At 60.3% G+C, this 103334-nt stretch overlaps 6 protein-coding genes and 2 long non-coding RNA genes across 15 annotated transcripts; 5 read left to right on the forward strand and 3 right to left on the reverse strand.

Moving 5' to 3' along the window:
* Positions 1-3717: 3717 nt before the first annotated feature.
* On the reverse strand, positions 3718-30344 carry LOC307115136. Of its 3 annotated transcripts, none has more exons than XR_013815081.1 (6): positions 30258-30344; positions 29452-29530; positions 28872-28969; positions 27061-27126; positions 26871-26938; positions 3718-7338 (listed from the first exon to the last, which is right to left on the reverse strand). It is a non-coding gene; the product is annotated as an uncharacterized lncRNA (long non-coding RNA). The 3 variants fall into 3 exon arrangements; XR_013815082.1 differs by lacking the exon at positions 3718-7338 and adding an exon at positions 14021-14169; XR_013815083.1 differs by lacking the exon at positions 3718-7338 and adding an exon at positions 25309-25752.
* Positions 10863-25155, forward strand: ST6GALNAC2 (ST6 N-acetylgalactosaminide alpha-2,6-sialyltransferase 2). Its single transcript, XM_079798170.1, has 9 exons — positions 10863-10996; positions 14283-14343; positions 17511-17685; positions 18205-18370; positions 18741-18879; positions 20413-20516; positions 22099-22182; positions 23256-23355; positions 23988-25155. Exons 1-9 carry the CDS (start codon positions 10872-10874, stop codon positions 24159-24161), a joined length of 1128 nt encoding a protein of 375 aa, XP_079654296.1. The 5' UTR covers positions 10863-10871; the 3' UTR covers positions 24162-25155.
* On the forward strand, positions 20383-22061 carry LOC307114574 (testis-specific serine/proline-rich protein; the record flags this gene model as incomplete). Its single annotated transcript, XM_079797114.1, has 2 exons — positions 20383-22012; positions 22057-22061. The coding sequence occupies exons 1-2, from the start codon at positions 21244-21246 to the stop codon at positions 22059-22061; spliced, it is 774 nt and encodes a 257-aa protein (XP_079653240.1). The 5' UTR covers positions 20383-21243.
* Positions 30345-30761: 417 nt separating the features above from the next.
* On the forward strand, positions 30762-38847 carry LOC307114669. Its single transcript, XR_013815027.1, has 5 exons — positions 30762-31364; positions 34011-34439; positions 38396-38469; positions 38569-38683; positions 38784-38847. It is a non-coding gene; the product is annotated as an uncharacterized lncRNA (long non-coding RNA).
* On the reverse strand, positions 34430-43345 carry PRCD (photoreceptor disc component). Its single transcript, XM_079797306.1, has 5 exons — positions 42620-43345; positions 42264-42332; positions 39395-39471; positions 38346-38426; positions 34430-34807 (listed from the first exon to the last, which is right to left on the reverse strand). The coding sequence occupies exons 1-3, from the start codon at positions 42691-42693 to the stop codon at positions 39453-39455; spliced, it is 162 nt and encodes a 53-aa protein (XP_079653432.1). The 5' UTR covers positions 42694-43345; the 3' UTR covers positions 34430-34807; positions 38346-38426; positions 39395-39452.
* A 142-nt stretch (positions 43346-43487) lies between these two features.
* Positions 43488-54314, forward strand: CYGB (cytoglobin). Of its 2 annotated transcripts, none has more exons than XM_079797305.1 (5): positions 43488-43584; positions 44167-45686; positions 50190-50421; positions 50638-50811; positions 53072-54314. In XM_079797305.1, the coding sequence occupies exons 2-4, from the start codon at positions 45544-45546 to the stop codon at positions 50803-50805; spliced, it is 543 nt and encodes a 180-aa protein (XP_079653431.1). In that variant the 5' UTR covers positions 43488-43584; positions 44167-45543; the 3' UTR covers positions 50806-50811; positions 53072-54314. The 2 variants fall into 2 exon arrangements, with proteins under 2 accessions (XP_079653431.1, XP_079653430.1); XM_079797304.1 differs by having other exon boundaries at positions 50638-50801.
* A 14125-nt stretch (positions 54315-68439) lies between these two features.
* On the forward strand, positions 68440-90955 carry RHBDF2 (rhomboid 5 homolog 2). Of its 5 annotated transcripts, none has more exons than XM_079798990.1 (19): positions 68440-68494; positions 79668-79860; positions 81663-81828; positions 82458-82582; positions 83117-83312; positions 83394-83597; positions 84525-84653; positions 85009-85127; positions 85302-85496; positions 86246-86357; positions 86582-86656; positions 86798-86959; positions 87679-87788; positions 87941-88004; positions 88082-88176; positions 88412-88487; positions 89202-89302; positions 89443-89596; positions 90396-90955. In XM_079798990.1, exons 3-19 carry the CDS (start codon positions 81685-81687, stop codon positions 90813-90815), a joined length of 2481 nt encoding a protein of 826 aa, XP_079655116.1. In that variant the 5' UTR covers positions 68440-68494; positions 79668-79860; positions 81663-81684; the 3' UTR covers positions 90816-90955. The 5 variants fall into 5 exon arrangements, with proteins under 5 accessions (XP_079655116.1, XP_079655113.1, XP_079655114.1 ...); XM_079798987.1 differs by lacking the exon at positions 68440-68494 and adding an exon at positions 68948-69048; XM_079798988.1 differs by lacking the exon at positions 68440-68494 and adding an exon at positions 69436-69549.
* Positions 90956-92778: 1823 nt separating this feature from the next.
* Positions 92779-94295, reverse strand: AANAT (aralkylamine N-acetyltransferase; the record flags this gene model as incomplete). The annotated part of the gene is made up of 3 exons (XM_079798691.1): positions 92779-93081; positions 93471-93625; positions 94133-94295. The coding sequence occupies 3 exons, from the start codon at positions 94293-94295 to the stop codon at positions 92779-92781; spliced, it is 621 nt and encodes a 206-aa protein (XP_079654817.1).
* Between the last annotated feature and the right edge of the window lie 9039 nt (positions 94296-103334).

A 103334-nucleotide genomic window follows, 5' to 3' on the forward strand; every position in this document is an offset into this window, starting at 1 on the left:
ATCAATTAAGAAAAAAAAAAAAAGAATTCAAAACCTGGTCCAGAAATCATCTTTTACCAACAGGGGAGCCGCAATGTGTCCATTCAAGGGTGCAGCATGATGGATCATATATATATATATATGTTATTGATTTCAGAGAGTAAGGAAGAGAGAGAGAGATAGAAACATCAATGATGAGAGAGAACCATTGATTGGCTGCGTCCTGCACGCCCCACTGACCGGGACTCAAACCCTGACCTCCTGGTTCATAGGTCGATGCTCAACCACGGAGCCACGCTGGCCGGGCGCACCATGGGTCTTTCATGAACCACAGCCTCTCTCCTGCCTCCTTTCCAGGGTCATGGATCAGGCACCCACACTGTTCCTAACAGGTCGGCCGTGAATCAGCATTGTTCCTTCCTCACATTCCTGTGTCTAAAGCAGCAGGTTTGGAGGATTTTGTTAGATTTGATCAAATAATTGAATCGATGCCCCCTCCCCTGGGAAACTGACCTTTCGATCATTTTGCCACCGACATTCCCTTTCGCTGAGACCACATTCCATCTGCTGAGACCAGTATCCCTCCCCTCCGGACCTGCCCAGGATCCGGACCCGCCCAGAGAACTGCCGCCAGGCGTCCTTTAAACTTCCGACTCCCACCCAGTCTGTGTGGCTCCGTGGTTGAGCATCGACCTAGGAACCAGGAGGTCAGGGTTCGATTCCCGGTCAGGGCACAGGCCCGGGTTGCTGGTTCGATCCCCAGTGTGGGGCGTGCAGGAGGCAGCCGATCCATGATTCTCTCTCATCATGGATGTTTCTAATTTTTACCACTTTCAGCCTCGCATGTGCCTCACTCGGAGACCCTAACAGATTTGACAGGTTCAAGTACAACTCGGCCACGGCCGCATTTCCTGCTTGCCCACCTCGGTTCCACCCCGGAGCCTCAGCTCAGCAGCATCTATTTGCTCTGCTTGTAGTGCGGAAGCGCTGGGGTTTCTGAAGTTCATGAAGAGGAGTGGGTAACAGGGTGCTGATGTGGCCCGTGGCCCCCTGGCCGGGGGGCGGGGGGTGCAGAAAGCGGGAGGGTGACGGAGCGGCAGGGAGGGCTGTGCCAGGCACGGGAGGGCTGGGGCTTGCTCTGGGAAGACTGGCAGCAGGCCCAGCTGTCGGCACCTAAAGCAAAGGTCACCTAGAGGCAAGGTTCCAGCCAACGCCTGTGCTCCCAGCAGGGATGGCACCCTACACGCCTGAGGGTGAGTGCCCTGTCCTCAGAGCTGTTTGCCCATCAGTGTACCTCACACGGATCATCACGTTCTGGGCAGGGAACCAGGCGACGGAGGCCTGGTCCTGACCCTGCACACGCACATGCCAAGCACCACGAGATCCCAGAGCAAACAGCACCCCCAGGGTGCCACCGCCCCCCCCCCCCCGCCCCCCGCTCCCACCAAGAGAGGAGCTGGCGCGGGAACAGCAGGCCCCGCACTCCTGAATGAGGGCAAAGGCTGGGCACAGCGCCCCGGGGGGAGCGGAGAATTCCTCCCCGAGGGCGCTTCCCGTTGGGATCTAACTTCGCTGGCTGTTTTGGGGGTGTCACCAAACGCCATGGTGATGGGTACCTCAGAGTTAGGGCAAAGGAGCTGTACTCACACATCCAGGCGGCAGGATGCGAGTCGGGGGAGGCTTGGCCAGCGGGGGTGGGGGCTCAGGGGGGGTGTCTGCGTGGGCAGCGTCCAGACAAGCAGCACAGCGTGTGACCCCAGAGCGTGGCGGGCGGTCACGGTCACCTGTGGCCGGGTGTTCGGAATCACACGCGCCCACACAGCTCACAGGACCCTGCCCTGCCTCCTGCCCCCTCCTCCGGGCTGGAAATGAGAGCGAGTGCGGGCCATCCCCCTCTCCCCTGAGCGCCCCAGAGAGCCCCGCTCCCCGGAAAGTGCCCCGCACAGCGGCCCCTCTGACCCGCAGACCCCGCTCCCGACGACGAGGACACCCTCCTCCCCTCCCCGACACCCTCCCCCCCTCCCTGTCCTGCATGTTTCTCCACCTTCTCCTTGAACTCCGTCCTCCAAGTCTCCTGTTTGTTGAGTAATTTACATCTTTGTGACTTCCTCTTTCTTGCCCTGTGTACCAATTATTTGGATTTCAACGAGGACTATCCTCTTTTGTCATGTTGTCTCATAAAGTGTTTTCATTTAAAAATCATGGCGGTTGTGGGGCTGGTTTTGGTTTGGTCCCAGACGCCTTTTTAACGTCCCACAGTCTCCTTCAAGGACTCTGCTGCCTGGTTAGGCTCCCCCTGGTCCCCCTCTTTCTCCGCCCGCGTCAGGGGGTGACCGTCAGGGTGCTGACCGTGAACTTCCTCTCCGGGTTGTGCAATCCTCCTACACGGCGCCCTCTTGCCTGCCTGCCTACAGCTCTCACCTCAGCACCCAGGCCAGCGTCTCTCCTTCGGTGTCTAATCCGGGCCGTGCTCAGGGGTGGGGCAGGGGTAGTAGCTGCATCGCCCCCCCCCCCCCCCCGCCACGCCTCTCTCCCCCCTTCCTGCCAGGCCTCTCTCTGAAGTAAGCGGCAGCCAGGGAGGCCAGGGCCGGGCTTGGCCAGGACACCTGGGCCCAGGGAGCCCCGGGGAAGGAGGCAGGTAAGGACTTGATCTGTTCGGGTGCGGGGGTGAGGGGGTCTCTCAGGGCCCCGCCAAGAGCGGCCCCCGGGCCGGGGACTCAGCCAGAAGCGGGGGCGGCTTCCCTCACCACACCCCAAGCGCACACACCCCCCCAATTTCAACTAGGCCCATTTGTTTCCGCCCCTCGCCAAGGCGGTCATGTGGCCAGGCAGCTCGCCTGTCCAGGAGCTCGTCACTGGAATTGTCTGTTGGGGACAATGCCACTGTGTCGCTGCCACCAGGGATTTGCGGAAAGATCTGCACAAAGTGTTTTAACAGGCGCGTGCGTAATAGCTGGAAACTGGAGCAGCCCGAGTGTCCATCCCCCAGGGAGTGGATTTAAAGCGGGTGGGATGTTCGCCCGTGGAATGGGAAGTGCTCACAGTGAGAGGGAACGCACGCAGCACAAATGAGGGGTCCCGTTTTTGTGAAGTTTGAGAACGTTCACAACTGGCTCATGTGTAAGAAGAGTGGTTTTCTCTGGAATGGCTCATGGCTGGAAGGGCAATGAGGGGACGTTTGGGGTAACGGAAATGTCTGTATGTTGCGAGGGTGTGGGTTCCAAGGATACAAGCAATTATCAGACTGCATTAAACTACAGACTAAGATCGATGTATTTCACTGCCCATAAATTATTCCTCCACGGAAAAACGGGCTGGTAAAAAGCAGCCACTGTAATTCACGTTAACAGAGGAGAAAGAGAAAATTAATACCGTGACTTCAACTGAAGCGGGAAATGCATTTGACAGAATTCAACACCCAGTCGTATTTTATTTTATTTACTTTTTGGCTAATCCTCACCCGAGGATATTTTTCCATTGATTTTTAGAGAGATTGGGAGGGAGGAAGAGAGACAGAGAGAGAAACATCGATGTGAGAGATTGGGTTGCCTCCTGCTCATGCCCCTACTGGGGCGGGGATCGAACTTGCCCTTGACCAGAATCGAACCAGGGACCCTTCCGTCCGCAGGCCGACACTCTATCCACTGAGCCAAACCAGCTAGGGCCATATTTTTCAATAGATTAGGACGAAAGGGGAGCTTTCTGGTACAGAACAGCTACCAAAAACGTTAAGCCAGCAACAAATATCATTCTGAATGGCAAAATATTAAAATCTTTCCCCGAGACTGGACAAAAGCTAAGCTGCCAGCTGTCACTCCGACTATTCAACAGGGACCTGGATGTCCTGCCCCTTCAGAAGGCACAGAAAAGACATAACATGCACAAGGATTGGAAAGTCATTGTTGACATGGTCATGCACACAAAAATCCAAAATAATCTACAAACCATTACAGTGAGTTTAGCATACAAAGCCAGTGAAACAGACCATCATGCCTCTATGTGTCAGCAATGAGAAACGAAAATTTTCAAACAACATTATTTTATAAAGCGATTTTTTCCAAATAACATCCAAAAGCACCAAACAGGAACAAAGCTTAGGGGAAATGTACACTGGTCCCTATACTGAAAACTATGAAACACTGAGAAACGAAAGACCCCAAGTAAATGGAACTATAGACAATGTTCATGGATTGGAAGTTCACTATTGTTCAGACATCGAATCCACCAAAACTAATCTATAGATTTAATGTGGCCCCAATAGGTGTATAAATCAATAAGCGGATTCTAAAATGCATGTGGAAGACAACAGTATGGTGATTACCAGAGGGAAAGGGGTTGGGCAGAGATCGAAGAGGGTAAAGGGGGATAAGTGATGATGGGAGGAGACTTGACTTGGGTTGGTGAACACATAATACGATATATATAGATGATGCATTACAGAATTACACACTGAAACCTATGTAATTTTATTAACCAATGTCACCCCAATAAGTCCAATAAAAAAGTAAAAAATACAAGTAAATAAAATCTAAAAACAATCAAACAGAACATAAATAAAATGCATGTGGAAACGCAGAAGGCCAAGAGCAGCCCGGGCACCGCTGGGAAAAAGCACAGGGCGGGAGGCCTGACCCCACAGGTCCAGATGCTCACCCAACGCGCTGCTGGCCCCGACCGACTGGCCGAGGTCATCGAGTCCGACAAGATGAAGCAAACACAACTTGCTGCCCGGGGACTACCCGGAAGGAAGGGCTAGTGGCAGGTCTTCACACGGGAAGGAAAGGGTCTGAGAAGGGAGCGTGGAGCATTGAGACAGAGAAAAAACAATGGGAAGAGTCCAAATATGGGCAAATAGACATGTCCTTCTCCTGTTGAGTTTTCCCATCTATGTTTGATGGTTAAAACAGACATAGCACTGTCTGACGCGGCTCTAAATGCGTGTAGAGTAAATATGTAAGACAACGGGGAGCATTTGAGATCTTGCTCCCACGTGTATGTTATCAGTTTGGCAAAAAACAAACAAAAACGTCCTATAAAAATTCCCAAAAAAGAGAAATATTTAAAGACAATTGTATTAGCAAGGTAGAGAATAAAGGGACCTAAACAGAGGTCAGGTTTGTCTACTTGTACAAACTAGTAAAGGGTGGGGAGCACAGCCTTTATATAGATATATAAATAGCATGATGCCTAGAGCAAGCACTTACAAAGACAGACTCAAAAACACTATAAATCTAAAGGGAATGCTGCCCAGCTGGTATGGCTCAGTGGTTGAGCATCAACCCGTGAACCAGGAGGTGACCAGTTCAATGCTCTGTCAAGACACATGCCTAGCAACGCTGTTCTGTGTTGGGTCTCCTTTCTTTCTTTTAAAATATTTTATTGATTTTTTTACAGAGAGGAAGAGAGAGGGATAGAGCTGCCTCCTGCACACCTCCTACTGGGGGTATACCCGCAACCAAGGTACATGCCCTTGACCGGAATCACATCTGGGACCTTTCAGTCCGCAGGCCGACGCTCCATCCACTGAGCCACAGCGGTCAGGGCGAGTCTCCTTCTTTACCCCGTGTCTTCTGTTTCCTAGTTTCTACTCTCATTTTGGTGGAGCAAGTCCTTTGGTAGCTTCCTTTTGAAAAGGAGCAGGAGACAGAGAAAAAGTTTTAAAGACAGTAACGCAGAAAAGGCCTTATTCCTCCATTACATTGATAGTTGGGCTGGGTATGGGATTCTAGATCGAAATTTATTTTCCTTCACAGTTTTTAAGACATTGCTCCTTTGCTTTCCCGTCTCCACTTTTGTCTTTGAGAAATCCAAAGCCATTCTTGATCATTTTCATGTAACTTGATTTTCTTCCTCTGGAATCTTGTAGAATCTTCGCTGGGCATTGTGGGCCCGTTCATGCTGGAAACTCATGTCCTTCAATGCTGGGAAATTTTATGGAATAATTTTCATTGATGATTTGTATCCTTCCATTTTTCTCTCTCTTTCTAGAACTTTTTTTAAAAGTATTTTTTTATTGATTTCAGAGAGGAAGGGAGAGGGAGAGATAGAAACATCAATGCTGAGAGAAAATCAACGATCAGCTGCCTCCTGCACGCCCTACCCTGAGGACTGAGCCCGCAATCTGGGCGTGTGCCCTTGACCGGAATCGAACCTGGGATCCTTCAGTCCGCAGGCTGATGCTCTGTCCACTGAGCCACACCAGCCAGGGCTAGAACTTTTATTATTTGGGTATTGGGCCTCCTATAACTTTTCTTATTTTTTTCCTCCTCTTTATCTCCTTTACCTTCCTTTCTGGAAGTATTCAGAATTCACATATTCCCTTAACATGCCTGACTCTATGAGCCACCACATCTTCAATGCTGCTTGGTTTCCTTCAGACCAAGCAAGACTCCATTTAACTCTCCAGTGGGAAAAACCTCTGGCCTTTGCCAGGGTTGGGCGGGGCAGACAAGTGGCAGAAGAGTGTGTGGAAATGAATCATCCTAAACAGCTTTCTACCAGTCCTTATTACAGTTAACCCCTTCATCTCATTTCCAACATGCCCGATATTCCTAACCCGTTAGTATAAATTGCTTCGGTTCTTGGCTTCCCGCCGAAAGCTGAGTAGTCAGCCATCTTGAGACGTTAAATCCGTTACCTCTTATCCTCTGCTTTCAATTTCCGGGATTGTGTCGCTGTGGCCTCCAGTCCTCTCCTCCCCGGCTTTGTGCGTTTATGCTTTTAAAAATTCTTTTATTAGCATCTGAGTGGGGTTTCAGGAAGGAATGTAATTCGATGTGTTTGTCCACTCTGTCATCATCCAGAGGCCTATGAAGAATGTTTAGTTTAGTGTTTTTAGTTTAATGATGTTCTTTTAAATTTTACTCGAGCCCTAGCCGGTTTGGATCAGTGGATAGAGCATCGGCCTGCAGACTGAAGGGTCCCAGGTTCGATTCCAGTGGAGGGCACATGCCTAGGTTGAAGGCTTGGTCCCCAGTAGGGGGTGTGAGGAGGCAGCCGATCTATGATTCTCTCTCATCACTGATGTTTCTCTCTCTCTCCCCCTCTTCCTTCCTCTCTGAGATCAATAAGAATACATCTTAAAAGATAAAATAAAATTTTACTGTAAGCCTTCTTCGTCAGCTGGGCTCTGATAAGCAAGCACCGCCACGTGGTTCCAGGGCCCACATGTGCACGTATGATGAGGTACACTGTCATCCTTAGCTCCCGCCATGTCTCTCCACCCGGAGGGCGGGACTTTCCTCTACATGTGCTCTCAGGCTTGGGGATCACTGTCAGTGATGTGGACCCACAAACGATTTTCCAGCAGCGGAGCGCGATGGTGAGTCTCCACCTCGTACACGTCACAGTGGCCGCGAGCTGAGTGACAAAGGGAAGACGGGGGTGAATTAGAAGACAACGGTATTACAGGTGGATCCAGCCACTTGCATGCAGTGTGGCTGGAGAGATGAACGCAGATTTGAAAAGTATTTAGGAACAAGATGGCAACTGGGTCCAATTTGGATTCCAAACTAATAAAATAAAATTGCTGGGAATACTTTTAAGTACCAGAGATTAAAAATACTTAAAACCACTATGATTTATTATTTTTAAAAAATATGTATTTTATTGATTTCTTACAGAGAAGAAGGGAGAGGGATAGAGAGTGAGAAACACCGATCAGCTGCCTCCTGCACACCCCCTACTGGGGATGTGCCTGCAACCAAGGTACATGCCCTTGACTGGAATCAAATCCGGGATCCTTCAGTCCGCAGGCCGACGCTCTATCCACTGAGCCAAACCGGTCAGGGCCACTATGATTTATTTTAAAATAGTTAATGCATTAGAGTAAATACAATACTATGGCAGCACAATTGAGATTAATAATAAAATCATTTTAGATTTTGTAATTTTAACATTTTTGTTTCCTATTGTTACCACGACCAATTACAACTGTGCAAAACTTTATCACTTGCACTGAGTAATACAAGTAGGCAAATAAACTGTCTGCTGTCAAAACTAGCTCCTCATTTCTGACAAATCATTTATCTTTTTAAGAAATTAACATTTCCAAGAGGTTGAAAAAAACTTCCGAGTAATAGGTCTATAGAAAAAATATTTAAAAACCCTTTTAAATCTTGAAAAGCTTTGGGCTCTAATTGTCTGAATCACAAGCACTAATCCCAGACCTAGAACATCCCAGCTAATATTTAAAATTCAGTCATCAGCTTTTTGCAAGCTCAGTTCCCACTCAGCTCAATTCAGTGCATAAATGTGTCTCCTTATAGATTCCTGAAATACAACTGGAACAATGTCCATCATGGCTTTTTTTTTTTCATAAAATAATTAATCACCTAAAAATGGTTTTGATTGCAATGACAAAACCAGCCTGTGATATATAATTACCACATCTAATAAATTTTGATGAGGAACTTACTTGAAATTCATGCCATTTCAGATAGTGAGAAATAAGCGAATCTTTGTATTTTTACAAAGATGCTTACACAAGATTGTTTCAGAACATGGAATACTTGAAGTTTTCATTACTCAGTTTTGTAAAACCATAATCCACCTCTTAAGTGAAAAGTATCTATAAGTACTTTTCAAGATTTTAATTCAACTTAATGATGACCTTATATTTCTAAAGAATCTGATGAGGTCTACTTCACATACAGACAAAGAAATAAATTTAACTTTATGAGATGGAAAATTTCAAGCATATACAAAACAAACATATTCAAACAAAGTAACAAGAATTGAGTAACGAGCTGCCATTTGCAGCTCCTATAGATAATAACCTATATAATTATTAATATAACATAACAATGATCAACTCCTCGCCAATCTTGTAAACGTAGGGCAATCAGTGGGCACTGAATGGAGCTTAACTGCTGGGTGGTCAGGGAAAGAGATGGAAAGATCCCAGCCCCATCACTGCCTCCCAGGGGCCAGGAGTGCACTGAACTGCTGTTCCTGCAGAGCAACATCAAGGACCTAACACTTCAAGGGAGTGGGGGTGGGACTTCACAAAAACAAGCCTGCCAATCACTAAAGAGACAAGCAAATCACAAGCCTGGGGCGGGGAGGGGGTTACCAGTACCCAGAGTTGCTACAATATATTATCTAAAACATCCCCCCCAAAAATAAAATAAAATAAAACATCCCATTTCTTTTTTTAAAAAAATGTATTTTTGCCCTGGCTGGTGTGGCTCAGTGGATAGAGTGTCAGCCTGCAGACCAAAGGGTCCTGGGTTCCATTCCAGTCAAGGGCATGTACCTTGGTTGCAGACTCCTCCCTGGCCTGGGCCCTGGTCAGAGTGTGTGCAGGAGGCAACCAATCGATGTGTTTCTCTCACATCGATGTTTCTCTGTCTTTCCCTCTCTCTTCCACTCTCCCTAGAAATAAACTTGCCCTAGCTGGTTTGGCTCAGTGGATAAAGCATTGGCCTTTGGACTGAGGGGTCCTGGGTTCGATTCCGGTCAAGGGCACATGCCCAGGGTGGGGGTCCATCCCCAGCAGGGGGTGTGCAGGAGGCAGCCGATCAATAATTCTCTCTCATCATTGCTGTTTCTATCTTTCTCTCCCTCTCCCTTCCTCTGTGCCCTGACCAGAAATAGAACTGAGCTGCACCGGCCGGGCAATGCATTTTTTTTAATCATGAGAACTGAGACTAAATGACCCATTCCTGACCACAGGCATGGGCTCCAGGAAGCTTTTTGGGAAGACTTGCAATTGGACAGGTGAGAGCAGACTTGCCCCTCACAGGTGAGAACAGAAAGCTGGGGCTGGGGACCAGGTCCCTCTGGTCCCTGCAGTTCCTGGCCGTTGGGGGGCGCTGGAGAACTTCACAGGTCTCAGGTCTCTGACCAGGAGCACTGCCCACTGGAGAACAGTCCATCTCACCTACTGTCACCAGGGGGCGGGGCGGGGGGGGGGGGGGGCTCTGTGTCCAGAGCTCAGGTGCCCACACTTCCCCTCCGCCTGCTGACACGGAAGCCCCGGCCAGACTCGGTGCTCTCCCTGCGCCGAGACCTCCAGCTGGCCTCGTTTTGTAACGGGAAAGCAGGGCTTGAGGGTCCTGGCCCAGGGACAGTCACCGAGTGAGTGGGCGAGTGAGTGGGCGCACAGCCTCAGCTCCGCCCCCAGCCCACCGTCAACCCGGAGCATCGGGGGCCTCCACCCTCCCGATCTCAGCTGTCCGGGGAACCGCTCATTACACCCAAATTCCCAAATCCTGGAAAGGCCCCAGATGCGCACACCACCATCATTCTTTCCATATATTTGTATTGATTTCAGAGGGAGGGAGAGGGAGAGAGAGGAACATCCGTGAGAGAATCATGGACCAGCTGCCTCCTGCACGCCCCCCACTGGGGATCAAACCGCAGCTCCGGCCTGTGCCCCGATCGGAACCAAACCGTGACCTCCTGGTTCTTAGGTCGGCGCTCATCCACTGAGCCCCGCTGGCCGGGCTACACCGATTCCTGGGCGCCTTTTCCAGGGGGGCCGCCCCACCAGCCTCGGGAATTTGGGAGCCAAGGGTGCCCCCCCGCCCCAGTACAGAGCAGGGCGAGGCCTCCGCGGCAGGCGGGGTGTCTCCCCGCGCCCCCCCCTGGACAGCACCGGGAAGGCTGGACGCCGGCGGGAGCGTAGGGAGGGTGGCCGCAGTTCAGGGACCTCCGGGCACAGGGCGGAGCCAGGGGCCGGGGCGACTCTCCCGCCTCCCCAGCCCCACCCGATGGTGGGGCGGCTTCCGGAGGCCCGGTCCGGGCAGGGCGGGGAGGCGCCGGAGGTGGGGGCGGGGCGGGGCCGGGCAGGGCGGGGCGGGGCCGTTGCCTCCGGGAGGCGGCTGGCTCCCAGGGCCGGCCCACGGCCGCGGTCCAGCTGCAGACGGGGCGCCCGCAGGCGGGGCTGCATGGGGCTCCCGCGCGGCCCGCTCTTCTGGCGGCTGCTCCTGCTCGGGGCCGTCTGCTCGGGGATCCTCCTCACGCTCTTCTCCGCGGCGGGGAGGCCGCACCGGGGGCTCCGGCCCGGAGCCAGGTAGGGCTGCCGCGCGGAACTAAGCCGGCGGGCGCAGGGACGGGCGGGCAGGGCCAGCCCAGGGTCCTCGGCCTCTTTGGGGCGACTCCCAGCGGGGACCCCGGCTGCGGCCCTTTGAACCTCCACTCTGGCCCGGGACCGACAGCCTCCGTCCCAGGGGAGCCTTGCCCGTGCGCCTGTTGGGTGAGTCCCCTGCGTCCCGAGGAGAAACTCTTTTTGGGAAGAAGGCGGGGTCATCTGCGTCCCATCACAACAGTCCCGTTTTTGCGGGGAACTCTCTCTCGGTAACTTTTGGGGACAAGGACCCAAATCTTCCGGCTCCCACGCTGCCCCGATCCCCAGCTCGGCGGTGCCATCCCTCCCGCTGGCGCCGTCTCTGCCTGCCCGGGCGGCTCCCTCTCGCCCGCGCTGTTTGTTCTGTTTATTTGATAAGCGCCGCCTGGGCTGGATCCCACGAAGAGGTGGACTCCCCCAGGGAACAGGGGCCAGTTCTGGGCTCCATTCAGGTTTTCCTGGCCGAGCCTCCCACGCTCTGGGCACCTGCCTTTCATGTGCGCCCCACGTGGAGAAACCCGAGTCTGCCTTCGGTGGGTTCCAGCCACTGGAGTAGCCTGCCAAGGGTTTGGCTTTACCTTGGAAAGCGGACAGAGCCCGGATGGCGGGCTGCAGGGGCGCCCGCAGCCCTGCGAGGCCTCCCGGCCCAGGCTGTGCCTCCCCAGCGCCTTCGCACCTGTCCCTTCCTCACTCAGCCTTGCTCCCTCGCTGCAGGTATAATGGGATGAAAGCAAAATCCGTGCCTGCTCCCCGGGAGTAAGGTCAGAGGACTCCCACAGTTGCAAAACAATACACGCTCAGTCCCTCTAGAATAAAGGGCGCTCTAGCCAGCAGGTCCCGTCTGAAGTTATGGAATCTCCTGGTGGTGGGAAATTACATAAGGAAAAGGACTGAAGAGCGGTGAGCTACTAAGGAAGGGGATCTTGTGAATTTTATGTAAAGACTAGAGGCCTGGTGCACAAATTCGTGCACCAGTGGGGTCCCTTGGCCTGGCCTGTGGGATCAGGCTGAAATTGGCTCTCCAATATCCCCTGAGGGGTCCCAGATTGCAAGAGGGCACAGGCCAGGCTGAGGAACCTGCTGGTGCACAATCGGGGCTGGAGAGGGATGCGGGAGGTTGGCCAGCCATGGAGGGACCGTGGGAGGGCTCCAGGGCATGTCCGGCCTGTCTCACTCAGTCCCAATCGGCTGGACTCCAGCAGCAAGCTAACTTACCAGTCGGAGTGTCTGCCCCCTGGTGGTCAGTGCATGTCATAGTGAGCTGTTGAGCGGCCTTAGCGTATCATTAGCATATTACACTTTGATTGGTTGAACGGACAACTGGGCACTTAGCATATTAGGCTTTTATTATATAGGATGTTTTAAAATACAGACAGCCCTTGGCCAGTGTGGACCTGCGATGTCTCTCTCTCTCCTCTTCCCTACCTCCCTTCCACTCTAAAAATATCCTCTGGGGAGGATTAACAAAAAAATAAATAATATACCATTAAACGTCCTTTGAAAGTATTGAATACACTTTAAATATGAGGTTTGCTGAACACCCATTATACCTCAACAAAGCTTTATGTATGTATGTATTTGTTTATTTTTGGTTAAGCCTCACCTGAGGATATTTTTTCCCATTGATTTTTAGAGAGAGTGGAAGAGGGAGGGAGAGGAAGAGACACACACACATTGACTGGTTGCCTCCCGCAGGCACCCTCACTCCTTCCCGCCTCCCCCAGTGGGTGTCTGGAAGCCCAGGGAGTCCTAAGAGCTGCGAGGAGCTGGCAGACCTGGGTACTGAGGGCACCCTAGAGATGAGCAGGCCTCCCTGAGACTAGGGGGGTGCAGGGCAGTCCCCACCTCATCCCCTGCACCTCTCCCCTCCTGTCTGCATCCTGCCCTGGTCCTGTCAGGCTGTCCTCCGCTGGCCGCGTGTTAGAATCCCCGGGAAGGGCCTGCCCGTCAGCTCAGTCTCAGGGATGGGGCCTCGGCCGGGTGCTTTTCAGCTCACTGCGGGGTCTAGGCCGAGAGAAACGTCTCAGTTCCTCCCCAGAGGCCCTGCTGTGCCCACGGACAGGAACTACAGGATTGAGTGGGTGGCCAGGTGGCTGGTCTGGGGGCGGAGAGCGGCGCCCTGCTCTCTCTGCCCTGCCCTCCAGGGTCTCAGAAACCTGCAGGGAGGCAGGTCACAGACTTCATTGTGACTCGGCTGTCCCCTCGCGCAGAAGCAAACAACAAGGGCTTTTGTTCCCCGCACACTGCACACCCCTGACCTCCCGCCTGCTCCTGTGCGGTGGGCAGGGGTGCGGAGAGGCCCGACACCCTTCCAGTGGGCAAGGGCCCCTCTCCTTCCTTCCGGAGTAGAGGTTCCCCTTTGCCCTGGGGCCGCCTGGGAGGTGGGGCTGGGCCATCACTTCAGCCCCTGCCCCCCTGCCCAAGGGACACTGGCCTAGAGGCTGGTAACCACAGTAACATTTGGTTAGAGGACACGGTGTGAGATAGCAGGTGCTCTGTTTGGACTCACAACTGGGTGACACGTGATAGGATTATCGGTCAGGTCAACATGGTTATCCCTGCTGTCCAGACGTGGACTCAGGTTCCGGGTTCAGTAACTTCCCGCGGTCATGGACTCCAGACTTCGGGACTCAGTGGCAGACCTGCCCTTTACCGTGACCCTGAGGGCTGGAGCCAGGGTGACCCCTCCCCCCCACCACCAAGGGCACCCCCTTATATGGTCACAATTCCAGGGGGCTGGCAAGCTTTCCTCTTCTTTTTTGTTTGTTTTTAATCCTCACCTGAGGATATCTTTTCCCATTGATCTTTAGAGAGTGGAAGGGTAGGGGGAGGTGGAGAGAGAGAGAAACATTGATGTGAGAGACACACATGGACTGGTTGCCTCCTGCAGGCACCTGGACCAGAGCCGGGATCAAACCTGCAAGAGGTACATGCCTGGGAATCGAACCCTCAACCCTTCAGTCAGAGGGCCGACCTCTAAGCACTGAGCCACCAAACACGCCGTATCTTCATCTTTGAACCACTGGCCCTGTGAACGCACATTGCTGCTGCTTGCGGGGGTTTCTTCCCTTCCGGCTGATCCCGCGTGTCAGACGTAACTGTGTGAGAGTACTCTGTGCCTAAAGAGAGAGAGAGGCACGGGCAAGAATCAGAGCCCAGAGATTGGGTCAGAGGGACGGAAGCCTTTGACCCTGACGGAGCCAGACCCCTTGACGTGTGCCTTCTCTCCCAGGAACACCACAGCATCTCAAACGTTCGCTGGACCCACGGCAGCGCAGTCTGGGACAAGGAAGGTACAGTGGCCGCTACTCTGCTCTGAGCATCCTCAGGTCAGCGGGGAGGAGGGGCAAGAAGAGCAAACCAAGGACATTCTCACGAGACTGCTGGGCAGGAGCTCTTCGGACCCCCGCCCCAGGGGCCCCAGAATGAAGCAAACAGCCATCAGGGCTCCTCACACCTGGCTACTAGGGCTCTCTGCACCCCAAGAGAGGAAGATGGATCAATAGGTTCCCTGGGGTACAGCCAGCTGAACATTTCTTGGAAGTCCTGTGATTTATCTTTAAAAGGCCTGTGAATTTGAGATTCTACTCCCCCCGATGTCTTCTTACTATAAAAGTCACATTGAAACTGCTCGCCAGAGTAGACACCAAACCCTGGGAAGATGACCCGTGTTTGCCTTGAGGGTTTGAGACCCGTCCGGCCCGGCTCTGTAGCTGAGTCGATGGCGGCTGTGGGCCGAGGTGCCATCCCCAGCACGTGACCTGTGTTCTCAGACATAAGCCTCATGGCAAAATGTGGCACAGAGGGTCAGGCACCTCGCTCAGGGCCGTGCAGGGAGAAGAGGTGGCACTGGGGTCAGCCCCCAGAACCTGCTCTGAACCACTGAGCCGCAGAGCCGGGAGGACAGATGTCCTCAAGCGTCTCCCGAGTGCTTGGCCAGGTCATCTTTTTCCTTTTTCTTTTCTTTTTCTTTTTTTTAAAATATATTTTTATTGGTTTCAGAGAGGAAGGGAGAGAAAGAGATAGAAACATCAATGATGAGAGAGAATCATTGATTGGCTGCCTCCTGCACGCCCCCTACTGGGCACCGAGCCCGAAACCTGGGCACGTGTCCTTGATCAGAATCGAACCTGGGTCCCTTCAGTCCGCAGGCCAATGCTCTATCCACTGAGCCACAGCAGCCAGGGCCAGATCATCTTCACATTCCTCAAGTCCTTTCCCCCTGGAGCTGCTTGATGCTAAGTGGCGTATATCCCCATCCGGTTTCAAAGGAGGATTTGAGATAGCTTTTAAGTACATATAACAAGGCAAAAACATAAAAAGAGTAAAATAAAGAAACGTGGAAGTGAAAGAAAGGCTGGAAAATGAGATGGCTGGTAAGTGCATGACAGATGTGCCACCAGGCGTGAGACAGGCCAGGTGTCTGGCCCTGAGCTCCCTGGCGGCCGCAGTGAAGAAGGAGACTGCCACCGGGTCCCTGAGGGAAAGCCGCCGGCTGCCGAGTGCCGCACACCCTCCTGATGCGAAGACAAGCTTTTCTCCGGGAGCCCCGAGAACAGGCCGGGAGCCGGAGCCGCAGTGACGCTGCGCGCTGTGTGCTGTGGAGCGCCCGCTATGAAACATGGATTTCCAAAGTTCCCACAGGACTGTGCTCAGGAAACAGTCTGAGCGTCGCACAGATTGTTTGCTTCTGAGCCAGCACCAGTGAGAGCACCGGGTGACATGCGAGAGCCACCCCCAGGAAGGGACATCGAGGAATACACAAATGCGAGGAATACACAAATGCGTACACGCACACTCCGCCTGCCCCATCGCGTGGTAAACCCTCTTCCTGCCATTTCATAATAGCTCACGAGCCGCCCCCCGCAGAGGCTTTCTGAGGCCAAACGCCATACTTAGCAGCGCTCACGTCCCGAGGCTGAGCGGCTGTGGGCTGCGTCCCGGGTCAAGGGTGCGAGTGCTGTGCCGCTAGCCCCGTTTCCCCAAAGCCCTGGCGCTGGACTGCACAGCTTCGCAGTGCGGTGACTGAGGAACGTCTATGTCACTTAGCAGGAGCGGCCACACGCAGCTCTTCCCGGCATGGCCCTTGATCCAACCAGCACCGTAACAGGCCCTGCAGGGTGACAGCAGCCCCGCCCAGGCACGGCGGTGTGGGACTCTGCCCTGGGGGTTGCAGGCGGATGGGGCTGGGGCCTGTTCGGTATTTGCCCTCCTTCCAGGTCCCCATGTGCCCAGGCATCGTGAGGTTTTGTTATGTTGTAAATCAGAAGACGCCTTAATCAATAAGCCAAATTTATTTGGAGTCTTTTTCATTTCTCTAGCTAGCCGGCCCAGAGGAAATATTGCTTCTCAAATTCTGGGGCCCCAAATAGAGGAAGTCTTTTCTATATATACCTTTTTCAGTTCTTTGTCTTCTAAATTTGGAACGAGACTTCCGGACCTTCTAAGAAAAAGTCCTGTGTGCTGGGACAGGGCTGTGAGACCATATCTCGAGGCCTGGCCTGGCGCCAGCACTGACAACTCTGTCTGGGACATAGTTTATGGCCTCTCTGGAATGGGAGTAGTCTTATTTTCCCTATTATTTAAGCAAGCAAGCGTTTCAGAAGCCAGAATAGCAGGGTTAAAATTTCAAACAGCAGTTCTTACCCAAGATGGAGGTTACTATGCTTCAGTGTCCTACGGCTTCTGGAACACATGAGCAAAGGCGGTGGCTTAAAATGAGAGACATTGTTTCTCGCAGTCCTGGAGGCAGAAGTCTGACACCCAGGCGTCCGCAGGACTGTCTGGGAGACCCGTCCTGGCCTCCTGCACCTCCTGGGGCTCCAGGCCTCCTCGGCTTGGAGCCGCGTCACTCACTCTCTGCCTGTCAACACATGGCCTCCCTAGAGGGGCACTGAACTTGGGGCCCACCTGAATGCAGTGTGACATCTCAACAACCTACATCTGCACAGGCCCCACTTCCAAATAGGCCACGTTCCGAGGGTCTGGGCAGACAGGGACTTCGGGAAGACACCGTTCAACGCAGCGTGAGCAGCGGCTGGAAGAAAGACACGCTTGCGTCTCTCGCAGCCCTGTCTCGCCAGCCCCACAGCGAAGATGCCAGAGCTCACAGGATAAATCACAGGCTTCGATCCAGGCCGAGGATCCCAGAGACTCAGCTGGCACGCCTCCTCCAAAGGCGGGCAGGTCTCACCCGTTCATGGGAAAACGCCCCGAAGTTTCCCCCGGAGTGAGGTGCAGGTGCAGGAGCAGGAGCAGGAGCAGGAGGCAGAGCCAGCAGGCCACAGAGATGTGGCATCCAGGGGGCTGGGCAGGGGAAACCCAGAAAGCTCTCTGATCCCCAAGTTTGGAGAAGGGAGGCCACCTCTTCCCTCCCAACCCCGTGGGGCCTTCGAGCTCCTGGAAGGCTCCCACCCACCCCAGCCCCCAGAGTTCAGCCCTCTCATCTTCTCACCCACAGAGCAGGCCCTGCAGACACTCGCTGGCTCGGGCCATTCAGCAGCACCCCCACTTCCGGGCTCTGTTCAACTTCTCCCAGCCAGTGCTGCTGGCCGGGGGCCTCTTCTCCCAGGAGCTCTGGGACAGCCTGAGCCAGCGCAGAGCCCCCTACGGCTGGCAGGGGCTCCCCCGCCAAGGTAACCCTCAGCCCTCTGGCCCCAGCTGGCTGGTCGCTTCCTCAGGCTGTTGGCCCTGATGCCCAGACCTTCCTGCCCTCACAGCACTGGGATGTGGGACCCCCGCCCCTGTCCCTTTCCTCCCAGGAGGGCCTGAGCTCCACCCCCAAGCTATGCGACTCCTGCTGACTTTCCAGGGGCTCAGCAAGAGGGGCTTGGCTCCCCGCCCACCCCAGGACTCTCACCATCCGGGGCCTCCCTGGCATCAAGCTGGCTGAGACAGGGCATGGGGCCCCAAGCAGCGACTGTGCTGCTGTCAGACCCTCCCCGTTAGCTCCGCCCCCACCCCCATGCCCAGGTTATTCCTCCTGGAATATGGTCTCCAGAGGCACCTCGGGCACAGCCACACCTGTCCCCCACCGGCCCCTTTTCCCTTCTCAGGCCCCATTGACCTTTCACCCCTCCCACCCTCTGTGCCTCCTGGGGGGGGCTGTTGTCCGGATGCCAGCCTCTGCATGAGGTCCCCCTCCCGCCCCACAGCCATCGCCTCCACCCTGAGCCTTCTGAACAGCTCCGAGAGCGCCCAGCTGCTGGGCTCCAGGGAGCCGCGCGGGGACTGCATCCGGTGCGCCGTGGTGGGTAACGGGGGCATCCTGAACGGCTCTCGCCAGGGTCTCAACATCGATGCCCACGACTACGTGTTCAGGTATGCAGAGCAGGGGCAGGGAGGAGGGGAGAGGGGCAGGGAGGAGGGGAGAGGAGCTGCCCCCCGAGGGAGCATCCTCCACGGTGTGGGCCACGCAGCAGCCCCCGGCGGCTCTGCAGTTGTTACAGGCAGACAGGCATGGACACAGGCATGTGCAGACAGACATGCCACGGCACCTGAGGGGAAGGAACCGCCAGGACAGATGTGCCCACTGCACAGGGCGTCCCTTGAAGTCTGGAGGAGTGGGTGCTGGTGCTGCCGTGGCCCGGGGAGTGGTCCGTGAGGCTGGGACGGGTGTGGCGGAGCCTGGGGGTGGGAGTCCCACACAGGGTGGGGTGACCGCCAGGCCAATGGGCTCTGTTTGGACCAGACTCAATGGTGCTGTGATCAAAGGCTTCGAGAAGGATGTGGGCACCAAGACCTCCTTCTACGGTTTCACTGTGAACACGATGAAGAACTCGCTCATCGCCTACAGCACCGAGGGCTTCACCTCCGTGCCACGCGGACAGGTGAGGCCTGAGGGGCGCCACGGTTCCCGGAGCCCCCTCCACGGGGAAGCCCAGGGTTCCTGAGCCCCGGCTACTGGCTGCGCAGCTATGCCAGGACCGTGGGCGCGGGGATGGAGCTGAGGAGGGGGACTGGGCAGGGATGCCCCACTGCTTCAGGTGGCACTGCACCCCTTTCGGCTGGGGTGAATGGCTGGCATTTAGTGAGAGCTGAGGGGGTGTTAGGCACCCTCCACATGCCTGCAGCCCCCTGCCTGGTGAGGAGGCTCAGGCTCAGAGCCCAGAGACCACTGGGGTCCAAACCCAGCTCCCCTCCAGGGCGCCTCACAGGGAAGGGCATTGACTGGCGCCACCTCGCCATCAGAGCAGCCCATCGCCAGCTGCAGCGGTGCAAGCCCCTCTGGCGCAGACCTGGGGTTCCCAGTCTCCCATGCTGCCCCCAGAATAGCGGGTGTGCCTTCTGAATCCCCACAGCGGCCTGTGCAGGGAGCCGAGGTTCAACGAGACTGAGGAACGTGCCCAGAGTCATGGCTGGGGGGAGCACCTGCTACCTCCAGCCTCCTTCAACCACATCGTTCCTAGAACAACACACTTCCCCTCAAGGTCTGGGTGCCCCATGCAGGTTAGGGAGATCCCAGGATAAGGGGTCCCGTCATGCTCTATGGAGCTGGGTTGGGTTTCTAGAAGCTTCCTCCTCTGAGAAGGAAATGAAGGAGTGTCCTAGCCACAGTGTCTCTGCCCCAAAGTCTCTCAGTAGAACTTCTCTAGGCTCGTGACAGAACCAAGTGGGGCAGCTGCATTTCTGATGTGGCCACAGTGCCTGTATGAGTTACTCGCTGCTGCATTAACAAAATACCCCCACACTGGTAGCTTGATTTACTTATTTTTTAATATGTCCTTATTGATTTCAGAGAGGGAGGGAGAGAAACATCAATGATGAGAATCACTGATCCACTGCCTCCTGCACCCCCCCCTACTGGGGATGGAGCCCACAACCCGGGCATGTGCCCTGACCGGGAATCGAACCGTGACCTCCTGGTTCATAGGCCCACGCTCAACCCCTGAGCCACAGCAGCCGGGTATTAGTAGCTTTAAACAACACACATTTATAATCTGACAATTTCCCCGAGTTAGGATTTGGAAGCCGCTCAGCTAAGTGTTTGGGCTCAGGGCCTCTCAGGCAGCTGCAGTCGTCGGAAGGAAGGCCCTTGTCGCACGGGCCCCGCTAACGTCACCGAGGGGGTGACCCCAGAGGAGGGGGCAGGGCCTTCCACGCCTGGTCCCAGTCGCACACCGCCACGCGTGGTTTCCTCATTAGAAACACGCGGCTCCTCGCCACTGAGCCTGGCCCGTCCTCGGAGGGCAGGGCACCCCAGGATTCGTGAGCCGGTGCCGCACCACCAGATCCTGCAGTGGCACTGCGGGCGCATGAGAGAACGCCTGTCGGGGCAGGGCTGGGTGGAGGGCCGCCCTGCGGAGCAGGACCAGCCGTGGCCTTGTTCCCACCCAGGCTCGGGGTCCCTGCTGTCCCAACAGGACCTGCGCTACATCTTCATCCCCTCGGACCTCCGTGACTATGTGATGCTGCGATCGGCCATTCTGGGTGTGCCTGTCCCCAGTGGCACCGATAAAGGTGACAGGTGAGCCGCCACGCAGGGCAGGGCGTGGTGAGGCCGTGGCCGTCGCGGCCCCGGAGACCCTGTCAGGAGGGAGGTGGGCGAGGGCAGGAGCAGCTCCTGGAGCTCGGGGTGCTGTTCCTTCCCCCCAGGAGAGCCCAGGTAAGCCAGGCTCGAGGGGCCGCTTTCCTGAAGGGAGCAGGCAGACCTGCTTCTGAGCTCCAGGCTGCTGTCCCCAAACCAGCCTGCCACCAGCCGAGAGGAAGCGGAGGCCGGTCTCCACGCCACTCCTCCTGGCGGCACCCTCCCAAGACTGGCGATGCGGCCGGCGTCCTGGGAGCGGGAACAAAGGGCACACTGTCTGGTCTCCCGCTTCCTGGGCAGAGGCCTGTGTCCAGCTCTTGAGCCAAGTCCTGGCCCTCAGCCCGGCGCTGCTGACCGTTTCTCTGAGTCGGTCCTGGGAGGTCTACCCCACCCCTGGCCACACAATGTCCCCGCCTATCGCCTATCTCCGAGCTCCCCCAGCTGGGGAAGGGCGCTTCTAAGGGGCTCCTTAAAGGTTAAACCCTCCAAGGCCAGGACAGCACCCCCAGGCTGGCCCCGCCCCCGCCCCGCCCGCCCTGTGATTACCCAACAATCGCTCACAATGCTGCCGGGGTCATGAGGGTGGGCTTTGTGACATGGGCGGGGACCAGGCTCTTGGGGGTGCTGGCTCAGAGACCCTGGGTGCTCACAAGCCTTCCCAACACCAATGAGCTCCCCCTCCCAAACCCCTAATCCGTCCCCTACCCAGTCCCCCTCCCAGTCCCGGACCAACCACAACGGCAGCCCCGCCAACCAGCAGCCCTACTCCAGCTCGGGTGGCTCAGCCCCTTCCCCATCCCCCACCCGGTCCTCCTCCCGCGCCCCCTCTCACCCTCCCACCCCCACTGCCTCGCAGCCCCCCTCCCGGGCTCCCTCCCTGAACCCCAGCCCTCACTCCCAACACGTGTCTCGAGCATCTCCCCAAAACGCCACTCCACCCCCCTCCAAGTCTCCCTCCCAATCTGGCCTGAAGCCTTCCTCCCGAAACTCCTCCCAGACTCCCCCCGGGCACTCCTCCAGGTCCCCCTCCTTCAGCCCCGTCGGCTCAGGCTCCTACATCGGGTCCACTTCGGGTATCCCGACCCAAATCACCCCCTATGTGCCCCGCTTCCTGAGGGAGCCCCCCTTCTTCCAGCCCCCCACATCTCCATTGCCCCTGTGCCCGACCCCCCAGTACGAGCCCCCCCCATCCCCCCAGCGCCCCCCGCCCCCAGAGTCCCTCTACTTCCCCCTCCTCCCGCCCCCGCCCCACTACCCCAACGCCACCTGCAACTTCCGGACGCCTCCCAACCTGTTCACGCCCCCGTGCTCGCTCACCTACAAGCTGCCCACCGAGGTGCTGGTGGGCGCGAGGCCGCCGGTGGTGCCCTCGGTGCTGCCCGCCACCTTCTACACGCCCTTCTCCCGCTACTACTCGCAGCCGCGCTTCTACTACCGCTCCCTGCCCCGCCGCCGCTCGGGCAGCTACCCCGCCATGCAGTATGAGAGCCTGAACCGCTCCGTCCGCTTCCTCTCCAAATAGGCCGCAGACCTACTTCGGACCACAAGCCCCTGCCAGCAAATTCAAGCTGCTCCATCCAGCCTTCATCAGCTACCTGACAGAGAGGTAGGTGGGCGGGTGGCAGCGCCCCCCCCCCTGCACTGCAGGCCTGCCTGCAGGCCCACCTGCTGTAACCCAGCCAGAGCCACGTGCCAAGCAGGTGCCAAGGCCTTGTTATTGGTCTGTCACTACTTCAGTGCCTCGATGGAGGCGGTGGGTGTCAATCTGGGGAACAGGAAACCCGGGAGAACCCGAGGCCTATTTGCCAGGGCTGTTTATTTTTTTAAAATAGTTATTGATTTCAGAGAGGGAGGGACAAGTATAGAAACATCAGTGATGAGAATCGTTGATCGGCTGCCTCCTGCACGTCCCCCACTGGGGATCTAGCCTGCAACCCGGGCCTGTGCCCTGACCGGGAATCAAACGGTGACCTCCTGGTTCATAGGTCGATGCTCAACCACTGGCCCTTTAAAGTGTCACTAGGGCAGCAGCTGGGTGAGAGACCTGCTGCGGCCAAGGGAGCACCCCGGGAGCAGTGAGGGGCAGGTGGGCCTGGGCAGGCGGGAGCCCAGCAGTCAGAGGGAGCACCCCGGGAGCAGGTGAGGGGCAGGTGGGCCTGGGCAGGCGGGAGCCCAGCAGTCACAGCCGCGCAGAGGAAAACACGGCCGCGGCCAGGTCTGCTGGAGGAGCGCGGATGGGAATCCAGGGCCGAGGGCAGCGCCCGTGGCCACCAGTGTGTGTGTGTGTGGGGGGGGGGGGGGGCGTCACTTCTTGTGCTACCTCACCAGTGACCCGTGGTTCCTGTTTGGCCAAGAGTGTGGGACAGGGAAACTCGGGTCTCGGACTAAACGCAGGCCGCCTGGGCCCTCGAGCTGTGCTTCCTCACCAGCCCGGGGGCGAGGGCAGGAGGTGGCAGTCAGGCTGGATTCAGGCTTCTCGGAGAAAGCAGGCTCCTGCTGTGGCTCTCCTGATGGGCCCCCTCCTCCTCCCCACCCCTGAGGAGGTGGTTCAAAGGAGACAGGTCTCTAGCTCACGGAGTTCTCCCCAGTAGACTTGATGGGAGTGGCCTTTGTGAGTTGTTCTATCAAGCTGGTGTGTAAGCCCTAAATGTCTGAGTTTCTATGCCGTTTTGCTTCCAGGTTTTTGAAATCAAAGCGGATTATCTCAAAATTTAAAGACTTATATATGCCTAGTACTGGGGCCCTCATGCTGCTGACAGCGTTACACACCTGTGACCAGGTAAGAGGCCTTCTCAGGAACCCACAGCAGCAGAGTGCAGGTGTGATGGAACTGGGTTTATCCAGAGCCCTACACCTCAGACCTGCTGGGCCTGTCTAGGGGGGGGGGGGGGGGAAGGATCCCCCAGCTGCAGGAGGGGTCTAGGGAAGGCATGGGGGAATCGCACCCAATACCCAGGGTCCTTTATAGGCCAGCCCCCTGCCCAACACTTCCTTCTTTCACGCCCTCGTCCCGGGGCAGCCACTCTACGTGGTGTCCAAGGCCCATGACCAAACTGCTCTCCTGAAAGCAGTCTTCTCAACAGAACTGGCTGGGACAGCAGGGTTAGCCCGCCCACTCCCCCCCCCCCCGCCCACACACACACAATCGCTGGTCACTAAGGGCCGTTCCACAGGAGCCACAGGGAAGACTCGGCAGTTTTCACAGGCAGGCAGTGACCCACAGAGGCCACACGACTCTGGGCCTACCCCTCGTCCCTGTCGTAAAGCGGGAGTCTCATTTGTGAGCTGCAATCATTGTTCACCATCTTCACACAGGCTTATGGTGGGGGGTGGGGGCGGGACTGGGCTTTCCTGAATTCATGTCACTTGACATGAGCGTGCACACAGCAGCTCAATGCCATCTTTGTCCAGGTTAGTGCCTATGGATTCATCACAAGTAACTACTGGAAATTTTCCGACCACTACTTCGACCGAGTTAAGCGGCCACTGATATTCTATGCAAACCACGATCTGTCCCTGGAGGCAGCGCTGTGGTGGGACCTGCACAAGGCCGGCGCCCTGCAGCTGTACCAGCACCGAGCTTGATCCTTGCTGAGCTGGGGGCCAGGACCCCTTCAAAGGGGCCGAAGCCAACTCGCCGAGACCCACTCCTTCCCTCAGGTGACACTGAGGTGGATTTGTGACGATCACTGAAGCCTGTTCATTGTGAAACACCCTATCTTGCCCGTGGCCCACCCAAGAAAACCCCTGAGTCTGAGACAGACACCCTCTGGGTCAAGGGAGAATGGACTGCTCCCCTGGATTTGTTTAAAACTGAAGATAACACTCCCAAGATGTGACTGTCACCTCACCAAGGGGCAGGCATACGGCAAGGCCAACAGGTGCTGAGCAGCACTGGGACGGCAGTGGAGGACTCAGCCACACTCCATCACAGGCGCCTGCACACTCCCAGCCAGTCCTCCACGAACATGCAACCTCCAAGGCAATTCAACTCAAGGACACGCCTTCACCTTTCTGAGACCATGACCCACATACATGAGTGCCACGAGAAAGAGGGAGCGCAGAGGGCAGAATGTAACCTGAAACCAGATCATTGCATAAACGATGATGGCCATCTCCGCTGTGTGTTGAGGGAAGTAGCATGCCATACCATGCAGGGGTGTAGCGTGGAGATCAGAGAACAAGAACCATGGAAGGTTCTGGTATTTGATGGGGGCGCCGAGTGCACAGAAGGCTGCCTGCCTCTGAGGGGATTCCCATTACAGACATATTGCCACCTGGTCACCAAAAGGATGGCACCCCGTAATGAACCCCCCTTACTCCGTATGAACATCATGGTGCCAACAATTGGAACTTAATTGACAGGCAGTTTCACTTAGGCATTCTATAGGCTCCCACTGGAAGCCTAGCTAGCACCGCCCAGCCCTTAAGCCCTGGGATCTCCCCCCTTCCCCCCGGCAACCAAGCAGCTCCCAGGACAGTCTGATGCCTGCACTGTGCGGGGCTGGGGGTCTCTGCACGGCTGGCTGGTAGGCAAGAGCCTTCACCAGGTGGCAAGGACCCCTTCCCCCAGGGCCCAGGACCTGGCCTCTGGCAACCCATTAAAGGGGCATAAAATCAACTTAGTGGGAAACTTACAAACACCCCAACACATCTGATTGCATCCTGTGTACAGTTAAACCCAATTATTATTCTGTGAAACTCATTTACCAAGGAATGCCGGGTCACAAAATACTGTTCTTACGTGGGTCTCAATCTGAAATCCACAATGCTAGTACTTTGAAAATGTTTATTTGTGCTTCAAAATTTAAGCCCAAGACACACTGACTTAAGAATTCCACTTTGAGAAATGTTTTTCTAGGCAGAGCATCTGCTTCCCGCAAAAGAGCAATCAGTGCACGTTAATTACCTTCATTTACCGTTGCCGCAGCCTCGCCAATACACGAGTAACGAAATAGATACCCTATGCTGCGGTTCCCGAATGTTCTCAGTTATACCCCAATTTCACTAACTGCCCAAGAGTTTATGGGATAAACTATTTTCTCTCAGATTATTTGGCTATTTTTGAAGATGGAGTCCACAGGGCTCTGAAATGATTCTCCTTTGGGGGAACACTTTACAGGCATTACTATTAACAGAGGCTGCGCGGGTCCGGCCGGCACAACTGGGAGGTCACCTGTAAAACCAGAGAGTCATTTGACACAACAGCCAACAGAGGGACGCACACTGAGGCTAACTTGAAAGAATCCACCAGGTTAGGAAAAAGGCAACCACAGAGGCACGCATTCGAACCCAGGACGCCCGTGTGCGTGTTGAAGGCATGATGGGTACGATCAGATAGTTCCATGCGGCTGGTGAGGCCCCCAGACGACGGGCAGCTTGTTTTCAGGAGTAAGTGTGTGTGTGTGTGTGTGTGAGGGGGGGGGGGGGGGTTGCAGTGTTTGGGAAGTAGCCAGTCAAGACCAGCCACGAAGCTCTGGGGACATTTGCATCCATCTGCTCCAGAACCCACTCAGTGACACGCCCTTTCAGTGGGTTGAGCTGTAAGCTGCTGGGGCGTTTTCAGGCTCACCAAACCTCACCCCAAATACAGCTTCTGTGGTGCCCGAGCAAACAGGTGGCCTTGAATAGAGCCCCCACACACCCCACGTTCAAGCGGTGCCACTTCAAGCCTGGCACTAAGCCATGTCCAGAGCCACTGACACCTTCTTGCCCACATGCCAGTCATGCCTTTCAGGTGCGATCTGAGCCAACCTTAGGAGACTCGGGGGTTGAGCACCCGGAAACCAAACAGCAGGGCAGGCTCGGGCGCCAAGGCGAGAGGCCAGCGGGCCCAGGATTCCCCCTGCACAGCTGCAGACACTTGACTTCCCCGTCTGTTTCAAAAAGCACATGCGCTTTCTTGAGAGATGTGGCAAGCACTCTCTCATCCCACAGTAAGAGCCTAAGCCAAGTCCTGGCCACTGCCCAGTTCTGCCATCTCTCAAGCAGCCCGTCCCTCAGAGACATTAATCCAGGGGCCTAGAGTGTGACGGCAGCCACGCCATTGGTCTTCAAGCTGCAGAGAGCTGACGCGCTGGCCTGGGGCCTCAGGGTACCCAGTTTCCTTTAGGGTCCATTCAATGCGATCCCTTATAAAACCTGCACTTTTAAGAGCACAGGGCCAAATCCCCCGCAAGCCTCAGAACAGACTGTTCTCCCTCAGTCGAGAGGTTCAGACAGGGATAACGAACCATCATAGGCTTGGGGGCTGCTTAGGGACAAAGCCAGGTAAGACGGAAACAGAAAACTTACAGCGGGGAGGAACCCTTTCACTTGCTTCGGGCAAAGCCGTTCAGTCCTGTGCCTCACACTGCAGACACCTAACAAAGAAAACAAACCTGTTAGGTAGTCTCCCTGCCACCTAGCAGAACCCCAAGTCCCGGGCAGGGAAGCAAAACAAAACCCCACTGCAGGCCCAGGCCCAGGGCCACGTGCTACTTACTGCCGCTTAGAGGCTTCTCCTGGAGGGTCCGTTTCGGGTCCGAAACCAAGGCTGGACTGGCCTGGCCTGGCAAGGAGAAATTGCAAAGGAAACCGGCTCAAGAATACGCAGGTATCTCTCGTCACTCACTTTCAAACCAGGCCGAAATTATCTATAAGGAACTTGGGAAACGGAGTCTCAGACATCCACATTCCACACTGAAAGGCCTCTTTGCCTTCAGACAGGGATAACGACATCATCATGGACTCCGCTCCCGCCACTCTGCCAGCCCACAGCACAGGCAAACTAGTTTTTTCTTACCAAACTCTGCTGTTCTCCCCTCGTGAGAACTCTCATTCAACCATATCTGCTGTATTAGAAGGTACTTCCCCTCAAGGGCAAAAACTGACCCTATCTAGTGCTAGATGTACCCAGTGTCCAGACCTGACACACTGACAGTTCATGCCCTTTATTTTATTTTATTTTTTAAATATATATTCTATTGATTTTTTACAGAGAGGAAGAGAGAGGAATAGAGAGTTAGAAACATCAATGAGAGAGAAACATCGATCAGCTGCCTCCTGCACACCCCCCACCGGGGATGTGCCCGCAACCAAGGTACATGCCCTTGACCGGAATCGAACCTGGGACCCTTCAGTCCGCAGGCCGACACTCTATCCACCGAGCCAAACCGGTTTCGGCAATGCCCTTTATTTTTTTGATAATCCTCCCCTGAGGACCTTCTTCCATTGATTTTTAGAGAGTGGAAGGAAGGGGGGGAGAGAGAAACATCGATGTGAGTGACAGGTTGAGTGTTTGCCTCCTGCATGCACCCCGGGCCGGAGATCGAGCCTACAACCAAGGTACGTGCCCATGGCCAGGAGTCGAACCCGAGACCATTTGGTCTGAGGGCCGGCACTCTATCCAATGAGCCAGACCGGCCAGGGCAGTTCCTACCCTCAGCCCACGTGTCTTACAGCTGAGCGGGGGGGGGGGGGGGGGGGGGGGGGGGGCAGGGGGTAGGAGGGGGGTATATAGTCTAGTCTTTCTCATCTCAGTCAAGTGCAGTTACCCCTTTCATCAGCACAAACGGTGGTGCCTGAGGCCAAGAAGCAACAAAAAGCCATTTCTCATCTCTGTGCAGAGCAGGCATGTGGCTTTGTTTTTTAAGACAGAGGATTATGGATCTGCCCTGAGAGCTGGTTAAAAATAGCCAGTTCTATAATCTTGCTGTAATAAAAATCTGAGCTAAAAGTAGATCCGATCATCTATTCCTCCGTGCCTGCTCCCACACCGACACACGTGATTCTCGGGCCCACTCATCCATGGCTGGAGGTGGGGTCCAGGAATGTGTATATTGTAACACTTCGTAAGTGGTTCTGACGTACAGACAGGTCTGAGAAGCACTTGACCCTGTTTTACAAACGAATGAATAAGGCTCTGTGTGGCTATCTGGTACCTGGCCGAGACTAGAGCTCAAATCACTCAAGTTGGTCTGATACAGGGTTACAATCTCAGCTCTACTGACATTCTGGGTGGACAGTTCTTTTGTCCTGAGCTTTGCAGACCACTGAGCAGCCCCCACCAGATCCCAGCCACACCGCCTGCCCCCCAGCTGAGAACCACTGGTCTAATCTAATTCTCACAGCAGTTGTAACAAATACGGTGTTGAGACTGCTTGGCGCGGAGCCTGGCAAAGGGTTCCTTACCACTCACCTCCCTTAGCCGGGCAGTCACAATCCGGAAAGACCCACACATCTCCGCAATCTAGCAGCCCGAAACTTCCAGAGACCATGACCTGCACAAGTCTGTGAAAGAGCTAAAAATCTCACCACTTATAGAAATTCCCATCACGGAGATCCTTACACTCAACATCTGAAGGTGATGGTTTTCACGTGACTTTTCTCAGTCCACAGCCCACACCTTGAACCTGAAGGAGAAATGTGGATAACATACTTCTCATCCTACCCGAAACAATGGTAAGGTGTTTGTTCTCAAGACCGGCATTTACACAGCTGAGCCTCAGCAAGTCAGAACTCTTCACCAAGGAAGGCCATTCAGACAGGGATAACGTTAAATCATCCTCGGCTCAGGCTGTAGCCAACCCTTCTAAACCCAGCCAGCCCACTCCTATCCAAGGCTCCCCGTCACCCCCCTCCGCAATGGTTTCCACCCAAGTTTCAAACAGCGACACCTAGCGGCCCCCCAATCACACTGGCACAGAACCCTCACTTCCGGATTCTAGATTTGTGCCAACATTTGTTCACAGAATGGACCTTATTCAGAAGTTCAACTTCAGAATAAAGTACGAGGCGGCGTATTAGACCGCTGTATGTGACAGGCCTTCACACCATCTCGGCTTCCTCCCTTCTGGGACCCCCCCAGATCCTGCCTGCACCCAGCCATCCTTACTCATTCCGGGGCTCCATTCATTCCTTTTAAGCTTCAGCCTGCAAGTCGGCTTCCGTCTCTGCAGATGCTCAAGGCAGGCCTGTGGGGAAGGAAAAAAGTGACCGTGTAAGGTGCTTTGTAAGAATGCGGCTTTCCAAAGTCTCCAGTCCCGCTGATTACTAAATGCAGAATTCTGTAGAAACTGACGGGGGCGGTTCTCAGGGCACTCCGGGAGAAGTCAGGTGTTCAGGCGTTAACACTCGCGACGTGAGTTAACAACTGCCACTGCTGCCCCGCCTGGGGGGGGGGGGGGACTCGGGACCCCTCAGGGCCGCGGGGCCTGCAAGCTCAGCCCACAGGTGGCTGCGCCGAGGGGCCCTTCCCGCCAAAAGTGGACTCGAGCTCTCTCCCTTCAACCATAAAACCTCGCGCCGTTTGGAAAGCGTTTTCTCATCCAATATCTTAGCTAATCCTCCCAACCACCCTGTAAGGAGGAGAGGTTTGGCGTCACCATTTAAAAAAAAATTTTTTTTTTTTGATTTTAGGGAGGAAGGGAGAGGGATAGAGAAACATCAATGATGAGAGAGAATCATTGATTGGCTGCTTCCTGCATGCCCCCCACTGGGGGGGGGGGGCGATTCGAGCCTGCAACCCAGGCCTGTGCCCTTGGCTGGAACTGAGCCTGGGACCCTTTAGTCCGCAGGCCGACGCTCTCTCCACTGAGCCAAACCAGCTAGGGCTGACGTCACCATTTCGCCTCTGAAAAAGGGAGGCCAAGTGTGCTAGCGCCCAAAGAAGACCCCGTGTCCCCGCTCCCGCAGTCTTACCATTGCCAAAGGCCTGAGGCCCGAGGCTGCGCGCCGACCTGGGCCCGGACAGAAGCAGCCATGACTTCCAGCCACGCGGCCGGCCTCGGGGAGAGGGCGGGGCCGCGCCTGCGCGCAAGTCTTCTCGGCGGTCTCGCTGGGATTATCGCGATGTTGAGAAAGGGCTGATGGGAAACGTAGTCTAAAACAGCAGCCGCTGCGGGTGGCCGCATTTTCGGCGCGACCCTGGAGCAGAGGGTGGCCACCACCAGAGGCAGTAGAGGGCCCCGGGTGGGAGGCTTGATCTATGAAGTTACCGCCGGGTGAAAAGGAAGATGGACGGTCGCTTTGGCTACCGCGGCTGGGAGGGCTGGGGGTGGTTGGAGGGGGCCTCACGAGGGGGACCCGTGAGGAAACTGAGGCACGGCTGGATCTCATCTAAATCGTCCTGTGGATTTCAGCCGGGGCGGGGAGGGGTCACCAGGGGTGGTTGGTTGCTTTAGTGAAGGGGAGGGAAGGATCCCAGAGAATTGTCCCACGCCCCGCTCAGCTGCTTTTAAAGTTGGGGCGAGCGCGGTGAGGCCCGGGCGGCAGGGGGCGCCCGAGAGCCAGGGGCCCGGCTGCTCTGAATTGCCCTGAAGCCGGGTGCCATGGGCCCCGCTGCCAATATCGAGAAGGAAAAATAATTACAGTTTGAAAAAGAACAGAGAATAATGTAACACCTACTGGTACTTCTGAATGTTATTTTCCAGGCAACTACCCTGGCCTCATTTTTGAAGCAAACCATAGGGCAAAACAACAACTAGAGCCAGGGCCAGAATCCACAGGGATCTGGAAATCAGGTTAAATGTGCAAGACCAGGGAGCCCTTTCTGCATTGCTCTCTCCCCATCCTCCGCAGCTCTTCAGCTCTGCCCCCGGGGGTATTTCGTCTGGGTTATTCTGTGTACCTAATGCATGCTAATACGTCCCAGGTGCTTGTTTTCAAGTTTTCGCATCTGTGTACGTTTGACTCCCTTAATTTGATTATGAGGCCTTTGAGGCAGGAGAAGTCTTTTCTAATTACCTCTTTTTTTCTTTTTTAATTTCCTCACAGTGCCTACTTGATATTCTGCTGCCTTTGCTCCCAGTAAGTACTGAACAAATAATCATTAACTCAGCAATAACTTCTATCTTGTGAAATTGGTTGTTACGTTTCTCTGTCTTACCCTTGAAGACATTATTTTGTATCATACTGGGAGGAAGAATGGGTTCTCTCTCCCTGCAAACTAAGCCCCTTTCATTTCAGACTTAAAGAGGAAACTCGGCCCGGCCGGTGTGGCTCAGTGGTTGAGCCTCAGGATAAACCAAGAGATCACAGTTCCATTCCCGGTCAAGGGCACATGCCTGGGTTGCAGGATCAGTCCCCAGTAGGGGGCAGCCGATCAATGATTCTCATCGCTGATGTTTCTACCTCCCTCTCCCTTCCTCTCTGAAATCAATAAAAATATATTCTGAGGGGAAAAAAGAATGCATCCGAATGTAAGCAAGGGCTCAGAGCTGTTGAGACCAAGTGTTCATGCCGCTGGGATTTCATGGCACCCGGTTGCTGGTGAGGTCTGCACGTGGGAGTTTTATGTCTGCATTTCGGGGCAGCCAGGAGCAGCCTTCCCCGCCCCTGGGCTCCAGCCAGCAGGGATGAGCATGTGATACTAAGCTATTACTCTCCTTAGTAAAGGTCTCTGTTTATTGACATGGAAAGAGCCGCACAGCTTAGTGATGAGTAGATCACAGGGCAGGAGTCCTCTCTGAGCGCAGAGGAGAAACCTCGTCAGGTGGCCCGCTGTGGTCATGTGGGCAGCTCACTGAGTTCCCTTCACTGGCCGGGTTTAAGACATGGTATCCCGCCCTAACTGGTTTGGCTCATTGGATAGAGTGTCGGCCTGCGGACTGAAGGGTCCCAGGTTCGATTCCGGTCAAGGGCATGTACCTTGGTTGCAGGCACATGCCCAGTAGGGGGCGTGCAGGAGGCAGCTGATTGATGTTTCTCTCTCATCGATGTTTCTCACTCTCTATCCCTCTCCCTTCCTCTCTGTAAAAAAGCAAAATATTTTTTTTTTAAAAAAAAGACAGCCGAAACCTGTTTGGCTCAGTGGATAAAGCATCTGCCTGCGGACTGAAGGGTCCCAGGTTCGATTCCGGTCAAAGGCATGTACCTTGGTTGCGGGCACATCCCCAGTAGGGGGTGTGCAAGAAGCAGCTGATCGATGTTTCTCTCTCATCGGTTTCTAACTCTCTATCCCTCTCTCTTCCTCTCTGTAAAAAAATCAATAAAAATAAATAAAAAAAAGTTAAGGTTTTAAATAAAATAAATAAATAAATAAATAAATAAAGACATGGTATCGGAAACCCACAGGAATAGAAAGCAGAGTCTTTGGCATACATTCATTTCTTAACCTGGAGAGGGGTCTTTCATTCTATTAGTAAGAACATGAAGGAGCGTAGGCACATCCCGAGCAGCTGGCTGCTTACATCGGGGACGCTGGCACGGCAGGCACTGCTAGTTGGCATCCGGCAGCTGTTCTTCCTCCATCTCACACACGGAGAAGACTCCTTTAGGATTGTGCTTGGGAAGCACCCAGCACGGGCCTGGCACATGGGACTCGGGCAAGCAACAGAACTCTTGTGATTTGAACATACTGCTTTTTTAATACAGTTTTGTTGATTTCAGAGAGGAAGGGAGAGAAAGATAAAAACATCAATGATGAGAGAGAATCATCGATCGGCTGCCTCCTGCAGGCTCCCTACTGGGGATTGAGCCCGCAATCCGGGCATTTGCCCTTGACCGGAATCGAACCTGGCACCCTTCAGTCTACAGGCCAACGCTCTATCCACGGAGCCAAACCAGCTAGGGCTGAACATACTTCTTTAAATATTCACTCTTTTATGATTATTTGTTTCCAAGTCTGACTTTTCCACTAGACCGTGAGCAAGACAAGGACCAGGTCTTCATTCTTGTGTTGCTTCTTTTGAACTCTTTAAGTCATCTTTATTACATACCATTGCATCCATTTACAATGTACAGTTCCATAATCCAATAAACGTATACACCCACGTAACCACAACCCCAAGTCACCATTTAGGACATGTCGTCACTCCAAAGAGCACCTTCATACCATTTTTGCTGCCAGTCTCCGTATCCAGGCAACCACTGGTCTGCTTTCTGTCACTATGGATTAGTTTGGCCTGTTCTAGAATTTCATACAAATGGATTCGTACAGTGCGTATTCTTTTATGTCTGGCTTCTCTCAATTATCCACGTTGTGGCTTGCATCAGTAGTTCATTTCCTTTCTATTGCTGACTGTTATCCCATTATATGAACATACCACAGTTCTTATCTACTCACTTGTTGATGCATATCTGGGTGGCTTCCAGCTTGCAGCTGTTATTAAGAAAGCTGCTGTGAACATTTTTGCATAAATCCTTTTGTGAACATGAGTCTTCATTCCTCATGGATAACTTCACAGGAAACTGCTAAGTGGGTTTGTTTCCCAAGCAGATGTAACAGTTGTCCCACACCCTCGCCAACACCTATTATGGCCAGTCTTTAATTGTAACCACTTAATCAGATTTTGATTTGCATTTCTCTGATGACTTACCATGTCAAACATCTTTCTGTGTTGATTGGCCATATGTATACTTTTTGTGTGACGCGTCTATTAAAACCCTCCCCCTTTTGATGGGCTGTCTTACTCGTGTTAAATTGTAACATTTCTCTCTATATTTTGGATACAGGTCCTTCCTCAGCTATTTGCTTGGCAGGTATTTTCTCGCAGTCTTTCCGAGAATTGTGACCGAATCCAGTGAACCCATTTTTCCTCTATGGTCGGTGCTTCCTGTGGTCTGCGGAGGGGACTTCCCTTTCTCCGTTGAATCGCCTTCGTGGCATCTGTGTGCTCGTCCTTGGGAACGCCACGCTGTCCGAGCGCGGAGCTTGTCTCCTCACCTTGGCGAGGCTGTGGCGGCCTGGCTGCCCTCCCCGAGCCACGGGCCGCGCTGTCGGAGGCAGGCGCTCAGGGTCCTGGGGTCACCTTCCTGGCTGCTGCCCGTGGGCGACGGCGTTCCTTACCTTGTGCCCCGTGTTCTGCTTGTCTGGAAGGAGCCGGGATTCATCCTGTACCCACGGTGCTGGCACACAGGCGCTCCGAAATGCTCGTTGCGTAGGTGAGTCTTTGTGAGCGCCTCCGGGTGCGACCCGCGGTCGTCTCTGTGGATTGGGGGGCTCTGTGGGACCCCAGAGGCCCACCCTTCCCTCCATTTTACTGACAGGTGTCTCCCCGAGGACGGTCATTAGTCCTGACGTCCTCCGCACAGCCCCCCTGGGCTCAGCACATGCTTATCAGATGGGGACACTGAGGGCCAGAGAAGGCAGGGTCCCATGACCAGCGAGCTGCGGAGCGGGCAGAATTGGGCGTCCTGTGTGGGGATCTCGCTGCTGTACTAACTGGAGGGCAGGCACTGCCTCTTCAGCACTGGGTCACCCCCAGCACCCCAACACACTTCCACAATGTGCACTGGAGGCTCCGGATCCGCTTGTTAAAGAAATGAAATATATATTTTTTAATGCTTAGGTCAGCTGGCTCCTGCCTGTGGTATTAAGTGTGTGTGTGTGTGTGTGTGTGTGTGTGTTCACATAGAGACGGGACTGACCATTCCTACCCAGGCTCATGGGTCCTAGCCCCTCAGCAGATCTTCTTAAATGCTCTCAGCCGCCTTCTAGTAGAACCCCCACCAGGGGGCATGCGCGTCCCACAGAGAGGGTCTGCGGTCCCTGGGCACAGGGACTCGTCTCCAGCTCACGTCCGCGGGTCCCTCTTGACGCTGCCTCCTTGGTCCTCACGCTCTGCGCCCTCCCCCTGCAGAACCCAAAACAGACCCTTTCTCCTCCAGCTCCCTCTCCCACTCCGGAGGGAGCAGCAGGCGGCTGTGGCTGAGTGTGACCTCACTGTGTGTCCTCCCCAGGCCGCCGCTTCCTCCCTGAGGACAGAGCCTGGAGCGGCAGCTCCCTCGCCCCCTCCCTGGCAGACGAGGACCGGTCCCTCGTGGCCGAGTCTGGTCTGCCCTTGAGTGACAGGTTCCCACCCGCCAAGGCGTCACCGGGGCGGGGCCCCCGCTCATCCCCGCGCCGGTAGACAGGTCACACCCGGCTCTGGACGCAGGTCCTTGTGTCCCCACAGCTCCGGCATCAGGGTGCCCGGTGCAGGTCCTGGCTTCCCCCTGGCCGGGCTGGCCTGGAGCAGACTCTGCCCCTCCCTGTCCTTACCGGGTGGGTGAGGAGACAGTGGTTCCTGCCTCAGAAACAAGACGAGGCTCCGATAAAGCCCTCGGCACCGTGCCCAGCTCATCAGTGTTTGAGGCACGTTAGCCATTATTAATCACATTAGTGGCATCGTTATCGTTACATTAATGGGAACCACAGTGTAAGCCGCCCGGCCCTTCTCCTTTTAAGGCCCCCAAAGCAGCATGACTTTCCTCCAGCGGAGGGGCCCTGGGAGCGGGGGGCCAGCGGGGTACCCTGCTCTCACGCCATCGAGCGGCCGCAGGTAGGCCGTGCCCACCTCATCGTGGGCCAGCGCCTCTCCTACATCCCCTCCTCCAGGACCATCCTGCCCACTTCCACACAAGCACACGTTTGGGAGGGGCAGGTACTCCCCGAGGTGGCGTCTGCACCCTGGGGTGACAGGACAGCAGCGCTGCGCCCGCCCGCCACCTCCTCAGCGCCCCGGTCGTGTTCCCGTCTCCAGGGGAGACTGCAGCCGCCCTGAGTCCCGGCCACAGAAGCACCGGCCACAGCGCCGCCCCGGGGCCGTGGCCTGGCCGCCTCTGGGCCACTAGCTCTGCTTCTCGAATGCATTTCGGGGCAGCCAGGAGCAGCCTTCCCCGCCCCTGGGCTCCGGCCAGCAGGGATGAGCATCAGAGAGGTGCGCCTGCAGATGGAGGACAGAAAGGGGCAGGACAGCCCCCCCTGTCTTCCCCGAGACTGAGACCCATTGCTGGGAGCGGAGCCAGCTGCGGGAGGTGCCCAGGCCCGGCCCCGGGAGTTGGGACAGGGTTCTGGGCTCCAGAGGCTCCCAGGGCTTCCTAGACCCCCACCCAGCACTTGTTCCCTCTGCTGTCCTCTCATTTGTGTTAGATCCCCCACCGCCCCGCTGTTGTGTGTGCGGAAAGACTGGCAGGAGGGGGGGCGGGGGGGCGGGGCTGGCTGTTGGGAGCCCAGGATTGTTCTGAAATGACGAGCTGCTCAGTAGCTGACAGCGCACACACAAGCACCCCAGCTCACGCGTGGAACACAGCGTGCCGCGCGCTTCACTCCTCTCGAACCCGCACAACCGCTCTTGGAGCCGGACCAGGAGTGACCCGCCCGCGCCTCAGCCGGCTCCCACTGCCCTGATCCCTTCCTCCGGTGACGGTGTCTCCCAAGCCCCGGGCTTTCCTGCCCCCGTTTCCAAGCAGTGGCTCTTCCAGGAAGTGGGAGGGGAGGAGCACTCCGCCTGGGGGACACGGTGTCCAGCGGGCCGTGGGCTTCTTCACACCAACCCCTGGGCCGGGAGACAGTGGGCCAAGAAAGGGGCGTTCGGCCCGGCACCTTGTGCAGAGGAGTCCGAGGCCCAGGGCAGCCGCTTTCCGGGCAGATTGTGCCGACAGCCCGGGCTGGGGGGGCAGGAATCAGAGGGAGCGTGGGCTGGGTGTGGGGGGAAAGGCGTAAACAACCTGCTCCCGCCACAGCAGCCTGCGCCTCCCCCCACCCCCGGGGGACAGCCCTCCCTCCCGGCCCACGTGGCCTGCCCCCCCACCCCCACTCCGCGGCCAGGGCCCCCACCGCCCCCAGCCCCTTCCTCTCCGTCCCTCCCTCCATCCGGAGTGGGTCCCTGGAGGAGCCACCATCTCCTGAGCCGCTCTGAGTGCTGCGAAGGGGTGTCCCTGGCTGTGTGTCTGGGCTGGGAGCCAGCCCGGCACAGCTCGCTGACCTTGGCCTGCCAGTTCCTCAGACCAGTGGAAGGAGACAGGCGACTCGGAAATGGCAGAGAGCGAGGCGAGGATGGAGTGACAGGGACATGGCACGTGGATTAGAGAGAGGATGTGAAGACGGCCAGGGAGCACAGACAGTCTGGGAACAGTGCCCTCTGGCCCTCAGCCTGACAGCCCTGTCACCAGGAGGGCCCTGCCTCCGGGAGGAAGACAGGCTGACAGGCGCCCAGACAGGTGGCTCGAACCCGCGGCCCCTGTCAAGTGGGCAGCGGGCCCCTGACGTGGTCCCAGCACAGAGCGCCTGCCCCGGGGTGACTCCTCCCCAGCCTCCACCTGCCCTACTTTGGAGGCTCCAACAGAAGCGCCAGGCTCCCTGCAGGCCCAGCAGCCCCTCCCCCAGGGCTTCAGCGTGGTCCCCTCGGGCTCCCCCTTCCCTTCCTCCCCTTCAGATGCGAGGTGCTGCTGTCCAGAGAACCCCTCCATCTCCCGCTTCCTGACCGGCAGGGGCAGGGCCGGCGGGGCACCGCGCTGGGTGGGCCCAGCAGCTGGATGGGGAGAGAGGCATGCAGGGGGGCGGGGGCTGTGGAAGATGAACGGCTCTCGCAGCCGGTGGGGAGCAGCTGCCCGCAGGGTCTGCGCCTGGATCCCAGGGAGCAGGAGCGGAAATCTGCCTTTATCTCTGCTCGGGATCAGGCAGGACTGTGAGGAGAGAAATGGCAGAGCAGTGGGGGGCCAAGGCGACTCCAGGCCCTGAGCAGTCAGCCGGCTGGCAAAAACAAGTGTCATGCTTTCCCCTCCCCACACGCTACTGCCCATTTGGAACACGCGCACGCATGTACACACTTTCAGAAAACACGGGCCAGGCTGGGGCTGCTGCTGGCTAGCTGCAGGCACGCATGTCACGAAGCCAACTGGCTGTCTTATTGATCATTTCAGCCGCGCAGCCAGGGGCAGGGAGAGCTCTGGGGACCAGGAGAGGCCAATGCCACAGGGAGTGAGAGCCACCGCACAGCCCTGGACCACGGCTGAGGGTTACCATGGAGCTCCTGAGCCAGAGAGGCCCGCGCAGCCTCCATGGGAGCCCAGGGTCCCCCCACTTACCAGCGAGGTGATGTGGGCAAAATCAGCCTCTCTCTGTTCTCATTTCTCAGATGCGGGTGATACGGGACCAGTCTCCGGGTTCTTGCAAGGAGTAGAGTAGAGAAGAATGGGAAGCCCTTGCTTGGTAAAGAGTCTCCCACTCCCCACTGTTCCTGCCCTTAGCCGGGCTGCGGGGTTAACCCCGTGGGCCCACTGAGTCCCTCCCTCTGGGCCTGCCTCCAAGGTGAGGTGCCCAGGAGCTCAGAGGGAGTCCGTCCTACAGCAATGAGCATCTGCCCCTCCTGCCTGCCCCAGCCAGGCGGGGCCTCTGGACCTGCACAGCCAGGGCCTGGGGAGCAGTGAGTTTGGGGGTCCAGGGCTGAGAGGGAGGGGTCTACCTTCTCAGTTGCTGCCTTTTCTCATTCTCCCCCTCCCCCCCTGCGGCTGCTTCCCCCACAGCATCCTCCTGGGGGAGGGGCACACCAGGACCTGAGCTGCAGACACCCAACCAGATCGCCCTTCCTCCCACGCCCAGGCGGAGCAGCCCTCTCCCCAGAGGCCTGCAACACGGCCACTGCTCCTCCCCAATCCTGGAAAACGCTGCCAAGGTCCACGTGATGGCCTGGCCGGCGTGGCTCAGGGGTTGAGCGTCGACCCATGAGCCAGGAGGTCACGGTTCGATTCCCAGTCAGGGCACATGTCTGGGTTGTGGCCTCCATCCCCAGTGGGGGGTGTGCAGGAGGCCCCTAATCCATGACTCTCTCTCATCATTGATGTTTCTATCACTCTCCCTTCCTCTCTGAAATTGATAAAAAATAAAAAAAATTTTTAAAAAGCAATGATGCATGTGGTGCTCTTAAAACTAACACTTGCCCCCTGGCAGCGAACATACAGATTCATGGTAGAAGCTGAAGGAAGGAGTGCACCCGCCTACTCTCAGCCCCTGTCCATGACCCACGGTCCCACATGGCCGGGCCCTGCACAGCACATCCTTCCTTCCTTGTCCCCAGCCCCGCCCTCTGCCCTCTGCCCTCTGCCCTCTGCCTTCCAGGGCTCGTGGCCCCGCCTACCTGCTGGGCCTGCTGATCCCACTTGCTGGGGCTGAGCTGCACCTGAGGAGGTGAGGGCTTACTCCACAGGCTTCTCCCTAAACAGAGAACAGCATGGGAGTCGGGGTGCAGGGGTGACCTTCCCACGTTTCCGGCCTTCCTCTTCCTCACACCCCAGGCCTAGTGGTTCACCCCACCATCTTTTTGACGCTCTTTAATCTAATCGGTGTTGGGAAGAGAATACAGTCGATGCCACAGGACAAGAGCTGCAGTGGCACCAGCCCACGCACCGAGCAGACACAGGCCGCCGCTGGCGCCGTCCAGCCCTTCCCGGGCCCGGGCTCCGGAGCTGCTGCACGTGCGGGCACGCGGGGAGCCGTGAGCCTGTCCTCGCCCGGGGCGGCTGAGCAGGGCCTTCTCGGCCGGGCAGCAGGGCCACGGGGCTGAACGTTAATTTCTGTAGCAGTTTCCACAGGGCAGTCTGCTCTGTCCTGGCGAGGAAGCCTGTCCACCTGGAGAAGGCCTTTCCCACAGCGTTGCCTTTGGAGACTCGGTGGGCTGCGAGGGAAAGACCCTCCGCCACAGGACAAAGCTGCCTGAACAGTGCCCGGGCCCCCCGGGGGGCTGGAGGGGAGGTTCTAGGGTTTTCGGGGCAGCACAGCCGCCGTTCACCCAGCACGGACTCTGCGCCCGGCTCCGCGATGCCTATTTCACCGGAATTTCCCCTGTGAACCCCCACAGCTCTGGGCTGTGCTGCACGAGGCCATGCTAACAGGAGTGCTGAGACGCCAGGAGGTCACTGGTGGGTTACAACAGGGCTGGCAGGCGAGTGGGCATCACATCAAGACTCAACCTCGGTCGCCTGACTCCGGTGGCCCACGGCTCATCAGGACGTTCTCCTTCCTCTCACACCCTCTGAAGTACAGGAGGCGCCCCTCACGCTGCCCACGTCATCCTGAGCAAGACCCGCCCCTGGCCCCAGGGACCATTCTCAGAGACAGTTCCGAGAGGAACTCGCAGCAAGGTCTGCTCTGTGCCTCTCTGCTCCTGGGGCACAGTTTTCAGATGAGATGAGTCTCCTGGCATCTGCACGCCCACCAGGATGAGCGAGCGGGGTACACCGTGGCCCTCAGCGGGCTCGGAGCGGGGTGCGCACGGCCTCACCCTGGGCTCCGCGGAGGGAGTGCGGGTCGGACCAGAGTCGCTTGAGAAGAGACCGGGTTTGTCTCACCCCACGCTTAGGGGCAGCAGCACCCAGGAAGCCAGTTGGAATGATGACTGTGGCACCGGAGGGCAGAAATCTCCCCCCTCTGCCACCCCGGGCCAGCGCTCCCGGGCAGCCCCAGCAGCAGGAGGTGTTAAATGTTGGGCCCGTGTTAAACTGGGTCCCGAAGAGTTAACGGGCAGCTGCTTCCTCCTGGTGAGGCCACGAGGGCCCAGGCCTGGCCAGATGGTCTGGGCTTGGCCCTTTCTCTCCCGGCAGGAGGTCCAGGCCCGTCTCAGGGAGAGGAGACCGACTGCCTGTCAGTCCCACGTCAACCACAGGTGATGGACGACCTTGGGCCCTGTCTCTCTGTGTCCCCCGCCATTCAGGAGATGGAGACACTTGTCCTGCCAGCCTCTGGCATTAATGCCACTCCAGCAAAGCGCCGACGGAGTGAGCCAGGAGAGAATCGCGGGCGGTGACAGCGCAGCGCCTGGGCCACGTGCTCTCCACCAGTCCCCGTTCCAACCTCTCAGCTGCTGTTAGTAGCCCCGGTTCACGTAAAAACGAAAAGCTTACGTCATTTGCCCGGAGCCTCTCAGTCAGCGAGCGAGGAGCTAACTCCACTGCCCAAGTCCAGGCCCAGCTCAGCAGCGAGCACCAGTCCCCGCATGAGGGCCCCTGTGTGCGAGGCCCCGAGATGGCATGGCATGTATGGCATTGGCTGGGCAGCCCCTCGCATTAACCAGGCCCTGCAGTGACCACCCCAGCTGGCCCGGAGGCCCAGGAAGGGGGCACACATGCCCGGGACTTGGCAGTGGGCCTCCTGACACGTGGAACCTGGGGAATCGGACACGAAGACCAGGCCTCTGGGCTTGCCCTACCTCTAAGGGGCACTTGGCAGGCAGGTTCCTCAGCCCGAAAGGGACCTGGGACAGGCCTGCTGCTGTCACAGCCACCCGAGCCCTGGGGAGACACCTTCCAGGGACCCTGGAGCCCGCCGGCCCCAGGCCTTCGCCCCACGAGGAGGGAGAGCAGCTGTGCCAGGGCCAGCTCCTGCTTCTGCAGGAAGAACGCACTCTGCAGACTAGAATGTCCTTCATAAACATTAGTTGGTTTTTCTGTGTTTTGTTGGGCCTAGGAGCCCCTCTCATCAAAGGACACACTGTCACCCAGGGAAGGAGAAGTCCGAAGTTCCCCAAACTTCACCCCCTGTAAAGGCCACATGACTTGTGCCCCGGGGCGGAGTTCACTTTCTGGCCACCGGAGACAGCGTCCTGCCGGCGGGGCTGCCCAGCCAATGGCACGCAGAGCTGGTGATGTCATGCGCCTCCTGCGCCTCCTATTGGCGGCTGGCCCGCCAATCCTGCCGCGGGAGCCGCTGCCGCTGGGCGGGGAGCCGGAGGGCGCAGGGGAGGCAGGGCAGCCGGCAGAGCGGCCTCATCCCTCTCTCCAGTCCCCTGAGCGTCCTCCCGAGGGGACGAAGGGACGGACGGGGCCACCTGCACCCCCCGGACAAGCAGAGCAGAGCCGCTCTGGCCCAGAGGACAGGCCGGAGAACACAGGCACCAGGGGGCAGCACACAGTGCGGCGCACCCCCTGTACCGCCCCAGGCGGGGACCGGGGCAGGGTCAGGGTCAGGGGACAGGACAACACCCTCCTCCACCCCAGCTCTCTCTGCCTTACCTGCCGGGGGACCGGGTGTCTGCTTCCGGGCTGCTGCCCAGGGCTGCCCCATCCACTTCGCTGGGCTCTCTGCGGGAGGCAAGGGCAGGCGGGAAGAGCTGTGGGCCAGAGCCAGACCCCTCTCCGGCTCCTCTGCGGGGCCTGGCCACCTGGGGCTGTGGGACTGACCGGAGGTGGTGGCAGCCAATGTCTCTGAAGAGCTCCAAGTCCCGTACTCTGATGGGGGGAGCCTCTCGGGAAGTCCCTGCAAACCCCTGGAGTACCCCCCCACCAGAGGTCCGGGCAGCCCCTGCCCCCTCCAGCTCGGCCACGCAATTTCTCCCCCACCCCAGCCCATGGCCCAGTCAGTTTCTCACGGTTGGACCCGGTTGGCAAATCGTCGGCGCCAGAGCATAGCCAAGGTGCTGAGCAGGAGGAGGGTGGTGCACATGGCTCGGCTGCCCCATCCCCTCCCAGGCCGAGTCTGCCAAGGAGGCCAAGATGGCCCCTGCCGGCTCCCAGGCCCCTGCTGTGCGTCCTACGTTCTGCTGTGATGGATTAGGAGGCTCAAGCTGATTACTGGGGTCAGCAGGCCTGACCTTGTGAAGAGGATTACACTCCCTGGGCCCTGATACCCTCCCTTACCCCCCTCCCCCCACCCCCGTGCCAGGGAAATAAACTTTAGTCTGTTCTGGCTATAGACGGACTAGGCGTGGGCCTGGCCCTCAAGGGGGGTGTAGTGCAGACCAATGCACTAAGGCCATGGTCGGCAAACTGCGGCTTTCGAGCCACATGCGGCTCTTTGGCCCCTAGAGTGTGGCTCTTCCACAAAATACCACGGCCTGGGCGAGTCTATTTTGAAGAAGTGGCGTTAGAAGTTGAAGTGTAAAAAATTTGGCTCTCCAAAGAAATTTCAATCGTTGTCCTGTTGATATTTGGCTGTGGACTAATGAGTTTGCCGACCACGGCACTAAGGTAAGCAGGCACCATAATAGAGTGACTTAGGCAGTCAGCGGCACCCACCGGGCATGTTGGGAGCTGTAAGCGCCGGGAAGCTTCAGAGAGGGGCTGGGGCACCTGAATTTGCAGGCGCTCAGGGAAGGGAGGTCCTGAGACCGAAGGCCCTGCCAGGGGCCTGAAAGGGAACGTCCCAGCGACGGGAAGGTGAGTGGCAGCAGGGCGGTGATGTCATGGGTCGCAGGGGACGCCCCAGGGGAGGAGAGAGGGGAGGGATCCTAGATGAAGCCGGAAAGACCAGAGGCCAGCGAGTGAAGGCTGGCTACGTGGCTCCGTTCCACCCTCCGGGCAATTCTCTCCCAGCGTCCCTTCAGTGAAGCAGGATGTAAGTGTGCGCTCCCGAAGTAGATCTGTGCATCCGCTCACGAATGGTACACTGTGCTCCTGTGCAAACACATCCTGCGCCACAGACACACGTAAAACTTGTAAAGATTGAGGTCAAAACAGCCCCGCTGGTGGGGCCCAGTGGTTGAGCATTGACCTATGAACCAGGAGGTCATAGTTCAATTCCTGGTCGGGGCACATGCCCGTGTCGTGGGCTCGACCCCAGTGTGGGGCGTGCAGGAGGCAGCCGATCAATGATTCCCTCTCATCGTTGATGTTTCTCTTTCTCCCTTTCCCTTCCTCTCTGAAATCAATCGAAATATGTATTTTTTTTTGAAAGACTGAGATAAAAATAAGTAATTCTTCTACTAGCTTTCCACATCCCGGCGGAACTTCTTGGGCGGCCACTGGGAAGGCCGCCGCACTGGCTCTGGGAAACGGTCGGGAGTGTAGGGGGGTGGCCCAGGGCAGTGCGCTCGGTCTTGGCCCAGACGGGGTGCAGGGTGTGGGGTCCCCACGGCAGGGGGGCCTGGATCTGAGAGTGATCATAAGACACTGAACCCACACCCTCTCCTCCTCCAAGGCCCCTAGATGAAGGCCAGACTTCCTTCCCTCCACTGAGATGGAGCCGCGTCCAGAGGCCCCAGATTGCAGGAAGGAGCCTGAGCCTGAGGTCCCAGGAGGGCTGTCTACTTGGAAGTGCGCGTTTTCAGATAAACATGAAGCCAGCGTGGAAGAGGAGAGCCGGCCTCTGGCAATCCGTGAGCAGGGGGACGAGGTCAGGAGGCGGGGTCACAGGGAGCCTTGGGGAAAACTGGACACACCCCACCCGGATGGACGCCCTCACATGGCTCAGAGGAGACCCCCAGCCTGGCCTCTGGCTTCCACGGGGAGTCAGAGGTGGGACCTGGCCGCCCCAGCTGCTGGCAGGGCGGGACCCCTGGGGCGCTCAGAGGCGCAGCCCCCACGTCTCCCTGGGCAGAATGTGCCTCCTCCACCCCAGGACCCTCCCTACCAGGCAGGGGCCTTGGCACCTCGGCCTCCCCAAGCCTTCCTGACCCTCCCAGGTCCGCTGTGCCCAGCCCAGCTGTCTCTCCCTCGCACTTTGCTCATCAGGGCCGGGCTGCCGGGCAGGGCCTGGCTGTGTCATGTAGGCCACCCAGGGCTTCTTTCCCACAACATGGGCGTTCACATGGAGGCGGGGGTGCTGGACGGAGGGCCTCTGGCGCTCAGGTTTGACAGTGGTCCCCCGTCCCCAAAGTGGGTGATTGCGTAAGGCACTGGGGCAGGGAGACCTCAGTCCTAACCTCCACGGCCCGGCCCAGGGGCTCGGGGGCGGCGCCGCTGGAGGAGCTCGCGTCCACCCCGTGGGCGGGCTGCCCACCGCCAGTGCCTGGACGAGTAGGACTTGGAGCCCGTTCCCCGAGCGAGACGGGGGCACACACTCACGCGCCCCGACTCCGACCGCAGCGTGAGGGGAGACGCCGCGCCCCCAGACCCGCCCCCGCCCTGCGCCCTCCGGGGACCCCCCCCCCGCCCCGGCCGCGTGACCGCCCCTCCTCCGGGACCACCCGGCGCCGCGGCCCCTCCCCGCGGCCAAACTCCGCGCGGGCCTCCCCGCCCTGCCCAGCCCTCACCTTGCCGGGATCGGCTCGGGGACGCGGGGTTGGGGGTTTGGAGCGGATTTGTTTTTTCAACATTTTCCCATCAGACCACATCCCCGCCCCCCGCTCGCGGTCCCCCGCCCCCCGCACATATACCCAGCGCGCAGACACACGCGCGCAGACACACACACACGCGCACACACACGCACGCACACACGCGCGCGGCGCGCACAGACAGACACGCTCCCTCCCTCCGGCGCGCTCTCCCCTCGCCGCCCGCCGCGCACGCAGCCGCCCCGGCTCCCCGCGCCCCCCGCCGCCCGCCGAGCGAAGCCGGGCCGGGCTCGGTGCTGCTCATGGAGAAAGTGCCGGGCGAGATGGAGATCGAGCGCAGGGAGCGCGGCGAGGAGCTCTCCGAGGCGGAGAGGACGGCGGTGCAGGCGACGTGGGCCCGGCTCTACGCCAACTGCGAGGACGTGGGGGTGGCCATCCTGGTGCGGTAGGTGTCGCCCAGCCCTGCCGGGCCCCGGGGGAGGGAGGGCGGCAGAGGCTCCGGGCGGGGCGGGCTCGGCCCGGGTCCGAGCTCCCCAGATGCGACTGGGGCCCGGCCGGCGGCGGGTCCGAGCAGCGCGGGGCGCCTTGGGTGGGCAGAGCTCTCACGGAGCCTCCCTGGCTCTGGGCGCGGGGCTCCCCAGGAACTAGGACCCCGATGAAGGAGGGCACCCCGCCCCCCTCCTCCTGCCCTGGGAACTCAGCCAGGCCTGCCTTCCTCACCAGCGACCCCAGCCACCCAGCTGAGCTGCTACCGACACCTTTCCCTCACCCCTCAAAGGGGTGCGAGAGTGGGGCTCCCCATTTTAGAGAAGGGAACACTGAGGCGCAGCCCGTGCGGGGACAAGGAGGAGCAGAGCACTCTCGCCGGCTCATTCCCTTGAAAGACTGTAAAGCCTCTTGGAAGGACAGAGCAAAGGGCAAGAGGATAGCGGCCAGGGAGGCCCGTGCCCGCAGGCCCCCTGCCTCCCCGCCCTGGGAGCGGCCGCGGGGAGTCCCAGGCGAGCGCAGGTGAGCCAGAAGTCCCCCTGGACACTGTCCCTGCGAGTTCCTGTGGAGGGAAGGGGAGCAGCGACCGGAGACAGGCCGCACCCTGAACCCGCCGCCTGGGTGCGCGAGGCCATGTGTGTTGAGCTCAGGGGTCATTAGGGCACCAGGTGGGCGGAGGGACCCCTCGGCCTCCCCCGCCCCCCCCCCCCCCACACACACACAGTGATACTGTTCTTCACCCACACATGCCGGAGCTCACACCATTCCTATAGAGAAAGTGTCCCCAAGCCCCACACGCCGCTGGCTGACTGTAGCTACAGATCGCTGCTCACTTCCCACAAGTGCGGGGCCCTGGGCGCCGGCAGAGAGGAGCTGTCCCCTGTCCCTGGCAGAGGGGAGCTCTGCAATGGGGGGCAGAGCAGGGCCGTCACACCCCTGAAGATGGGGACCTCGCTGGGGAAAGAACTCTGGAGTGCACGCCTGTCCGTCTGTCCGGCTCCCAGTCCTGGCCAGGGCCTGGCTCCTCTCCCCCCCTCCCCGCCCCGCCCCCTCCCTCTGCCTCCCCCCAGCCTGGGACCTGCCCGGCTCTGTACTGATGCGCCCCGATTCCAACGAAGAAATATTTGGGAGGAAAGAGAACAAGAACCACTCTTGGGGAGTTGGAGGAGCTTCCTGAGGAGGGGCAGCTGTTTCGGCAGCTCCCGGGGGTGGTGGGGAAGCTAAGAGGGGGTTCAGATCCCGAAGCCTCAGGCATTCGGAGGCGCAGATCCACACGTGGGAGCACCCACACAGGCACACCGTGGGCAGAGGAGTCCCAGCCGCGCCAGAGCCAGCTGCCTCCCTGGAGGGCCGCTCTCAGCCCTGCGCAAGCACCCCCCCACCCCCCACCCCCCACCTCAGGATGCTAGGGTGCACCCAGGGGTCACCAGGAGGAAATGAGACAGTCCCCAGGACAGGCCTTGGGGATGTGTCCAAGATGTGGCTCCTGGGTCCCCCCCCCCAGCCCCTCCGGGAATGGGGGCGCACAGAGGAAGGAGCTGACCCTGAGGGCTGAGCTGCCTGAGCTGTCTCTGAGCTCTGGGAAAGGTTCCTTCCCTCCTCGGCACCCCTCGTGCGTGCACGGGTCCTGACCCTCACAGGGGCCCGGGGCTGGGCTGTGGGTGGTGTTGACCGGAGCGCTCAGCACTGAGACGAGCCCACCCTTGGTCTGAGAAGGCCCGAGACAGCAGCGAGATCTGACCTGCCCGCAACCCCAGGGGGCACTCCCCTGACCCCACTCTGTGCTGAGCAGGGTCCAGCCGGCCCAGCCTGGAGAACTGGGCCCAGCCCCTCCCTGCCAGCCCCAGCCCCAGCCCCAGCCCCAGCCCCAGCCCCTCCCTGCCAGCCCCAGCCCCAGCCCCACCGGCCTTTTTCCCTTCCGTCCTCCCGCTCTCTCCCCGGGACCTGGCCCATGGGGTGCTCTAGGGCGATAAGGGCAAGGCTGGGGTAAGCTTCTCAAGTGTCCCAAAGCAGCCCCTCCGACCCTGTGGCCCTGTTTGTCACAGCCCCCCCTCTCTCCCCCTCCCCAGGACAGGCCCAAGGAGCCGAGACACTGGCCCTGGGACCATCACTCTCCCCCGCTCCCTCCCCACTGGGCTGAGGCAGGGGGACCCCTGACCCCCAGCCCCAGGAGTTAGCAGCCACAGTGCTGGTGGCAGTGGAGGGCAGCTGGGGGTCTGAGCAGCCCCCACAGCCCCACTCCCTGCAGGGGAGATGGAGAGGGAACACCCAGGCTCTGGGCGGTAACTGCGCTTCCCCCTCACACGCAGACAAGCCCGTGGCAGGCTCTTCCGGAAGCCTGGATGCCTCTGGAGCAGAGAAGCTCCCCAAGGCCGGCTGCTGGGGCTTCTCCGGGAGGCCCCGGCCCGGATGGGGGGGAGCGGGGGGGGGGCAGGAGTAAACACTAGGAGCCAGGAGCAAAGCCAGGACGGAGGAGCAGAGCACACGGCCCTGGACTCCCCGTGCACAGAAGAGGGGCTCCCTGGACTGTCATCCCTCAGGGCCATCACCTGGTGCCGAGGCAGGACACTGACCTGGGTCCCAGGCCACACCCCCCACACACACACTGCCAAGGGGGAACTGTCAGAGCGGGGGCTTAACTGCTCAGTCGTGGGAATTAACGGAGAGAACAGGCGGAGAGGCTGTGCACATTGTGGCCCCCCCCCCCCCCCCGGCCAATAGAAACCACTCTTTTCACTGCGGTCTCACTCCCCAGAGCCTGCAGCCCCAGGTAAGGGCCGGGTCTTCACATTTGTGCTTCCGTTCTGAGACTCATCGCCTCCGCCGTCCTCACCGGCCTGTCTGTGAAGTGGCGAGTGCTGGGCGGAAGGGACCCCTCGCACTTTTGCAGACAGGAGGTGGTGAATCCTTTGCCCAAGGTCACGCTTGGCCTCAGAGAGGGGCTCCCCCCAGTCTCCACCTGGGCCTGTGCTGTCACCCCCGGACGCGGGGCCAGCGCCCCCTCGGCCTCTGTTCCAGCTCTCGGGTCTGAGGCCACCTCTGGCCTGAGGGCCGTTTGGGCAAATGATCAGCTCTCTGCTCACAGAGGGGCCGCTCCGAAGTAGGAAACAGCCTGGGGAAGCAGGTCCGAGACATCCATGCGTCCTCCGAGGCTTCGGTTAGGCTTACGTGCCCACGGAGTCTGTGCGTGCGCCTCCATGGCGTCCAGCCCCGCTGTCAGCGTCAGACGGCGGGGCCCGGGGATGAGCCAGAGAGCGCCTGAGACCCAGCTCTACCCTCGGGCCGTGGAACCCAGTAAAAGGTGGCCGGGAGCCCACTCATGGTCGTGCGGGGAGGCAGGGACGCCGGGCCAGCCGGGGGCTGGGGGAGGCATGCCACTGGGTGGAGGGGAAGGCGGGCGCCCCAGGACTTCTGCCAACGACCAGGGGAGCTGCGGCCTGGAGGGGGTGCCGGCGTGCAGGCGTGCGGCCCGAGGCTGGAGGCGTGGGTGTGGGCAGGTCTGTGGGTGGGCGTCGGGAAGAAGGCTGGGACGCCAGGTTAAGGAGATAAACAGTGGGAGCCTGAGAGTGATGTGATGAGAGTGAACATTCCACACACACGCACGCATGCACATACACGTGCACGCACGTGTGCACACACGCACACTAACACACGTACGCACACACGCATGCACACGTGCGCGCACATGCACACACACGCACGGCGTGGGAGGGGCTGGAGAAAGACCCGGTGCTGCAGCGCACAGGCTCCGGGGAGGGGCGCGAAGGCACCCGGGGCCGCGCCAGGCAGGGGCTCAGCGGCTCTCTGTGGGTAAGTCCACCGGCCTCGGTCACTGCGGCTGGGAGGCGGGTGAAGAAGGATGAGTCTGGCTGTCCCGGCAGCTGGGAGGCCGGCAGGGGGCGGGGGGCAGCCAGCCCGCGTTCCTTTGCTCACAAAGGGTGCTCCCACTCTAGCAGCCCGACGGCCGGCTCCCGAGCCCCGCGTCCACTCTGTGAGGACTCCACACACAGTGTCTAGGGTCTCAGTCCATCTCACAACAGCTCACGTACGAGATAGGAACCACGGTGCCATTTCACAGATGAGGACACTAAGGCTCGAAAAGGCCAAATAACGGCCCAGGCCACACTGGCCGGGGATTCCTGAGAGACAGAGAGAAAGCTCTCATCTCGCAGCCGCGTTGGGGGCCTGCAGGGAGTGAGGGCTTGGAAAGGAGGCGGGAAGCAAGGAAGGCAGAGGCCTGGGGTGAGGCTGAGTCTGGCGCACAGAAATGGCCGGATGGGGGAGGGGGCCGCATGTGGCCAGCTCGGCACAGGAGGTCTGTGTTTGAGGGACAGCTCACAGGGTGCTGAAAACGGATGGGCGTGGGCCCTGCCTCTCCCGGCCCGCACCCCCAGGTCCTGGCCACCCGAGGGTGGGGCCCGAGGCAGCCCCTGCCTCATCGCCCCCCTCCCCCGCCCCCCAGGTTCTTCGTGAACTTCCCGTCAGCCAAGCAGTACTTCAGCCAGTTCCAGCACATGGAGGAGCCGCTGGAGATGGAGCGCAGCCCCCAGCTGCGGAAGCACGCCTGCCGGGTCATGGGGGCCCTCAACTCCGTGGTGGAGAACCTGCACGACCCCGAGAAGGTGTCCTCTGTGCTCGCCCTGGTGGGCAAGGCCCACGCCCTCAAGCACAAGGTGGAGCCCGTGTACTTCAAGGTGTGTCACCCCCACTCGCCTGCTCCTGGGCACCTGCAGGCTGGGGGCGGGGGGCGGGGGCTCACCGGACAGCGGAGTGACCACTGGGCCACCCAGCCCTCCCCCGGCCGGGCTGGGACAGGGAGGGCCAGCAGGATGGAGGGGCTGGATAGTGGGTGCCGGGGGCCTGGGGGGCAGGGCGCCCAGGCGTTGACGCCCCTCCTCCTCCGCCCTCAGATCCTCTCGGGGGTCATTCTGGAGGTGATCGCCGAGGAATTTGCCAATGACTTCCCGCCCGAGACGCAGAGAGCCTGGGCCAAGCTGCGCGGCCTCATCTACAGCCACGTGACCGCGGCCTACAAGGACGTGGGCTGGGTACAGCAGGTCCCCAGCGCCACCACGTGAGGAGGGGTGAGGGTGGGCCGGGAGCGCCCTGGTCTCCGTCCCCCGGGCCCAGGGCTGACCTGGGCGGGAGCCCTGCCAGGAGGCGGGTCTGGGAGCAGACGCAGAGGAAAGGCTGCCCCAGCCTGGGCCCCTACGCCGCCGGCCCGCCTGCGTGAGCCCCCATCAGACCCCCGGCCCAGAGCGGGCCCTCTCAGAGCACCGAGGCCCCTAGGCGGGGCGGGCAGAGCCCCTAGGCGGGGAGGGCAGAGCCCCTAGGCGGGGCGGGCAGAGCCCCTAGGCGGGGAGGGCAGAGCCCCTAGGCAGGGCGGGCAGAGGATCCGGCGGGGACGCTGGCTTATAGGCCCAGAGGCCGCGGGCACTTCCTGCAGTCCCTCCCTGGGCACCGTCACATGGGGCTGGGTCCCTCCCTGGGCACCGTCACATGGGGCTGTTTTCACCTGCGGCCGGGCAGCCGCTCCCACCTTGGCCTCCGAACGGCGGGGGAGGCCGGTCACGAGGACGCGCACACGCCAGCCCAGCCGGGGGCCGCAGGGTGTCCCTCTCACGCACACCGCGGGGTGTTTACTTCTGGGCTGACCCCGGGACCCGTTCCCAGTTCTGGGGTGAGGGCCGGAGGTGGCTCCAAGAGGGTGGCCGGCTGACGCGGAGCGCAAGGGGAGGGCTGGCCCCCGACGTGGCGGCTGGGAACGCTGCGGCCTCCCTGGGCCCCCGGGGGCGGCTGGCTCCGGGCTCAGTGCGAGGCGGAGGCGGGAGCAGAGGCGGGAACGGGAAGCGGGGTCAGCCAGCCGCTCAGGACACGCGCTGTAGAGAAACATTCCCCGCGGTTTCCCAGGGACCCGGTGGCGGCCCCTCCCGGCTCCCCGCTGGCCCGGGGCCTTGGCTTCGTGCTCACAGGCCTCCGGGTGGGCTGTGGGCGCAGCTCCGAGGGAAGGTCCCCAGGGCGGCCTTGGGAGGCCAGGCCTCCTGACCGTCCATCCATCCGTCCCCTGAGCACACTGGCCCGGCCTCTCCTCTTCCTTCCCCGCCCCCATCGCCCCCCCAGCACCCCAGGGGAGCGCAGTCCTCCGCTCTCAGGAACTGCTGGCTGCAGCCCGGCAGCCGCTCCAGGTGTGCGCAGCTGGCCCTGCTCTGCCCCAGACCCGGCTGGATGGGAGGCAGAGGGTTACCTGCCGGGGAGGAGCTGGCAGGGCCAGGGGACCTGCTGGGGAGCCAGAGGGGCAGGAGAGCCAGTGGGGGCAGGCAGGGGGGGGGGAGACTTGCCCTCCCACCCTCTCCCCAGGCCGCCAACGACGGGCTTGTTTACAGCCAGGGGACGAGACTTCCTGCTTCTAGAAAAGGCCTTTTTCACAGGGGCCTGTAGGGACCGCAGCGCGAGCTGGCCAGCGCAGCCCCGTGAATCAGAAACACGTGGACCCGCTTCCCGACACCAAGCCCCGCCCCGCCCCCTTCTTGCCCCAGCTGGACCCCGGGGACTTACATCTCCCCCCACCCCGAGAATTAGGAAACCATCCGGATCTCCACATCCGCCCCTGCGTCTCCGTGGAGACGGCTTCTGGGGAGAGTGGCCGGGCCCTGCTCCCACCTGGGCCGGCCACCGCACACTGGGGGTACCCCCCTCCCCAGCTGGGCCGTCATGGGGATGGTCCCCCCCCCCAGCCCCCTGCCTCTGCCGAGGCCCCAGGCGTTCCGAGCTGGGAGCTGGGAGCTGGGCGGGAGTGACAGCCGTTGTGGGAGGAAGGCCCCCGTCCAGCTCCTCTTATCAGGGCCGGGGTGGGCCAGACGCCGCTGTTGACTGAGCTGTCTCTGCTTGAGGGCGTGGGTGCGTGTTTGTGGGTGCGGAGGCGGGGGGCGTGGTGCCGAGCGCAAAGGGCCGTGTGTACAGAGACTGCCTTTCGGGGGTCCGCGGGGACGCAGGCGGGCCAAGCGTGCACACACGTCTCCATCCACAGCAGAGAGAGAGCTCCCATGTGCTGCGTGGCTCTTGGCAGCTGGGGAGACACGTGCCCACAGTTAATGCCCCTCGATTCCCCGGAGCGCGGCGAGCAGACGTGCCCGCGGTAGAGAACAAGGTCGGGGGTGCGGGTGGCCCACTGACCTGCCTGAGGCCAGGTCCCCTCCGTGGGCCCCCTGGGCTGCTGTCCCCTGTGCCGCGGGGTCTCGGCAGGTAGCGCCCTGCCTCACGCCCTCCTCCCCCTCCCCCCCGATTCCTGTCCCCTGGTCCCGGTCTGTGCCCCCTGTGACCTGTTGCTCCATCTCTCGCCCGCAGCCCCCCGGCCACGCTGCCTTCTCCCTCGTCGGGGCCGTAGGGCCCTGCTGCCCTCCCCCCTCCCTGGCAGCACCTGGAGCAGAAGGCCGAGTTCTGAAGACGCTCCTTGACCCTCCATCGCTGGGTGCCAAGGGAGCCGGAGGAACCCCCGACGCGTCTTCCCGGAAAGAGGCCTCTGCCGGGGCCGCGGCCCCTGGAGCCCCGGGAGGTGGCGCTGGATGCTGACCCCGCGGCGGCCGGCGGCCTGTGGGGTGGGGGACCCCTTCCTCCTGGAAGAGCCAGGCCCCCTCTTCTTAGCTTTTCTACTTACCGTGAGAGACCCAGCTGAGCAGCTGGCAGGAATCGGGCGGGTCTGCGAGTCGCCGCGGGCCGCGCCAGCCCCGTTTCTATCTGCCCGGCCAGCATGCAGGTCTCGCGTCACCTCTAGAATATCACGCACACGTATCTACCATATATACGATATATTCTATATGCAGCCTATATAAAGATATATATACATTCACATCTATACTGTGTACCCGCGGGGGGCTCGGATCCGCTCCCCTGTGCGTGGGGCAGGGCGGGGCCCTGCGCATGGTTCTGGGCAGAGGACAAAGTGTTCTGGCAGAGAGGGGGGTCCCGCATCAGCACAGAGAGGCCCTGGGCCCATGGGCGGCGTTGGGGTGACCCAAGGGCCTGCGTGGGCAGGGTTGGGGTGACGCAGCCCATTCTGGGACCAGCTCCCACATCCGTACAGGAAGGATTTGGCTCTCCCCACTTTGACCCCACACAAAAGGATGTGTGCGGCTCCCTGCCCTGCTCCCTCACGGTCAAGGGCAGGCAGGGGGGCCGGGAGTTCAAGGACAGGACGCCTGTGCTGGGGGAGGGGCGGAGGTAGAGCCCCATCTGCCTTGGTCACGAAGACAGCCCAGCCCCGGCGGGAGGAGGGGCGATGGGACGGGACCAGCTGCCTCCATCTCCTCCTGGAGCTCAGAGGCCGGGGCCTCCCGTCCCCCCCCCTCCCTGCCCCTCCCGGCTGCTGGCTGGCAGGCGGTCCTGTCCCTCCATCTGGGTCAGAGCCGCGGGGACACCCCCGTGTGCGCCCCTCGGTCACGTGTGTCGCCGTCCTCAGGATGTTCTGCTGCTGTGACTGTTGTGCCGTGTCCCCTCCTGTCCCCTCCGTGTGACTGCCTGTCCTCCTTTTGTAGTTTCTGATGTTTGTAACCAGACCCAGCGTGTCATTAAACAGACTCCTCTTCCTGTGTCTGCTCCTCGCGCTTCCTGCCATCTGCCTCGCCCTCGGCCTCCCCCCCACCCCACCCCCCTGCCCCCAGCCTCCCTTTCTCCCCGCCACCCAACCCGGGTGTCTGCCTTGGCTGGTCGTGGACCCTGGGAGTTGGGGTCCCCCGGGCTGGAGACTGGAAGCTGGGCTTTGGGGAGGGGGGGCGGCGGGAAGGGTGTCTGTGCTTGTTATTGAAGTCGGGGGGGCTCTCATCTTTTGTTCTGGCAACCTCCCCGGTGAGAGTGGGGTAAGGGAGGGAGGAGTCCAGGCGGAGACGTTCAGGAGGAAGGACCCAGCCGGTCCCAGGGTCCTGGCGAGGCCTCTGTCTTGCAGGGGGGGCTCGGGCCAATGCCTGGCCTGCCGCCCAGGTTACATGCGGGGGGTCCGCTGTGGGTGCTGGGAAAGGACATGTGCTCTTAGTCTCAAATCCCAGCACCTTCCCCGAGCTCTCAGCTCCCAGGCCCCCTTCCCAAGCCGTCTGTCCTGCACCCCACAGCCTGGGCCAGGCCCGTCCGTCCAGCCCCCACACAGGATGGAGGCAACAGCAGGATCAACTCCCGGAGGAGGGACCAGGAGGTCACCCCCCCCCCCCGGGGGGGCTGCAGGCGAGGCAGGAAGCAGCCTCTGCCCCTCGGGAGGGCTCCTGGCTGCCTGGGAAGATGCAGCGGACACACAGGAAAACGCGGTCTCCCAGAGCAGCCGCGAACTCCGGGCAAGCAGGCCCCGCCTCCGGCTCCCGGCCCGGCACGGCGGAGGCACGCGATGGGAATCCAGAGAATAAACAAATGCCGCTCTTAGAAAGCAAAAGCAGTGCTCGGGCCAGGCGTGAGCTGTGCGAACTGGGACGCGAGTGCCGAGTGGACAGGACCGCGTGGGCAAAGCCCTGCCAGGGCGGGCCGCGGGCCGGGCCCGAGTCCGACGGCCTCCCGGTGCCGTGTGACTGGGCGCATCACTCCCGCTCGCTGAGCCAGCCACAGTCACCTCTGTTGGAAAGGAGGAGTGGCCCAGCTGGTTTGCCTCGGGGGATAGAGCATCAGCCCAGGGACTGAGGGTCCCGGGTTTGATTCCGGTCAGGGGGTCAAGGGCAGGCTCGATCCCCGGCCCTGGTGGGGACTCATGCAGGAGGCAACCCATCGATGTGTCCCTCTCACATCCATGTTTCTCTCTGTCTCTCCCCGCCCTTCCACGTTCTCTAAAGTCAATGGAAAATTTTAAGAACGGAAGTGGGAGTGAACATGAGGCCTGCCGTGCAGGGCAGGTGCCAGGAGAAGGAGGAGGGTGGGTGCCCCAGGGCTGGGGGCCGGGGTGCTCAGGAGAGGGAAGGTCCGGCCATCGGAGGCAGGAATGGAAGGAGGAGAAGGTTGGACTGGGCCAGCTGAGCCAGGAGTCTAGAGAGAGGGGGGCAGAGGAGGAAAGAGGCAGGGAGGTGCATGAACAGGGTGATCCCGGAGGCAGAGGTGAGGGAAAGGGAAGTGGAGGCAACCCGGGAGGCCTGCCTGGCCGTGGGCCTCCCGGGCAGGTGAGCTGAGGCCACGGGGACTGCGACAGACAGAGGGGCGTCCGCAGTGGGGTGGGGGGTAGGTGGTCCCTGGGGAGAAAGATCCCCTCCCCAATTTCACTTCAGCTGGCTTCCGAGTGGTGAAGGGGCCGCCGAACCAGCCCAAACCGGAATCATTCGGGAATGTCGCCCTTGGGAACAGTTCTCCCCACTCCCCACCCTCTAGAGAGAGGACATTGGCCATTAATGATTCACTGGGCGTGATGTGGGAAGGTGGGGGGAACCCTGGGTCCCCTGCTGATGCTGGGCAGGGCCCGGGGGCTGCGGGGGAGGCGCGCCCTGTCTGGAGTTTTGTTTTGCGCTCAGGGGCGGCCTTGTCACGGAAGAGCTGAGCAACTGGGTCACTCCCCCTGGCGGGCTCAGGCTGTGCGCGGTGTGGTGTCAGCAACCAGCAAAGGGGGTGCGCCGTCTGCGGCTGCCTCCCCGCCGGGCGGGCCTGGCCGCGCGGTCCCACCGCGACCCCTGCTGGCCGTGGCGGGAACTTCACCCGGGCAGCCTCCGCCGGTGCTGGGGCGACAGGACCTTCCGACTTTGCTAACCCTGAAAGGAGGCAGCACCATAGCTGAGCCCAAGGCCAAAAGCTCAGATGTGCGCCCCGTCCGTGCTTACGGGACTGTCCTCCGTGTTTGGGCCACCTGGAAACATGTGATCAGTGCTCTAATAAAAAGGGAAGGTCTGGCCATCGGAAGCAGGATGTAAAACCCCACCAAGCCCCGCTGCGGGCCTGCCCTCGTCAACACTGACAAGCCAGCTCAGCTGGGCACGGCAGCCACGGAGGCTCATGAGCACAAACAACAGCCCTTGTTCACAATGCTGATTCGTGAGCACTGCGGCCTCCTCCCCCGGAGAGGTGAGAGGTGAGAGGTGACCTACCCACTTGACTAGCCTGGCTGCGGGGGCGGCCGCAGGGGGCCGTGGGGGAGCGAGGAGGCCAGGACTCCCTCAGCAGCGGAGGTTGTGGGAGGCAGTCGAGTCAGGATGTATTTTTAAAGTTGGCCCAACACGGTTTCTTGGTGGGGTGGACGCTGGGGGTGAGAGAGAGGACAGCTGAGCGTGCCTGCCCGGTTTCGGTTCCGTCTGCTCTCCTGGGCCCTGTCCTCCGGGGACACAGCCTGGGGAAGAGCAGGTGTGGGCGGGCACACCATCACAAGGTCTCCTTTGTCCCCGGGAAGCCCATGGGGTGCTGTCAGAGCTGGGGTTTACATTGGGGGTGGGACGGGGTCCCTGGGCAGAGAACTGTGGGAAGAGAAGAGTGGGCTGGCCAGGGCCCTGGAGCACTTGACCCCGAGGTCAGGGGTAAAGGGAGGAGCCCACCACGGGACAGGGGTGGGGTGGGGTGGGGTGGGCAGGGGCTGGGACAGAACCCTAGAAGCTGCCAGGAGAGCATGTCCGTGAGGCCACAGAGGACCTGCCGGGAGCCACCTGCTGACCGCCTCTCCTGAAGTCAAGGTCATTCCCTGAGAAGCCAGTGGGTGCGGGCACTGAGGGGTGGGGGGAGGGGAAAGGGAGTGGATTCACTAAGCAAAGGGAACGGCAGGTGATTCCTGAGAAGCGTGCCATGAACAGTGCCTGCCTGCCAGGGTGACTTTCGTCCAAGAGAAACGAGCTGCACAGTAGTTAAAGCATAAAAGCCAATTTTACTCAGGACGATTGCAACGGGGAAAAGAGACCTCGGCATAGAGCCGGCTCAGCGTAGAATGCAGCGTGGGCAGGCGGATTGACGCAGCTGAGGCGCTGGGATGGGCCAGGGGGAGGGTGGGTTTGGTCTGGAGGGGAGATTACTAAGAGGAAACACCTGGCATGAGTTCTGCCTAAACCGACCCAACAGGGTTCTTGCTGAAGGCAGGCCTGGGGTGGGTCCCACATCAGCTGGGGATGGGGGGAGATGAAGAACCCAGGGGGAGTCCAGCCAGCATGGCTCAATGGTTGAGCCTTGACCTATGAACCAGGAGGTCAGGGTTCTATTCCCCGTCAGGGCACAAGCTTGAGTTGCGGGCTCCATCCCCAGTGGGGGGAGTGCAGGAGGCAGCCGATCCATGATTCTCTCTCATCATTGCTGTTTCTCTCTCTCTCTTTCTTCCTCTTCCTTCCTCTCTGAAATCAATAAAAATGTATAAAAAAACAAACAAACAAACAAAAAAACACAACAAGAACCCAGTGGGGATTCTAGCTAGACGCGCAGAGCAGGAGTTGTGCTAGAACTGGACAGTGCTCATGAACACAGACTCCAAGTCAGGCCTCATGGAGATCGGGAGCCTGAGTAGCATTAGAGAATCTTGTCCCTCCCTCCCTCGGGCGCAGGGGAGCAGCAAGTTCCGGGGGGGCGGGGGTGTCCTGAGTAACTGCGGGTCTAGCCCTGGGTCTTCCAGAGGAGGTGTCACATGGCGGGGGGGGGGGGGGGGGGGGGGCGGGGGAGGCAGCTGACTGCCCGGGGCCCATCCAGGCACACAGGAGCCCGAGGAACCAGCCCTCCAGCGCTTTTCTGCAGCTGGGAAGGGACACGAGGGTGTGGGGGGAGGGGAGGGGGCCCCCAGGGCAGGTGGGCAAGGGAGCCCTTGACCTTGTCTAAGTCCACAGACAGACCACGCCATCCTGTTCGTTGTTAAAAACAACAATTCTGTGATGCGAAAGCAAAAAGTGTCCATTGCATTTCGGAAAATGTAGACGAGAAGCCGCCGGTCACCCGTCACCCTCGGCCTGCCTTCCGGGTGTCTTTGTCCGCATGAGACAGGCCGTAACGCTTTACGTTCTTACACACGGCTTCAAACACAGCACAGGGCTTCCGCACGATTGCAAATGCAATATGTGCCCATCGCAGCGAAGCTGAGGGGAAATGAAAAACGCAAAGAGGGAATAAAAATTCTCTGCCACCCCCACCCCCGCCCAACCACCACCAAGCAGCCGTAACCACCGGTGGTGTTTGGGCTGAAACGCTCGCGGCCCTGCCCTGTGCACACACTCGTTGCACCCGGGCGTTGATGTCACCTTTGACATTAAGTCATGGTCCTGAGGCCCATGTTGGTTTCAGCAAGAGTCCTCGGTCTGCAGGACGGAGCCTGGAGGTTGCAGGAGCCCGCGGTTGATGTCCAGGTCACACAGGGACAATAGCAGTGGACGCCGGGAGGCTCCGTGTGGGCCTGACACATTCCCGGGGACTCCTGGCTGACCCCCAATTTGCAGCGACCCAGAAGGAGGCCGCCATCTCTCCCAGGCAACGGCCACGCCTCCTCCGGCCCGCAGCTTCCAGGCCCCGCGTTCCAGTCCCACTCAGCCCGGAGGGGCCTTTACCAGGGAGTCAGGTCACGTGGCCTCCGCCCACCGTTTCCCACGGCCACAGGCAGAATGCAGAGTCCGGCCTGGGCCAGGGCCTATCGCTCCAGCCTCGTTTCCCACTGCTCCCCCTCACTCTGTGCTCCAGCCCCGCCTGCCTCCCGGCTGCTCCTCAAGGCAGCTTCCCCTCCTGCCCCAGGGCCTTTGCATTGGCTGTTCCGGTAACCCAAATGCTCCTCCCCTGCATCCTCTCGTGGCTCCCTCCCTTCACGCAGGTCTCTGTTCAGACATCACCTCCTCAGAAGCCCTCCCTGACCACCTGTCCAGCAGGGCAGCCCGGCCCTCTTTCTTACTTTTCTTTTCTTTTCTTTTTTTAAAATATATTTTATTGATTTTTTACAGAGAGGAAGGGAGAGGGATAGAGTTAGAAACATCCATGAGAGAGAAGCATCGATCAGCCGCCTCCTGCACACCCACCACTGAGGATGTGCCCGCAACCAAGGTACATGCCCTTGACCGGAATCGAACCCGGGACCCTTCAGTCCACAGGCCGACGCTCTATCCACTGAGCCACACCGGTCAGGGCCGGTCCCTCTTTCTTTATCCTGGTTTGTTTCCTATGGCTCTGACTGTGACCTGACATTGCACTTCGGGGTTATCTGCCATCTCTCCCTGAGGGCGGGCCTCACCGGTCAGAGCAGGCCCAGGTGAGGGCACGGAGGCACTCGCTTCAGGGGCAGAATTTAAGGGAGCACCAAAAGCTTCTAGAAGCAAGAGAAATCATGTTTTAATGCAACAGTTTAAAAAGTCAACATGCCCGCAAAATTCATGATTAAAATATATATATATATATATATATATATATATATATATATATATATAGAGAGAGAGAGAGAGAGAGAGAGAGAGAGAGAGAGAGAGAAATATTTAAAAAAATATTTTTATTGATTTCAGAGAGGACGGGAGAGGGAGAGCGATGGAAACATCAATGATGAGAGAGAATCATCGATTGGCTGCCTCCTGCACGCCCCACATTGGGGACTGAGCCCTCAACTCAAGCATGTGCCCTGACCGGGAATTGAACCCTGACCTCCTGGTTTATAGGTCAATGTTCAAACACTGAGCCACGCCAGCCAGGCTGAAATCAATTTTTTAAAAAGTCCTAAACAGCCCTAGCTGGTTTGGCTCTGTGGATAGAGCCTTGGCCTGCAGACTGAAGAGTCCCGGGTTCGATTCCCATCAAGGGCACACGCCTGGGTTACAGGCTCGATCCCCAGTAGGGGGCGTGCAGGAGGCAGCCAATCAATGGTTCTCTCTCATTATTGATGTTTCTATCTCTCCCTCTCCCTCCCTCTCTGAACTCTAACTCTTATATATATATTAAAGTATTAAACAAATAGCAGGGTCCCATGCTACTCTCCAGGTCCCAGCCCCTGATGCGGGCCCTGCCTCTGTGCCTCTGGACAGGAGTCAGCAGGGCCTTGAACCTGCCAATGAACTTGGGAGTGGACCCCTCCCCCCCCCCCCGACTGGGCCTTGAGATAACCATCCACAGGGCCAGCCAACACCTCGATGATGGACGCCGCTAAGCCCGGCGGGATCCCTGACCCACAGAGACTGAGATAATAAACAAACCGTCTGCTTCAAGCAGCCAAGTGTGGGGGCGGCTCGCTAGGCAGCCGTCACTAACACAGCGTGTTCTGTGAAGCAGAGAAGCAAATGTAACCCAAGGTCAATCGCTAGAAACTGAAAAGGAGGTCCCACAAATCAACTTCAGATTACAGAACAGCCTGGCCAGTGTGGCCCAGTGGTTGAGCATCGACCTAATGAACCAGGAGGTCACGGCTCATGCCCGGGTTGCAGGCTCGATCCCTAGTAGGGGGCATGCAGGAGGCAGCCGGTCCATGATTCTCTCTCATCACAGATGTTTCTCTCTCTCTCTCTCTCTCTCTCTCCCCCTTCCTCTCTGAAATCAATAAATATGTATATTTTAAAAATTACAAAGTAGCCCTGGCCAGTGTGGCTCAGGTGGTTGGAGCATCGTCCTGTGCACCGGAAGGTTAAGGATTTGGTTCCGTGATCGTGAGGCCTTAGGCCCAAGTAGGGCCACTGGGTTCCCTTGAAAGGCACTTCCCACTGGAAAGGCAGGATCAATGCTCCAGCCTTTCCCTTTATTCACCACTTTGCAAAGGAAGGTCTGGTGTAATAAATGGCTCCCGGAGTCCCCGGGGTTTCTCTGGATGTTCCTGAGAAACACGGGGCTTTTCATGATTGCAAGGTTTTTCCAGGACCTACGCTCATTTTTCTTCCTGATGCTCAAATTGTTCAATTTGGCCAGTGGGAGTGCTTTCCAGCTGGTCCCTGTGTCTTTTTGACACGACCCCATTCATCTGTCACGGCCTCCCTGCTCTCTGCCACCAACGAGAAGTCCCGGCTGCCCACGCACTTCCCCGCCCAGACCCGGAGCCAGCCGCTTCTCCAGGGAGCCTGGTCCTTCAGCCCCTCCCGGCCAGGGGCTCCCAGTTCCATGGCCTGCTCCTAACTACTGTATTTTTTCATACTCCTCGTCTCCTATATCCGGGGGCTGTTTGCACTTATTTTTCTGTGAACTATTTGTTCTTAGTCTTTATCCAATTTTCTCTTAGATTGTTTTGTCATTTTTTCCTTTATCCTCACCCAAGGACATGCTTTTAAAAAAAAGAGAGAGAGAGAGAGTGCAAGGGAGAGGGAGAGAGAAACATCAACGTGAGAGTGAAACTTGGACTGGTTGATTCCCGCATGCACCAGCCCGGGATCGAACCCACAACCTGAGTATGTGCCCTGACCAGGAACCAGGAACCGAATCCTCAACCTTTTGGTGCACAGGACGACACTCCAACCAGCCGAGCCGTGCTGGCCAGGGCTGGCTCGTCATTTTAAAGTGGATTGAAGTAGGACCCCGTTGATGACACTCTCAGGAGATTTGCTTGGCTTTTAACTCTCCTTTGCTTAGCGTTGTCCTGGGCGTCTTTTTGGCACAGACGTTGCAGCTTTCAGGTCTTCAGATCTGTTGATCTCTTGTTTATGGCTTCTGGGTGGGGCTCTGGGGTGGGGTGTCTTCCTAGGGAGGCCTTGACACCTCAAGGCGAGGTAAACTGCCTAATGTCACAGGTCAAACAGCTCCTTAGTGGTGAGTTGGGTATCCCTGAGTGTTTGCCACCAAAGCCAGCGCCCTTTCCCCCAGGCCTCGGGTCCTGGGAGGGGGGAGGGGAGGGCACGGGGGGGGGGCGGCGGGGGCGGGGGGGGGTGGGGGAGATGCAGCAGCAGCACTCTGGGGTCTGCAGGATGAGCCTGCTGGGAAGTGGGAGGTGACGTGGGCTCTGGAAGAACATTCCAAGTCTATCCCCAATGGCCAGGCGGAATGACCAAGCCTTGGCTCCGACTAGGGTGACCCAGAGGAAGGCTGATAAAGGGTGGAGAACAGCACGCGTGTGAGGAGCAGGCTGCTGGGAGGGAGGCCGGGACTTCAAGGCCACCGTGGGGGAGGGGACGGCACAGGAGAAGACAGAGCCGAGAAGCCTGTCCCCCGAGCCCCAGGGGGCTGAGCACATCAGCCTGGACACTGGATTTCCCTGGGGCGCAGGCGGTTCCCAGGGGCCCGGGCCTTGGAGCAATGAGCGCCCACACAGCTGGGCACGTTGCTCGGAAAGCAGGCCAGAGAGCAAGGACAAGAGTCGCATACACTTTGCCATCTCACCTCCCGCTCACGAGCCCCCTTACGCGGGAGCCCGGGGCCTCATGCCAGCCACCACAGGCAGGGCTGCCAGGTTTTCTGGTGAGGAAGAGGGCAGAGGGAGCAAGAGGAACTGGGCTGCTCCTCTTGGGGGAGGCTTCCTTGGTGCAGTACCGCTTATAGCCACTAGGTGGTGACTACGCATCATGCATAGCAGCTGCTGACACCCCGCCCCGCCCCCCCCCCACACACACTCAAGATATTTGTTCCCTTCTCCCCAAAACCCCTCGAGCAGAATCTTCCCTGACTTTGCCCCTGAGCCCGTGAGGGAGGGGCGGTACTCCTGGAGCAGGGATGGAGAGGACATCTGGGGGCTTGTGTTGGCCAAATTCAGGAGACAAGGATGCCTTCCTCCACTCTGCTCCCCGGCCCCTCCGGTGTCCCATTCCTTTAAAGTAGCCTCTTCGCCCTAACCGGTTTGGCTCAGTGGATAGAGCGTTGGCCTGCGGACTCAAGGGTCCCAGGTTCGATTCTGGTCAAGGGCATGTACCTTGGTTGCGGGCACATACCCAATAGGGGGTGTGCAGGAGGCAGCTGATCCATGATGTTTCTCTCTCATCAATGTTTCTAACTCTCTATCCCTCTCCCTTCCTCTCTGTAAAAAAAATCAATAAAATATATATTTAAAAAAATAATAATAAAGTAGCCTCTTCACTGTCCCCCCGCCCCCTCCACCGCCCCCTTCTCCCAAACCGGTGTGTCCCAAGCACAGCCAGGCCGACGCTTCTGAAACTGCCGGTCCCTGATGGCTGGGAAGAGTGTGGCTTCGGGTCCAGCAGCCGCTCTGTGCTCCACCCGACCGACGTGTGGCCTCGGGCACAGCCCTAAACCTCTCTGAACCCCAACAAGAACATCAGCATCCCTCCGCTCCGTGGAATGCCATTACGTGCTCTAAAATCCTCACATCTCAGCTAACAACGCGACCCCTAATATTTTACTTCAAAGTTATGTTGTCCAAGTCCCCCCCCCCCCCCCTCCTCTCTCTCTCTCTTTTTGCTAACTTATGTTTTCAAGTTCCCTTTTCCCTTTTCTCCCGAGGGTCACGATGCCTCATCTTCTTGTTCTGAGGGTCACGAGGCGGCCTCGGGATCGCCGTGTGGTGTTGGGGAACGGCCTCCCCCGCCTTCCTACAAGCGGTGCGGACGAAGGACAAAGGCTTCTCCTGTTAAAACTCCGAGGGTCTGGTCTTCCGTCCCCAACATCCCTTCCCTCGTCCACGAGGCCCGCCCTGCCGCCCTGCCTACCTGGCAATTGCCATCAAGATGAAAACGTGTAACCAGGTCTGAGGAAGCCCTTTTCAAAGAGGCGGCACAAAAGGAAAATATTGGGGCGACTTCCCGGCCGGAAAACTCCCCATTGTTGACTGGATAAAACAGGAACACCTGAACGCATAGCTCAGCTCGGGCCTCCAGCACAGGCCACCTGCCTCCCAGGCTTGTCGCCCACCCTCCTCCAACAAACACATCCTGGGATGCACCAACCCCGGCCCACAACTTGCCCTCCCATAACCAGAGCTCCTTGCTCCCCAGTCTCTGTTCTTTTCTTTCCACCTGCAACCCCCCTCCTCAGCCCCGCCTGTCAAGATCCTCCCTACACCTCTAGGCCCATTCAAAACAAAAGTTTAGCCCTAGCCGGTTTGGCTCAGTGGATAGAATGTCGGCCTGTGGACTGAAGAGTCACGGGTTCGATTCCGGTCAAGGGCACATACATGCCTGGGTTGTGGGTTCAATCCCTCGTAGGGGGCGTGCAGGAGGCGGCCGATTAGTGATTCTCTCTCATCATTGATATTTCTATCTCTCCCTCTCCCTTCCTCTCTGAAATCAATAAAGATATAGTAAAAAAAACAACACACACACACACAGAAAAAAACACACACAAAAATAGCCCTAGACGGTTTGGCTCAGTGGATAGAGCGTCGGCCTGCAGACTGAAGGGTCCCGGGTTTGATTCGGGTCAAGGGCACATGCCGGGGTGGCAGGCTCGATCCACAGTGTGGGGCGTGCAGGAGGCAGCCAATCAATGATTCTCTTTCAGCATTGATGTTTCTATCTCTCTCTCCCTCGCTCTTCCTCTCTGAAATCAATAAAAATATATTAAAAAGCAACAACAACAAACCACAAAAGTTTAGACTATGTTTTCCTATAAGTTATAAAAGTAACACACACACATTTTGTGGAATAAAAGGCAAGGCTCTGTCTCCCTCCTCTCACCCCCGCCCCCCATACAGGGTTACCCCACAAATACACTCCCAGAAAGTTTTGGTGGCTCTGCCCGCGTATATTCGCATGTTCCTTTAAACGCAGGTAAATGGAACGACACGGAACACACACGTTGCTCTTCTCACCTCATGCCTCTTGGACGGGATCCACGCAGCACCGAGAGCGTGGCCGCCCTGCCTTTACCGCTGTGAGACATCGCCGCAAATGACACCCTGTGCCTTTAACACCCTTCCCCGCCGGCTGGACCGGAGCTCGTGCTGCAGCCAAGGCTGCCCCTGCGTGGCTGAGCAGGGTGCCACGTGTCTGTGGGACAAAGCCCGGACATGGACCGCCAGCGCGAACCCCTCCCCTCCCGGGGGCGCCCGGGGACCGACAGCTCAGTCTGGCGTGTGTGCTGGAGTCTAAGGCAGCCAGGGACTGGGCCCAGCCGCTCCCCCTGCATCTCCCTCTGCCTCAGTGCTCCCCCTGCATCTCCCTCGGCCTCAGTGCTCCCCCTGCATCTCCCTCCGCCTCAGTGCTCCCCCTGCATCTCCCTCCACCTCAGTGCTCCCCCTGCATCTCCCTCAGCCTCAGCTGCTCCCCCTGCATCTCCCTCCACCTCAGCCGCTCCCCCTGCATCTCCCTCAGCCTCAGCCGCTCCCCCTGCATCTCCCTCCGCCTCAGCCGCTCCCCCTGCATCTCCCTCGGCCTCAGCTGCTCCCCCTGCATCTCCCTCGGCCTCAGCTGCTCCCCCTGCATCTCCCTCGGCCTCAGCTGCTCCCCCTGCATCTCCCTCCGCCTCAGTGCTCCCCCTGCATCTCCCTCAGCCTCAGTGCTCCCCCTGCATCTCCCTCAGCCTCAGCCGCTCCCCCTGCATCTCCCTCGGCCTCAGCCGCTCCCCCTGCATCTCCCTCGGCCTCAGTGCTCCCCCTGCATCTCCCTCCACCTCAGTGCTCCCCCTGCATCTCCCTCAGCCTCAGCTGCTCCCCCTGCATCTCCCTCGGCCTCAGCTGCTCCCCCTGCATCTCCCTCAGCCTCAGCCGCTCCCCCTGCATCTCCCTCGGCCTCAGCCGCTCCCCCTGCATCTCCCTCAGCCTCAGCTGCTCCCCCTGCATCTCCCTCAGCCTCAGCCGCTCCCCCTGCATCTCCCTCCGCCTCAGCCGCTCCCCCTGCATCTCCCTCCACCTCAGTGCTCCCCCTGCGTCTCCCTCAGCCCCAGCCGCTCCCCCTGCATCTCCCTCGGCCTCAGCTGCTCCCCCTGCATCTCCCTCGGCCTCAGCTGCTCCCCCTGCATCTCCCTCCACCTCAGTGCTCCCCCTGCATCTCCCTCAGCCTCAGCTCCCTTCCCTGAGGTGGGGATGCTGATCCTGCAGCCGCCCACGGATGAACAGAGATGGCACATCACAGCGCTCAGATCCGGGAAGGCCCAGGGCTGTGTGCTTCCATCTCCCTATAGAGAGCCGGCACTGTGCACGCAGGCCCTGGTCTTGGTCTTCCCTGCGCCCCACTGCACCCCAGGGCCCTGCATTTCCTCTGGCCCCCCCTCCCCGAGGCCTGGGGGATGGGGAGCAGCAGGAGAAGCAGCTTTCTCTGGTCCCCACAGTCAGGAGCCCCCTCTTTCCAGTTATTATCCTCCCACCGAGAAGGTCTTGGCGGCCCCTGAGACCAACAGTCTCCACAGCTTCAGCCTCCTCCTCACAGGCCCAATTTTTCTTTATTTTTATTTTTTAAAAATATTCTTTTTTTCTTATTTTTTAAGTATATATTTTTTATTGATTTCAGAGAGGAAGGGAGAGGTAGAGAGAGAGAAACATCAATGATGAGCCCTAACTGGTTTGGCTCCGTGGATAGAGTGTCGGCCTGTGGACTGAAGGGTCCCAGGTTCGATTCCGGTCAAGGGCATGTACCTTGGTTGCGGGCACATCCCCAGTAGGGAGTGTGCAGGAGGCAGCTGATCGATGTTTCTAACTCTCTATCCCTCTCCCTTCTTCTCTGTAAAAAATCAATAAAATATATTTTAAAAAAAGAAAAGAAAAGAAACATCAATGATGAGAAAGAATCCTTGACTGGCTGCCTCCTGCATGCCTCCTACTGGGGCGGGGAGATCGAGCCTGGGCATGTGCCCTTGGCTGGAATCGAACCTGGGACCCTTTAGTCCCCAGGCCGACGCTCTATCCACTGAGCCAAACCAGTGAGGGCCAATCTTTCTTTAAACTCTGCTCCTTCAGGGAAGGGCGAGGGGATGCAGCCGGCCAGGGCTGGGAGGGGGCATCCGGGCCTTGGAGCGGTCCCAGCGCCACCCCCCCCCCTGTGCCCCCTCCACACACACCTTCATGGTCGTTTGTCTAGCAGGAGGGGGAGGCTAGACTAGGTCTTCCTAGACCCAGGCCAAGGGCGACCTGGGGCTAGTGGGGTTCAGCCCGCACTCTGCACCCCGGCCTTCTTCTGCCCGCGCCCAGTCAGCCGGAGGGAGTTGGTCAGGTCCGGTTCCTGCCTCTGGCCCTGGCTGCTGGGCTGATGCGGTGGGGGGTGAGGAGGGGGAGAGGGGGGCAATGCCTCCCAGACCCCCCTCCCGCCAGGAGCAACAGGGCTAGGGGAGACACTTGCGGCCGAGGAAGGTCAGGAGCCGAGTTTCCGGCGGGAGAGCCGGGAAGGACTCAGGTGGTAATAGTAACAACAACAGCTGCTCACAGGGGTGCGCTGGCGCCGTGCCCTTCAGGGGCTCCCTCCGAGCGGCCAGGCCTACGGTTACCCGCATCTCACGGGGCAGGGAGCGAGGCCAGGGAGGGTGAGCCCCTGCCCAAGGCCACACAGGTGGTCAGTGGCAGCGGTGGGATCTGAACTCGGGGCCTCCGGTAAGAACCCCATTAACGAACACTGTTTCACAGGTGGTTTCCACTGCGCCCCATCACCCACCACGTGAGAAGGCCGGGCAGGCTCCGCTCCTTTGCAAATTAAGAAGTGGCTCTGAGGGAGCCCTCCCCGCCCCCCAGGCTGCCCCCCAAAATCTCTGCCAACACTGCGGGCGCCCGCGTGAGCCAAGGTTCTGGCCCATGGGAAGGTTCTGTGTCGTCGGCCCAGAGGCAACGTAGTTTTTACGTGGGTCTGCCTAATGCTTATTCCTATAACTTCTCCAGAGACACCCCTTGACAGCTCTCCCCCCCCCCCCCCCCGCGCCGTCCACGAAGCACCCGGCGCGGTCGTCCCGCGGCCAACACTGCGCGCAGCTGTCAGCGCCCGCTCTGCGCTCGGAGCCGGGCGGCGGGGGCGGGAGAAGTTGAGCAAGACCCGGCCTTCGCCCCGAGGATGCGGAGGAGGGAGGGCGCGTTCGCCGTCACGGAGCCGAGCGGGCGCAGCGGCCGAGGTCAGAGAAGCGTCCGGAGCAGGATTTGGGGGTTCAAGGAGAGGCGAGGGCTAGACGGTTCCAGGGAGCAGGCCCATTTGGCCTGAGAAGGGGGCGCTGGGCAGAGGGGAACGGGAGGTGGCTGTTATCCGAGCGGGTTTTCCTGGGGGTGACGTGAAGGTGGCAGTTCGGACCCAGATGATGCGCTTTGTAAGGTTGTGAGGACACGACAACGCCCGGAAGGCGCCAGGCCGGGACCCCGCTGGGCAGAGCGCGGCGGGACTGGCGCCAGCGTCCCGAGCCGCAGAGGACACGGCGGAGTGGCGAGGGCAGGCGGGGCCCCGCCCCCACGAGCTAGGCCCCGCCCCACGATCCAGGCCCCGCCCCACGAGCTAGGCCCCGCCCCCACGAGCTAGACCACGCCCCAGGGCCCCGCCCCTGCCACAGGCCCCGCCCCACCGCCCCGCGCAGGTAGGGAAGAGGCGGAGCGCCGGGGCCCCGCCCCCAGAAGCCGCGGCCCAGCTGCTCGGCTGCGCGGCTCGGAGCGGCGTCGGTAGAAGCGGGGCCGCAGGGAGGTGAGCACGGGCGACAGGTGGGACCGGGCTCGGCCGCGGGACCTCCGGCGCCGGAAGGGTCCGCGGTGTCGCGCCCGAACCCGCCCTGGGGCGGCGGTGCGCGGTTGGCGAGGGTGCCCGCCCTGCGGAGCTCTCGGGCCCCACGTGGGCCAGAGGTCGGTACCGGACTCGGACTGGGCTGCGGGACCGGGTCTGCGAGCCCCTGGGGCTCAGCTCGGACTAGACGCCTAAGGGATCCCTGGGCCAAGGGTCACCTGATGCGGGGGCACGACGACTGGGCAGAAGTTTAAAGCCCCGGGTGGAAGAGAAGGGACCGCCCCGGGGCAGCGCCGCTCGCTCCCGCCTTCGACCCAGATCCTCCCGCCCCTCCCTCTGGGGCGAGTAGCCGGCGCCGAGGTGCAGCAGGCAGGTGTGGGAGGGTGGGCTCGCACTGCAAGGCTGGGCCGGAGCTCGGAAATTGGGCACAGGGGTTTTGACTTCTGGACTGAGGGCCTTGAACAGGTTGGTCCCCTCTTTTAGGGTTAGATTGGAGAGGGTTACATCCCCTGGGGGGCGTATGTGCCCCACCCCAGGGCGGAGGGGGAGCCCAGGCCGCAGCCCCTCCTAACCTGGGTGAAGGAGAAGGGAGCAGGTGTAGGGGTGGAGTGCCTGGAAGGGTGAGGCTTGGGGGATGGACCCCGCCCTGGACTGGCTGCTGTTTCCCCGATGGCTAGCCAGATTGAGGGCCCCCGTGTGCGACATTTGCTGGTAAAATACTGAGCCCAGCGTCTGTGGGCTGTTTCTGTCCCTCTCTAGGTAGGACAGAGGGCGAAGTGGAAAGTGAAGCTCGTGGCTCTCAGCCATTCTACCAGCCAGGGCATATCTGGCAATTTCTAAAAACGTTTTGGTCGGCACAGCTCAGGGGGAGGGGGGGAGGGTTGTTGCTCTTTGACATCTAGTGGGTAGAGGCCAGGGTTGCAGCTGAACACCCTGCAGCCCCCCCCCCCCCCCCCACGGAGAATCATCTGACTCAGAACAGCCGAGGTGCTGTGCCCAGGTTGAGAAACCCAGCGACAGGCATGCCTCGTTTTATGGCGACTCGCTTTATTGCGCCCCGCAGGTGTGTGTGTTTTGTTTTGTTTTTTACAAATCGAAGCCAAGACCGTCCACCAGCGAAAAGATCACAGCTCGCTGTAGTGCCGTGTTCTGGAACAACCTGCAGTGCTGGCGAGGTGTGCCTGTGCTTCTCCTGGCCTCCCCGCCCTGCCTCAGCTTCCCGAGAGGTCTGGGGAAGAACTTGGAATAACCTAAATGAGAGGCGCGGGGAGGAGGGCCGCGGTTCCCCCAGCAAGAGGCTGCCTCTGGTGCCACCTGCCTCTTCCTGCTCAAACCCTGGCCCTGCAGGAAGTAGGTCTGGGTGCTGTTGGGAGGAGCTGAGACCAGGGGCAGGGAACCGGCCTGAATGCTCACCCCCAGGACAGCCCGGGTCTGAGCTCCGTTCGCAGATTTTCCCGAGGCTGGGCCGCTGACGCGGGCATGGACGCCTGATGCCTTTGACCTGCTGGCATTTACCCTTCTGAACTCACACCTCACTCGTCCAGTATTCACGCCAGTATTCACGCCGGGGAAGTAACACCCCAGGGGCATATCAGGGCTCCTCATTCCTCGTGGCTCCCCAGACTGCTTCCCTCCAGCAATAGAAGGTTCCAGTGTGGTTGGACCAGAGGCCCAGGGTGGAGAGCAAGGCCCTCCCCACTCGGGATGTCAGCGGAGCAGGAGGGAGAGAAGGCGGACATCAGCCACAGGCGGGGACTGACGGAATTGTTGGAGTTGGGCTCAAGGAATGTGCTCCAGGGATCGGGGCAGGTGGCATGCCCAGGGCAGGATGGATGAAGCCGTCGCCCCTGCCTAGGTGCCAGGCCACCCCACCCCCCTGCCCTCACTGCTCTCCTCCCACTTCCTGGCAGTATCCATGGCCTCTTGTTCACGCCTGGACCCTGGAACCCTGGTGGGGTGAGAGGGCAGGTGGCGGTTTCTGGTTTGACTTCTGCGTTTTTGGTGGAGTTTTTTTTTTTATTGTGCTGCTGGTGGTGGTGGTTTTTGGTCTTTTAACTTTATTTATTTATTTATGGTCGTTTAACTTTAAAAGGCTGGAGTGAGACTCCCATCCTCTTAGGAAAACAAAAGCACCGAAGTAGGGGCCCCCTCTGTCGTGTGCCTCTCAGGGCCCAGGCAGCGCTCAGACCGGCACCGAGCTGTTGGGGAGAAGGCTGTTGGGGAAGAAAGCAGTGGGGCGCTCCCTGGGAGCCGGGCGGCCTTCCCCAGGCCCAGTCCTCACCCCTGTGCCTCAGGCCTGTAGACAGACTCATTTCTGAGCTGCAGCACTGCCTGGCGTTTACACACTCTGCCCAGGATGGGACTGGACTCTCCTCCTCTAAGAGGAGGGACAAATCGCCCCCAAATCCATTGCCGAGACCCCAGGGTCCGAGTCTGGCTCTGGGTCAGTAGCGGTGCTGTAACTGTGGCCAGAGCTCAGGCACGGCCGTGGCCGCTCCGCAGGGCTCCTGCCCACCTGCCGGGTAAACTCAGCCCCAGACCAGACTCCAGACGGAGCAGGAAGAAGTCAGGGGTGTGTCTGAGCGTGCATGGACCTGCTCACTTCCAGGTGACCCGGCGCTTCCCTCCGGGTCGGGATGAGCAGTGGTGACATGAGGCAGCCCCACCCCAAAACATCAGGGTGGAGGCCCTCTCCCGCTGCCTCCTCCCAGCACATGCCCGTGGGTCCCTGCGCCGCCCACTCTGGAGCAGGCGGCAGTGTGGTCCGGCCACCCTGGGGGATTTCCAGTGTGAGCTCACGCGGCTGCTCCCAGTGTCCCGTCCTGCTGAGCCAGGCTGGGGGCGGGGGGGGCGGGGACGGCAGCACCCTCCCAGCGTGCAGGCTGACCTGGCCTGGTGACGGGGCGCAGCTCGCAGGACACAGGCCAGGAGGAGGAGCCCTGCCTGCCCCTCTTTAGGGAAACCGAGGGCTCCCCCACCCGGCCCGTGAAGTGACTGTGGCCTCCCAGGGTGAGTTAGACGGGCGGGCGTAAAGGAAAACTCACCTTTTCCTGTCATCTTCAGGGACTTACAGAGAGCTGCCGAGTCCCCACCCCCTCATGCAGGGAATGTATGTGGGGTCCCACCCAGATGCCGGTCATTTGCAATTCAAAGCTGCCGGTAGGAAGGATGTTCTGTCCCCCCCCCCCCCCCCAAAGTGGTTGGAGCTGGGTGGGCAGACCGGAGACCCTGGCCTGGAGGGTGGTGGGAAGCGATGGGCAGGGGTCTAGGAGAGTGTGGTCAGCAGGATGGGGTCACTTCAATAGGTGCCTCAGTTTCCCCAGCTGTGCAGTGGGTAGCCGTAGGCCGTGGGAGGGCGGCAGTGAGGATTCCAGCGGTGGTTCGCAGAAAGCCTCGGGCCGGTGCCCAGCCACACTGGGAACTGGCGAGGGAGCCGTCAAGGTAACGGGATCGGGACTGCTCTTCGGGGCCCGGCTGTGCGCCCTTGGCCAGCGTGTGGTGACGGAGCCCGTGCCTCGTGGTTCTGGGCGGCGGGGCGGGGGCGGGGGGGGTTCTGGCTGGGAACATGGGACAGAATGGCAGTGCTGCTGCTGTTCTGTAGAAGTGGCCAGTCTGGGTGGGAGGGCAGTGGTGCCATCTAGAGCGAGGGCACCGAGGATGGGTTTTGATCTAGGCCAGGCGTGAGCTGCCACCCCGCCCCGGGTTCCCCGCCTGCCAGCCTGTGTGTCATGATGGTGTTGGGGGGAGGATGTCATGGAGGCGGAGACGCTCAGCTCCGCTCTGCTCCCGGGCCCAGCGCAGGGCAAGCTGCCCACAGCCGTGGTTTTCTCTGCTGCCCACCTGAGGCCCTGGAGCCCACGCCTAGAGCATGCTTAGCTGGTCCTGGCCCCGGCCCCGGCCCCGGCAAGAAACCGGCATGCCTCTCCCCCGGCCCTACCAGGCCTGGAAGCGCAGGTGGGGGATCTGCTGGAGCAGGACTTGCAGCCAAGGTCAGACCTTATCAGCCGGGAAGATGAGGAGATAAGGACAGGTGAGAGGATGTGAGAGCCCTTTCCTGAACGGAGAGGGCTTGGGTGATGTCATTGCTGCTTGAGGGGGTGGGAGCGGCTCAGGACTCAAAGGCCCGAGCTCCTGGAACCAGACCTGGGCTGCTCAGTCACCTCACCGCCCCGGCCTGTGCTTTTGCCACTTGGTCTCACCAGTTCTTGGGTGACAGGAGGCTGCAGAATGTGGGGGCGTCACAGCCCCACCACCTCCTAACTGTGGGGCCTTGGACAGGTGGCTTAACGCCTCTGAGCCTCAGTTTCCCCACCTGTCAAGTAGAGATCTGTTACCTCGGGGCTCTTGGCTCCGATATAGAGACCACGTGAGTGATGATGGCAGAGGCCAGCCAGAATTCCCATTACTGGCCGCCCACAGGGTCCCGGGCGCTGTACATTCATGATCTCATGTCATCTCTACTGCATTCCTGGGACGGGGGCATCATCCCATTTCACAGCAGAGAAAACTGAGGCTCAGGTGGGGTAACTTGCCCAAAGTTTCCCAGCACAGTAGGTGGTCAAGGCGGGGTTTGAGCCCTCTCCCCAGCCCCCCCCCCCCAGCCCTCATTCCTCAACAAGAGAATCCATGCTGCCCCCAAGGAAGCGGGGGAGGGGGGGAGGGGGCAGTGATGAGTAGGTAGGTTTTGAAGTCCCCCTGGTGTGAGTGGCCTGGATGGGCCTGTGTCAAGTGCCCGGATGTCCCAGCAGCCCAGGGGCTGTGGCCGGCCTCTCCCAGGGAACCAGCAAGCCCCAGGGCAGAGTTCTGGGAAATCGGGTTATTAGCTCTGGGTTTATTAGCTCTTTAATGAGGGTTTACGAGCTGAAAAGTGTTTGCCCTGCTGAGGGCACGGGCGCCCTGTCCCGAGTGTGTTGCCGTGCAGGGCCCAGGGCAGCTCAGAGCTGGGGACCAGGTGCTCACCTCTCTGTGAAATATGGCCTCGCTGCCCTGGCCCGTGTGGCTCAGTGGGTTGAGCGTCGTCCTGTGCACCAGAAGGTCGCTGGTTCGATTCCCAGTCAGGGCACATGCCCCAGTTGTGTGGGCTTGATCCCCAGTCGGGGGCATACAGGAGGCAGCGATCAGTTTCTCTCCCCCCCCCCCACCCCCAACATCAATTTGAAAAACTTATTGAAATATATATACACTGAGTGGCCAGATTATTATGATCTCTGAACACATAATAATCTGGCCACTCAGTGTGTGTGTGTGTGTGTGTGTGTGTGTGTGTGTGTGTGTATTAGAGGCCTAGTGCATGAATCCGTGCATGGGTGGGGTCCGGCCAGCCTGGCCAGGGGGAGGGGACATGGGCGGTTGGCCAGCCTGCCTGCTGATTGAACTCCTGGTGGAGGGGACAATTTGCATATTAGCCTTTTATTACATAGGATATACACTGAGTGGCCAGATTATTATGCGTTCAGAGATCATAATAATCTGGCCACTCAGTGTATACGGCCTAGCTAATGGTGACCAGGGCACCTGGAGTTCAGACCCCTGGGAGGATGCTCAGCATTTTAAGCACACACAAACTGAGGCTCAGAGATGTTAAGTGGCTTGTCCAAGATCACACAGCATTTGGGGCCGAGCCTAAGACTGTCTGCTGTTCGGACAGTGTTTTCTCTGTCTGGAGCCAGGCCACAGGGAGGAGGTGGGAAGATGGGTAGACTCCTCCGTTGCAAACACGGAGAGCCCCGTGCTGGGCACTGAGAGGGGTCGTGTCTGGGAACAGCCTCGTCACACCTGGTGTCGGGGAGTCCAGAGAGTCCCAGAGGGGCGTCTGGGTGGGCACCATGGTGGGCCCAGCACTGCCCACTTAGGGACACCCGGTGCACTCTCCCTTCCAGTGGTGCCCGCCCCCATACGTTACCGGCAGCTGCATCATCTTAGGACGTGGGCACACGGGGCTCGGGTGCTCCTAGCTCAGCCAGCTTCCTGGACCCAAGGAGCCCCGCAGAGGATGGGCATTCACACCTCTGCCAGCCCCACAGCGGGTGGGGGGGGGGGCGCGTGATCCTGAGATAGCCGATGGGTGGTGCAGGGCGCTCTTGGGGGTCTCCTCTGCTCTAGAACGTGGCAGCCCCCTCCCCACCCCCCACACACTCACACTCTGCTCCTGGCGGCACCCTGGAACCCAACACCGCTTCCCGTGTCTGTGGTCGGCCGTGCCACCCAAGCCACTCTAACTGGGTCACGGGGTGCCCAGCACCTGGGTCTGATGGGGGGAGGCTGGTGGGTCACCGCACCTGAGCCTGCCCCTCCAGGTCAGCAAAGCCCTTCAGGGGGTGGGGTGGCCTAGGAGGCTCTCTGGGCAGCTGTCGGGGAGTGGGACCTGTCCCCGTGGGACATGGGTCTGGCACAAATGGCAGGTGTTTCCATTTTTCCTCTCCCCTGGGCGGTGGGGCTGAAGCCCGTGCCCTGCAGGGTGGTGTGTGTGTGTGTGTGTGTGTGTGTGTGTGTGTGTGTGCTCGCGTGCTGCTGGCACCTCTGGGGAAGTGGGTGCTTGCCCGGAGGAGGGAGTCCCGTTCCTCCCTGCCTGTCACTGACTTTGGTGATTGGGTTTCAGCCACCAACTGGGACAGTTTCTTTCCTTCCCAAATCCTGCCCCGCTCCCCCTGGCCAGGGCAGGGCAGGGCGGGGTGCAGGGGTGCCTGAGGCTGTGCAGCAGCGTGGGGCCCGTGGAGGGACACCAGGGTAGGTGACGGCCATGCCGGGGGCTGCTCCTTCCGGTCTGGTGGGTCAGCAGAGGCAGGGGTTTCGCTGGGGGTTGCATCGTGGGGGGTGGGGGCCGTTTCCTCTTTCGCTCGGCAGCTTTCTAAAAATGACGGGTTCCCAGAAGGGCTGTGGGAGGGAAAATCGCGTGTTGGTTTCTGTGGCAGGGAAGCAGGGAGACCGGCCACTTCCTCGCCGCCCCCCCACCTCCATCCTGTGAGTCAGCGGGGGGCCGGCAGGGCAGCCCAGCCTCTGGGGCAGCTGGAAGTCACTCCCCCCTGCTGGGGACCCCTAAGCTTCCAGCTCACCGATGGCCTGCCCCTTTCCTCTCTGGAGGGGACTGCTCGCCCCTTGTCCGAGGGCCCCTCCCTCCCCATTGGTGGGCACAGGCGGTTGGAGGGTTGGAGCCCTCCTGTCCATCACCCGCCTGCTTCACCTGGGGTCCAAGCTACTGCTGGCTCCCAAAGCCCCTCGGAGCCTGGGGGTGGTGGAGACCCCGCCCACCTTTAGCAAGACCGGGGCGCCTTCTGGAACCTGCTAGTGTGGGGTGGGCTGGTGGCTGGCAGGTAGAGCCAGAGGGAGGGGGCCGGAGCCAGACTCCTTGGTGCAGGTGGCACCGGGGGGGCAGACGGGGAGGCGGGTGGGGAGGCCCCCAGCACCATGCCAGGACGCACAGGGGTGCTGTCGGGGACCTCCCTGGGAGGCTGTGCGCCCGGGCGATGTGCCTGGACAGAGCGTCCCTGGCAGTGCCCAGCCGCGCCCTTAGTGGGGAAACCGGCTCCTCCTGCGGCTGCGGCTCAGTGCTGGGTCCTGGCTGCTGCTCCCCGGCCTAGGCTGCTGGGCGTGAGGTGGTGGTGGGGGGCGAGGGTTATGCCTATACCACCCCAACCCCATGCCGGACCCCACCCGAAACCCCCTCCCTCTCCCCAGGCTCCTGAGGAGCCTCCTAAGGGCCCTGGGGCTGAGGACCCTCTGGGGAAGGCCCCACCGAGTCGGGGCTCCGCTTGGGCAGGGGCAGTGGCTTAGCCAGGAGGACAGGCCCGGACCTGGGAGCAGCGGGCAGGGGTCTGAGAGCGGCGGATGTGACTGGGCTGGAGGAAGCCCGGTCCCAGGATGTCACAATTTCCTGCAGTGAGCAAGCACTTCTGGGGCGCCGGAGATAAGTGGTGGGCGGGGCGCTCCGGGGCCTCCAGCCCTTTAGCTGCCGGGGCTGTGGCTCCTCAGCGCCCTAGACTTGGGCTGTGCAGGCCCAAGGGTGGGAGTGACCCCCCTGCACTGACGCCCCCGACCCTCACTCCTGAGCCCTGAGGAAGGGGCTGGGAGGGGCACGCCGTCTCAGGAGCAGCCCCTCCCCTCCACGGCGGAGAGGGCTGGGGAAGTGGCGTTTGGTACCAGATGTCAGAGCGGGGTCATCGCCTTCTCCAACTCCCTCGATGAACGGAGAAGGAAACTGAGGCGGGGAGGGGGCACGGGGGGGTTGCTCACAGGTGAGGACTTGGCGCTGCTCTGTGAAGATGGGTACGTGGCGCTCCTAGGCCCCACCCCTGCCTCTGCTCCCTAGGGCCCGGCCACTTCTCAGAACCCCCAGGATTGCCGGGCAGCCCCATCTCTCCAGTCCTTCAGCCTCGGGTTGTGCCTGCCTCCCCGCCCCCCGCCCTTAGGTTGGTGCTGATGCCAGCAGCACAGCGGGTCCTGGGCCAGGAGACCCAGCCCGGGGATGTGGGGGGGTATGGCCTTGGGATGGGAGGGCTGGCTGGGAGTCTGGGCTCTGCTGGGGTTGGGGAACAGGCCGTCCACCGGGGACTCATCCCGGGAGAGCATCCTCCATCCTCGGCCCCGGTCACAGCCGGGCGGGACCCAGGCACTCCGTGGAGCTTCCCGAGGAGCCCGCGTCCTGGGCTGGCTGCAGGGTTGGGGTGACCGTTTCTGCCCAGGGTGGACGTGGACTGGCCCCCTGCCGCCATGCGTGTGCCCCTCGCACCTGCCCTCAGGGCTGACGGTGTGTCAGGCCGTGCCGCCCAGGCCCACGGGGACACTCACGTGTCGGCAGACCTGTGGGTGCTGAGGGAGCCCGTGAGAAGCGGTTGATTCTGTCTGGTGGTGGCAGGGAAGGCCTCCTGGAGGAAGTGACATTTTACTTTCCTTAAAGCAGCTGGTAGGCGTGAGCCAGGCAGCCGAGGTGGAGCCCGGCATGCCAGGTGCGGGGCCTCAGATAAGAGGAGGTGGGAGCTGGGGGCACGGGATGTGTCTGGCGGGGTGTGGTCGCTCCGAGTTCCAGAAGGATCCTGCCTGTTTGGTGACCTGGCCAGAGCTCGGGCCTGGCAGCCCCGCTCGCCCCCGCCTTCCCGTGCTGCCCGCCTGCCTGCCTTCTTGGTGCCCGGGTCCCAGGACAGCTCTCCCCAGGCCCTCTCTCTGCCCCCGGGTCCCGAAGGAGGCCAGGCCGGGCCCAGGCGAGGCTGTCGTGTTGGAACTGTCCCCAGGCTGGCATCGCCCCCTGGCTCCCGGGACTGAGGAGCACCTGCCCCACTGAGCCCCCTGCCCGTGACTTCCGGGCCGGGGCTGCCTGGGCCTGGGCTCGGGACTCGCAGCGCTGGGTGCAGAAAGAAGGACGCCGAGTCTGAGGTCGGGCCTGAAAGAAGCAGAAGTGTCTCGGGCCCCTGCTCTGCCTCGGATCCCCCTCCAGGGCCCCTCCCCCCCGAAGTTCAGCACCAAAGGCTCTGAGCCAATATGTACTCAGAGGAGGCCCAGCCCCACCCCCAGCCTCTGGGCCGCCCCTGGCAGTTCCTGGGCTCCTGGGTGCACAGGTCCCTCTAAAGACCGCGTTTGCAGGGTGCTCAGACGCTGGCCAAGATTTTCTGTGGCCTTGTCCTGGCCGGTGTGGCTCAGTGGGTAGAGCGTCGAACTGCGGCCTGAAGGGCCCCAGGTTTGATTCCGGTCAAGGGCACAGGCCTGGGTTGCGGGCTCGATCCCCAGTGGGGGACGTGCAGGAGGCAGCCGATCCATGATTCTCTCTCATCATGGATGTTTCTCTCTCTCTCTCCCTCTCCCTTCCTCTCTGAGATCAATAGAAATATATTTTTAAAAAAAGATTTTCTGTGGCCTGGACTCTCCACGGTCTCCCCGATGGTGTGCCTTCCAGCGCACCCCAACTCTAGCGAGGGTGGGGGCACCACTTTCCCCAGGACACCTCGAGCCCTGCAGCCAGAGCGGCTCGCGCCCCAGCTGCTCCCCTTCCTGGCGCTGTGAGCTTGGGCGAGTTGCTCAGCTCCTGAGCCTCATTCCCCACCCCCCAGTGGAAGCGATGATGATGCCCCCGGTGGGGGTGCTGAGGATAGAGTGGGGTGCTGCCCGGGAAGGGCCACAAGGCCTGGTGCCCCTGAGGACGGCCCCCTGCCCGCCCCGCTGTCCTCAGGGTTCTACTTCAGAAGCATGCTGCTGCCCTGCTGCGCGGGAATGTATGTAGCAGCACCTCAGAGACAACGGTGCCACCCACTTATTCCCTTTTCTTAAAAAAAAAAAAAAAAGGATATATTTTTATTTACTTCACAGAGAACGGGACAGGGGGAGAGAGAGAAACACCAACGATGAGAGAGAATCACTGATCGGCTGCCTCCTGCACGCCCCACACTGGGGATGGAGTCCATAACCTGGGCATGTGCCCCGACCCGGGAATCGAACCGTGACCTCCTGGTTCATAGGCCGACGCTCAACCCCTGAGCCACGCCGGCCGGGCTTATTCCCCTTACGTTGAGTGGATTTCACCTTGATACAGGAACGAACCCCAGCGATAGCAATGAGAACCTTCCAGTAGTTTGAACACTGCCCTGCCCTTCCTACAGCTTTAGGCCGAGAGCCCCGGGGAGCCGCCCCGCTGGCCTGGAGCGGCTGTCTGTCTCTCCACGCGTGCGTCCGCCTGTCCACGCAGCTGAGGCTTGACCCCGAGCATCCCTGCAGAGGGCGGAGGGGCTGGAACATGCTCTGGAGACCTCCGCGACAGACCCACACGCCGTGAGCTGAGCCCACACTCTGAAGGTAGGACTCTGGGTAGCCGGGAGGGTGGCCACCTTGCTGGCTGCTTCCCGCTGTTCACTTGATTCCCAACAAATACGTGGTGATGCCCCCTGTGGGCCACGCTCGGCGATGCTCAGGAGGGAGGAAGTTAGTCCCCCGCCGTCGGAGAGGACCTGGGTGACCCTCGGTCAAGTGCAGGCCTGTGTGGCCCTCAGACCCAGGCCGCCCGGCCCCAGCCTGTGTTTTTGGCCACGACCCTCCAGCACCTCCCTGAAGGGCTGGGCAGGTGGGACAGTGAGGGGCCCGCAGCCGCTGCAGGGGCGGGAGAGGGCAAGGTGGGGCAAAGCCACGCAGGGCCCAGCGTTCCCAGGGAGGAGGCTGGGCTGTGTTTAAGTGAGAACAGGAAACCCTGGCACAGAGCTGAGCCCGGAAGGACATGGCGCCGTAACCAGTCGGGAGCTAAGTGAACCTCGGGTCTTCCACTCGGCGAGACCTTGCGGTCGCCAGGGGAGAGCTGTCTGTGTGGCTGACGGGACAGTTGCCCGCCCCAGGACCCGGGGTGAGTGTGTGTGTGCGTGGGTCCTGTCCTCGGTGCAGAACGATCTGGAAGGACAAGCACACGGCTTCCTCCTGCGGGACGGGCGGCAGGCGGGCCACGAGCTCACTCTGCCCTGTGTAGGCCTCTGAGTCTTCTTTCTTTCCTTTCTTTCTTTTTTTGTTTGTTTGTTTGTTTGCAATGAACATACACTGAGTGGCCAGACTACTATGATCTCTGAACGCATACTAATCTGGCCACTCCGTGTATTTGTATCTCCAATGGGTACCAAAAGTATTCTAGACTTTTGCTGGAGATCAACCACCTGTTTGCCCTGAGCTTTCTATCAGCCAGTGCAAAGGGGAAAACTGAGCAGGTGCACGATTTATAGTATCTTTGATATCAAATCAATGAGGTGCTCAAGAGAAGTGCACTGAGTGGCCAGATGATTGTGCGTTCAGAGATCACCATAATCTGGCCACTCAGTGTGTATTACTTGTATCGTTAAGATAGAACGTTTTTCCTCCGTGAAGAGAAAAAGGGACCAGACAGGTGGCAGTTTCAGTTAACCTTTGAAAAAGGAACCGGGCCGCCGAGGGGGCAGGTGTCAGGCTGAGCCGCCACTTCCTCCCTCCCCCCCAGCAGTGCGGGGCCATTGGCTGTGGACGGTCACCAGATGGCCCCCGCCTTCGTGTCCTCCCCCAGGCCCGGCCCAGGGACAGAGGCAGGGCCTGGCCCCCTGGCGGCCTCCGTCTGCGGCTCTCCCCGCTGTGCCCTGCGCCTCTGCCCGTGGTCCTCGCCTGAGCAGAGGCCAGAAATGGACGGAGGTGGGGAGTCGGGGACTTCCCAGACCCTCCTGGTCTGGAATGCAAATGAAGGGGGACAGAAATAGACCTTTTTAAAGAAAACATTTGTATTGATTTCAGAGAGGGAGGGAGAGAGAAACATCCATGAGGAGCATCATTGATCACCTGCCTCCTGCGTGCCCCTCCCTTGGGATCAAGCCCGCAATCCGGGCATGTGCCCTGCCCGGGAATCGAACCGTGACCTCTGGGTTCATAAGTCGACGCCCAACCACTGAGCCGCGCCCGGCTGGGCAGAAATAGACCTTCTTGCCGTACCCCCTCAGCCGATTCCGTCTCTGCCCTGTGACTTAGTGTCCGGGGTTAGGTCAGAACCAGCTTTTGGCAGGTTGTTCTCAGTCAGGGCTGCCCGCCCTGGCACCTGGGTCTCCACGTCCCCCCTGGTTCTCTACACACCCGTGTCCCCCTCCCCATCTCCTTTCCAGCCACCCCGCCCGCCTGCCCGCCATGGCCTCTGCAGACAAGAATGGCGAGAGGGTCTCCTCGGTGTCCGGCAGCCGCCTGCAGAGCCGGAAGCCGCCCAACCTGTCCATCACCATCCCGCCGCCCGAGGCCGTGGCCCCTGATGAGCACGCCAGCATGCTGCCCCAGGTGAGGGGCCGCCCAGGTGAGGGGCCCCCCAGGTGAGGGGCCGCCCGCGCGGCCCCTCTGTGGGCCCTGCACTGAGCGCCCCCGGAGAAACAGGAGCTGTGTCCCAGGACAGGACTGTTTCCACCCGGGACCTGGCTGTTTCCAGCTCCTTTCGGGGGGCGTGGGTGTCTGGTGGGACTGGGGTGCAGGGGCCCGTGTGTCCTCAGCCCAGCAGCCTGACCTCCGCGCCTGGCTCCTCGGAGAGAACAGGAATGAATCAGTGTTTCCACCCGGCCGGCCGGACCGCGTCCATAAAGAGCGCATTGACGCAGGCCGGCCCCGCGTGGGCGCCCGCAGCCCGGGCACAAAGGGGCCGTGTTGGTGCCGCCGCTGCCCCCACGGGCGCCTTCAAACACAGGGCAGGCCGACGCCGTGGCGTGACGGGGGAGCGCGGAATGAGGAGGCAGGGAAATGCACGCGGGGGTTTTCTGGAAAACATTAGAAAATGGTGGTTTTTACCCTCAGAGTGAAAGCAGCTCGGGGGTGGAAGTTGGGGCTGAGGTTTGTTCTCAGAGGTGTCCTGTTGGGAGCCGGGAGCCGGGCTCCGCGCACGCCCACGCCCACCCTCTGCTGCCCCCCGCCCCCCGCAGAGGCCCAGGAACCCCGCCTTCCTGAAGAGCGTCAGCCTGCAGGAGCCCCGGGGACGATGGCAGGAGGGCTCGGAGAAGCGCCCCGGCTTCCACCGCCAGGCCTCCCTGTCTCAGAGCATCCGCAAGTGAGCACGCCGGCCCGGGGACTCCCAGGCCTGTCCCCGTCCGTGTCCCCTTCCTGAAGGCGTAGGCTGGCCTTAGTGAGCGGCCTCTCCCTGCAGGGTGGACTGGGAGTCGAACACCGTGTTGCGGGGGGAAGCTGGGGCGCAGGGGCACGTGCCTCGCATAGGCACAGGTGGATCTGAGGGGTTCGAGGGCCCAGCCCAGCTCCTCATGCCCTTTCCCACCTCTGCTCCTCTGGCCCCGGGGACCGAACCAGGGGCTCAAGCGGGAGCTGACCTGCCCCTGCCGCTGCATACATGTGCCCTGTCACCGTTTCACCCCCTGCACACATGCACGGTCACCTGTCATCACTCCTTACACGCATGCCTTGTCACCCTCTGCAAACACACGGGTGCCATCAACTCTCATCGCTTCCCCTGTGCACACGTGGGCACGGTCAGCTCTCGTTACCCCCTCCACACGCGCGTGCCCCGACCTAGTCCTGGGAGCCTCACCGCCGTGCACGTGCCCGCGCTCACCGCCGCCTCCGTCCGCAGGGGCACCGCGCAGTGGTTCGGCGTCAGCGGCGACTGGGAGCTGGAGCGGCAGCACTGGCAGCGCCGGAGCCTGCACCACTGCAGCGTGCGCTACGGCCGCCTCAAGGCCTCGTGCCAGCGCGACCTGGAGCTCCCCAGCCAGGACGTGCCTTCCTTCCAGGACACCGAGTCCCCCAAGCCCTGCAAGATGCCCAAGGTGGGCCCCATCGGGCCTCGGGGGCGGCGGGCACCGCGCCAGGGGCCCGGCGGCTCTGCTCACCGCCTCCCTCCCGTCCAGATTGTGGACCCGCTGGCCCGAGGCCGGGCCTTCCGCCACCCGGACGAGGTGGACCGGCCCCACGCCCCACACCCACCGCTGACCCCCGGGGTCCTGTCCCTCACCTCCTTCACCAGCGTCCGCTCTGGCCACTCCCACCTGCCCCGCCGGAAGAGGATGTCCGTGGCCCACATGAGCTTTCAAGCTGCCTCTGCCCTCCTCAAGGTGAGGCCGCCCTGCCCCTGCCCACGCTCCCTCCCGCTCCCCGCAGCAGCCCCCGGGAGCCCACCTGGGCGCCTCCCTCTGTGCCCAGGGCAGTGGATGCCTGGGACCCCTGGGCAGAGGGCGGGCCTGCCGCCCAGCAGCCGGGCCCACGTCCCAGCCCCCAATTCCCTCCTGAGCCCTGCCATCTCTCCGGCTGGGGAAACTGGTTTTGCACCAACGGGCTGGGGAAGTAGGAAGTGAAACGTGCCGTCAGTCCTCATCACCTCGTTCCCTGAGCCCATTGACGGTGCTGGGCCAGGGGGCTGCAGAGGGCGCTGAGCCCGTTCACTGCCCCGGAGAGCCAGCCCGGGTGGGGGCCCATTCCGTGTGATAGCGGAGGGCCTGCCCAGAGCAGCAGCTGCCCCGTCTCGCCCAGGAGAAGGGCTGGTGTCAGGGAAGGCACTTGAGCCGAGCCCAGAAACATAAGGAAAAGTTTGCCAGGAAAGCAAGGGAGGGAACAGCATTCTCAACAGAGGGAAAGGCCTGTGCAAAGGCCCGGAGGTAGGAGGGGGCGTGGCCTTTGGGGGAGCAGCAGGTGGGTCCCCGTAGTTTTAGCTACAATGGCAAGAGATGGGATCAAAAAGAGGGCAGGGCCTAGTGTGCCGTGCCGAGGAGCCAGGCCTCGGGGAGATGGCAGGAGGCTCGGGAATGAAGGGGAGTGGTGGGCGTCGGCTGCCCGGCAGAGGACAGGAGGTGGCGGCCAGCAGCCAGCCGTGGGGGAGGGGTGATGCCTCCAGGGCTGTGAAGCCGCTGCCGTGTTCCTGCCCTCGGTGCTCTGGGCAGATCGCACCTCCGAGGCGCTGTCCCCGGAGGGAGGGCTTGACGATCCCTTCGGTGTGGGGGGGGCCCGACCCGGGGCTGATGCCCGTGCCTCTGCCCTGCGCACAGGGGCGCTCGGTGCTGGATGCCGCTGCACCGCGCTGCCGGGTGGTCAAACGCAGCTTCGCCTACCCCAGCTTCCTGGAGGAAGATGCCGTCGACGGGGCAGACACGTTTGACTCCTCGTTTTTTAGTAAGGCAAGCACGGGGCGTGGGCCCTCGGGGCAGGGCGCAGGGTGGCCTGGGAGCTGGGAGGGGTGACCTGGCCCTGACCATCCCCTGCCAGGAGCCCCTGAGGGACCCAAAGGCCCACTGGTGGGATGGAGGTGCCACCTTGGGGTGCTCCTAGGTCCCCGTTTTTCTGTCAGAGCGAGGACCTGGGGGTGGGGCGGGATGACCCCCAGAAAAGTCACGGCCAGGCCAACACGTGCACCTGCCACCTCCCTCCCAGCGAGCTGCCTGGCCTGCCTTTGACTTGAGCGGTGGGGGCGGAACTGGGGACAAGGGCTCTCACGCTGCCTCTCTCTGTGTCCGCCGCTCCACCCCACCCCAGGAAGAAATGAGCTCCATGCCCGACGACGTGTTTGAGTCTCCCCCGCTCTCCGCCAGCTGCTTCCGGGCGATCCCACGCTCGGCCTCCCCCGTCTCCCCCGACGGGGTGCAGGTCTCTCTGTGAGTTCTGGGCAGTCCCTCCTGCAGGAGGAGGGAGGTGGCAGAGCTGGGAAAGGGCTCCCCAGAGCCCAGGGATCTTAGGGTGGGTCGGGGGGGGGGAGAAGGTCCCTAGACCACAAGTCCCTCCTGGGCTGTGCGAGGTGGGCACCGGGCTGAGAGCCGCCGTCCCGGCAGGAAGGAGTACGGCCGCACCCCCGTGCCGGTGGCCAAGCGCGGCAAGCGCATCGCCTCCAAGGTGAAGCACTTTGCCTTCGACCGGCAGAAGCGGCACTACGGCCTGGGCGTGGTGGGCAGCTGGCTGAACCGCCGCTACCGCCGCAGCATCAGCAGCACGGTGCAGCGGCAGCTGGAGAGCTTCGACAGCCACCGGTGAGCGCGGGCGCCATCCTCGGGCCGTCCACGCCGGCAGCGCTGGGAGGGGCCTCGGGGACCTGTGGCCTCGTCTCCCCCCTCCCCACCTCACGCACCGCCCAGGCAGCGGTCCGTCAACAGCATCCATTGAGCGCCAGCCCACAGGCCCTGTGACGGAGCCCCGACGGGATGCAGCAGGGAGGGCTGGGTGGGTCAGAGGGACAGTTAACCCCCCAACACAAGCCATGAGTGAGGGGCCTGTGGGGGGGTGGCACATGCAAAGACCTTGGGGGAAGCCAGAGAATGGGGAGGGGCAGTCCTCGCAGAGTGGACGGTTGGCGATGATCCAATAGAGATTCGATCCCAAATTACAAAACACTAAGAAATGACAGGTGTGGCCAGTGTCCTGAGGAGGAGGGCGGAGAGCGGGAGGGGACAGCTGGGGGTGCGGTCAGGATGAGCTGCAGTTAGCTGGCTGAGGAGAAATGGGAAGAAGCTCCCCGACAAAGGAAGCAGCATGTGCAAAGGCCCTGTGGCTGCCAGGAACTGCAAGAGGAGAGGAAGCCCGGGAGGTGGGTGGGCGCAGCAGGGCCTTGCCACCAGCGGGAGGGGCAGCGGGAAGCCATCCGAGGGTTTGGAGCTGGGGGAGAGGTGCGTAGAGGTGCCTTTTGGAAGCCGCTGGTGACGGGTGACTGGGAGGGAGCAGAAGTGCAGGGTAGGGAGCAGGGGTGCTGAGCGTCGGGGTGCTGACCCAGCCTCTGCCCCAGGCCTTACTTCACCTATTGGCTGACTTTCGTTCACATCATCATCACGCTGCTGGTGATCTGCACGTACGGCATCGCGCCCGTGGGCTTCGCCCAGCACGTCACCACCCAGCTGGTGAGTTGGGCTGCAGAAGTGGGGTCCCCTCCTGGGGTCCTGGGGGTCCCAGCCCCCCGAGAGGCTTCAGCATCGCGGGCCATTGAATGCCTCCCACAGCAACAGCCTGGCCCAGGTGGGAGGGCGTCCCGGGCTCCCACTGCTTTGCCCCTGGCCCTTTCCTGGGGGCCGGCCCTGGCACGGAATCCCCGACGCCTCCTCCCACCTCCTCCCGCCCCTGCCAGGTGCTCAGGAACAAAGGCGTGTACGAGAGCGTGAAGTACCTGCAGCAGGAGAACTTCTGGGTCGGCCCCAGCTCGGTGAGGGCCAGGGCACAGCCAGCAGCTCAGCAGGAGCCCCGGGCCCTGTCTCCCCAGCTGGGCGGGGAGGGGTCGGCTGGCCCGTACCCCCTCATCAGGGGACACCCACCAGAGCGGGCGCTCACTCCCCCCCACACACAGATTGACTTGATCCACCTGGGAGCCAAGTTCTCGCCCTGCATCCGGAAGGACCGGCAGATCGAGCAGCTGGTGCTGCGGGAGCGAGACCTGGAGCGGGACTCGGGCTGCTGCGTCCAGAACGACCACTCCGGCTGCATCCAGACCCAGCGGAAGGACTGCTCGGTGGGCGGGCCGCCCTCCACCACGTCCACTGCCCTGGCCTGGGGGGGATCTTCTAGGGCAGTGACCACCTCCCCTCTTCCTTCCTCTGCCCTCCCTGGCCTCATGCACCCCTGTCCACGGCCCTACACACCCCTGTCCACGGCCCTACACACCCCTGTCCATGGCCCTGCACACCTCTGTTCACGGCCCTACACACCCCTGTCCATACCCCTATCCACCCCTGTCCACGGCCCTGCACATCCCTGTCCACGGCCCTGCACACCCCTGTCCACGGTCCTACACACCCCTGTACACCCCTGTCCATGGCCCTATACACCCCTGTACACACCCCTATACACCCCTACACATGGCCCTATACACCCCTGTACACCTCTGTCCATGGCCCTGCACACCCGTCCATGGCCCTACACACCCCTGTCTACCCCCACACATGGCCCCGCACAACCCTGTACACACCCCTGTCCACCCCCACACATGGCCCCTCACACCCATGTCCACTCCCCTGTCCACCCCCACACGTGGCCCCGCACACCCCTGTCCACCCCCACACATGGCCCCGCACAGGAAGGATGCCGACCTCCCCAGCCCAAGCCCGTGAAAGCCGGGTCTGGAGAATGTCACCCGGGGGTGGGGTCCTGAGGACGGGAAGAGCCTCTCCTGGGGGGTCCCCTGACCGCTCTGCGGTGTGGCCGCCTGGCCTGACAGCCCCGCCCCCTCAGGAGACTTTGGCCACGTTTGTGAAGTGGCAGGATGACACGGGGCCCCCCGTGGACAAGTCCGATCTGGGCCAGAAGCGGACGTCGGGCGCCGTGTGCCACCAGGACCCCAGGTGCGTCCCAGCTGGCCCTCGGCCAGGCTGTCCGAGAAGATGGGGTGGAGGGTCGCATTGTCTGTGCTCCCCACAGGGACATTGGCGGGGGGGGGTGGCTGGCTGGGGGTGCCCCAGCCCCTCATTTGGCCCCCTCTGGCCTCTCCCTCCAGGACCTGCGAGGAGCCGGCCTCCAGTGGTGCCCACATCTGGCCTGATGACATTACCAAGTGGCCAGTGAGTACGCGGGGCAGAGGGCGGTCTGGGGGGGGAGGGGCTCCCGCCACACCACCCGCCTGGTCGGTGCCCCGCAGATCTGCACGGAGCAGGCCAGGAGTAACCGCACGGGCTTCCTGCACATAGACTGCCAGATCCGGGGCCGCCCCTGCTGCATCGGCACCAAGGGCAGGTGAGCGCCCGCCTCCGCCCCAGCCTCCTGCGGCCCTCCGCCTCACTGGGCTCACGTCCTCCCGCATCCACTCCGGGGCCCCTGTGGTGGGAGCAGGACGAAGGGGCGCTTCCCCAGAGCCCGGGGCTCTCAGAGGGGCACCGCCTTCCCACTAGCAATGCTGGCTGTGGCCAGGCACTGGCACCAGGCAAGCTGGGCAGGGTACTCCGGGCCCTGACACCCCCCCTCCCCCCAGCTGTGAGATCACCACTCGGGAGTACTGTGAGTTCATGCACGGCTATTTCCACGAGGAGGCGACGCTCTGCTCGCAGGTGAGGTGGGGCCTGGCGGGACCCAGTGGGGTTCTGGGCATAAGACGCTGGGCATTGCCCGGCCGGCGTGGCTCAGTGGTTGAGCGTCGACCTATGAACCAGGAGGTCACGGTTTGATTCCTGTCAGGGCGCATGCCCGGGTTGTGGGCTTGATCCCCAGTGTGGGGCGTGCAGGAGGCAGCCGATCCATGATTCTCTCACATCATTGATGTTTCTCTCTCTCCTTCTCCCTTCCTCTCAGAAATCAATAAAAATATATTTATTTTTTTTAAAAAAAGGCTGCCCTAACCGGTTTGGCTCAGTGGATAGAGCGTCGGCCTGCGGACTGAAAGGTCCCAGGTTCGATTCCGGTCAAGGGTATGTACCTTGGTTGCGGGCACATCCTCAGTTAGGAGGTGTGCAGGAGGCAGCTGATCGATGTTTCTCTCTCATCGATGTTTCTAGCTCTCTATCCCTCTCCCTTCCTCTCTGTAAAAAAATCAATAAAATATATATATTTTTAAAAAGGCTGATGCCATTTGGGGGCTCAGCCCCATCTGGTTTTCCAGGTGACCTAATACATTCATAGTTCTTTACCCCGTCTGCTCCCCCAAAGAGAGAAGCAGTGCATGGCAGCTACTGGAGCTGGCCTCACGGGGGTATCGGCTCTGCCCACCACACCCGGGCCTCCAACCCGGCCAGGCCGCGGGCACTGACCCCCATGCTCGCCCCCAGGTGCACTGCTTGGACAAGGTGTGCGGGCTGCTGCCCTTTCTCAACCCCGAGGTCCCAGACCAGTTCTACAGGCTCTGGCTGTCCCTGTTCCTCCACGCCGGGTAAGGCTCCGAGATGCCCACCCCCGGGCCCCCCGCAGAGGGGCTCCTGGGCCAGGGGCAGCCCTCCCGCCCCACCGCTCCGGAGTGCCGGGCTGGCAGCCGCGGGCAGACGGGAGGCTGATGCCTGTCCCCCGCCCCAGCCTGGTGCACTGCTTCGTGTCCGTGGTCTTCCAAATGACCATCCTGCGCGACCTGGAGAAGCTGGCCGGCTGGCACCGCATCTCCATCATCTTCATCCTCAGCGGCATCACCGGCAACCTCGCCAGCGCCATCTTCCTCCCGTACCGGGCAGAGGTAGGGACTCGGTCGGGGCAGGAGGGTGGGGAGGGCCCACGGCCCCTCCCTGGCCGGGCTCAGCAGCGGATGAGCGGCTAAGCTGGAGGCTTATTGGCTGATCCCTTAATCCTGGGCGCGAGGGAGCTTGTCCCTGAGTCATGCTCAGATGGCACCTCCGGGAAGACCTTCTGGACGCTGCCCCTCTCTCTGCTCCTCCCCTCTGCGTCGGTCTCCATGACCCCTGCCCGCCACCAGGCCCCAGATCTGCAGGTAGAGCCATAGGAAGTGGCCAGGGTGTGACCATTCTTGACCCGTAGGCACCACAGGTTTTGTTTGTTTGTTTTTAAATAGGTTTTTATTGATTTTTAGAGAGAGAGGAAGGGAAAGGGATAGAGAGATAGAAACATCGATGAGAGAAAAACATCATCGATCGGCTGCCTCCTGCACGCCCCACACTGGGGATCAAGCCCACAACCCCGGGCATGTGCCCTGACCGGGAATGGAACCAGCGACCTCTTGCTCGGTTCATGGGACAGTGCTCAACCACTGAGCCACACCAGCCCGGCAGGAATGGCAGTTTTGGACCCGTTCGCCCTAAGGCGGCTGCCCTGCCCAGTGCCGGTCCCTCCCCCGGGGCACCAGGCACGTGGGAGGTCAGCCCAGCCTTGGTCCAGCGGCCCCAGCTGTCCCCTGAGCTTCGGGCCCCACCCTGGGTCGGGCTCCCCGATAGGCTGACCGGGTGCCGGGGCTCCCTGTGCGCCTGGTTCCTGGGAGTGAGCCGTCCCCTCCCCTCTCCCCCCCTCCCCCCCCCCCCCAGGTGGGCCCGGCGGGCTCGCAGTTCGGCCTCCTGGCCTGCCTCTTCGTGGAGCTGTTCCAGAGCTGGCAGCTGCTCGAGCGGCCCTGGCGGGCCTTCCTCCACCTGGCGGCCGTGGTGCTCTTCCTGTTCGTGTGCGGCCTGCTGCCCTGGATCGACAACATCGCCCACATCTTCGGCTTCCTCAGCGGCCTGCTGCTGGCCTTCGCCTTCCTGCCCTACATCACCTTCGGCACCAGCGACAAGTACCGCAAGCGCGCCCTCATCCTGGTGTCGCTGCTGGTCTTCGCCGGCCTCTTCGCCTCGCTGGTCGTCTGGCTCTACGTCTACCCCATCCACTGGCCCTGGATCGAGCACCTCACCTGCTTCCCCTTCACCAGCCGCTTCTGTGAGAAGTACGAGCTGGACCAGGTGCTGCACTGACCCCCGCCTGGCCGCCCGCAGCACCACCGGCGACACGGGCCGAGCTCGGGGCACGGGGGCCGAGCCCGGGACACGGGGGCCGAGCCCGGGGCGGGCTGCCTGCCTGCAGAGCACCCCACCCACACTCCAGAGACCAACCGGCAGGGCGCCCAGGCCCTGGTGCCGGTTCAGAGACGGTCACACAGGCGGGCTCCCCGGGGGATGAGGTGCCCTCCTCGGGTGTTCCTGGCCCGGCTGGGGCACACCCTTGAGCACCTGCTTCTCCGCAGCTCAGGGCCCAGCCCCGACTTATCCTGCTGTTGGAACCCCCGTCTCCCACCCCAGCCTCTGCTGAGTGCTGGGGCCTCTCCCACTGTGACTGAGCGTGGCCTTACCAGGGATGTGGCCAGGCGTCCCACTGGGTTCCCACTCCGGCCTCACCACGACCCTCTCCCTGTTTCTCCTCCCCTCTCTGCCCTACCAGCCCGTTCCTCAGTGGCTGCTGGGTCTGCCGCCAGGTGACCCGGTGTGGGAGAGGCTTTGGCCGTGGCCTGGGGCCGAGCAGCCGCATGGAGACGGGGAAGCGGGAGCCTGGGCGTGTTTGCAGCGAGCAGAGGCTGGGCCGCCCGCCCCTCACCCCGCCTGTCAGTGTCTGCCTCACGGGGCTGCCTCTGACGACAGCAGCCCCCCACCCCGAGGACCCGCCCCCAGGATTGCCCGGGGCTCAGTCAGGGCGTCTGTTACCCGTTTATAGTTTGGTCCTAATTTTTAAAGTAACGCTAAGTTTGTATGGATGATGTCTCAAATGTATTAAATGATATTCTTCAGGGAACGTCTCCTTTCGACCCAAGGCCTCGGGAAGAGTGAAAGCCGGAACCTTAATTTGGGGGTGGGAGAGGGTGGGGGTCGGCTGGGAGGAGCTCAGGGGCAGGGGCTGGCAGGAAGGGGCCGTGGGGATCTTGTGGGACTTCTGGGGGATTTGGTTGGAACAGAAACCGGGTTGGGGTCCCATGGAGGGCCTCAGGGGGGTCCCTTGAGGGGTTGGAGTTACATTCTTAGTCTCCAAGAATTTGGGGTGGTGGTGCTTGTAGGGGCAGGGAGGCTGGGCCTCCCTAGACAGCTCCGTTCACGGTACCTGTGCCTCGCCCAACCCTTCCCCATGCAGCGGAGCCACCCACTCAGTTACTGTGGGCCGAGGACCCAGGGTCCTGGATCTGGGAGCGCAGCCCCTGCACCCTCCAGCTCCCAGCTCCCCCCGCCCCCCATTCCAGGGCTAAAAGGAGAAGGGCCCTCCCTGGGACCCGGGAGAACAAGGGCCCTGCACTGGGCTCCTGTGAAGGACGCCCTGGTCCTGAGCCGCCGTGCCTGCCTCCTGCAGGGCCCCGTCGGTTCTGAGACGGGAGGGGGCTGAGGCAGGCGGCTTGTCCCCACTTGCCAGCCCCACTCGGGCACCGTCTGGAGTCCGGGAGGCCCGGAGGGTCTGGTGGGGACAGCCTGCAGGACACATCTCGTGTTCAGCTGGGAGAATGGCCATGTTCTCTTTTTTTAAAATATTTTTTTAATAGAGTCCCGATGTGCAAGAGTAGGCCTTCCTTCCCCTGGCTGCCGGCACCGGCTTCCCTCTGGCACCCGGGCCCCGGGCTGGCTTCCCTCAGGCCCGGCTTCGTCAGGAATGACGTCCAGTCTAATTAGCATATTACCCTTTTATTATTATAGATTGATTTCAGAGAGGGAGAGAGAGAGAGAAACATGGATCGGCTGCCTCCTGCACGCGCCACACTGGGGATCTGAGCCCACAACCTGGGCATGTGCCCTGACCGGGAATCGAACAGTGACCTCCTGGTTCATAGGCTCAGCCACTGAGACACACCGGCTGGGCGTGGCCTTTATTTCACCCCTCCCCCCTGCCTGGGCATCCCGGTGGAGCTGGGGGAGGCAGGGCACTGGAGGCAGGAGAGAGCCCCCGCGCCCCCCCCCAGCCCGCTCAGCAGCTGTACCGCCTCAGGGAGGCGTGGCCCTGCAGCAAGCACTGCAGCTCCGTGAAGGCCAGCGGGCCCACGGTCACGGCGCAGGGGCCCACGGGGCGGAAGCCGAACCGCTCGTAGAAGGGCACCAGCGCGTCCTCGCACATGAGCACGGCCCGGCGCACGGCCGGCTGGCCGCCCAGGTGGCACAGGTAGCGCCACAGCAGGAGGGAGCCCCGGCCCTGCTGCCGGAAGGTGCGGTGCACGGCCAGCACGTGCAGGTGGGCCGTGTGGCCCCCGGGCCGGTGCAGCAGCAGCGACTCCTGCGGGCGGGAGGCATGAGGCCACGTCACCTGTGCCCGCACCTCAGCGGGTGCCCCTGAGGGCCTCCAGTCAGGCCTCTCCCACCCCAGGAGGACCCCAAAGTGCATACCCCCACCCCGCTCATGGCAGGCCCTTCGCGAGGGCTCTGGAGACCCCAGCGATCAGGCCCTCTTGCCCCAGAAGGGGACCCGCAGCCTGTGTCTGGTTTGGAGGAAGAAGTCGCAGTCCTGGGCTCCCCGCCCTCGTCCGGCTGAGAGGGGCCGGCGCCGGGGCCGGGGTGGGGGCGTCTTCCAGAGGTTCCCTGGGGCTGGGCATCGCCGCCCCACCCCGCCCCGCCCTCCCCGGAGCATCCGTTCCCACCCCCACCCCACCCCCCCGCCGCCCTCACCGGTGTGAGCCTGTCCTCGTCCCACAGCGAGCCGATGATGAAGGCCACGAGGCGGCCCTCGTGGAACCAGCCCAGGGAGAGCTCCGGGCACAGGGTCAGGAAGCGCTGGAGCTCGTCCAGGTGCAGGGGACACACGCCCGAGACCGAGATGAAGGCTGCGGGGGGCCTGGGGTGGCTCAGGGGGCACCGTGCCACACGTCCACCCCCGCCCTCCCCACAGGAAAGCGGGGATTCAGGGCTGCACACGCACAGGAGCACGCACACACGGGAACATGCACACGTGGGAACACGCACACACACAGGAACACGCACACACACGGGAACATGCACACACGGTAACGTGCACACACACGGGAACATGCACAGGAACACATGCGCACACGGGAACACACACAGGAACACACGCGCACACGGGAACACACAGGAACATGCACACACGGGAACAGCGCGCACACGGGAACATAGGAACACACGCAGGAACATACGGGAACACACAGGCACAGGAACACACACGGGAACACACACTGGAACACACGCACACGGGAACACGCACACAGGCACAGGAACACACACGGGAACACACACAGCCTGGTACGCTCACTCCACAGGGCCCGGAGCCGGAAGGGCCTCCTCCCCCAGGCCCGGGTGGGGGGGGCGCTCACCTTCCCGCTCGATCTCAAACACGCCGGCCGCGTCCTGGGGGGTGAGGCAGCGGAACTCGCTGGCGGGGAGCGTGTGGCGCCGCTGGCAGCCGGGCGTCTCGGGCATCCCGGGCGGCAGGCGCAGGGCCACGGGCGGCAGGCAGTGAATGCTCTGCGTGGACATCCTCGCTGCTGGGCCCTCCGCGGGCGACGAAGGTGCTGGCACCTGTTGGTCAGCGGCCTGCTCGTCCTCTCAGGAGGGATGGGCCAGAGGGAGGGTGCGTGTCGCCTCTTTTGTAGCTGCCCCTGGGGCGGGGCCAGCCCCAAAGCGGACAGCACACCCCCCCACCCGTGTCTGCACCCCCCCCCCCCCCCGCCAGCTGCCTTGGGGATTAAGCACGGTGCTCCCCACCCTTTTCTGGAAGCCAGAAGCACCCACAGAGCAGCCGCTCCAAACGGCGATCTAGCCTCCTGGCCTTCAGGGGCTCGCAGCCCCCGGAGAGCAGGAGGGTGGGCAGGGCTCAGGGGAGCCCAGGGAGGAGGGGACATGGGCCTCTCCCAGTGCAGTGAGGGTGGGCGGCTGGTTTGTCTGACTTGCCCAGAGGGGCCCTTTCTGGTCCTTTGGGGACAAGATGGTGTCGCCTCAGTCCTCAGCCCTAGAGAGCAAGCCCCTTAGTCAAGCAGGTCCTCGGGGAGCCCACATTGACCCGGTGGCCTTGGGCTGGGCCGTGCACACAGCGGGGGGGGGGGGGGGGGGAGAGGGTGGCGAGGAGGGGAGTCAGGGATGGGGAGGGCCCGCATGGCAGCATGCCAGGTATCCCCTGCTCCCCCCTGGCTCACCAGTTGTTTCTCCCATGACCCCTGCGATGTACAGCTCTTACAGGAGGCCACCCGCCCCCTTACAAAGCCCCATGGTGCCCTAGCCAGTGTGGCTCAGTGGATAGAGCCTCGGCCTTCGGACCAAAGGGTCCCGGGTTCGATTCCAGTCCAGGGCACGTACCTCGGTTGCAGGCTCCTCCTGGGCCTGAGCCCTGGTCGGGGCTCGTGCAGGAGGCAACCAATCGATGTGTTTCTCTCACATCGATGTTTCTCTCTCTTTCCCTCTCTCTTTCCCTCTCCCTAAGAATCACCGGAAAGTATCCTCGGGTGGGGATTAACAACAAACAAAACCCCTGGCTTCCAAACCTGCCCTCCGCCTCCACCTCTTCTCACCGCGTCTGAAAGCCCCACGCAGGGGTACTCCTGTCCCTGAAGGCTGGGCGCCGGGCGGGGGTCCCACTCACCAGGCAAAGCCCAGGTCCCCCCGCAGAGCCTGTCCCGCCGGTGCGTCCACAGGGGCAGGAACCCGGAAAATCGGGGCGCTGAGGCACGGCCCCACATGATGTGCTCAGAGGTCTCTAATCCACCCCCCCCCCCCGCCCCGCCTCCCAGTTTCACCAGCAGGAGGGAGCTGCCTCCTCTAATCCACGCCCGCCCGCCCTCCAGCGAGGATTAGCCCGTTTCACCGGGAGCCCGGGGTGAACGCTCTCAGGGAAGCGGCTGGCAGCCAGGTCTGCTCCCCGTTACGTCACCCGCTGTTCCCGCCTGAGCGCTGGGCCCAGTGCTTTCCCAGTGGCCGGTCCCCATCTTCATGGCTCTCCTGCTGGTCGACAGACAGGGTCCCCAAGTCAGAGTCCACCCACGCGAAGGGAGGAGACCCTACATCTGGCCCCCGGGGGTGCAGGCAGAGCGGGTGAGCCTGGGGAGCGGGCGGGGCTCGCCGTGGGGGCTGTGGCAAACCCTCCAGGTCCTGCCCGTGTAAATTACCGCTCCCTCCGTCATGTATGTGACCGAAGCCTGCTTCCCGAGCGGGTCTCTTCCGGGAGCACCCGGGCAAATTCCCAAACCCACAGGCGCCGGTCAGTCCCCACGTTCCCCGCTCTTCATCCCATCCCCCTCGTCCCTTGTCACAAAAAACAACTCCAACAAGCAAGAGGTTTGAGAGATTCTCGGCCCCTGGCCATCCCCATACCCCGCCTTGCCTCCCACGCCTGCCATCACCCTGAGGTGCTTCACCCCGTGGTGGTCGGGGGTGCGGCCACCACGCTGGGAGCCTTGGGCATGCCCCCGGGACCCACGCTCCCACCCCAGTACCCCCCCAACATTAAAGGAGCAAGAACATTCTCTAAAGGCCACCCCAAAAGACCATCGATCATAGAAGGGACTGTGGAATATACGCAAGAGGGAAGATTATCCAGCAACGAGAGCGAGCAAACCCATGCAGCACCCAGCACCACGGGCGACTCACCCACGCCATAGAGGGCAGGGCGGTCCCACGTGGGAGTGGCTGCCCGCGGCGGGCTTCGGGGGCTGGAAATGTAAGAGTGGAAGGCTGCTCACCTGGGGGAGGTGGAGGCCCAGCAGGCTGCCTCCCTGAGCACTTTTGAACCTGAGTGTCCCGCTGGAAGTCTATTACGTACTAGAGGCCCGGTGCACGACATTTGTTCACTGGGGGGGTGTCCCTCAGCCTGGCCTGCACCCTCTTACAGTCCGGGACCCCCGAGGGGTCCTTAGCGCTGCCACGGAGGCAGGAGAGGCTCCCGCCACCACCGCTGCGCTCACCAGCCTTGAGCCCGGCTTCTGGCTGAGCGGCGCTCCCCCTGTGGGAGCGCACTGACCACCAGGGGGCAGCTGTGTTGAGCATCTGCCCCCTGGTGGTCAGTGTGCTTCATAAAAACCAGTCGTTCCTCCGTTAGGTCGATTTGCATATTAGCTTTTTTATTATATAGGACTAGTAGCCCATTTGCAGGAAGAATCCTGCAAGCGGCAGCTGCGGCTGCGTGCGCTGCCGCCCGCCCCGCTCCGCCCCGCCCCACCCCGCCCCGCCCTGGCTTTCCCTCTGGCAGCCACCTTGCTTTCCGCTTTTCCTCCCTCTTCCTTCTAAGTTGTCTTCAGTCTTCACTCCTCCCTCCCTCAGCGTATGCAAATTAGCTGCCATATTGGTTGGGTAATTTGCACACTCGCCCTGATTGGCTGGTGGGTGTGGCAAAGGTGCGGTCAATTTGCATATTTGTCTATTATTAGGTAGGATTTGCGAGACTGCTCCAATCTAACATCCAGACCAGACTCCCTGACTGCCAGGGACCTCGGCGCCACCCCGTTCCCAGAACCTGGGGTGAGTTCTTGCTCCGGAAAACTGCCCAGCAAGCTGCCTCCGGCTCTTGCGGCCCCCGCCCCACCCAGGCCCGTCTCTCAGTCCCGGAGACTGCCCTTGCCCCCCTCGCTCCCCTTCAGCTCACACCTCTCCCGTGACCTGCATTTGTCCCTTCCAGCACCCACCCCTGTCCTTCCAACACACGCACCTCCTGCCCCATCAGGGCCTGGCTTCTACGCCCGCCCAGCAAGGCTGATCCCCGGCCCACCCATCCCAGGAGAGCCTGTTTTCACCCATGATCCGTGATCTGTGATCTGGGAGGAATGGTGATACCAGCCCTGCCCCGTGCTGCTGGGCTCACGTGGTCCTGACCCTGTGGTGACCCCAGACCAGCCCCGGAGCCTCACACACCCACACTCATCCCCTTCTCCAGGTCCCTCCGCCGTCTGAGGCCCAGCAGCACCCCTCCCCCGGCCACCAGGCGGGTCCCATCCCACAACACACCCCGCAGAGTTGACCAGAAGACCTCCTCAGGCTTGGCCTTCAGGCCTGGTGCCAGGAGCACGTCCAAGACCTGGGCTGGGCACCTCCCACCTCAAGATCCCAGCAAAGGCCTCCTCTGTCCTTCTTATACGCTGCTGCTCCCCTGCGCCCCCTGGTGGCCAGTCACGAGCTCCTGGAGCCGCCAGAGAAGGGCAGGCAGGCTGTTCCATCCGCCTCTCTTTTGATTGACAGCCAGATGGTCCTATTCTTTCTAGAAAGCACCTCTGGGCACATGGAACCCCGAGAACAAGACGAGACAGTATATTAAACATGGCTAGACTGCGGGGCAGCTGAGGGGCGGGTGAGCACGGGCCTGGGGTCAACTGGAAGACAGTGCACAGACATCGGGAGTAACAGAACTTGTCTCTAGTCCCAGCCTTGGCGAGTGATAATCAGCGGAGGCATTCCAGAGCACCCAGGCACCCCAACACCCCCAGGGTGCCCCCCACCCCCAGCCTGTAATCAAATCCACCCGACTAACAGTGGCCTCAGGAGATGTATGTTGTGGATAAGGCTGCTACACTTAGCAAATAAAAGTCTGAATTTCAGGAAAACAACAAGCAATTTTTTAAAGTATGCCTGGTGCACTATTTGGGACGTACTTACTCTAAAGCACTGTTTATCCAAAGTTCTGATCTCACGCGTGTCCTGTATTTTATCTGGAAACCAGATTTGTGAGGTCTGAGGAAGGAACGGTCAGCACAGGCCGGGGAAAGGGCAGTGAGAGAGTCAGGAAGAACCGGGCACCTGGCATGGCGGGTGGAAGGGGGCGTGTCTGAGCCTCGGGTGGGGCCGAGCCCTTGGCCTCCAAACCCCTATAATGTACATCCACTGGCCATTGCTGTCACCTACTCAGCCCTCCTTGCTTCAAACCAGCTGTTTGTTCTCACACCTGGCTGCACGTTGGAATCACCTGGCAGCTTCAAAAAATTCCAACACTTGCGTCACCCTCAGGCATCCGATTTCTTTTTTTTTTTTTTAATATTTCTTTATTGATTTCAGAGAGGAAGGGAGAGGGAGAGCGAGATAGAAACATCAATGATGAGAGAGAATAATGGATCGGCTGCCTCCTGCATGTCCCCCACTGGGGATCAAGCCCGCAACCCGGGCATGTGCCCTTGACTGGAATTGAACCTGGGACCCTTTAGTCCGCAGGCCGACGCTCTATCCACTGAGCCACACAAGTCAAGTTGAGCCTCTGATTTCTAATTTCTGGGGAGGGCACCTGGCACCAGCTGTTGCTAACGGCAAGATTCTCCAGGAATAGACTTTCTGACTCTGAGTTCTGCGTGGGGACCTTTGTTGGGCGTGTGTTCAACATTTCCTCAGGAACCTTCCAGACCTTCGGGCGTGATGTCACAGGCGAGAGGGGATCGCCACCTTCCGGAGAAAGAAGGCGCCTCTGGCTCCCTGAGCCGCTGGAATCACTGTCCGTCCAATAGGAAGGTGGTGTGAGCCCCACGTGTGATCTTCCGTTCTCTAGCAGCTACAAAGAAACAGGTGAACTTGATCTGAATCATAGATTTCATTTACCCTAATATGTAAAAAGTATTGTCATTTCAACAAGTAATAAATTATACACATACATATACATGTACATATATATACTCGTATATTGCACCAAGTCCTCAAAATTCAGTGTGCAGTTTACACGTACAGCACATGTCAATTCAGACCAGCCACACGTCAAGTGCTCAAGAGTCGCGTGTGGTTAGAGGCCACCGTGATGGGCGGCGCAGATCTCGACGTTAAAGGCTAAGGAGAGAGCACTGCGTGGGCAGGAGTGTGGGTGCACGGGCGACGTGAGCGTGCGTGTGTGGGGTGTTTCCATATCTGAAGGAGACGGGGAGCTGGGACTTGAGGAGAAACCGAGGTGAGCCGGAGACGGGACGCGCCGAGGGCCACGGGGAGGTTGGCTTGTGGTCAATCACTCAACAAATACCTTCTGAGCACCTACTGGGAGTCGGAGCTGTGCTGGCTGCTGGGATTACAAAGATGAAGACACAGTCCCTGTCCTCAAGGTTCACAGCCCCATGGGAGAGACAAGAGTAAAAAAATAAAAAATAATAAAAAATGGTGCCCTGGCTGGTTTTGCTCAGTGGATAGAGCGTCGGCCTGTGGACTGAGGGGTCCCGGGTTCGATTCCGGTCAAGGGCACATGTCCGGGTTGAGGGCTCAATCCCCAGTTGGGTGCGTGCAGGAGGGAGCTGATCAATGATTCTCTCTCATCATTGATTTTTCTCTCTTCCTCTCTGAAATCAATAGAAATATATTTTTTAAAATGGTCTTAATAGAGGCTAAGAAACACAGTCCTCCAGGTGTTACCAGGTCAGTGGGAGGGCAGTGGGGATGGGGCACTTGGAACAGGTCATAGGCCCCTGATTAGCCCCCAGCGGGAGACTCAGGTGCGGCATTTCTCCAGCCAGACACTGAGGGGGAGGCTCTCCGGGGAAGCTCCCCTCCCTCTCCTCCTTTTCAGCCGAAGCCCCCAGTGCTAAAAGCACCCTAGAGCCCCCAAACATGGGCTTCAAGGTGGGAGATCTCTGGGCCCACCTGGGTTTGCTGGCACAGGGAGGCTGGGCGAGGCCGGCGGGCTCCCCCAGGGGGCAGTGTGGGGCCGGGCGAGTGTGGGCTGGAGAGGTGGCCCGGTGGCGGGTTAAGATAGGGACAAGGCACGGCCTGCTTCCCCTAGATCAGCTCACTTCGCTGCCAGCTCTGCGGCCTCCGGAGCCACGCCAGGTCCTCGGCGAGGGGAGCGGCCAGGCTGGCTCCGTTCCTGGCAGGCGCGTTGGTAAATAAGCGAAATTCTCCTGAGAAGAACCTACAGTCCCCAAGAAGGGCTGGGTGTCGGGGCCGTGAGAGGAAGGGGTGTCTCCATTGGGGAATGAAGTTTTTTTGTTTTGTTTTTTAATCCAACAATTATGAAAATCAAAACTAAGCAGACGCTCCCATCCAGGCTCACCCCACTTGCCAGCCTGGCTGCGCAGAGACTATGGCTGGGGGCTCAGAGTCTAAGAAGGAATCCAGCCTCAAACCATGTCCAGGTCCAGAGCATCTCAGGTCTGAATGAGGTCACAGAAGGACACCATGAGGTGGAGGGAAAGATACTGAGCCTCTCTCTCTACAAGAGCTCAGGTGTAGCTCAAAATGGGGGCGAGAGGAAGGGCTTAGAGATAGCACGGCAGCTCCGTGGGTATATGGTCAGGGGGTGGTGGGATCACCAAATGGAGGAACAGAAATCTCAGGCCTCTGACGCCCATCAATATGGTACATAATTGAGCATAAACACTGTGCCAGGCACTGTACTAGGTATCAGGGTTACACACATTAAATACAACATAATCGCCTGGCTTGTGTGGCTCAGTGGTTGCGTGTCAACTTATGAACCAGGAGGTCACGGTTCGATTCCCGGTCAGGGCACATACCTGGCTTGAGGGCTCCATCCCCAGTGGGGGGCGTGCAGGAGGCAGCTGATCAATGATTCTCTCTCATCACCGATGTTTCTATCTCTCTCTCCCTCTCCCTTCTTCTCTCTGAAATCAACAAAATATATATATATTAAAAAAAATACAACAGGATCTACATTCTCGAAAGGGGTTTAGTAAGGGAGAAATCAGCATCTGAAATCAAGGACTCTTACCTACAACCTAGCAGGTTCCTGGGGGTGGGGGTGGGGAACAGCACAGGGTGGCATGCTGCTTCACAAAAGGGGGGCTCATCCTCCCTCCCTCACAGGCGGATAATCTAAGTAAAGCATTTAGTGTAGTACCTGGCATGAAGTTGCCGTTCAATACACGGCAGCTATTATTAGCCATTATTACAAGAAGCTGCAGAATAAACACGGCACATCTTCCTGAAGAGCCAATTTCACTCAGCGATTAGGGAGGACAGGACAGCCTTTTATATTATAACAAGCACAGGCACAAGCTGATGGAGAATGCAAAACTCACTTGGACTTTTTTTTCATTGTTTTTTTTTCCCCCACTGAATATATTTTAATTTTATTTCTCTTTATGGATAATCCTCACCTGAGAACATTTTTCCATGGATTTTTAGAGGGAGTGGAAGGGAGGGGGAGAGACAGAGAAAGAAACATCAATGTGAGAGACATCGATTGGTTGCCTCCTGCACATGCCCCAACTGGGTGGAGATGGAGCTTTGCAACCCAGGTATGTGCCCTTGACCAGAATCGAACCCAGGACCCTTCTGTCTGCAGGCGGACGCTCTATCCACTGAGCCAAACCGGGTAGGGCCTCCCTTGGATTTTTGATATCAAAAATTTCTGGCCCGCATTGCCCTGCTCTTCAGCCTACTTACACACCCCCATTCTCCAATCAGCACAGGAACTAGAAAAGCTTGGAGTCAGGCGACCCAGGGTCCAATTTGCATCTGCCAGTTACTACCTTGTGACCTGAAGTAGTATAATTACTTTTTATATTTTAAAATGGCAATATGAAGCAGACCATAAGTATAACAGTTCTGCTGATCTAGAATTTTAGTGTAGGTGGGGGTGGGAGGGTTGAAATATTAAAATAATAGTTAATGCCCTAGCCCGGTGGTCGGCAAATTGAGGCCTGCGAGCCACATGCGGCTCTTTGGCCCCTTGAGTGTGGCTCTTCCACAAAATACCACGGTCTGGGCGAGTCTATTTTGAAGAAGTGGCGTTAGAAGTTTAAGTTTAAAAAATTTGACTCTCAAAAGAAATTTCAATCGTTGTCCTGTTGATATTTGGCTCTGTTGACTAACGAGTTTGCCGACCACTGCCCTAAGCAGTTTGGCTCAGTGGATAGAGCATCTGCCTGCAGACTGAAGGGTCCCAGGTTTGATTCCGGTCAAGGGCATGTACCTTGGTTGCGGGCACATCCCAGTCGGGAGTGTGCAGGAGGCAGCTGAATCGGTGGTTCTCTGTCATCGATGTTTCTAACTCTCTATCCTTCTCCCTCTCCCTTCCTCTCTGTAAAAAAAAAAAAAAAAAAAATTGTTAAACTTTATTGAGGGAACTGTGTGCCAGGCATTGTTCTGTTTCATTTAATTCTCCCAATCATCTGATGAGACAGATACTGCTATTATCACCTCTATTTTACAGACGAGAACATGAAGGTGAAAAGAAGTTTATCAGCTCGCCTACCTTTATAAGATCAGTGTCAATGACAAAAATTAGAATCTGTGACTCCCACTCCTAACTAGCTGGCTATCTTACCTCTCGCCACGCATAAAAAGCCTCATGGAGCTTTGAACTCATCTAGGTAGATTTATAGGCAAACCGCAGGAATCACTAAAACTTGATCTTTTCTGATTTTTCTCTGGGCCTCCTTCACCCACGTCTAGATCAGTCCCTAAGGAGTCATCACCTTCCAAGCTTTGCATGGAATTTCCTAATTCAATATATTCTAGATACACTCTATACAAGCCTATTAAAGCCTTGCTTACACGCTGACATGGAGTCGCTTTTTAACTATTTAATGTGTATGTTTTGTCTCCCCAACTGGATTGTAAACACCCAGAGGGCAGGGACGGTCTTGCTCTTTCCGGTCCCGGGTAGGAGGC

Source organism: Cnephaeus nilssonii (genome assembly GCF_951640355.1).
Source record: "Cnephaeus nilssonii genome assembly, chromosome: 19".
Lineage (NCBI taxonomy): Eukaryota > Metazoa > Chordata > Mammalia > Chiroptera > Vespertilionidae > Cnephaeus > Cnephaeus nilssonii.

Excerpts from the sequence above, each read along its gene's own strand:
- CYGB (XM_079797304.1), top strand. The coding sequence starts at position 45,544 with ATGGAGAAAGTGCCGGGCGAGATGGAGATCGAGCGCAGGGAGCGCGGC. Across the intron at positions 45,687-50,189 it reads GGGGTGGCCATCCTGGTGCG|GTTCTTCGTGAACTTCCCGT; the intron begins GTAGGTGTCGCC and ends CCCGCCCCCCAG. Across the intron at positions 50,422-50,637 it reads TGGAGCCCGTGTACTTCAAG|ATCCTCTCGGGGGTCATTCT; the intron begins GTGTGTCACCCC and ends CTCCGCCCTCAG.
- PRCD (XM_079797306.1), bottom strand. The coding sequence starts at position 42,693 with ATGTGCACCACCCTCCTCCTGCTCAGCACCTTGGCTATGCTCTGGCGC. Across the intron at positions 42,333-42,619 it reads TTTGCCAACCGGGTCCAACC|AGAGCCCAGCGAAGTGGATG; the intron begins GTGAGAAACTGA and ends TGCCTCCCGCAG.
- RHBDF2 (XM_079798990.1), top strand. The coding sequence starts at position 81,685 with ATGGCCTCTGCAGACAAGAATGGCGAGAGGGTCTCCTCGGTGTCCGGC. Across the intron at positions 81,829-82,457 it reads ACGCCAGCATGCTGCCCCAG|AGGCCCAGGAACCCCGCCTT; the intron begins GTGAGGGGCCGC and ends CGCCCCCCGCAG. Across the intron at positions 82,583-83,116 it reads CTGTCTCAGAGCATCCGCAA|GGGCACCGCGCAGTGGTTCG; the intron begins GTGAGCACGCCG and ends CTCCGTCCGCAG.
- ST6GALNAC2 (XM_079798170.1), top strand. The coding sequence starts at position 10,872 with ATGGGGCTCCCGCGCGGCCCGCTCTTCTGGCGGCTGCTCCTGCTCGGG. Across the intron at positions 18,371-18,740 it reads GCCCACGACTACGTGTTCAG|ACTCAATGGTGCTGTGATCA; the intron begins GTATGCAGAGCA and ends TGTTTGGACCAG. Across the intron at positions 23,356-23,987 it reads CGTTACACACCTGTGACCAG|GTTAGTGCCTATGGATTCAT; the intron begins GTAAGAGGCCTT and ends ATCTTTGTCCAG.